The sequence below is a fragment of the Chiloscyllium plagiosum genome, chromosome 13 (genome assembly GCF_004010195.1).
Source record: "Chiloscyllium plagiosum isolate BGI_BamShark_2017 chromosome 13, ASM401019v2, whole genome shotgun sequence".
NCBI lineage: Eukaryota > Metazoa > Chordata > Chondrichthyes > Orectolobiformes > Hemiscylliidae > Chiloscyllium > Chiloscyllium plagiosum.
This window is the reverse complement of record NC_057722.1, coordinates 13,449,343-13,581,431: the sequence shown is the minus strand read 5'-3', so window position 1 is coordinate 13,581,431 and position 132,089 is coordinate 13,449,343. Positions and strand designations below refer to the sequence as shown.

The window sequence follows — 132,089 nt, the reverse complement described above, 5'->3', positions numbered from 1 at the left end:
CACCTCCAATTTTGGTGTCATCTGCAAACTTACTAACTGTACCTCTTATGCTCGCATCCAAATCATTTATGTAAATGACAAAAAGTAGAGGACCCAGCACCAATCCTTGTGGCACTCCACTGGTCACAGGCCTCCAGTCTAAAAAACAACCCTCCACCACCACCCTCTGTCTTCCACCTTTGAGCCAGTTCTATATCCAAATGGCTAGTTCTCCCTGTATTCCATGAGATCTAACCTTGTCCTTGGAAGGACTGTCTAAGTGGCTTTACTAAATGCCTGTACTGTTCCTTGTAGATGGTAAAACTCTAAAGCTTGCTAGACACTTCAGAAGCCACTTAAAAGTTGATAATATCATTGTGGTACTGGAGACTCATGTAGGCCAGACCAGGAAATAATGGCAACTTCCTTCTCTAAAGGATATTCGTGAACTCGGTGGTATTTTCAACAACTAACAATGGTTTCAAGGTCATCATTAAAATTATTTGTTTCAGATTTTTAAAAATTGAATTCAAATTCCACAATTGGCATTCAAACCTGGGTTCCCAGAACAATAACTGGGTCTTTAGATTATTAATTCAATGCAGATAAGTGATCTGATACCAGCTAGACCTGACCAAGCCCTATCCCCCACCCCTAAGTAATCCAACACTTACTTAGTTCCATGGCATCTTATCTATCTGGTGTTCTACCCACCTGACATCCTTTAACTGTCAGTCTATCCCACTTTTTCTTCCATAATTACCCTTTTACAGAAGTTGTGGTGACCTACACTGCTGGCTAATTAAATCACAGATTATGGCATCTACACCTGTAGAAAAGGAGGCATGGTTTGACTTCTCTCGGCTACCCTGAACTAAGAGAAACTGTTGGATTTCAGGTATGCCTTCATGTTTCTGAAGATGTCATGATTGGAATTTGAGCCAAAAGTAGTGATATGAAGGCCATAATCTCTCAGTCTGATTCATCAATGGAAAATGCAGAATGGTGTGAAGTTAGTCATAGTCATAGACATATCCAGCATGGAGACAGACCCTTTGGACAATCTCATCCATGCCAACCAGATATCTTAAATAAACCTAGTCTCATTTGCCAGCTTTTGGCCCATATTCCTTTAAACGTTCCCTACTCATGTACCCATCCAGATGCTTTTTAAATGCTGTAATTGTACTAGCCTCCACTACTTCCTCTGGCAGCTCATTCCATACACCCACCACTCTCTGCGTGAAAAAGTTGCCTTTTAGGTCCCTTTTAAAACTTTCTCCTCTCATCTTAAACATATGCACTCAAGTTTTGGAGTCACCCACCCTGGGGAAAATACCATGTTTCTTTATCTTATCCATGCCCCTCATGATTTTATAAATTTTGTATGGTCACTCCTCAGCCTCTGATCCTCCAGTGAAAATAGCCCCAGCCTATATTCAGCCTCTCCTGATAGCTCAAACCATCCAATCCAGGTGACATCCTTGTAAATATTTTCTGAACCCTTTAAAGTTTCACAACATCCTTCATATATCAGGGAGACCAGAACTGCATGCAGTACTCCAACACTGGCCTAACCAATGTCCTGTACAGCTGCAACATGACCTCCCAACACTTATACTCAATACACTGACCAATAAAGACAAGCATACCGAATGCTTTCCTCACTATCCTATCTACTTGGGACTCCACTTTCAAGCAACAATGAACCTGCACTCCAAGGTCTCTTTGTTTCCTGTATTTGCATGGCAAACAGAAAGATGATTTGCCACAGGCCTTCATCAGGATTGCCCGAAACATCGATTTTCCTGCTCCTCGGATGCTGCCTGACCTGCTGTGCTTTTCCAGCACCACACTCTCGACTCTAATTTCCAGCATCTGCAGTCCTCACTTTCGCCACATTGTTAGGTTAGTTAAGTGAGCAAAGCAAGCTAACTCTGTTTCTCTTCACAGATGTTGCCTGATCTGCTGAATATCTCCAATATTTATTTGCTTTTTTATGACAGAAAGTTAGGACCTGTCCGTTACAATCCATGAAATATTTCAAATAACATAATGGGTACTAATTACTAATATTCTGTTTGGGACTAAAAAGCAATCCTTAATTGTGGTTGGGATTTCGTTAAAAAAATTTCCTTTCTCTTTCTGAAACTTATTTCTCTCTCTTAATCAAATGTTTCTTTTTCTCCTTTTGTTTCACTTTCTGCACCTGAATTGACATTCACTATTCTAATTTACATGGTCTGTTCAAATTCTGTCTTGGTCAATCCTCAATCTTTCATTCTGATTGGAGATTTACAATTCCTTGCTCTGTTCATGCATATTTCAGGTTTCCTGAGAGAGGACCATGTCATTTCAATCTCCTACTTTTAGCAACTTGCATTGAAAAGTCACATACAGGTTAAATGAGCACAGATAATTTGAGCAATCCCTTCAGTTTGTTTGCTGGCTACAATATGTTCAGAATCGGCCAATGTGACTCTTTACAACAGCAAATTATCTTCAACTTCTATGCCTGAGATTTATCTACAGCTGGCATTGGGAGAAAATGATGCTTTATCTATTATCTCCTGGCCTCCTAATTTACAACAGTTGCTTGAAACATTAATACATCTTGGGTATAAATCATTTTGTGGCATGCTGAGGTATTGAAAACATTGTCTAAATAAAAGGTTTTATAATCCCCAGTAGGGACCAATACTTTAAAATAAAATAATTCAAATTTCCAAGAAGTCACTGAAAGATCAAAAAAATCAAAATTGCTGCTTGATTGGCATCACATCCAAGTATCCATTCCCTCAACCACTGTAGCTCAGTAGAAGCAGTGAGTACTATCTACAAGATGCACTGCAGATATTTACCCACGCTCCTTAGACCGCACCTTGCAAAGCCAGGACCACTTCCACCTAGAAAGACAAGGGCAGCAGACACCTGAACACCACCACCTGCAAGTTGCCCTCCAAGCCATTCACCACCATCCTGATTTGGAAATATATTGCCATTCCTTCACTGTTGCTAGGTCAAAGCCTGGAATACCTTCTCTGAGGACACTGTGGACCCACCTACAGAACATGGATGGCAACGGTTCAAGAAGACAGCTCACCAAGATCTTCACCTTCTCAAGAGCAACTAGGGACAGGCAATAGATAGTGGTTAGCTAGCAATACCCATATCCTATGAATGCATAAAACGAAGACAACATTTCAAATTTTAACTTCACCATAACAAACAAACCAAGTGTAGTACTAACTAAACATTTTTTTTTTGTGGACAATATATGAACTAAAAGATAGAAAATATCTCCTATTTAAAATTACTATCTCCCTCTTCTAATATATTTAAAGAAAAAATCTGTGTACCAATACTACAATGACTTTCTATGACCTGCTCCATTCTCAAAGTCTAACTTCACAGTAACATGAATTACGTAGGCATTGTGCCCAGGTAGAAATGCTGGTTAACTACCTTCAAAATGCTTAACTACATTCTATCCTGGAGTTAAATAAACAATTTAAAGCAGAACATACTACAAAACCTGACATTCCTAACAATGCCCTGTGACTTAGAAGCCAACAGTTGTTTCAGTCATTGTTTACTGATGCAAAATCTCACACCTTCTTCTCTGGATTCCCCTTTCACCCTTAACAACCAAGACACCCAAGTTTGATGTCATGTAGAATTCATAATGGGTCATATAAAGCTTTCACTACATCATTTTACCCTAAATTAGAAAGGCAGTCCCAAACTTTGTGGTGTCACAGCCTTTTGATGTACTTTCTTTCTCAAATCGCACTAGGTGGTTTCCAATCAGCGCCACTCCCCATTTTTATCTTTCAAATAATCTCTTTCAAATCATTGCCAATCCTTTTGAAAAAGGTTGATTGCTTTTGTGCAATGTTGGCAAATACCCAATTGGACTGAGATGCTGTCTGCTTCAAATAGTAATGTTTGGCATGAATACTACAATATTATCTCTGACAAAAGAAGTTATTATGGAAGTATCAATTTTCTTGGACAGCTTGACAGGTTCGTAATCATGTGTAATACTTTGAGATCATGATCAAGATATTCCATATTTTGCATAGATTTTCATTGAATCATAGAGTGGATAAAGCAGAGAAAGGAGGCCAGTCAGCCTGTCAAACTTGTACTGGCACTGTTCAATCAGCCACACTCTCCTACTCAATTCACTTTGCCTTGCAAGTTTCTTTTCCTTCAGGTTTTTATACAGGTTTTGAAATCTTTGATAGTATCTGCCTACACACATTTTCAGGGAGTGCATTCCAGATCCATTGCATAAAAAGCTTTTCCTCATGTTGCTTTTTTAAAAAAAAAAATTTATATCTATGTCTTCTCATTCTCAACCCTTCAACTAATGGAAACAGTATCTCTCTATAATCCCTCGACATCTTATGATCCTGAATGTCTCTATCAAATATCCTCTTAACTCCTCTGTCCTAAGTGTTGACAAGTATCACTATTGCAAGTTCTTGATTATTAAACTGTTTACTTGTAGAAGCAAATAGACAATGCAGTGACCTGACAAAATGGGGACATATTTGAATGTGACCATTTCTGCTGTTTCCTTTTCCTGTTTGATGTGTGCACATGCTGCTCTAAAAATGTAGATACTGGTGTATGTACGGAAACAGGCAGAGATTATACAATAAAACAAATAACTGCAGATGCTGGAAACCTGAAACAGAAATTGCTGGTGAAACACAACAGGTTTTGCAGCATCTGTGGACAGAAAACAGAGTTAATGAAGGGTCACTGGACCCCAGACGTTATAGGATTATTCACTTTTGGCATGCTGCTTTTCTGATTAGTGTCAGGCTAAATTTAGTCTTTCCATCACATCTGGAGACATAAAAAACAAAGCATTTTCAGAGACTGGTAGCAATTATACTGTAATTTTTACATTGCTTGATGTAATACTGACAGTATAATTCCAGAGTCACTTATTACTCCAATGTGGAAATTGAAAGCAGGTTTAAAAAGTTGTGTGAGTGTTTTTGAAGCACACTTGTTTCTGTCTGCATTCTTCAAACAGTTGAAATTATACAGCTGGAAATGGAGCTTTGCAGATCGTAGTCTCAAACTGAATGTAGAAGCAACCTCTGCATGCTTTGGGTGGGGCATAATGTTGCTCCAGCACCCTTCTATTTGTAATGGGGCCCCTCACTTCATTCCATTGTTCTTTTTCTGTTCATTATCATTTGTTGATAAAAGCAGTTAATCTTTTGGCAGTCTTTATTTGTTGTGATATGACCTTTTAACCAACATTATGACTTCCTGAATAAACTGTTCCACCATTTTTTTTCTGTGAAGTGTTATTTCTTGATCATACTCCTCTGCTCTGATTAAATAGTGCCTGCATCCCTATAACGTATACACAAATGGCAATAATTTGCCAAAAAATGCATCAGGTTCCAAAATGTGCTTTAAAATATGATGAAGCATAAAATAACCAGTTTATAAAATAAAATGCAGGATAGAAATAGTGCACCTTTGTGTAAAAAAAGGACAAATTTCAGAATTTAGTGTCATGCACCCAATCTGCCATTGGGTCATTTTACAGGCACCCTGGCTACAACCTAATACTGGGTGGTTCCCTTAAATATTTAAAGGATGAACCATTATGTTTCACTGAAATTGGAGATGAGGAAGTTATCAATCCTTCCACAAATTTAATTTAAATAAAAACACCTTATTGTGGAGTTAAAAACCGAAGTGCCCCAAGACATTCCAATCATCTCCACCCATGCTCCCTTCCCCTCCTTGCCAAAAGTGCCCATTCCAACAAAATCACTTGAAATCTACTTATGGGTTGCAGAAGCAAGACAAGTTGTCCAACAGTTGTACTGTTCACATGCGTGTGTTCCCTGTGTGGAGCACAGTGATTCACATGTGTAATTCTTGTGAAGCTCACAGCCCAATTTCTGGCTGGCCACAGGCCACTCAACTGAGGAATATGATGCTGTTCTGGCACTGAATTTGAGCCTGAAAATGGAACCAGAGGTAGATTTGCCTGTTCCTTCTGTTGAAGAATTGACAGACATAAATATATTTGTAAGAAATCATCTCAAGAAAGCTTATTGACTTGAATAAAAAGGTTGACTGAACCATTGTGATTCACTCACAATTCATTCAAACTCATTTATTCACTTACTGTAAATAACAAAGTTAAAAATCACACAATACCAGGTTGTAGTCCAAATAAACCTGTTGGACTATAACCTGGTGTTGTCTGATTTTTAACTTTGTACACCCCAGTCCAACACCAGCATCATCAAATCTTGTAAATAACACGTCTTTAGAAAGGAATAAAACTCCCAGAAGTGACAGCTTACCAGCCAAGTTGTATTCAGCTCTGTGCGACTTGATTGGCAAGGACCTGCTGGAGGTGTACAACAGTATGCTTCTGGCAAGTCGGTGTGTGAATCCATGAGGAAAGGTATCATCACTTTCACATGCAAGTGGAAGGGGGGGAGGGATGAAATTAGAAATTAGCAACCAATTTCACTGCCGAATGCAGACTACAAAATCCTGTCTTTAGGTCATTGTCAACCAGGTCAGGTCTGATCTGGGATCAGCGATTCACGCTGGCCAAACCTGTGCTGAATTGGGCCGGACAATCTCTGAGAGCCTTGCTCTCCTCAGGGATACAATTGTCGACATGAGGAGTGGGAGGATGTAGCCTTCCTCATCAGCCTGGACTAGGAGAAGGTCTTTGACAGGATATCGCACACCTACATGTGGGACATGTCTCCAATATGGGTTTGGGAGAGAATCTGGAATTGGATCCAACTGCTCTACACCAACTGCAGTTTCAATTAATGGGTAGGAATCAGAAAGTTTTCCAATCAGATCCAGAGTAAGGTATAGCTGCCCACTCTCTCTGCCTTGTTTGTGTGTGGTACATAGCCTTTTGCTGAGTCCATCGGGAAGGATGCAAGCCTGAGTTAGGTGACTATTCCAAGCAGCGGAGACCTGCAAGTCAAAGCCTCCTGTACGTGGATGAAATCACCATTTTCTGCTTGGATCGCTGTCAGTGCGCAGACACATGAGCATCTATAATCAGTTTGAACTGGCCTAAGGAGCCATGGTAGATTGTGGCATGAGCGAGGCCATGTTTTTTGAAAGCTGAACTGACCGATCCTTTATCCCCATTACCGTCAGCACAGATTACCTGAAGGTACTGGGAATATGGTTTATAGTGGCAGGGGCATGCGCAAATCTTGGGAGGATATCACCAAGAAACTTGATTTTTGGGAGAACGGCACCAACTCCATTATGGACCTGGTCATCTGGTGTGAGGCACTCTCTCTCTTGTACAACGTGAAACAGGTCTGGCACATTCCAAGAACCTGCTCAGTTGTAGTTACCTGAGCCATCTTCCACTTCATCTTAAGGTCTAAGATGGACTGTGTCCCCAGGGACACCATGTACAAACTCTGGATAAGTAGGAGGGGTAGAGAATGTGAGCAGGGGGGTGGGTGGGGGGGAGAGACATGTACTCAACACTGCCCTCCTCCTGATGGTCAACTTTGTGTGTAGCTGCATCAAACTATGCATATACCCTTGGTACGCAAATACCAAGTATCACTACATACTGAGGTTCTACTTAACTTTGATGTTGAAAAGTATGGGACTGGCCTTGTTGCTGTGATACGCTCCAAATAGTTGGACTGTCCCATATCACCTGTCCTTTGTGGAGAAATTCGCAAAGAAAAACACTTTTGACCATCAGGAAGTGGCCAGCACGTCATGTCCTTGAGACCCTGAGAGAAAACAAGAGGGTGGATCCTGTCGGGTTGTTCCCTGAGCAGACTATCAAAGTCATTTGGCAGAATGCCTCATTACTGGAACTTTCTCACAAAGACAAAGACATCACATAGCTGGTGGTGAGAAGGGCACTATCTGTGCAATCCTTCATGTATGCCCAGACTCTCTGCACATTGCTCTTAAAGCAGCTGCAGGGGGTAGGTAGAGACTGCCACACATTCCTGCTGGTATGTGCCTTTCCAAAGGAAGTCTGGAGAGAGATGCAATGGTTTTTGTTGAGGTTCATGGCAAGTAGCTCCATAACACAGGACTCTATGCTCTACGAGTTGTTCCCCGGGACACAAACCAGTATAAACATCGACTGTGCCTGGAGGACCATCAACTAGGCGATCGATGCTCTTTGATCTGCCTGAAACTTGTTGGTCTTCCAAAGCAAGGAGTTGACCTCGACCAAGTGCTGCAGACTGACACATTCCAAGGTCCACATGAGGGACACACTAAAGCTTGCGGCAGCTGCCCCCAATTTGCACCATCTAAGGTCTTTCAATTGAAGTTAAATAATGATCCGGTCACTTATTGAACCCCCCTCCCCGATGCCTAAAATATATGTAAATTTAGTCTTGCACAAATGAGAAAAGCCTTTGGTTTGTTTGTTGGGTAGAGTCAAACTCCAATGTTTTGTTTGCTTCTTCATAAGCTATTATATAGAACTGAACTGCTTAATTAACTGTGTATGTATATAAAGATATTTTTAGGAATAAAGTATATTTTTGAAATAAAAAATAACTGATAAACACTGACTCTGAGTCTGATATCTGACAGATTCATGCAACAACCAAGGGACTATTAGCTTTGCATCAAGCACTGTGAGGCATCAATTGCATTTTAGATTAATATGAAGCTGAATCATATCATGCAATAAAAAGAACCTGAGCCAAGTTTGGGTTGATAGGACTGCCCTCAGCATTACTAATATATTACATTATTAATGATGGTGTTATGTATCTCTTGGAGATTTGCAAAGGGTCAAGGGTGCAACACATATGAATAATTTAAGAATGTAAAATGAATTTGAACTAAACTGAAGTAAATACACATAAAAAGCAAACTAACAAACTTACAGATGTGTATGAGCTAATTATCAAGAAAATATTATGTCTTTTCCACTTGAAATATTGGTGACAAAGGTGAATACAAAATGCTGGAAGCAATGTACACAAGGATAAAGGTTATGCCATGTGTAATGTTTCAAAGAAAATTATTGAATGCTTCCAGCAGTGGAAACATAGATAAGGTGATTGTTATTTTAAAATTGGAACATAGTAAGTTACATCAAAATTCAACAAATGAGATTACTAATTAACCTCAAGTCACAAAACCCTTTTAATAATGCAGTGTCTTTCCAGCAGTATGAAGACGTTCCAGCTTATTTAATGGTGCAATAGCATTAACTAATACAAACCCCAACTGCTAAGAGAAAGGTCCCATAATATGCATTGTCTCTTAACTTTATTATCCTTTATCAGAATGTTTTTCCTTGTATTCTACAACTTACGGAGAATTGTACCCAGCTATAATGAATATTTATCCCTCGAATTATACATAAATATTATGTATGCATTTGATGTATTTGAAATGTCAGCAGCATCCCACCCACATTCCACACCCACGACTGGTGATATTTTTCTATGGGATCTGAAGGCATGACACTCAGAAGATTGCATTTTTACATTAATACTGCATTCTGCTTAATTTTAAAGATTTTTTTTATCACTTAACAATTTCATTGTTTGTTAAGTCAGTGATATTTGGTTTTATCAATATTCATGAGACCCACAGCCCTTCCATACTAGAATCCCCTCCTCCTCTCCTTCATCTGATGAATCAGTACTCCACAATGGTGAACACCATTTGGAAAACACACTGTAGGTAGCAAGGGCACAGAATGTACTCTGGATGGGGGAATTCAATGTGAGTCACCACAAGTAACTCAGCATCACCATTACTGACTGAGCTGGCCAAGTTCAAAAGGACGTATCTGCTAGACTGGACCTGTGGAAGATGGTAGGTGAACAATCATGAGTGTGAGATATACCTGATCTTGTCCTCACCAAGCTACATGTAGAAGATGTACCTGTCCATGATGGTATTGGTCGGAGTGACCACTGGTCCTTAGTGAAATGAAGTCCGTCTTCATGTTGAGGATGCTATCTATCATGTTGTGTGGTACTATCAATGTGTTGAATGGTATTGATTTTGAAAAGATATTGCAACTCAAGATTTGGCATCTACAAGATGCTGTGGGCTATCAGCCACAGCAGAAATCTACTCAAACATAATTTGCAAACTTATACTTTGGTATATTCTGTCCTCTACATTAATACCAAGCCAGGTCAACCCTGGTGCAATGAAGGGTGCAGGAAGGCATATCAGGAGCAACTTTCAAAAAATGAAGTGTCTTGCTGGTAGTGCTACAGCACAGAACTACTTGCCTGCCACTGATGTTTGCAGTGTACGATAGACAGTGCTATGAGATTCCACAACCAATAGATCAGATCTAAGCTCTGCAATTCTGCCACATCCATCTATGAATACTGGTAGATAATTAAACAAAAACAGGGGCAAAGCTCAACAAGTATCACCACCCTTTATTATGGGTAGTCAGACACATTAATGCAAGAGACAGAATATTTACAAGCATCTTCAATCAGAACTCTCTTCCCAGCAGCATTGTGGGTGTATCTACAAATCTTGGATTTCAGAGGTTCAAGAAGACAGACATTCACAAGGCCAATTAGAAACAGGTAAGAAATAATAACCCTACTGAGCATACCCATATACCATGAATTCATAAAAAGAATTCTCCTGTTTCCAATATCCAAACTCAATTTTACAAAATAACTTTGCCAGTGTTGTAGCAATTAGTTGCTCGTGATTCAGCTTACTTGATTTTGTTGTTTTCCTTTTTGGTCTCTACCCTTTCCTTTTAACAACTTGGTCAGATACTTCCGTTCATCATTGCCATCTTTCAATTCCTAATAATAAATTTCCCCCACAACATATTTCTCCTCAAATGAATGGCATTAGTCACTGCTCCTTTTGACTCCTCCACTTGAGCTTCTGCTCGTTTTGTGATGTAGGTGTACAAAATGATTGCTAACAATGAAGACGGATTGAATTGAATGTTAGGGATGATGGGAGATGAGATGAACATTTGTACCAAAATTTTTAAAGTGTCAAAATACATCATGGAATTTGAATCCATGTTGGTTGCATGTCACTTCCATTTCCATTCACTGAAACATTCTCAGCTCCATTATGTATTCATGTTTAAATATACTCTGGAAATATGAGAAAACTAATCCATGTATCTATCTAATTTCTTAACAGAAGGAGTGACATAATGGTAACGTTAACAATAATGAGCGTAATCCAAAGAAAAGGACCAATGTGCTAGGCTCATGGGCTTAAATCTCACCAAAGCAGATGTTGAAACTTGAATTCAGTTGAGAAATATGGAATCATGAAACCATTGACAGATGTGATAAATCCATCTGGTTCATAACATCCCTTAGAGAACAAAATCTGCCATCCTTATTTTGTCAAGCAGGCATGTGATTCCAGATCCACAGCAATATATTTACTTCTGAAATGGCCTGAAAAGCCACTCAATTGAATTAAACCACTGCAAATCTTAGAGATAGGATGAAATTAATGTAGTACCATCATTGAACTAGCACTTAAATTTTGACAAACACACTCTGTTGACTCTACAAAATCCTCCTTACTAATAACTGGGGGTAGTTCCGTCAAAATTGAGAGAGCCATCTCACAGACTAGACAAGCAACAGCCTGACATAGTCATACTCAAGGAATCATATCACAGATAATGCCCCAGGACAGTGCAGGTAGTATACAGTTGGGAGGGAATTGCCATGGGAGTCCTCAACACTGATTTTGGACTTCACAAAATCTCATGGCATCAGGTCAAACATGTGGAAGGAAACTTCTCGCTGATTACCATTCACAAACCCTTAAACTCCTTGATTAATATATCAGTGCTCTTCAATGTTGAACACTAACTGAAAGAAGCACTGAGAGTAGAAGGGCACAGAATGTAGTTTGAGACAAGAACTCTAATGACCATCATGCAGAATGGCTTGGAAGCATCACGACTGACTGATTTGGCTGAATCCTAAATGATATACCTGCTAGAATGTGTGGGCAGCAAAAAACATAATTGACTTCATTCTCACCAATTTACCTGTTTAGATGCATTTGTCCATGACAGTAATGAGAGGAATGTGCATCACACAAAGTTCCTTCTTCGTACAGTGGCTATCCTCCATTATGTTGTGTGTCACTACCACCATGCTAAATGGAATAGTTTTCAAACAGATCTAGCAAATCAAAATTAAGCATCAACAAGGCACTGTGAATCAATAGCAGACACAGAATTATATTCAACCATAATTTGTAACTGCAAGGCCCACATTTCCCCTACTCTTATCATTAGCATCAAGCCAAGGACCAACATTTGTTAAATGAAGCATTCAAGATAATATGCATCTGTCATACGAATGATAATTGTGTAAGATTCAATCTCACTTTAGGGAGCTTCTTTACTTGAAACAGTAAAGCACATTAGTTCTGAAACAAACATTGTAGCAAACAAACTGTAAAATTTATATGTGCTATTTACAAATTCAAAGCAGACTAACTGGCAGTTGCAATATTGTATGCACAAAATATATACAATCCTTAAAGCTGAACTCTCTCAAAGGAAAGGTGCACTTGGAACATCTTCCTCCATTCCAAAAGGATGTTTAAATATCGATACGAACAAGCAAGACTGTGAGTCTTCATAATGCACAGGTATATTGACAAGATCCCCAAATCTCATGATGGTGACTTTTTCAGGAAGTGCCATTGATTGTTCACGATCATCATCATCATCTGTTATTATTTTATTTGTCATTTCAGTTTGTTTTCAGGATCTTGTGCATGACACAACAGAACTTTAAGGAAAACTAGAACATCCGTAAATTGTCCTTAGTTCTGTCTCACTAATGCACCGTCATGTGTATGGACTTCAGAGGATCTGAGTCCAAACACATTCTTGTCACCTCAATTTGTTGTCATGTACCTGTTGTCAGGTCCAAATGAAAACTTGTTGAATCACATGTAATTTTGGTAATTCTGTACTCATTTTTATTGTGCAATTGGTATTTTCTCTTACATTTCGAGAGTCTGCAGTTGAGTTTTGAAAAGAGTATTTTGGGTATGAAGCAATAAACTGATATGTAGTGATTTGCCAAGCATGAGTTCTGCTTGTGATGGATGATTGCACCCTGAGGTGTTCCTTTCAATTGTAACATTGCAGTGTGCAGATTTTGCTTGGTCTGTCTACATTTGAAGATTACATTTTGACTATATGAATCATTGATTCAGGAAGACCTGGGATAACGTGGGGAAGTAGTAATGTGATTATTGGTCCATTTCTCAGCCTGAAATGGCCTATCACAACTTGCGGACCTTTGTCCAGATGGTCTCTTAGGGGAGCCATAAAAACTAAGATCAGAACTTGAAGAGTACATGTCAGTTATTTTTGATGCACTGTATAATTGATAAGCAATGGTATACTTAATAAAATTGTCCTAATGACAATGTAGTCATGAAAATGCAGACATGGAAAAAGTTAGATGAAATTTTGGAGCAGGGATGATCAGGGACTTCAAGTGGTATCAATGGTTTTTTGTGCTGACTTGGCAAATGCTTTTGACATGTCTTGTAAATTTTAACAAGGATTTAAATGTCACTGCTGTTGCCTGGCCAACATACTGAGTCCATTGTGGGTCTTCTAGACTGATCTATGCCCATGTGTGATTGATAAAGTGTTGGAGAATATCAGGTCACAAAGATTTTCTTATGAGGATTTGCCTGTCAATAAAGATCTGTCTACTTAAAAGAAAGGTGTGTTTTCAACACTGTAGTCAACAAAGACTTCAGGGGTTATCTCATGATTTAAGTCTGTCAACCATACATTGCGCACGTTGATTACTTGCTGATCATTCGAACATGATAGGCCTTGCCAACACAATGTTCTCACTGCTGCAGATGATGGCTGAATAATTGACGAACTCGGTGGATTAGTTTATTTGAAATAGTAAACCACATTATAAGTGATTAAGCAGAGATTAGAGAAAACCATCTGATTTCTCTGTGTGAACTGTGCAAACCCACATCAGATAAACTGGCAGGCAGAGTTATGATATCGTATATACTTATGGATGCCTTAAATGTGAATTCTTTTGAAGGCCAGGGACATATACAATAGCATCAAACATATCTAAAAATGAGGAGTCACCCTGAAGAAGCTATAACAACTACTTGGATCCAAGAGTAGAAGCAGCATGTGACAGACAGGTCATCTCATAACCAACGGATCAGATGTAAGCTCTGCAGTCCTACCACATCAAGTCATAAATGGGGTGGACAATTAACTAAAAGGAGGAGAAAACTCCGCAACTATCCAAATTCTCAATAACGGGGAAGGCCAGCACATCAGTGCAAAAGAGGAGGCTGAAGCCTTTGCATCCATCTTTAGTCAGAGTGTCAAAACAATGATCAATCTCAGCCTCCTCCTGACAAATGCAGCATTACAGATGCCAGTCTTCAGCCAACCTGATTCGCTCCACAGGATATCATGAAATCTCTGAAGGCACAGGTACTGCAAAACTACTGCTTTTGCCTTGACAATGTTCTAACGATAGTCATGAAGACTTGTGCTGCAGAGTTAGCTGCATATCTAGACAAATTGTTTGAGTACAGCTTGCACAATGACATCCACCTAGCAATATGAAAGTTTCCCAGGTATGTTCTGTCAGCAAAAAGGCTGGAAAATCTAATCCAACCAATATTGCCCCATCAACCTAATCTTGATCTTCAACAAAATCATGGAAGGAGTGGTTGACAGTGCTATCATGCAACTCTTGTTCAGTGTTATTGTGCTTACTTATGCTTAGTTTGGGTTCCACCAGGTTCCATTCAGCTCATCTCATTTCAGCTTTAGTCCAAACATGGAAAAATAACCTGAACTTCAGGGGTGAGGTGAGAGTGGACTGCCCTTGATGCCAAGACTTCATTTGACCAAGTGTAGAATCAGGAACCCAAAGAAATCTGAAATTAATGGCAATCAGGAAAAACTCTATGCTGAAGTCATACCGAGGTCAAAAGAAAATGGTTTTGCTTGTTGTAGGTCAATCATCTCAGACATACAGGAGTTCTTCAGGATAGTATGCTATATGCAACTATCATCAATTGCTTCATCAATGACATTTCTATCATCAGAGGTGAGATGTGGAAAGGTAATTGATTATTGTACAATGTTCAAGCACTACTCACTACTCCTCAGATATTATTGTTGCGAATGACTGTATGTAGAAAGATGTGGACAACACCCAAATGTGGGCTAAGATTTAGGAAATAATATTTGCATTGCATAAGTACCATCTCCAATAAGAAGGAATTTAACTATCATTCTTGATATTCACCTACATTACCATTGTTGAATCTTCAGTGATCTAAATCCTGAGCTTACCATTGATCAACAACTGAATTGGACCAGCCATAGAATTAATGTGATTGCAAGATCACATTTGTAAGTTTGCCGAGCAGATATCTGGCCTAGCCTTTCAGACCAGAGATATTTTTCTTTAACTTCGCTCCATGTAAGAATAATGCACAAAGAAAAAGATCCTTATGGGGCAATGCAGTTTTGAAGCATACTTTTGTTGGGTGTGTATCATATTGATGCATTACATAACATGGAGGATCAAGTCTGGATCCTGAGTCAATAATTGCTCACCCGGGAAAGTAACAAGAACAGATTACAAAAAGGGCATCATATCATAGAACCCCTACAGCCACTCCACCCTAGTAACACCACATTTCCAGTCTACCTAGCCTGCACATTCTGGAGCACTATAGGAAATTTAGCATGGCCAATCCACCTAACCTGCACATCTTTGGAAACCCACACAGACATGAGAAGAATGTTGCAACTTCACAAAGGCAGCTGTCCGAGGGTGGAATTGAACCCAGGTCCCTGGCAATGTGAGGTAGCAGTGCTAGACACTGAGCTACCCTGCCACCCAGACATAGCACCAGATTTAATGAGATTTTCATGCCCCTTTGTGCAGAAAAATAATAGCTTCATCTACCAATTTGTGAAGTGGAATGAGCACATTTTGGTTTCTGTAGCAATGCACTCAGTAATAATTCACATGAATATGTTTCACTCAGGGAAATGCACACATTTAACATGCAAGAATGCTTAATAAGCTGGTATTATATTTCTCTGTGCATCAATTCTATTCGCAGGCATAAGTAGAGAAAAATAATTGGCAATCAGAACCAGTCATGTTTATGCATTAGGAAAGAACTTCCCAAGATAAGTTTTCTTTGTTACTACAAAACTATTATTCAGAAACTTAAAAAGTTACATGGTAGTTGGAGCAACTTAGTTGAAAAGTCAAAAATGAAGATTGTCATAGAATGAAAAGGAAAATGTACTGAATATACTTTTGGATGCCACCTTGGGGATATGGTGATGTGGTGGCAATATCACTGAATTAGTAATGAGAGGCTCAAGATAATGATCTGGGAACATGAATTAAAATCCCACCTGGACAACTGGTGGAACTTGAATTCAGTTGATACATCTGGTATATAAAGCTAGTCTCAGTAATGGTGACCAAGACAATTGTCATTAACTGTTGTAAGAACCCATGTAATTATAGAACCTTTATGGAAAATATCTGCCTTCCCTATCTGGTCTGGGATACATGTCATTCCAAATCCATAAAAATGTGACTGCCTCTTAAGTTGCAGAAAGAGCCCCAAAAGGCTGTCAGTTTTAGTGCATTTTGGGATGGACAACACATGCTAGCCTTGCTAGCAAGACTCATTCCTTGTGAAAGAATAAATCAACTTTGTGTTCACCAGAACAACTTACTTCCACCAATCCTCCTCATTAATTTTAAACTAAGTTACTAATCTAATTATTACAGAAAGGCGAAGCATGAGACCAACAACTCCAGAGAACCCTGGATGTCAAGAGATGTACAGAATTGGATTTAAAAAAACAGTTTATGGTAGATTCCGAGGGAGTAGAGAAAATGCAGCAGTTGCTTCTAAAACAAATTAGGAGTGTAAAGAGGGAACATGAAAAAATACTGGTGGGTCACATTAAGGGAAATTCAAAGGCATTTTATAAGTATAATCATGGCCAAAATAATAGAGTAGGGCCCATCAGGAACAAAAGTGGCAATCTGTATATGCAACCAGAAGGCATAGCTGAGATTTTAAAATAAGTGGTTTGCATTTGGCTTCACTGCAGAAAAGGACAATGTAGGTAAAGAAATCAAGAGAGGAACTGTGAGTATACTTGAATGAATTATGAGAAGGTATTGGAACATGCTTGAAAGAGGATAAATGTCCAAGCTGCTATTGGAGGCAAAAGAGGAGATTTCAGGGGTTCTGACATTAATTTTCAAATCTTCTTCGGCCACAGGAAGGGTGCCAGAGGACATGAAGACAGCAAATAATGTGGTACCATTATTCAAGGATGGTGGGAGGGATAAAACATGTTACTGCATGCCAGTTGGTCTAATATCTGTGGTAGGGAAATTATGGGTTAGAATTCTGAGGGACAGATGTAATCTCCATTTGGAAAGACAAGGATTAATCAAGGACCGTCAACCTGGCTTTATAAGAGCGAGGTCACCTCTGACAAATTTGATCAAACTTTTCAAGAAGGTGACTAGATTTACAGATGAATGTAATTCAGTTGATGTATTCTACCTGGACACCAGTAAAGCTTTTGACAAGGTCTTGCATGATAGACTTTCAAGAAGTTAAGAGTTCATGGAATGCAGAACAACTTTTAAAAATTGGATTAAAATTGGCTTTGTGGCAAGAAGGAAAAGGTGATGGTTGAAGGCTGTTTTTGCGACTGGAAGCCTATGTACAGTGATGTTTCACAGGGTTCATTATTGGGTACCTGACTGTTGTTGTGTACATTAATGCTAGACTTCAATGTAAGAGGTACGATCAGTACGTTTGAGGATAACATAAATAGGTGGTGATAAATGGCAAGGTCGAAAGCCTTAGAGTACAGAATGGGCTTGTCAGATGGACAGAACAATGGATAGTAAAATGGGGGACCCACACAGCAAGAGACCCGAAGAAATACAAAGAATCCGGGTGGTAATCTGAGGATCCATCATTCCAGCATGAAATTGAGGTGCCTTCTCCCTGTCTACCAGGTCACAGTTTTAGTTTCATTATGGAAAAGAGAAACTCCTCCACTGTTTCTCTAGGACCTCCTCACACTGGCGGTCTGACAGGAGAAGCAATTTCTTTTAAGTTCAAAACTGAATACTGAGGCACCTTAAGGAGGAGTTACCCTTCTGCTCTCTTACTGCAAGCACTCTCTTACCTATAGCCAGAAACCAAATTCCCCATTCAGCAACAGTCTAACAGTTTGTCTTGCCTGTCAAAAGTATGTCACTAAAAAAAACAGATGTACAAAACCAAGCCATGGCTCCATAAAGCATCAGTAGGATTGCACTGCAATGTCACAGGTTTTGCTCTTTGTTTTAGCTGTTAGCTTTCCTTTAAGTTTCTAAATGTTTCCCATTTTGTCTTTAATTGTTTCTTTCTTTCTCTCCATTTTTTGCTCTTTTTTGAAATGTGTCATGGATTTTTCATACAGCAGAGGCATGTGGAGCTGCCAAAATTGGTATAAGGCTTGGGGAATTGAAACCAGGGTTGAATCACTGCTGGGAAAGTGTGGGCTTTTATGAGGGTCAGGGAGCACAATAACTTGAGGGCAGAATCAGTGGAACCTACTGTGACTGGGATGAGTCTGTTTCAAAAAAGGTCACTGGACTCAACTAGTGCTGCTTCTCTCCACAGCTGTTGCCAGATCTGCTGAGTTTTTCCAGCAATTTGTTTTTGTTTCAGATTTTCAGCATCTGCAGTTCATTGTTTTGTTTTACTGTTTACCTCACTGCTGCATTTCATGCCCATTTTGAGGAAGCTCTGCTCTTCTCTCCAATGGATTTCTGTTCCAAACGTTTTTCTTGTTCATCATCACTGCTTTCACTGCTGCTCCTAGTTTATGACAAGGATTTTGCCAAAATTTGCTTTCACAGCTACATCACATTCCTCAAAGCTGGCTTCCGGCTCAGACTCAATCCATGTGGATTCCAATTGAAGTTTTATCCTTTGCGTTTCAAATCCACCCTGGATCACTGGTTTTTCCATGAAGTACAATATTTCTCAAACAGTAGAGTGAAGGTTTCTTTTTTATGTACTACTGAGATCTGTCTCTTGGTTGATTTTTTAAAAAAAATATAAAACATAGGTATTAAATTATCCTACAGCTGTGTTTTTAGAGCTGTAAGAAAGCTATTTTCTGGGTCTGTAGATTAAGGTGTAGAAATGGCCTTTGTGATGTGCTCTTTCTGTCAGATGTGGGAGATTAGGGAGAATTTCAATGTTCCTGATGAATATGTCTGCAGTAAGTGAATTTAGTTGTGAATCCTAATGGATCGATAGAGACAATTTGGAATTTACAGGAACCGGGGTTGTGATGGATGGCAGTTTTTGAGAAGATAAAAAAATCTGCAGATATAGTCGGGTATGGATCACCTCCAGGAAAGGTAGGCAGGTAGTGCAGGAGTCACCTGTCGCTATCCCCATCTCAGACAAGTATGCTGTTTTGAAAATGTAGGGGATGATGGATTCTCAGGTTTCTGATACCAAAACTGGCTCTAAAGTAATGACGGGGATGTCAGCTTCCAAATGACCGATTGCAATAGGGGACTCTCTAGTCAGGGGCACAGACATTTCTACAGCTGAGAATGAGTCATCAGAATAGTGTGCTGCTTCCCTGGTGGCAGGATCAAAGATGTCTCAGAGAGGGTGAAGAATATTCTCAAAGGGGAGAATGACCAGCAGGAGGTCGTTATACATGTTGAAACTAAGGAAGTGAAAGGCACATGGTTCTGAAGAGAGAACATAGAAAATTAGGCAGTAGATTTAAAAAAAAGTGTAAAGTTAGTAAAATTGGATTACTCCCAATTTTAAGTGCCAGCTAGAGTAGGAATAGAAGGATAGAGCAGATGAATGCTGGCATGGATTTGTATTTTTGGATCATTGGAATCTCTTTGGGGTAGAAATAACCTGTATAAGAAAGACTGTTTGCACCTGCATTGGAAGAAGATAAATAGCCTAGTGGGGTAATTTGCTAATGCTACTTGAGATGCTTTAAACTAGTAGGGAGTGAGGGGATCCAAATAGATACTGAGAGAAGAAATAAGTCTGTAGCAGGAAGAGGACCAAGTCAAATAGTCAAGGCAGGCAAGACCAAGTCAGAAAATGAGGTAAAACTGATGAATTAAAATGCATTTATTTCAATGCAAGAGGCCTGACACGTAAGGCAGATGAACTCAGGGCATGGTTGGAAACACAAAACTAGGATATCATAACTAATACAGAAACATGGCTCAGGGAAGGGCAGGACTGGCAGTTTAAGTTCCATGGTACAGATGCTATACAAAGGATAGAAAGGGGGGCAAGAAAGAAGGTGGAGTGATGTTTTTGGTTATGGATAATGTTATGGCTGTATTTAGGGAGGATATTCCTAAGACTATGTCAAACGATGTTATTTTGATGGAACTGAGAAATAAGAAAGGGATATCATTTTATTGGGATGTACTATAGCCCAACCCAGCAATGTACAGGAAATTGATAAGCAAACTTTTAAGGAGATCTCAGATATTTGTAAGAATGATAGGAGTGCAATGGTAGAGATGTTAACTTTCCAGTCATGGATTGGGAATGCCACAGTTTTAAGCGTTTAGATGGAGAGGAATTATGTTAAGTGCAGACAAGAACACTTTATTCAGTTTGTGGATGAACCTACTCAAGAATGAGCAAAACCTGACCTTCTCTTGGGAAATAAAACATTCCTGATGAAGGACTTTTTTCCCAAAACGTCAATTTTCCTGGTCCTCGGATGCTGCCTGACCTGCTATGCTTTTCCAGCAGCACACTCTTGACTCTAACCTCCAGCATCTGCAGAACTCACTTTCGGTGAAAATGAGCACTGTGGATGCTGGAGATCAGAGTCAAGATTAGAGTGGCGCTGGAAAAGCACAGCAGGTCAGGCAGCATCCAAGGACCAGGAAAATCGACGTTTCGGGCAAAAGCCCACCTGAAATATCAATTTTCCTGTTCCTCAGATGCTACCTGACGTGCTGTGCTTTTCCAGAACCACTCTAATCTGTACTCACTTTCATCTAAGCTTTGCCTAAGTGACTGAAGTGTTATTGAGGGAACAGTTTGGAACCAGTGATCGTAACACTATTAGTTTTAAAATACTTCAGGATAGATCTCATCTAAAAATTAAAATTCTAAATTGCAGGAAGGCAAATTTTAATGCTATTAGGCAAGAATTTTCAAACGTTGATTGGGAACAACTATTCGCAGATAAAGGGATGGCTGGAAAGTGAGGAGCCTTCAAAAATGAGTTAACAAGAGTCCAGAGGCAGTATGTACCTATTAGTGTGAAGGGCAAGGCTGCTGGATGACTAGAGAAATTGAGGTGAAGATGTGTTGCTGGAAAAGTGCAGCAGATCAGGCAGCATCCAAGGAACAGGAGAATCGACATTTCGGGCATAAGCCCTTCTTCAGGAATGGAGGAAGAGAGCTTCTTCAAGGAAGGCATCCTTGTAAGAGGATTTGCAGTAGGTTAAAATCTTCGAGGAGAAAGTTCGGATGTCATGTTGCAATTGTACAGGACATTGTACAGGACATTGTGTTCAATTCTGGTCTCCCTGCTATAGGAAACATATTGTTAAATTTGAAAGAGTGCAGAAAAGATTTACAAGGATGTTGCTGGGGTTGAAGGCTCGAGCTAAAGGGAGAGGATGAATCGCCTGGAGCTATTTTTACCAAAATGCAACACCTCATATTTATCTAAATTAAACTCCATCTGCCACTCCTTAGCCTATTGGCCCATGTGATCAAGGTCTCACTATGGTAATAAGATAACATTCTTTAATGTCCACTACACTAATTTTGGTGTCATCTGTAAACATACTAGCCATTCCCTCTAATTTTACATCCAAATCATTTATATAAATGACAGAAAGCTGTCAACCCAGCACCAATCCTTGCATCACACTGCAGGTTACAAGCCTCCAGTTCAAAAAACAACCCTCCACCACCACCTTCAAGCCAATTTTGTATCCAAATAGCTAGCTCTCCCTGAGTTGGAGGCTGAGGGTTGATCTTATAGACGTTTATAAAATCATGAGTGGCATGGATAAGGTGAATTACCAAGGTCTCTTTCCTCGAGTAGGGCAATCCAAAACTAAAGGGCACAGGGTTAAGATGAGAGGGGAAAGATATACAAGTGGGCTAAGGGCAACTTCTTCATACAGAGGGTGATATGCGTATAGAATGAATTGCCAGAGGAAGTGGTGAAGGCTGGTACAATTCCAACATTTAAAAGGCACCTGAATGTGTAAATGAATAGGAAGGGTTTCGAGGGATATGCACCAAGTGCTGGCAAATGGGACAAGATTAGAACATCTGGTCAGCATGGATGAGTTGGACTGAAGGATCTGTTTCCATGCTGTATAACTCTTTGACTCTGTGAACAATTCTGCTCACATCCTGGAATTCACACTTAATGTTAAACATTGCATATATATATGCTCTCAATCTCTTTCTCCATCAGCACTGCCTTGCACTATCTGAGAGATGACCAGTCCCAGTTGCCTTAATTTATCGGTCCCTCTCACCCATTCAAACTTACTCCCCTCAAACTGACTTCAATCCATACTCTCAGACCCAACCCTGACATTGTAATTTAGCCTGTTGACAAGGGTGGTGTTATTGTTGCCTGGCATACTGACCTCTACATTGCAGAGACTACTGCCAAGTCTTGGACACCTCCTCCTATCTCCCCCTGGATCACGACTCTACCACCAAACGTCAGGCTATATTGTCCACAACAGTCACTAATTGCATTTTATTTGGGGACCACTCCTCTCAACACCTCCAAGCTCATTGTTCTGCAACTTAATAATGTCTACTTCTACCTTCTTCCCAGTTCGAATGGTCACTGGACTCCAAATGTTAACTTCGCTTTCTCTCCACAGATGCTGCCAGACTTGCGAAGTCTCTCCAGCAATTTTTGGCTTAGATTTCCAGCATCTAGTTCTTTCTTTGATTATAAAAAAGAGTGGCTCCAATGGGTCAGGTGACAGTGAAGCTCCAGTGGGCTGGATGATAGTAGAATCTTAGAATCCCTACAATATGGAAGTAGGCCATTCGACCCATCAAGTCCATACTGACTGTCCAATGAGGATCCCACCCAGACCCAATCTTATCCCTTATGGCCAATCAACCTAATCTGCACATTTTTGGATTGTGGGAGGAAACAAGAGCATCCAGAGGAAACCCACACAGACACAGGGAGAATATGCAAACTCCACACAGACAGTTGCCTGAGAGTGGATTCTAACCCCAGGTCCCTGGCACTATGAGGCAGCAGTGCTAATCACTGAGCTACTGTGCTTCCCAATGGGTGAGGCTTTTCTTGAGCCAGTTGCAGTGATGCTTTAATGGAGCAGGGGATGTGAAGCTACACTGGGGCTATGATGAGTGAGGCTTGATCAGGGATATTGGGAGTGGGATTACGAGACCAGGCTAGATTGAGGAATAGCGCAGCTGCTAGGGCTAAGCAGGACTTGAAGCAAGCAAAGTTGACTGAGCATGAGAATGAATGTGAGTATCTACCAATATTACATGTAGGACCACAGGGCACAGACTCTACCATTGTGAATTACACTCATAATGTTGTCCATTTGGATGCCAACATGAAGTCACTGAGATTTCTGGCTTAAATTCAAAAAGAGAAATGACTTAGTATTGTCTGCAGATAATCCTCATGACATTGTGAATGAATGTTTTTCAGTGTTTTGTAAACACTGCGTTTGAGGAACATGCAATCTTTCAACAGGTTTCACTTTGTGATTGAAAAGAACCTCATGTGACTGTCAACAAATGCAAAGTAGAAAATATGTGGCCTCAATCAGATCAATTGAAAAACAATGAAGGAATGTACTGATCAGTTGGTGGCCCCTTTCTCTCTGGTCTATAGAAGTTATTTGATTTGCATGCTGTCTTTTATTGTTGGTACCTGGAGTGTTTTGGTCAACTTTCACTCCCTTCTTCCAGAAGCAGTAGCTTTGCCACAGCTACTTCTGTTATGTCCATCTCTGGTTCAGAGGCCTCAACAATGTTTGATGTAGGGGGTGAATCAACATTTCCCTAAGTCTTTCTGAAGGCTCCAAGGGGCAGGACAAGTTTTGCTCCCACACTGCCTGTGAATATGCAGCTTTCAAATGGTCCACGTGCTTATTTAGAACTGTTGCACCAACCCAAACTTACTAAACTTAGTGATCTTGGACTAAGCCCCACTGTCTGCACCTGGATCCTCTGTTTACTGACCCACAGGCCACAATCAGTGAAAATTGGGGACAATATTTCATCCTCAATAACACTCAACACTGGAGCCCCCCCAGGGTGCGTACTGAGCTCTCTACTGTACTCACTGTATACCCATGACTGCGTCGCCAAATGCCAGACTAATGCCATTTACAAGTTCATTGATGACACTGCCATAGTCTGTCAAATCTCAGATGGTGACGAAACAAACTACAGACGGGAGGTGGAAGACATGAAAAAATAGTGCACTGAGAACAACCTAGCTCTCAATGTCAGCACATCCAAGGAACTCATGATTAACTTTTGGTGGGATGTAACTCACGTGAGGCTTTTCTTGAGCGAGTTACACGTTAACAGCACACAGGCAGAATGAGTGGAGAGTGTCAAACTCCTGGGAGTGGTCATCAACAATAAGCTTTCTTGGACTCTTCATGTGGATGCACTGGCTACAATGGCCCAACAATGTCTCTTCTTCCTCAGGCAGCTAAGGAAATTTGGCATGATGGTAAATACCCTTGCCAATTGTTATAGGTGCGCCATCAAGAGCATTCTGTCTGGATGCATCACTACCTGGCATGGCAACTGTACCATTCAAGATCGGAAATGGTTACAGAGAGTGGCGAACTCGGCCCAGACAATTATAAAGGCCAACCTGCCATCTATAGAATCCATCTACCAGGCCCGCTGTCAAGGAAAGGCTGCCAGCATTCTCAAAGTTCCATCCCGCCCTGGCAATGTTTTGCTACAACCTCTATCATCGGGGAGAAGGTACAGAAGCCTGAACACATGCATCAGCCGGTTTCAAAACAGTTTCTACCCTACTGTTGTTAGAATACTTAAAGAACTCACAAACTCTTAACACTCGCTTGTACATGTGTTTTTGTTTTAGCCGCAATTTACCTGTTATTTACTTATCTATGCTATTCACCTATGCGATCTGTCTGTATTGCTCGTAAGACAAAGCTTTTCACTATGCCTCGGTACACGTGACAATGAATTCAATTCAAATCCTGGTCTTGTGACAATCATGCCTCTCACCCATGTGGAAGCATTTCCATGATTCTTGAACCAAACTTTGTTCCTTATAAAACTGTCTCTCCCACTTGGCAGTATCTTGGGTTTGGCATTTGAGTTCTTGATGCTATTTTATTAGCAATTCTGCTGGTACTATCCCTGTAGTTGCATGTGCAGTGAACTTAAAATGAACCAATAACCCATGACAACTTGTTATCTGGTGATGCTATAGGCTGTTTCTTCAGTTCAACCTTCCAAGTTTGGACTCCTTTTTCTGCCAGGTCATTGGATGATGCGTGATATGTATGGCATGGATCCAAAAGGTTTTAATTCTAGCTGTGACAGCCCTGTCACTTTCCAATTAGTACCAATTGTTTCAGTTCAAATTAAATCAAGATAGTGACCGAGTAGCAGGGCTGCATGTGGGCTCTTCAGCCTACAGCTCTGCTTCCCATTTTTTTGCTTCTGCTTTCTTTTTTCTTTCATTTTTCATTTCATTGGGGCCTTTTGGCAGCATTGGCATGGCAGCAAATGTGGGCCATGTGCAGAATGACATCAACCTCCCAATGGTCAGAGGCAGCTATTGTGGCTTCTACCAGCAATTGATGGTGGCAGCAACCTCCCAGCAATTGGGGCTGGTGGCAGCAGCAAAACTCCCCCAATGCTCGGAGGTGACAGCAGTGAACTTTTCATGACAGCAGTGCCTATATGGCAATGTCTCAGAGGAGGGAGGCTGGAGCGAGACTTTTGGTGAGTTGGCAGCAGTGACCTGACTTGGTAGTGGAGCCAGGGATTCCTATTCCAGTAGGCCCAGAGTGGAACCCCTAGTGTGGAGGCAGTAGCAGAGCCAGAGACTCCTGGTTGCAGGCCCAGTGTAGCTTTAGCATGGGAACCAGCATTGGCGGTGGCATCAGTGAGATGGACCCAGAGTGAAGCGATGGTGCCTAAAGAGTGGTGACCTCTACTTTAGGCAGTCCAACACTGGCGGCAAGGCGCCAGAGGAGGTATGGAGGTCAAACAAAGTGAGACTTTCTTTCAACTGTATCATTTTATTTTTAACTAGGCAAAATGGCACCGGGTTGTGGAAGCAGTTGAAGCTTTTCACTGTATTGTACTGAATTATTCACTATAAATGCATATGACAATAAATCATTCAAGTTTGGAAAGGACTGATGTTTCTGTGACCAAGTCTGATGTTGTTAGCTGAGACTGGGAGTGTGTCCAGAAAATATTGGAGCTCACTGCCGAATGTACCCTGATGTTATGGGCAGCACTGCCTTACCCTCTTGACAGACCCAGAAAGTTTATAGTGTGCAAATTATCACAAATTTCCACCCACAAAAGTATTGGTGGAACTTTCTGACTCCAAATATGACCACTAATTCTTCTATTTAAGTTAATGACTCAAACTAACTACATGGACACCTCTTGTCTGTGGCAAGGCCTACAAGACATAATGGGCTACAAAATAAAGAACAAAAAAACATATATCCTCCCTGATGCGCTTGATGCATGTAATACTTGGTTTAAACAGAAAGTCAGTGAAGCGGTGTCACCTGCCCTAGCAGACTTGGATGCACACATTCTCTTAGTCACTGCTGCAAACATCAGATCAGCCTCCTTGAGAGTGAACCCATGGAAAGCAATTGGCCCAGATGGAGACCCCAACCCCAGATGCTGTGCGGACCAGCCTAAGGAGTATTTGCTGACATTTTTAAACTTGCCTTGCAACAGTCTGCTTCAAAAAGATCACCATCATCCCAGTACCAAAGAAAACATATGCAATGTGCCTCAGTAACTACCACCTGGTGGCTCTGACTTACATAATTATGAAGTGCTTCAAGAGGTTAGTCATGGCTCATATCAACTCTCACCTCCCGCCTGCCTCAATCTCTTGCAATTTCCCAAACAGAGCAACAGATCCATGGCAGACGTCATATCCCTAACGCTATATTCTGGATAACAAGGATACCTATATGAGGCTTCTACTTATTGACTATCACTCTGCCTTCAATATCATAATCCCAACCAAACTAATCTCCAAACTTCAAGACATAGGTCTTTGCTCTGCCCTCTGCAACTGAACTGTTGTCTTCCCAATCCACAGATCGCAATCCATGAAGATAGACAACAACTTCTGCAAGACAATATTCAATATCAGCACCCACACAAGAATGCATACTCAGGCACCTACTGTACTCTCTGTGCACTCATGACTGCGTGGCCAAATTTCATCCAAACTCCATCCATAAGTTCGCTGATGTCATCACTGTTGTAGGCCAGATATCAAACAATTATGAGACAGAATACAGGAAAGAGATAGGGTGTTTGGTGCCTCTCTCCCTCAAAATCAGCAAAACTAAAGAGCTGATCAACTTCAAAAACAAGGAGGGCACACCCCTAACTACAACAATGGAGCTGAGGTAGAGATGGTCAAGAATGTCAAGTTCCGAAGAGTGACAGTCAACAACAAACTGTCCTGCAACACCCACGTTCATGCAATGGTCAAGAAGCACAACAATGCCTCCCCTTCCTCACGAGGCTAAGGAAATTTGACACGTTCATAAGGACACTCATCATTTTTTATAGATGCACCACAGAAAGAATTCTATTGGATCCATCATAATTTGACACAGCAACTGCTCTGCCCAGGATCATGAGAATCTCATAGTCATAGAAATGTACAGCATTGAAACAACTTCAGGCCAACTCATCCATGCCAACCAGATATCCTAACTTAATCTAGTCCCATTTGCCAGCACTTAGCCTATATTCCTCTAAACCCTTCCTATTCATATACCCATCCAGATGCCTTTTAAATGCTGTAATTGGACCAGTGTCCACCACATTCTCTTGCAGCTCATTCCATACATGGCCAAATACTGTGTGAAAACATTGCCCCTGAGATCCCTTTTATCTCTTTCCCCTTTCACCATAAATCTATGCCCTCTAGTTCTGGATTCCCCACTGTGGGGAAAAGACTCTGTCTATTTATCCTACGCATGCCCCTCATGGTTTTACTTACACACCTCTGTAAGGTCATCCCTCAGCCTCTGACACTCCAGGGAAAAAGCGCCAGCCTATTCAGCCTCTCAGAGTCTGAATAGGCTGGGACTGTTTTTCCTGGAGCTCAAATCCTCCAACCCTGGAGCTCTAATCCTCCAACCTGGCAACATCCTTGTAAATCTTTTCTGAACCCTTTCAAGTTTCACAACATCTTTCCGACAAGAAGGCAATCAGAATTGTATGGATTATTCCAAAAATGGTTGAACCAATGTCCTGTACAGCTGCAACATGACCTCCCAACTCCTATACTCAACACTCTGGTCAATCAAGGAAATCATATCAAATGCCTTCTTCACTATCCTATCTACCTGCAATGCTACTTCTGAAGAACTATGAATTGACACTCCAAGGTCTCTTTGTTCAGCAACACTCCCCAGGATCTTACCATTAAGTGTATAAATCCTGCTCTGATTTGCTTTTCCAAAATGCTGCATCGCACATTTATCAAACTAAACTCCATCTGCCCATCTGATCGAGATCCCTTACTCTTAGGTAACCTTCTTCGCTGTCGACTACACCTCCAATTTTGCAAATTTACTAACTATAACTCCTATGTTCACATCCAAATCATTTATATAAGTGATGAAAAGCGGTGGACCCAGCACCAATCCTTCTTGCACACCAGTGGTCACAGGCCTCCAGTCTGAAAAGCAACTCTCCACCACCACCCTCTGTCTTCTACCTTCGAGCCAGTTTGGTATCCAAACAGCTGGTTCTCCCTGTATTCCATCAGATCTAACCAGACTCCCATGAGGACTCTTGTTAAACATCTAACTGATGTCCATATAAATTACGTCTACCACTCTGCCCTCATCAATCCTCTTTGTTATTTCTTCAAAAAACTCATTCAAGTATGTGAGACATGATTTCCCACTCACAAAGCCATGCTGACTTTCCCTATTCAGTCCTTGCCTTTCCAAATGCATGTAAATCCTGTCCCTCAGGATAAACTCCAACAACTTCTCCACCACAGATGTTAGGTTCACCAGTCTCTGGTTCCCTGGCTTTTCTTTACCACCTTTCTTAAATAGTGGCACCACATTAGCCAACCAGCAGTCCTCTGACACCTCACCTGTGGCTATTGATGATACAAATAGCTCAGCAAGGGGCCTAGTAATCACTTCCCTAACTTTGCACAGAGTTTCAGGGTACACCTGGTCAGGTCCTGGGGTTTTATTCACTTCTATGCGTTTCAATGCATCCAGCACCTCCTCCTCTGTAATATGTACATTTTTCAAGATATCTCCATCTATTTCCCCAAATTCCATATTTCCATGTCCTTCTCCACAGTAAACACTAACGCAAAATACTCGTTTAGTATCTTCCCCATCTCCTGCAGCTCCACACATAGGTTGACTTGCTGATTTTGACGGGTATTATTCTCTCTCGAGTTACCCTTTTGTTCTTAATATATTTATAAAAAACTCTTTGGATTCTACTTAACCATATTTGTCAAAGCTATCTCACGTCCACTTTTTTGCCCTTCTGATTTATCTCTTAAGTATACTCCCTCTGCCTTTATACTCTTTGAAGGATTCACTTGATCTCTCCTGTCTATACTTGACATATGCTTCTTTCTTTTTCTTAATCAAAACCTCAATTTCTCGAGAGATCCAGCATTCCTTTCACCTTAACAGGAATATACTGTCTCTGGATTCCTGTTATCTCATTTCTGAAGGCTTCCCATTTTCCATCCGGACCTTTACCTGGGAACATCTGCCCCCAATCAGCTTTTGAAAGTTCTTGCCTCATACCATCAAATTTAGCCTTCCTCCAATTTAGAACTTCAATTTTTTAGATGCAGTCTATCCTTTTCTATCACTATTTTAAAACTAACAGAATTATGGTCGCTGGTCTCATACTGCTTCTCTACTGATATCTCAGTCACTTGCCCTGCCTTATTTCCCAACAGTAGGTCAGGTTTTGCAACTTTTCTAGTAGGTACATCCACATACTGAATGATAAAGTTTTCTTGTACACACTTAACAAATTCCTCTCCATCTAAATCCTTAACACTATTCAGTCCTGGTCTATGTTTAGAATGTTAAAATCCCCTACCATAACCCCCATATTATTCTTTCAGATAATTGAAATTTCCTTACAAGTTTCTTTCTCAATTTTCTACCGACTATTCGGCAGTCTATAATACAATCCCAATAAGGTGATCATCCCTTTCTTATTTCTCATTTCCACCCAAATACTTACCTTCATGTATTTCCAGGACTATCTTCCCTAAGTACAGCAGTAATGCTATTCCTTATCAAAAATGCCACACACCCTCCTCTCTTGTCCCCCCTTCTATCCTTCCTGTAGCATTTGTATCCTGGAACATTAAGTTGCCAGTCCTGTCCATTCCTGAGCCACATTTCTATAATTGCAATGACATCCCAGTCCCATGTTTCTAACCATGCCATGATTTCATCTGCCTTTCCTGTTAGACCTCTTGCCTTGAAGTAAATGCAGATTAATTTATCAGTCTTACTTTGTTCTCTGCTTTGTTCCTGCCTGCCCTGTCTGACTCACTCCTTTTTCTAACTGCACCGGTCTCAGATTGAGCTCTTTCCTTACTATTTCCCTGGGACTCCCAGTCCACCCCCCCCCCCCCCCCCCCACCTTACTCATTTAAATCCTCTTGAGCAGCTCTAAAAAATCTCCCTATAAGTATATTACTCCCCTTCCAATTCAGGTGCAATCCATCCTTCTGTACAGTTCACCTCTACCCCAGAAGAGATTCCAATGATCCAAAAACGTGAACCCTTCTCCCTGCACCAGCTCCTCAGCCACATATTCATCTGCTCTATCCTGCTATTCCTCCCCTCAAGAGTAATCCAGATGCTACTACCCTCGAGCATTTCCTTTTTAAATTCCTGCCTAACTTTCTTTATTCTCCCTTCAGAATCTCACCCTTTTCCCTTTCTATGTCATTAGCTCCAATTTGTACAATGACCTCCTGCTGGTCCCTTTCCCCTTTGCAAACATTCTGCACCCTCTCTGAGATATCTTTGATCCTGGCACCAGGGAGGCAACACACCATTCTGATTTTTCACTACTGGCCACAGAAACATCTCTCTGTGCCTCTGACTATGGAGTCCCCTACCACAATCGATCACTTGGAACCCAAAGTGCCCCTCATTACATTACAGCCAAACTTGATACCAGAAGCTTGGTTGATCATGCTACATTCCCCTGAAAGTCCATCATCCCCTACATTTTCCAAAACAGCATACCTGTTTGAAATGTAAATAGCCACAGAAGACTCCTGCACTACCTTCCTACCCCTCATACCTTTCCTGGAGTTAACCCATCTACCTGACTGTATCTGCAGCTTTTCTCCCTTCCTCTCACCACCATTCATCACACCCCCTAGCTCTTGTAAATTCCTCATTGCCTCTAACTGCTGCTCCAACCAATCCATGCGATCTGATAGGATTTGCAACCAAAGACACTTCCTGTAGACATAATTATCAGTAACACGGAAACTCTCCCTGAACTCCCATATTGGATAGGAAGAGTACATCACTCTACTAAAAGCCATCTTTGCTCCTTAACAATCCACAGACCCAGAAAATAGCACCGTCTTTTTGCTCTAAAAACAGTACTCCAGGCTAACCTTGTACTTAAGGTTTTTATTTTTAAATTTAATCAAGAGACAGATCTCAATAAAACACATTAACAAGAAAAAATCTGGTCTACTCTCAGTACTGTAGACTTTAAGCAAGATTACACGCTAAAAACTATGCAGTTATCTGTTTCTGTGCTGTGCGATCTCCCACACAGGTTCCTCCAAGGTCAGCTGTGAACTTCACTGTTTGTTAATGTTCCCTAGACATACTCTGATGTCCAGAGATACACTTGGGTAAGGAAGTTTTGAACACAGCCCAGTCTATCATGCAAGCAAACCTTCCCTCCACTGATTCCATCAACAATTCTTGATGCTTTGGAAAGGCATCCAATATCATCACAGACCACTTGAATCCCAGATACAATTTCTTCTAACGTCTTCCATCAGGCAGCAGACACAAAAGCTTAAGCATACACTACAACTGGTTCAAGAACAGCTGTGATTGGACTCCTGAGTTGATCTCTCAAATTTCAAATCTAATGTTGATTTTGCTTGTGCACCTGCTTTACAGCCATAACTTTGTATTCCTCACTTTGTTCAATCACCCCATGATCTTTGCATGTTATGATCTGTCTGTACTGCATACAAATGTTCCACTGTGCTTAGGTATATGTGACAATAATAAATCAAATAAAATCAAAGTATTTTTGCTCTGCATTAGCTAAAGTCCTGAATGCTGAAGCTATTGGGCGTTCCTCTCCAGTGGGCCACCAATAAGCTAATACCACCTCAGTGCGTCAGGGAGGCATTGCAAGTCAATACCAGATCTTTCTTTGCATTACAATTTTCCAATACATGAGAGGATCATTGTTGTTCATTTGTTTCATTGAAAGCTAGGGCCTGTCTATGAGACCATTTCCAAGGCTGACCCTTTTTAGGAGTTGATGCAATGGTGTCAGGATGGATCCCAGGTTGTGTATAAGCTTTCCATAATAATTTACTGGATCCAGAAATAACAAAAGCTCCTGGACAGTTGTAGGGGCCAAGATAGCTTTGATTGCCCTCACCTCTTCTTCCAATAGGTATAACCAGATCTTGTTGAACCGTAGCTCAAGTAGGTCACTTACGGGAGACCTGGAATACATTTTTCCTTTCTTAAGCATATGCTGCCTCAAAGTTCTTTGAATATTTCTTATTAGTTTTCCCTATTATCAAGGGAGGTGAAGGACTACTGGTATTATCACTGGACAGTTAATCCAGAGACCCATCTAATGTTCCGGGGATGTGAGTTTGAATCCCACCACAGCAAATGATGGAATTTGAATTCAATAGAACTCTGGAATTAAGAGTCAATAATGAACATGAATTAGTTGCTGTGAAAACCCATCTGGTTCACAATGCCTTTGAGGGAAGGAAACTGCCATCCTTACCTGGTCTGACCTACCTGTGACTCCAGATTGACAACACTGTGATTGATTCATAACTGCCCTCTGGGGAATTAGAGATGGGCAATAAATGCTGCCCTAGACAGTGATGACCTCGAACCATTAATGTTTTTTTTAAAAATCAGGGCATCATCAGGAAAATGGAAACGTGAGGTGGACCTTGCAAAATATTCTCCATTGTCCACTGAAAAATTGAGCAGGCTGATGACACCCTGAACAGCAGTCTCTTATCTTTTTTTTCCTTTTGTTTTAATCCCTCACGCTACTGACAAACAGTAGCGCTTATGTCTCCCCAGCACCCATGTTGTGCGTGTAGAAACAAGTGCAGAAAACTCTACTCAAATTCCACCACAAGGAAGAAAAAACACCCGAGTAGCCAGTGACAAGTAGTACCCTTCTGTTAAAGGGCAATGCCTTCTTGATCGAAAAAGTGAAGGGGAGGGTAGGCACTAAATCAAATAGAATTGGAGGGGGAAATAAAACACTCCACGCACCATCGTGCCTTCTCTCTGAAAACCTGAATTTGCTTGGCACTGCAAGCTCCTTCTCCAGAGACACCCGAGCCCGAACACAGGCAGTCTCGTATATTGGTTTAAGCCCTCTCCGTGAATTTCCACTTTGTCATGATGGAGAAGCTTCTATGTCCCTGAGACCTTGTGAGCGACGCTGTCTGGAGCTATGCTCCTGGTAGGGTCACCCATGGCGGTAAGGTCGAGAGTGAAGTCCCTGACAAAGAACAACCTAACCAAGATCTAAACAGTGGAACAGGTGAATGATGTTATTTCAAACTCCATGGCTGTGAAGGTTGATCAAGGCTGCAACAAATCTATCTGCTCCAATTGTGGTCTCTATGCCATTGGGATCAGTTGATTGATTTGTGAAGTATCGTGTGCTTCTTGGAGTGCAACATCAAGTACACGTTAAACAAATATTCGCACAGACATATTCACTCTGTGAGCTACTTCTTCAAGTCGTTTTGCAATCGGGGAGGGGCAATGGGAGCAGGTAATATGATGGCTGGAAGCTCCTAGTTAAGAACCAGCATGAAAGCGGTGAATACTTGTTTGTCGCTCAATGTTTGGACAGAAGCAGGTAAGATATTTGGTAGCAGTATTCACGTCTGAGCAGCCCTATTTAGAATCCACTCTGCTTACCCTGAACTGGGGGAAAGCTAGAAAAGATGCCCTAGAAATCGTCTGTTTCATTTATCCTGTCTGAAAAGCCACATTCAGAGGGATCACCATTATGAGGTTGAAAAACACCGAGAATTGAGATTATGAAATTTGGTACCTGGAATATATGAACTCTGATAGATAACCCAAACTCAGACCAGCCAGAGAGGAGAACTGCCTTTGTTGTTTGGGAACTTGAAAAACTCAACTTCAACACTGTTGCTCTGAGTGAGACCTGCAGAGCTGGAGAAGGGCAACTAAAGGAAGAGCAAGGTCAACACACCTTTTTTCTGGAAAGGACTCGATCCTAAACAACCGAGGATCCATGGAACAGTTTTACCATCTGAAACAGCCTATTTCAGAAGCTGACATAGCAACCACTGGGAATCAATAAATGTTTCATGACTCTGAAAATGCAGCTCATCAAGAACCAACATGCCACCATCACCAGCGCCTACGCTCCAACTCTGGACACTGAAGATGAAGTAAAGGAGAATTTCTACGCCCAACTTGATGACATCCTTTCCTCTATTCCCAAAAACGGCAAGATCATTCTCTTGGGAGACTTCAATGCCAGAGTAGAGAAATATCATAGGCTCTGGCCTGGCATAATAGGCAAGGAAGGTGTGGGCAAGTTAAATGTCAATGGAACACTCCACCTCACCAAATGTACTGAACACAATATGGTGTTTGCCAACACCCTATTTCACCAGAAAAACAGGCAAAAAGTCTCCTGGCAGCATTCATGCTCCAAACACTGGCACCTCATCGACTACAAGATGATTAGGGGGTTAGATAGGGTCGACAGTATGAACCTTTTCCCGCGTATTGAGTCGGGTATTACAAGGAAAAGTCTCCTGGCAGCATTCATGCTCCAAACACTGGCACCTCATCGACTACATCTCGGGACCAACAAGATGTATTGATAACAAGGGCTGTTACTGGCATTGATGGTGAAGACAGACCATCGACTCACCTCATCCACCATGAGAATGAAGATTCGGACCAAAGGGAAACACCAAAATCAGAACACTATCAAGAAACTGAATGTTGACATCCTCCAAGACATCAATCATGTACAGAAGTTCCAACAAAATCTTCAAGAATAACTGCCTCAACAAATCTCACTATCTGCCAAAGAATATTGGAATCAATTGAAAAACACTATCATCCCCTCCTGCAAAGAAACAATTGGGTTCAAGATGAAAAAACATCACAACTGGTTCAATGATAACGACAAACTACTCCATCAACTTATCACCTTACAAAATGACCAACGATCGGTTACCGAAAGGAAACACTATCAGGACTGCAAGGCTGTAGTGCAGAAGTGCACCCAAAACCTGAAAAACCAATGGTGGAGGAAGAAAGCTCAGGAAATTCAACAATTAATAGATGCCAATGACACTCAAGGCTTCTTCAACACAACTAAAGCTATTTTTGGCCCATCCACTCAGGGTCAAGCTCCTCTCAAAAGCAAAGATGGTTCAACCATCCTGAAGAGCAATACTGGCATTAATTCTAGATGGAGGAAACACTTCAAAGATCTTTTAAATCAAACTGCCTCATTTGACAGGAATGTGATCAACAACATTCCAAAACAGCCCGTTGACAACTCCCTAAGCAAAATACCTTGGAGAAGTCAAGGAAGCCATCAAAACCTTGAAAAACAACACGGCCGCTGTATTCGATGGAATACCAGCCAAGTTCTACAAAATTGGAGGTAAGCTACTTCATTACCAACTGCATCAACTTCTCATCAAGATATGGATAAATGAAGATGTATCAGCAGAGTTCAGAAACTCAGCAATCATTACCATCGACAAAAGGAAAAGCAATCAATCTGACTGTGGAAACTACTGTAGAATATCTCTGTTAGCAACATAGGGAAGATCCTCATCTGCATCATGAACAACCAGCTCAAGCCTTTAGCTGAGAAGATCCTTCCGGAGAAACAAGCTGGTTTTAGATAATCACGTGGAACAATCAACATGATCTTTACTATGCAACAATTCCAAGAAAAATGGTGTGAACAACTTCAATACTGGTGTATGGCATTCATCGACCTCACCAAAGCCTTTGAATCAGTAGGAGAAAGTGAGGTCTGCAGATGCTGGAGATCAGAGCTGGAAATGTGTTGCTGGAAAAGCGCAGCAGCTCAGGCAGCATCCAGGGAACAGGAGACCTTCCTGAAGAAGGGCTTATGCCCGAAACGTCGATTCTCCTGTTCCCTGGATGCTGCCTGACCTGCTGCGCTTTTCCAGCAACACATTTCCACCTTTGAATCAGTATGAAAGGAATTCCTACGGGATGTCCTATCCACCTATGGATGCCCTGAAAAGTACATTTGAATCCTGAGACTCCTCCATAATGACATGCTTGCCACAGTTATGGTCAGCAACAGTAACTGTGAGCCTTTTCAAGTCAAATCAGGAGTAAAACAGGGATGTGTGATTGCCCCAACTTTGTTCACCATCTTTACTGCGACAATCATCTCTATCATCAAGGACAACCTATCCCCAGAATCAAAATTTTCTACAGAACAGAGGGCAGACTTTTCAATCTTGCCCGTCTTAAATCCAAAAACAAGACATCTATGAGTTAATTGACAACAGTGTCTCAAAAAACAGCTGCAATAGATTCTGACTGCCTTCAACTGTGCATAAACAAAATTTGGGCTTACCACCAGAACTCAGATCATCTATCAACCATCACCAACTGAGACAAATCAGATACAATCATCAATTCAACTTGGCAAAACAACCTTGGAAAACATGGACCACTTTCCATATCTTGGAAGTCACCTATCCTCCAATGTCAACCTTAATGACAAGATCCAACATCATCTTAAATGCCCTAGAACATATATTAGAGGTCTCCAAACAACAGTCTTTCATGATCATGACATCTGGACAGACACCAAAATGTTAGGGGCAATGGTAATCCCAACACTCCTGTGTGCATTAGAAACTTTTACAACATCCGAACATCTGAAAGCACTTGAAAAGCTCCATCAACGCTGCCTTCAAAACATATTGAATATCAGCTGGGAAGATGGATGCATCAACGTCAGAATGTTAAATAAAGCAAAAGTATCAAGCATTGAAGGCTATGTCATAAAGAACCAACTAAGATGGCGTGACCATGTTGTTTGGATGTGAAACGAACATCTGCCAAAACAAATCTTCTACTTCCAGCTTAAAGAAGGCAAACGTAAAAGAGGTAAACAACAAAATAAATTCAAAGATATTTTAAAAGCCAACATGAGGAAATATAATATCAACATCAACAATTGGAAAACCAACGCCAAGAACAGGAAACTCTAGCAAACCATCATTTGTGAAGGAACAGCAACATTCAAAGCCAACAGATGTGCAGTTACTTTGGCTCCTCTGATAGTCCCTAGACTTTCCTAGAAAACTTGCAGATATTTAATTAAGACCTCACGCATGCAGCCATTTTCTAATTGAAAAACATTGAGCCAATATAGGTGAACCTCTTGCTACCAATTTCACTCCATCAAGCTTGGACTGAAGCCTTCCACTACAACCGCTGCTAACGGAACCTCTCATGAGACCAAGCTTGACCGTTAATTTGCAAAGGTTCCATGGTAAAGTACTCAGCCATGCAGAAGTCTTGCACAAATTTAAGACTGGAGTTCAGAGTCTTCTGTTTAATAAAACTTGTTCTGCAATCATTGATACAGCAGGACCAATGTCAATCGCTAATTGATCAGATAGCCTCTTAACGGGATGTTTATCTTGATTAGTTCTGATTTGGATGTTGCTAAGCAAATTAACTGTTCCAAACTGGATGAAAGTGAACTATCCAGGATATGAACTCTCCTGGACACCTCCTAGATACAGGCCTATAAGTTTTATTACTCTTCTAGGTAGGTCTGCTACTGTCCTGAATCCGTATATTGGCAATTACAATGTCTTCCTGGGCAGAATCCTGATGAATATTGTAACTGTTTGTCTGAGACTTAGCTTTGTTTTGGAGTTTTGCTGTGGCCCGACCTAAAGTTACTCTTTTCAGGGATATTTCTAGAGTGAAGTTATGCAGCTGTCTGCACTCAAGTGGTGTTCCTCTAGCTCAAGCAGACTGGCTAAAGTGTCAACTTCCATTGGAATACCTTGCAAGTCCACTTGCTGCATTCTCCAATGATAAAGCCAGTCGTACCACTTGTTTGAAGTCCAGTCGAGCTTCAGTCAGTAGGCATTTTTGCACAGTCGTATTATTAATCCCTCATACTAGATGGTCTCAAGCATCTTATTAAGGATTTAAACAAATTCACAGTCTTCTGTTAGTCATCTTAACATAGTATAAAAATCCAATATGGGTTTCAATTTGTTCTCAAATTGCCAAGTAGAAGTGACAGCATCTAAAATTTCAGGAGGCTTGAGGTCCTAATAGTCCTTAAGTATGTCAATCAATAATTGAATGATTTTAGTATCTGGTGCCTCAGGTAAGGTTAGGCCCCACATGACAGAAAATCTGCAGATCCAAAGACTGTTAGGAGAATTATTTGTTTTTCATCAGCCACATCATTTTCCTGGAAAAATAATGCATTTTTTCCACATACTGGACCCAGTTCTTGATGGCAGATTCGAGTTAGTCAAGATTCGCAAACAGGCATGATGTAAGAAAATGTTTACCACTCCAACTTCAAAACAACCGTGAGTGAATTTCTTCTTGATCGTACTTTACTGTTGTCACCATTAAAATAACTCTCCAGAGGCCAGCATCCCATCACCAATCATCTTTTGATAATAGCATTGCATCTCAATAAGTCAGCCATTCAAGGGTGCAATATCCCTGATATTTACCCTTTTATGTCATCCAAGTTTCCCTGATTGGGGTTATTAATTTGGTCCAAAATTGATCCTGTGTCTATGAGGTCCACCAGGCTGACTTCATTACAATCACTACTTTGAGATGAATAATTTTCAACCGGTTGCTTTTGGATCATTACATTTGTTGATTTCTGTACAGCGGCTTAATACTATGCAACTATTTATGTTTAATTTTTAAAAATGATGTTAATCCTATTCTCCTATTTTGGATCAGTGATTACCTTCACATTAGGACACAATGGGTATTGGTTCCCAGGATTTACTTAAAACCCTTGCTAATGATCACTGGATCTCCTCATAGCAGTGTGCTTGCCACATTTACTATATATTTTCAACATGAATGATTGTCAATCAGAGCATGATCACATAACAATTTCAAAGTGTGCTGAAGGTACAGCACTTGTACATCTCATCAAGAATAATCAAGTAAACTATAGGAACTCCACGAAGTTCATAAAATAGTGCAACAACAATTTTTTTGAAGTGAAATAAAAACAAGTTGAACTAGTTATAGACTAGCAAATAAAAGCCAATTAATGGGGTTGCTCATGTGGAATATCATGGTGTGGATGCTGAAATAGTTACTAATTGAAGTTTTCAGTGTGAAGGCTCTTGTGACACAGTGGTGAAGTTTCTACCTCTGAGCCAGAAAGCCTGGGTTTAATTCCCACTTACCCCAGAGGTGAGTGCTAATACTACTGAACAGGTCGATTAAAAACAAAACAAGTTGACTATTTAAATTAGAGGGAACAGAGCTAAAAGTTACAAAACTCTTCGTGTAGCAGCGATTGAGTGCTGTCCTTTTTTGAAAGCTTTTCCTCATGTCTCAGAAAATGAGCCATTTTAAAAGAGATTATTGAAGTAGGCAGGAAGGATATGTGATAATAAATCTACTACATGAAGAATTTTGGCAAAATAGAAGTATATGGAAAAATCAGAATCACCACTAATCGGCCCACAATAGTTATACTGTTACAGACATTCAGGAAAAAAGCTGCAATCCCTCAAATGCAAGACAAATTGGTTCCTAAATTTGCTTCTGCCCATCTCCATTATTTTTAACAGGAGTTTGAAGTATGATGGGATTACGCACCCAGAATAGGATTCACTTATTATTTCAACACATTGGAATGGATATCAATAAAAAATTGATTTATAATTAAATCTCTCAGATAGGATAATTTTCTTTTTTTATTGTTATTATTCTATCTTTCAGTGAAAGGAACTCTAAACAACTTTGAAGGACAGCTACAAGCAGCTCTGGGCCGATAAAAATCCAACTGCGCAGGGAATCATTACGACCTGCACAGCAGAATCCAACTCTGGCTGATTGACAATAACAAATATAGTGGTGGATTAGTGATTGGTGTACGAATGTTGTCTTCTGGAGGGAGGCCAGCATATTCACTTTCTGTGGGTCCATCTCCACTCATTGAATTGGCACTGCAACAACCAAAGTCATTTATTGGAGGTCAAATTGCTGGAGTGCTGTGATACAAACCACAATTTACATGAGACTGCAGCCATGATTACAGCACTGAGACTTTGTGGCATTTAGCTAGCCTTCTGTGACTTCAGATTTGTGACTGCACTGGAGTAAGTAGATACTGGGTGGGCGGTACTTGTGCTACAATCAAACCTGAGATATTACCCATTAGACATATTTTGATTGTACTCAGAAATGTGCTAATGCCCTTGCCTACACTTCAATGCTGTCAAATTTGGGTTGGTTCTAAACTCTGTGCAAAGCCCTGTTGGTGCAAAAATCTTTCATCTACCATTCACTGGCTGCAGGCTTTCTGGCAGGTGTCCAAATACACCAAGCTCATGGATTAGATGGTTGTGAGAAGATTGGGGCTAGAAGTCCTGCATCTTGTAATTTAGAACAGACTGTGGGATGTGAGGGAAGTGTGACATGAGAAGTATTAGGTAGGTGGATACAGTAATATTTGATTATTTCAGCCTTATAGCTGACCATGCCCCAATGGGAATCTGAACTTTTTTTCCCCTGATGGTCAGGACTTCCAAATCTGCTTGTGCTCCTCTGATTAGCTCTTGTTGCCTCTGGTAATGCTCCTCCTCCAGCACAATAAAAGGATGTGTCTCGTTGAGAATCCTGAAATCTTTTTGAGTGATGTGGCTGTCGTGGTAATGCAACAGACCACACCTGCATGTCAGAATATGTGGGCTCTAAGCTGTGCACAAATCCTTATACTGGCAGTGTTTGCAAGTTGTGAGATGGGGGTGTGGGACTTATAGCAGTTATAAATGTATTTATGGGTGCAGTGTATCAAATGAATTACATGTATGGGTACTGATGATAGAGACTACTGGTTCTCATGACCTAGCTCTTAGCACTTACCTCCACAGTAATCTGTTCCCATGGTCTTTTTGTCTGCAACAGAGTGTCTAAATGATGTAGAATTTCCAGTATTATTCCATAATTTAGTCTTACATCTGAGGTCAGGATTTCCTGGAATGCATTATGTCCTGGATTTCCATATTGTATTTTGTCCATCTTCTACGTCGGCATCGAGCACTTCCTGTAATCAGGGCTGCCCTGTGGTTGACCAGGAGCATTCTAAGGCAGTAGACAGTAGTATTTAAACCAACGCAGCTACCAGCCCTCTGTCTCTATTGTAATGAGTGTGGCAACCTTTTTACAATTCTGACAGAAGCTCTTCCTGCTCTTACAAGTTAGGCAGCAGGCTCTCACCTACTACAATTTCATCCCCATGTTCATGTCCCTTAAGTGTTTCACCAGGGAGTTGGTTGAAGTAACTCCATAGGAATCCTGTCACCATGCCACCCTCTATTTACGCATGAAAAGTCCTTGACATTGCTATAGCTACTTCAGAGTCAGCTCTCAGAGTGAACAGGATGTCTGACACATCTGTTTTTATCTGTCAGCCAGGGTGCCTGATTGGACTAGATTAACAGCCCCAGTCATGGAACTCATTCTGTGATGGCCACCTGGCTGACCTTGCTACAATCACTATATCCCTCCCCCTCGGAGTCCAAGGACATAGGCCAGTTCTTTTTTTTTGTAGCTCCTCCCAGGGTGTTCCTCTAATTCTGCCTTTAATACAGGCAACATAACATACAGTAGCAGATCTCTTGTGCCCAGAGCATGTCAGAAGTTCATTCTCTTCTTCAGGTGGCAAAGGCATTGAGGCAGCAGCATGTGCTGTTACCATCTCAGATTGCAAGGTATCATCATCACTTGATGGACAGAGAGAACTCATGGGTTCCAGAACAGTCGAACAGGCATGTTTTGCACCCATACCATTTCTGAGTTTGCAGCTTTCATATGTCCACATGCTTGTTCAGGACTGTCACACCGATGCAAACATTATACACCACTGGACCTGACATCGCATTGACCTTGCCTTTTTCCCATACAGTGACATTCCCATTGTTCCTATACCAAACTTGGTGCCATGAATTAAACCATCTCTCTTGCTCAGTGGTGTCTTGTATTCAGCATTTCTGATTCTGTTTCATCCTCCCCACCAAGTACAGGAAGATTTAAGTTAACCTGGTGTAGAATCTTTTCCCCATTAGCAACTCTGCTGGAGCTATTCCTGAAGTTGCATGAAGATTGATTCCATAATCAAACAGGAACCAGATCAGATTAGTATCGAGTGAAGCTGCAGGCTGTTTCTTTACACCTGCCTTCAAAGTTTGGACTGCTTTTTCTGCCAGACAATTGCATGATGGATGATATGGAGCTGCTACGATATATCGAATACTGTTCAACTTTAGGAAATACTCAAATTCCCTGCTGATAAATGATAGTCCATTATGTGTGATCAACACATCTGGGAAACCATGCATTGCAAAAGATACATGGAGATTTTCTATCATCAACCCCATGTTTGCCAAATGAATTCTATGAACATCTAGTCACTTTGATGTCCACAATGATAAAGAACATTGAGCCCATGAAGGGATCTGCATAATTGACATAGAGTCCAGGGTTTACTCGGCCTGTCCTACAAAAGTCAGGAAGCTGTTGGCAGTACTTTTTGTCCTGGTTGGCACACTGGGCATTGCCAACAGCTTCATTTTGGAAACCCCTCGATAATCCTGGTGGAATTCAACCAGTATCTGATGGCAACCTTTGCTTGGCTCAATCTCTCATGCTCCCCATAATAATATGCCTTCCTCTATGGTGATCTGGTCTCACTGGCTCCAGAAAGGTTTCAATTCTGGTTGTATCAGTCCTTTTCTTTTGCCCATCAGGACCAGCTGTTTGCTTTGCCAGGACCTGACCTTTCTGTGTCAGAAGTCTGGTATTATCAGCTGGTGACTGGATGTGTGCCCAGAAAATTTAATTCCATGATGGACTTTTCCAGTGGTAGTTACACGGGTGGATATGACTCAATGTATCCATTCTTGCTATTTAGTCTCCGGGACAGTATTCCAACTTGTAACTAAAGACACTTTGTACTAAAGTCTACTGCTGAATTGGCCTGATGCTATGGGTGCCTTGTCCTCGTTAAGTAGACCTAGCAGAGATTTGTGGTCCATTATTATGACAACTTTATGTCTGGAAGGTATTGGTGAATCATTCTGACTCCAAATATGACTGCCAAACCTTCCTTCTCTATCTGGGCATATTTAGGCTCTGCATTAGTCAACATCTGGCTGGTGGCATGTCCCTTAAGCCTTGTCCCCTGAATTGTCTCCTTTAAACACCCTTCCCTTCCTTGAGTTGTACTTGGTAATTTTGAGGAATTTGGCCCATTTGCTTACACCTGCAGCACAGGGCTTCTTGAGTTCAGGGTGACTCCTTGTGGCCACTTCTGCCACATACTCTGCTGAGCTTCTGACATATGATGCACCTGGGCATCATCACTGAAATGGGCTGCTTTGCTAATGGCTAATTCCATTGATCTTGTTATTTTGAAAGCTGTGTTGATATCCAGATCTCTCCATGTTAGTATCTTCCATTGCATGGCTTGTGTTGGAGGCCACAAACCAAACGGTGCTGTAAGGCACCTTGGAGGAACAGTCTGACATTGCAATGTCCCACTAACCTCCTTTCTTCTGTAACTGATCATAAAACCAGAAACATTCTGCAATCTTCTGTGGCTTTGTGCAAAATAACTGCTCAGTTCTTGGTATGTCTTCTCAGTGGGTTTCATTTGTTACTCCAGATGCTTCAGAATTTTGGACGTCTTGCTCCCAATGGCATTCAAGGAATCCCAGCACTAGTATGCCTTCAGCTACTTTATTCACCTTTAAAAATGCATCAAAACATTCAGTGTACAGTGTTCAACATTCTGTCTCTTCATAATACATCTCATCCCCTCTAATATTGCCTGCCATTTTTCATTCCGGCCACTTGAATCTAGTAGCTGATCACAGCTCTAGTCCCCTCGGTGAATGCCTTCTCCACTGACTGCAAACTCACTAACTGTATTAGTGTTTCACTCTTCACTAGTGATGTTCACTGCCCGAGACCCAATAACTCTGGCAAGCCCCTGGGTGAGTACCCCCCTCTTCAACTAACGGCTACGGCCCGAGACCACCCATGACAACTGCACACAGCCTGCTCCCTGGTGCATATCGTTCTTCCCTGGCATCAACATCAGCCCAAGATCCCTCGTGACAACTTCCCTCAATGTTATCTCCACAATTCCACACAGTCTCCGGACTCCCGGCAACATCCTTCCTTCCAAAAAATAGGATTCAATCACAGTTTGATATGAATCCTATCCTCATCATCAGTTATTGTATTTGTGTTTCATTTGAAACAGAAATTGAACAATATACTTGAACAGGGAATACTTAATTGTGTGTCCACTCAGCTCCACAGTCGGTTCTAGTCAACACCTCTATTGCCCACTTCTGGGTCACATGACCCATTCTCATAAAGGGGCAACACATCTACATACATAGTATACCTCACTTCTAATTTCCATAATCCCCTTATATATTAATTATATTATGCAAGCACTGTAGCTACAAATATATACACAATCAGGAACATATACAAAACAAAACTAGAACACAATCGGTCTCTCAGGAGTATAGTGGTTCCTTGAACACCATTTCCTCATCTCAGCAACCTTTTATAATGTAGTTGCCCAGGCTTCCAAACTCTCATGTTATTATACAGGTATGCCTCTCTATGATTGGTCTTTGTTGCCTCAGCTGTGATATGGATATATTCTCACATGTCTGATTCCATTATTTTCCAGATACTCCTCAAACTCATGCACGACAAACAGTTGTGAATCATGTTCAGGGTTTCTGAACCTGGTAAAATTTTCATCTAGTCAGTATATCGTTGCTTCCATTGGTACTGACATCATGATCGCCACCAGGTGCCACTTGTCGTCAGCATTCTTGACCAATAGTAACATCTGTCCCTTGCTGGTCCTGCAAAATCAACATGATTCCGCTGCCGTGGTGACTGATGCCGCTCCCATGCTCCCTTACTAATGCACAGGATTCACTTAATCCAACTTCTCATCAATCTGGGAGTCTACATTCGACCACCAAAAGTAGTTCCTGGCTATTTCTTTCACACCACGCCAGGTGCCCCAGAACCTTTCCTCTTAACAGGAGAGGGTAACTCTCATTTCCCACATTAAACACCCATCTGATACGGACAACTACCACCTTCTGGACAGGTGGGGTCATCATTCTGGGCGGTCCCTAACAGCTCCTTCCTCTCAGGATCAAGTTCACCACTAGGCTCAAGACCAGGTCATTATGGGTCGCTTTCCCCACCTTACTTGCTGACACCAGTACCTTGTCTTTCTGGAAAAAGTACATAATTTTCGGGTTTCAGTTTGGAACATCCTTATTTCCTGGTAGTTCTAACCTCGACAAAGCATCTGTATTGCCGCACTTCTCTGACTGTCAGTAGCTGATCTCACATGAGTAGGCGAACAGAGCCAGATGCCATCTCTTATAGGTGTACTGCTGCCATTGATAATATTCCCGCATGAGCCACAATAAAAGGGGTTTGTGGTTTGCTAGCAGCACCAAGTGCCTGCCGTAAATGGGCGAACTTCTTAACACCAAACACAATGCCTTTTCATAGAATTCTTACAGTTGGGAAACAGGCCACTTAGCCCAACAAGTTCACACTGTCCCTCCAAAATGCATCCCAACTAGGCCTATCCCCTTACAGCAGTCCTGTTTTCCATGGCTAAACTGTTCTTACGGGACACTTCCTGGACACTATGGGTAATTTAGCATGGCCAATCCACCTAACTTGCACATCTTCAAACTGTTGGAGAAAACCAGAGTACCTGGAGGAAACACACACAGACACAGGGAGAATATGCAAACTCCACACAGACAGTCGCCCGAGGGTGGAAGCGAACCTGGGTCACTGATGTCGTGAGGCAGCAGTGCTAACTACTGAGTCACAGTGCCACTCCATTCTGTAAAATATGTAACAGTATGGCACCAACCCCATAAGATGGCACTTCGGATCAAAATGAGTCAACACTTCCATCCTTTTTAGGGCTTGCTAAGCATCCTTTCATTCTGGAGTTCATTTCCACCCTTTGACCTTTTCCCAGCAACCAACACAGGAGTTTTAGCATGACATAAACTTCCCATAATAATTTACAATTCCCAAGTACCATCTCAGTAGAGATACATTCTCTGGTCTAGGGGACTTTATGATAGCCTCCATCTTCTTGGGTACATTGCATAGACCCTTACCATCAATTACATGGCACAGGAATTCTATGGAGTCTTTAAAAAAAACTTGTATTTCTCCCTTCTTATTTATAGGGTGGGTACCTGCAACCTTTTTAGGGTTTTCTTGGCTTTTCAAATGTTCCTTTTTAGAAGATCCAGTAACCAAAATATCATCCAATGATACTGGACACCTGGCAATGCTTTCAAATTTTGGTCCATGGCGCTCTGAAACAGAACCAGTGCTGATATGATGCCAATAGGCAACCGCTTCTAGAGAAACAATTGCCTGTGTGTCACTATCGTGAGCAGCAGCTGGGACTTATTGGCATATTTCATCTGTAAGTAGGCTTGCGACAGGTCCATTTTTGAGAATTTCTTTCCGCCACACAGTCCACTGAACAGGTCCTAAAAACATGCAAGTGGATATTAATCCACATTGGGCTGGGTTGACACTAATCTTCACTGCACCATCTGGTCTTAGGACTGAGACAACTGGAATGGCCCATTTACTGGTGGTTACTAGTTCCATGAATCTCAAGTTCACCAGCCATTCCAATTCCATCTTCCCTTTAGGCCAGATGGCATATGGCAGTGGACGTGCCTTCAGATTCCTTCGATTAGCCTCCTGCTAAAGTCGAAGTTTAATTTCTACTTTCTTCATTTTCCCCAGAATTCCCTTGAAGACATCCTTTTACCTATTCAAAATCTCTTCCAAACTTGGTTTTGAGTCTGCCTGCCTATTAACCATGTCCCAATTTAACTTTAATTTCTATAACCAGGAATGTCCAAATAATGCAGGATAGTCACCTTTACATTACATACACAGGCAGTTGGGCATACTGGTCCCTCAACTTTTCTTTTAGCAGAGCACAGGCACTCAGTGGTGCCAGTTGTTTCATGAATGTCTGCTGTATATTCTTGGCATGTTTCAATAGCAATGCCATTAACTTTGCCCTGTACATGGATTTGGGAATAGGAAACACTGCTACACCCATGTTGATTTTCAACTTTACTGTCTTACCCTCTAATCTGTGAAGAATGCAGAACAATCAGCTTCACCCCACACTGACAGGATATTTAGACTTTCTGCTTCTTGTGCTGACCCAACTGACTCCCAGTCTATTCCCTGGCTGGTGTCATGTACCTTCGTGACTTGTTTCCTGAATTGTTTAATTTAAACACTCATGTCTTCCTAAAGTTGTATGTCACAATTCTGGGGAATATAGCCCATTTCCTTAAAACTGCAGCACAGTGCTTCTCTGGTCAGACACGATTCCTTCTGGCCACTCTTGCCACACCAACAGCACTCCACAGTTAGTATTGTCCTCTGCTTAGTTTCCTATATGCTGTCAATCCTGGCATCATCACTGAATGGGGGATGCTTTGCTAGTGGCCAATTCCATTGAGGCAGTAATTTCAAAACCTGGCTTGAAATCCAAGTCTCCCTTGTTAGTAGCTTTAGTTGCATGGGTATGTATCAGAAGCCACAAACCAAATGGTACCTTGAAGGAACCCTCCGATTTTGCAATATTCTGCCAATCTCTTAGAGGGAGTGACAAATTGGGTGGAAGACCCTTCTTCTTGCTCTACCTGTTTATAAAAACAGACATAGTCTATGATCATCAAGGCTTATGCAAAATAACTCCCCAGTTCTTGGTCTCTCTTGTCTGTGGGTTTCTCTGGTTGCACCAGCCCCCTCAGAATCGCGAAGGTCTTGTTCTCAAAGGTACTCAAGAAAACCCAGTCCGCTTATGCCTTCAGCCAGCTTATTCACCTTTGAATACACATGAAAACACATGGTGTAACACTGTTCAACATTGTATCTGTTCATCAAATATCCCATCATTCTTTATTCCCGCTACTTGAGTCTAATAGCCATTCTCAATTCTAGTATCCATGATGAACGCCCTCAGCACTGACCACAATGTCACTTATTAACATACCACAACCCAAGGTCTCTTGTAACCGCTCTCCACAACCGTTCCCAGATGAGTACTCCCCTCTTCAGCCAACGGTTGCGGTCAGAGACCTCTCACAATCATCATACACAGCCTGCTCCTTAGTAGGTATCATTCTTTCCTGGCATCAACATCAGTACAACTGCCTCGTGACTGACTCCCTCGATGTTACCTCCACAATTCCACAATGTTTACAAACTCTGGGTGACATTCTCCCTCCTGACAAAAAGGACAGGTGTTTGCTCCAAGTTTGTTGCTTGATTCCCAAGCTTGTCAGTAGTTCTTGCATTTGTGGTTCACTAAAAACAGAAATAGACGGAGGGTAAATGTGAAAAGGGAATACTTTACTGTGTGTCCACTCAGCTCCAGTAGTATCTAGACTGCCTCTCTACCTCCTGCCTTCGACTCACTTGACCCATTCCCTTACAGGGGCAACACAGACCCAACTACTGTAATATCCCTCACCATTCATTTTCACAATCCCTTTGTCTATATATAGATATGTATACATGCAATAATAATCACTATAATTGCAAGCATTATAGCTAACACATACATATCACCAGGACTATCTACAAAAAACATAGAAAAATTACCCTTCCGCACTTTACACTGACACATTTAGTGTGACAGGGGATGTTGAATCCTAAAGACCAGCTATCTCCTCATTTCAGGAACCTTTTCTAATATAGTCTCCTAAATCTTATGTTATTTCACCCATATGCCTCTCTCTAATTAGCTCTTGTTGTTCTATTTGCCACAGGGTTATACAGAGCCGATTTCACATGTCTGATTTCATAATTTGCCATGTACTCCTTGCAGGCATGTGCACACACAGTGGACCATTGTCACTCATGACTTGTTCAGGGTTCTTGAACCTAGCAAGTATTTCATTCAGTCGGTCTATCATTGCTTCTGCTGATATCCCACCTCAGACCACTTAGAAAGGATGTCTATAACCACTACTAACATCCGTCCCCTACTGATTCTGCAAAATCAGCATAATCCACCGCAACAGTGTTTGAATGGATGGAGGGTGTGACAACTAATAAGTGGGATTCACATGATCCTGTCTTCACATCAATCTGGGACTACCAAAAGTAGACCCTAGTTATTTCTTTCATTCATATAACACCGGGGAGCATTTGTCCCAGCACCTTTCCTCTTAAGAGTACTCTCATTCCCCACGATAAACATCAGTCTGATACAGACAATTTCCACCTGTTGAACAGGTCAGGTCATAATTCTGAGCGGTTTCCATGAAACATTCTTCCTCTCAGTAGTAAGTTCACCACTGGGTTCAAGACCAGGTTGCTCTGGGGTGCTTTCCTCAGCTAACTTGCTGACACTGGTACCTTGTCTTCCTGGGAACATTCTTACTTCCTGGCAGTGCTAACAAAGGCAAAACATCTGCATTGCCATGACTCTCTGACTGTCAGTATCTGATCTCGTATAAGTAGGCTGACAGAGCCAGAGCTCACCTCTACAAGCATGATGCCACCATTGGTGGTATTCCCATATAAGGAACTAAAATGGAGTTTTGCGGCTTGTGGTCTGTCAGCAGCACAGAAGTGCCTGCCATAAAAGAAATGGGTGAACTTCTTCTCACTAAACTCAATCCCTCTCCATTCAGCAAGATGTGACAGAAAAGCATCAACCCCATAGGTTTAACTGTTTTGGCAATTTTGGATCAAAATGAGTCAACACTTCCATCCTTTTTTAGGACTTGCCAGGCTTCCTTACATTCTTGAGTCAATTTCCACGCCTGTCCTTTTCCTTGCAACTGACGTATGGGTTTTAACATGATTGCCACATCTGGCACAAACTTGCCATAGTAATTTACAAGTCCCAATCTCAGTTGAGACACACTCTCTGGTCTGAGGGCCTTTATGATGGCCTCCATTTTCTTGGGCACCTTCTGTCAACTCTCACGATCAAGTATATGGCCCAGAAACTCTATGATTATCTTCAAAAAGCACTTGCATTTCTCCCTTTTTACTTCTAGGCTCTGTTCCTGCAGGCCTTTTAGAGTTTCTTCTTGGCTGTTCAAACATTCTCTTTTGGAGATTTCAAAGCCAAAATATCATCCAATAACACTGGACACCTCACAATCCATTCAAAATTTGTTCCATGGCTCTCTGAAATAGAGCTAGTGCTGACATGATGACAAAAGGCAGCCACTTGTTACAAAACAGTCGCCTGTGTGACACTATCGTCAGCAGCAGCTCACATGCCCCATCTATGATGCCAGCGACAGATCGGTTTCTGAGAATTTCTTTCTCCCGGCCAGTCTGAACAGATCCTAAATGCATGGAAGTGGGCATTGAACAGCACATTAGGCAGAGTTGACTGTGATTTTACAGTCGCCACAAATCTTCACCACTCCATCTGTTTTTAAGACTGGTGCAACTTGAGTGGCCCATTCACTGGTGATTACTGGTTCCAACACTGACAGGTTCACCAGCCATTCTAGTTTCACCTCCACTTTAGGCCACATGTGCATGGTAATGGACATGCCTCCAGATTCCTTCGATGAGCCTCCTGCTTCAAAGTAAGTTTAATTTCATTTCCCGTAGAATTCTCTCAAAGACAGCTTTTTACTTGTTCAAAATCTCTTGCAAACTCTTTTTGGAGCCTGCCAGCCTCTTAACCATACTCCAATTTAACTTTAATTTCAGTGACCAGGGAATATCCAAATAATGCAGAGTAATTGTCTTTACAATATGTACACAGGCAATTCACCACATTGGTCCCTCAGCTATACCTTTACCAGGTTACAGCCCTTCAGTGGCACTTGTTCCATGCATGTCTGCAGTGTAACCTTGGAAAACTTAAATGACAGTGCCTTTAACGTTACCCTATACATAGATTTGGGAAATGAACACACCACAATACCCACATCGACTTCATTCATTACTGTCTTACCCTCTAATTTGGGAAGAATGCACAACAATCAGCTTGCCCCCATAACGACAGGATATTTACCCAAAGACTGGCTTATCGCATCAACTCAGCTGACTTCCAGTCTACCCCTAGCTGGCAGCATGTACCTTATCACTTGTCTCCTGAATTGTCTGCTTTAAACACCCTTCTCTTGAGTTGTACTTGGCAATTTTGGGGAATATTGCCCATTCACATACACCTGCGGCACAGGGCTTCCCAGGTCTGACACATTGACTCCGTCTGGCCACTCCTGCCACATCAACAGCACCCTAAGGTTGGTATCGCACTCTGCTGAGCTTCTGACACACTATCCACCACAGCATCGTCACTGAACTGGTTTGCTTTGCAAGTGGCCAATTCCATTCAGGTAGTAATTTCAAAGGCTGCCTTGAAATCCACATCTCTCCTTGTTAAGAGCATCTGTTGGATGGTTTTGTGTCAACCAAATAGTCTTGCACAACACCTTTGTACAACCCTCCAACATTGCAATGTTTTGTTAACCTTGTTAAGGCAGTGACAAATTGCCTCCTTCGTGCTGTACCCATTTATAAAAACAGAAACATTCTGCAATCATCGGTGGCTTTGGTACAAAATAACTCCACACTTCTTGCATGTACTCCCCCTGGGTTTCTCTGGTTACACCAGAACCCCCAGAATCGTGAAGGTCTTGCTCACCGTGGTCGCCTTTAAATATGTATCAAAACCTTCAGTGTTCACTGTCCAACATTCTGTCTCTTCATCAAATATCTCATTCCTCTAATACATCCCGCCTACAAACAGACCCCACCACCAGGAATATATTTCCCACCCCACCACTACCTGCATTCTGCAGACCATTCCCTCTGTGACTCCCTTGTTAGGTCTGCGCCCCCCACCAACCCACACTCCACTCCAGGCACCTCCATCTGCCACCGCAAGATGTGCAAAAACTGCGCCCACACCTCCCCCCTCACCTCCGTCCAAGGCCCCAAAGGATCCTTCCACATCCGACAGAGATTTACCTGTACTTCCATACAAGTCATCTACTGTATCCGTTGCTCTCGATGTGGTCTCTTCTACATTGGGGAGACAGGATGCCACTTTGTGGAACATTTCAGAGAACATCTCTGGGACACACGCACTAAACAACCCCACGCTCTGTGGCCAAACACTTTAACTCTCCCTCCCACATCACCAAGGACATGCAAGTCCTGGGCCTCCTCCATGGCCAAACTCTAGCCACCCGACACCTGGTGGATGGATGCCTCATCTTCTGCCTTGGGACCCTCCAACCACGAGATCAAATGTTGATTTCACCAGTTTCCTCATTACCCCTTCCTCGACATGATCCCAGATCCAACCTTCCAACTCAGCACTGCCCTTTTGAACTGTCCTACCTATCCATCTTCTTTCCCATCTATCAACTCCACCCTCCTCTCCAACCTATCACCATCACTCCCCACCTTTCGCTACCTTTTGCATTCCCAGCTACCTGTTCCCCAGCACCAAACCTCGTCCCATTTATCTCTCAGTCTCCTTGGGCCACCCTCTCATTCCTGAAGAGCTTATGCTCGAAACATCGACTCTCCTGCTCCTCGAATACTGCCTGACCAGCTGTGCTTTTGCAGCACCAGACTCTCGACTCTAACCTCCAGCATCTGCAGTCCTCACTTTCTCCATTCATCCAATACTGCCCATTATTCTCTATTCCCATCATTCAAATCTAGTAGCCATTCACAACCCAGTCCCCTTGGTGAACGCCCTCCACATTGACCATAACCTCACCGACTGTATTTGAATAATACTGTTCCCTAGCAGTCTGAGCAGACCAGAGTTGTTGCAGAGAGGGTTAATAATGGGTCTTGGGCTCTCCCAGGCGAATACTCTCCTCTTCAGCCAATGGCTACAGGTGGAGACATCTCACGATCACTGCATACAGCCTGCGCCTTATTGCATACCATTCTTTGCTGGCATTAATATCAGCCGGTCTGACCTCACGACCAATTCCCTCAGCGTAACCTTCGCAATTCCATGCTTTCGAACTCCGGGCAACATTTTTCCTTCCAACAAATGAAAAGGCATTCACTCACAGTTTGTGGGCTGAATCCACCTTCATCGCTAATTCTTGTGTTTGTGGTACACTAGAAACAAAGATAGGTAGATGGAACGTGAACAAGGAATACATAATTGTGTGTCCATTCAGCTCCACAATCATTTCCAGTCAACCCCTCTATCGCCTCCCGGTCACATGACCGTGTTTTTACAGCGGGCAACACACGATGAATGATACGTAATATCACTAACCCTTTATTTCCATAATCCATTTATCAATGTGTATATCATCAGGAATATACAGGAAAAAAACACATGGAAAAAGAAAATGACCCTTCCATAGTGTACACTGATTTCTGATGAAGAGTTTATATCCGAAACGTCGATTCTCCTGCTCCTTGGATGTTGCCCGACCTGCTGCGCTTTTCCAGCACCACACTCTGGACTCTAATCTCCAGCATCTGTAGTCCTCATTTTCTCCTTCCGCAGTTTACACTGACACAATCAGGCTCTCAGGGAATAGTAACTCGCAGGAGACTAACTCTTCATCTCAACAAATGTTTCTAGCGCAATCTCCTGGGCTTATAAAACATCATTTTGCTCCACAAGTTTGCCTTTCTCTGATTGGCTCTTATTCATCACAGGGTGATATGGAGCTGATTTCACATATCTGATTTCCTGATCTGCCATATACACCTTGAATGCATGTAGCCACACACTGTTGACCACTGTCATTCATGATTTGTTCAGGGTTCCCAACGCTGGCAAAGTTTTCATCTAGTCAACCGTTGCTTCCGCTGATACCGATTTCATGATCACTCAGGCCACTTAAAGTAGGCATCCATGACCAGTACTAACATTCGTCCCTCTACTGCTCCTGCAAAAACGCCATGAGTTCACTGCCATGGTGACTGATGCTGCTCGTATGAGTGAAGGAGTGACAACAGAGTCCGCTTACTTACGAATGCACAGAATTCACGTGATCCGACTTCTTGTCAACCTGGAAGTCCACATTCAAATACCAAAGTCGCTTCTGGCTACTTCTTTCATTCATACCACACTGGGGTGCATTTGTCCCAGCACCTTTCCTCAAAATAGAACAAAGATAAAAACTTTCATGCCCCACATTAAACACCCATCTGATATAGACAACTTCAATCTCCTGTACAGGTGAGTTCATAATTCTGGGTGATCTTTATGACAAGTCTGTCCTCTCAGGACTAAGTTCACCACTTAGCCCAAGACTGAGTCACTCTGGGTAGCTTTCCGCACTTGACTCGCTGACACCGTAGCCTTGTATATAATTTTCAGGTTCCAGTGGTTCAGTGGTTAGCTTGCTGCCTCACAGCACTAGGCACCCGGGTTCAATTCCCACATTGGGTGACTGTGTAGAGTTTGCATGTTCACCCCGTGTCTGTGCGGGTTTCCTCTGGTTGCTCTGGTTTCCTCCCACAATCCAAAGATGTGCTGGCCAGGTGAACTGGCCGTGCTAAATTGCCCATAGTGTTAGGTGCGTTAGTCGGGGTAAATATAGGGTAGGGGAATGGGGCTGGGTGGGCTACTCTTCAGAGCATCGGTATGGGCTTGTTGGGCCAAAGGAGCTTGTTTCCATTCTGTAGGGAATCTAATCCTTATTTCTTAGTAGCACTAACCTAAACGAGGCATCTGCTTTTCTGTGCTTCACTAACACAAACTTGACATTGGAATTTTTACAAGTCCCAAGAATGATCTCGATTGGGACACATTCTCTGGCCTTAGGGCCCTCATGATAGCCTCCATCTTCTGTAGCACCTTGTGTGGTCCCTTACCATCAATTACCTGCCCCAGGAACTTGAAGAAGTCTCATATTTCTCCCTTTTTACTTGTCGGCTGAGGTCTGCCAATCTTTCAGTGTTTCTTCTTGGCTTTTCAAACGCACTTCCTTGGACGATCCACTGACCAAAATATCATCCAATAACAGCAGACATCTGGCAATCCATTCAAAATTTGGTCCTTGGCCCTTGGAACAATCACCTGTCTGTCACTATCTCACGATAGATGCTGGGTCTCCCTTGCATGCCCCATCCATAAGTAAGCTGCAACAGATCCATTTTTGACAATTTCTTTTCCCCAGGCAGGTCACTGAACAAAGATCCTAAATGTGTTGTAGTAGGTATTCATCCACCCATTGGGTTGGGTGAACTGCAACTTTAAAGTCATTACAAATCTTCACCACACCTTTTATTTTTAAGACCAGGACAACTGGACTGGCCCATTCATTGGAGATGACTACTTCCAACACTCGAAGGCTCCAGTTCCAGTTGCACCTTCACTTTAGGCCAGATGGAGTGCGGAAGTGGATGTGCTTCAATGACACCACTTGTTCCGTATATCTCTGTAGTGTAAACTTGGCAAAATTCAATGGCCTTGCCTTTATGTTTATCCTATACATTTAATTCAGAATTGGACATACCGCTACACCCATATCGACATCCATCTTTACTGTCTTACTCTCTAATTTGGGAAGGACCCAGAGCAATCAGCTTCACCCTATAACAACAAGGTGTTTAACCAAAACCTTACTGAATCTGGGCCTTCTGCATCTCATGCCAACCCAGCTGACTCCCGGCATACTCCCTAGGTGGCGAATGTCCCTTATCATTTGTCCCCCGAATTGTCTCATTTCAAAACCCTTCTTTTCCTTGAGTTGCAATTGGCAATTTTGTGGTATATGGCCCATATGCTTACACCTGCAGCACAGGGCTTCTTGGGTCTGACACGTTAACTCCATCTTCTGGATTAGTGGTGCTGGAAGAGCACAGCAGTTCAGGCAGCATCCAAGGAGCTTCGAAATCGACGTTTCGGGCAAAAGCCCTTCATCAGGAATAAAGGCAGTGAGCCTGGAGGGTGGAGAGATAAGCTAGAGGAGGGTGGGGGTGGGGAGAAAGTAGCATAGAGTACCTGGGAGTTGCAGTGGGAGAGGGACTCCCTGAGATTCTTGTAGAGAGAGAAGGAAATCTTCTTCAAGGCAGGCTCCACGCTCCAGGCTCACTGCCTTTATTCCTGATGAAGGGCTTTTGCCCGAAACGTTGATTTCGAAGCTCCGTGGATGCTGCTTGAATTACTGTGCTCTTCCAGCACCACTAATCCAGAATCTGGTTTCCAGCATCTGCAGTCATTGTTTTTACCACGTTTACTCCATCTGGCCACTCTTGCTACATCAACAGCTCTCCACAGTTGGTACCACACTCTGTTGAGCTTCAGACATGGTATCCACCCAGCATTGTCACAAGAATGGTTGTTCTGAGGATGGGCCACTCAACCCAAAACATTAATTCTGATTTTCTCCACAGATGCTGCCAGACCTGCTGAGCTTTTCCAGCAATGTATATTTTTTGTTTCTAATTCACAACATCCGCAATTCTTCTGGAGTTTTTCACCAATTTCGAAAGCTGCCTTGAAATCCAGATCTCTTTGTTAGTAGCTTCCACTGGACTGTTGTGTGTCAGAGGCCACAAACTAAACAGTCCTGCAAGGCACCTTGGAGGAACCTTCCAACTTTGCAATGTTCCACTAACTTCTTTAAGGCAATGACAATTTGGGTAACTGACCCTCCTTCATGCTGCGCAAGTTCATAAAAACAGAAATACTCTGTGATTATCAGTAGCTTTGGCGCAAAATAGCTCTAGAGTTCTTGGTATGTCTTCGCCATGGCTTTCTCTAGTTGCACCAGACTCCTTAGGATCGGGAAGGTTTTGTTCCCAATGGTACTCAAGAAAACCCTGTCCAATTATGTTTTTAGCCACCTTATTCCCCGAAAATCAAACATCAAAACTTTTAGTGCAATGTCCAACGTTCTGTCTCTTTGGCGCAAAATAGCTCTAGAGTTCTTGGTATGTTTTCGCCATGGCTTTCTCTAGTTGCACCAGACTCCTTAGGATCGGGAAGGTTTTGTTCCCAATGGTACTCAAGGAAACCCTGTCCAATTATGTTTTTAGCCACCTTATTCCCTGAAAATCAAGCATCAAAACTTTCAGTGCAGTGTCCAACGTTCTGTCTCTTTGGCGCAAAATAGCTCTAGAGTTCTTGGTATGTCTTCGCCATGGCTTTCTCTAGTTGCACCAGACTCCTTAGGATCGGGAAGGTTTTGTTCCCAATGGTACTCAAGAAAACCCTGTCCAAATATGTTTTTAGCCACCTTATTCCCCGAAAATCAAGCATCAAAACTTTCAGTGCAGTGTCCAACGTTCTGTCTCTTCATCCCTTCAATATTATCCACCATGTTGTATTCCTGCCATTTGAGTCTAGAAGCCATTCACAGCACTAGTCCCCTCGCTGAACCCCCTTCACATCGAACACATCCTCACTGACAGTATTAGTGTGCAGTTCTTCCCAAGCAACATCTCCAGCTCGAGATCCATCATGACCAATCTCCGCAACAACTTTGGTCAGCTCCTGCGTAAGTATCCCAATCTTCAGCCACCAGCTGCAGCCCGAGATCCCTCATGACCACCACATATGGTGTGCTGCATGTGTACTGTTCTTCCCTGGCATCAACATCTGTCCAAGTGCCCTCGTGACCACCTTCCTCGATGTTAACTCCACAATTCCATGCTGTGCTCATTCTCCAGGCAACATGCTTCCTCCCAACCGAAAAAAAAATGGTGTTTGCTCACAGCTTGAGGCCTGAATCCTATCCTCATCACTAATTCTTGTGTTTGTGCTTTACTAGAAAAAGAAATAGAACATGATGCAGACAGATGGTAAACTTCAAGAAGGAATACTTAATTGTGTGCACACTCAGCTCTATATTCCGTTCTAGACAGCCCCTTTATCTCTCACCTCTAGGTCACCTGTGGCACCTGAGATTCTTAGTGGGCAACACACACAACTACATATGTAACATCTCTCATCCTTTATTTCCCTAATCCCTTTATTCTTGTTTTTTTTAGGCAAAGATAGATTTTTGAAAATGTAAGGGAATTAAGGGTTACAGTGAATGGGCAGTAAGTGCAGCTGAATCCACAAAAAGATTAGCCATGATCTTATTGAATGGCAGAGTAGGCTCGATGGGCCACTTCTGCTCTTATGTTCTTACATAATATATATGGATCCAATAAATAACAAATATACATAATCAGGAATACGTACAAAATAATGGAAAAAGGAAACAATCTTTTTGTAGTTTACACTGACACCATCAGTCTCTTGGGGAAATGTTGATTCCTAGAAGACCATCTTCTCCTCTCAAGAACCTTTTTGAATGTGGTCTCCTGGGCTACCAAAATCTCAAGTCGTTCGGCAAGTATGCCTCTCTCTGATTGGCTCTGGTTACCCTGGCTTTTCGTTGCAGGGTGACAAGGAGCCCATCTCATATGTCTAATTCCATGATTTTCCAGGTATTCCTTGAACTCATGCACCACAAACAGCAGAGCACTGTCACTCATTACTTGTTCAGGGTTCCTGAACCTGGCAACTTTTTCATCCAGTTGGTTTTCCATTGCTTCCACTGACACTGACTTCACGGTTGCCAACTCAGGCCATTTGAAGTGGGCACCCATGACTACTAATAAAACCCAGCCCTTTACTGGTCCTGCAAAATTGACATGAATCCATTGTCACGGTGATTGAATCTGCTCCCATGGGAGATGGAGCGACAATGGAGGACCCTTTCTGACATGCGTAAGATTCACATGATCCTGCTTTCTCGTCAATCTGGGATCCTACATTTGACCATAGGTAGTAGCTTCTGGGTATTTCCTTCATTTGCACCACGCTGTAGTACACTTCTTCTCACACCTTATCTCTTAACAGGACAGGGATAATAATTCTCATTCCCCACATTAAGCACACATCTTTATGACCCCTCCTGGACAAGTGGAGTCATAACACTGGACAGTCTCTATGAAACGTCCTTCTTCTCAGAATTAATTTCACCACTGGGGTCACTCTGGGTAGCTTTCCGCATCTGACTCATTAATACCTGTACCTTGCCTTCCTGGGAAAAGTACTTAATTTTCAGGTTCCAGTCAAGAACATATTTCCCAGTAGTGCTAAGGCCATGTTCTTCCAACCATTTTATGCTTTCTTCTTGGCTTTTTGAGTGCTCTTTTTCAGAAGATCCAGTAGCCAAAATACCAGCCAGTAACACTGGACACCTCACAATCGATTCAAAATTTAGTCCATAGCCCTCTAAAATAGAGCCAGTGCTGACATGATGCTAAAAGGAAGCCAATTGTGGCCAAACAATCACCTGTGTATCACTGTCATCAGCAGCAGCTAGGACTCATTCATATGTCCCATTTTTAAGTAGGCCTGCGACTGATCAATTTTTGAGAATTTCTTTCTGCAGCCAGTCCACTGTGCAGGTCCTAATTCCGTGGAAGTGGGTACTGATCCACACATCAGGGTGGGATGACTGTAACCTTAAAGTCAATCAAAGTTTAATTCCAACTCCTTTCGCTTCCCCCAGAATTCCCTCTGAAAATATCCTTTTACCTGTCCAAAATCTCTTGCAAACTCATTTTTGAGTCCGCCAAATTATTAACCATGTTCCGATTTAACTGTAATTTCTCTTACCAGAAACATCCAAATATTGCAGGGAAGTTGCATTTCATACACAGGCTGTTTGCCACACTGGTTCCCTCCGCTGTAATTTTACCAGCACACAGCCCTTCAGTTCCGTATATGTCTGTAGTGTAATCCAGGCAAGCTTTCATGGCAGTGCCTTTAAATTTACCCTATATATTGGTTGGGAAATCAGAGCCACTGCTACACCCCAATTTCAATTTCCATCTTTAATGTCTTATCTTTTCATTTGGCAGAACCCAGACTGATCAGCTTCACTCCACATCAACATGTTGTTTAACCAAAACCCTGCTGACTCTGGGCCTTTTGCTTCTCTCATCAACCGAACTGACTCCCAATCTGCTCCTTGGCTGGTGGCACGTATCTTATGCCTTGTCCAAGAATTGTCTACTTTAACCAGCTTTTTCTTCCTTGATTTGTACTCAGCAATTTTGGGGAATATGGCGCAATTGCTTACATCAACAGCACAGCACTTCTTGAGTCCAACACGTTGACTCCTTGTGGCACCCTTGCCACATTGAAGTCATTTTATGATTGTTACTGCTCTTTGCTGAGTTTCCACTAGTCGGTGCATCTGAATACCATCACCCATTTGGGCTGCTTCACTAGTGGCAAATTCCATCGAGTAGCAACTTCAACTCTGAAATCCAGGTCTCTTCTTGTTAATAACTTCCATTGGATGGCCTTGTGTCAGAGGCCACAAGCCAAATTGTCCTGCAAGGTAGTTTGGAGAAACTCTGTGATCTTGCAATGTTTCACAAACCTCTTTTAGACTTGTACAAATTGGGCGATAGACTGTCCATTTTGTTATACCCATTTTGAATAATAGAAACATTCTGCAAAGATCAGTGACTTTGGTGCAAAATAACTCCCCAGTTCATGGTATGTCTTCTCCATGGATTTCTCTGGTTGTACTAGACTCCTTAAAATCTTGAAAGTCCTGCTCCCGATGGTACTCAAGAAAAGTCAGTGCCATTATGCTTTCAGCTTATTCTCCTTGAAATATACATTAAAACATTCGGTGTAGTGTTCAACATTCTGTCCTTCATCAAATATCACATCCCTCCAGTATTGCACATCATTCTGTATTTCCATCACTCGAATCAAGTAGCCGTTCGCAGTCCCAATCCCCGTGGTGATTGCCCACCATAACAACTGCAACCTCATCAACTGTATTAGTGTGCTGCTCTTTCCTAGCGATGTCCACAGCCCAAAAACTCTTGTGACCGCTGTCTGCAACAACTTCGGTAAGCTCCCGGGTGAGTACTCCCCTCATCAACCATCGGCTGCGGTCTGAGACTCCTCACAACCACAGCATTCAGCCAGATCCAAAGTGCATATTGTTCTTCCCTGGCATCAACATCAGTCCGGTGCCCTTGTGACCGATTCCCTCAACGTTACCTCCATCATTCAACGCTATTTTCGGACTCTGGGTGACATCTTTCTTCCCGACAAAAAAAAGGCATTCGCAAAGTTTGTGGCCTGCATCTCTAGAAACAGAAATAGAACACAAGATAGATAGAGAGTAAACTTGAACAAGGAGCACATAATTGTATGTCCACTCAGCTCCACAGTGTCTATCTCCTCCACCTCTGGCCTCCAGGTCACATGACATATTCACTTAAAGGGGCTACACACACCCAACGATGTGTAAAATCCCTCAGCCTTAATTACCATAGTCCTCATTTCATTACATATATCTTCAACACTTATGATGATGATACAAGCATTGTAGCTAAAATATACACATCATCAGGAACATGTGCAAAAAATTAGAAAGAGAAAACGGCCCTTGCATAGTTTGCACTGACACGATCAGTCTCTCAGGGGATGGTGATTCCTAGAAGACCATCTCCCCATCTCAGGAACATTTTCTAATGTAGTCTCCTGTGCTTCCACAATCTCTGGTTGTTCCACAGCTATGCCTCTGATTGGCTCTTGTTGCCCAGACTGTTTGTCGCAGGTTGATATGGAGCTGATCTCATATGCCTAATTTCATGATTTTCTAGATACTCTTTGAACTCATGCACCACAAATGGTGGACCATTGTCACTCACAGGTTGTTCAGAGTTTCCAAACCTGACAAATCTTTCATACCATCAATCTATCATTGCTCCCGCTGATACTGACTTCATGATTGTCACTTATGGCCACTTGGAGCGAGTATTCACAACCATTAGTAACATTCATCCCTCTACTGGTCCTGCAAAATTGATATGAAACTGCAACCACGTTGAATGATCCCACTCGCATGGTTGAAAAGGTGACAACAAAGGCCCTTCCTTACTAATGCACAGGATTCACATGATCCAGCTTCGTGTAACCTGCGAATCCACATTTGATCACCAGACACAGCTTCTGGCTATTTCTTTCATGCACACCACACTGGGATGCACTTTACCCAACATTTTTCCTCTTAACAGGACAGCAATAACAACTCTCATTTCCAACACTAAATACCCATCTGATACAGACAACTCCCAACTCCTGGATAGGTGGAGTCATAAGGCAAAAGCGAGGACTGCAGACGTTGGAAATCAGAGTCTAGATTAGAGTGGTGCTGGAAAAGCACAGCAGGTCAGGCAGCATCCGAGGAGCAGGAAATCGATGTTTCGGGCAAATACCCTTCAGCAGGAATAATTCTGGGCGATCTCTATGACAAGTCTGTCCTCTCAGGACTAAGTGCACCACTCGGCTCAAGGCTGGTCATTCTGGGTAGTTTTCTATACCTGACACGCTGACACCATAACCTTGTCTTCCTGGAAAAAGTACATAATTCTCAGGTTCCAGTCTGGAACATCTTTATTTCTTAGTATTGTGAACCTAGACAAAGCAACTGCATTTCTATGCTTCTCTGGCATAAACTTGACATTGGAATTTACAAGTCCCAAGAATGATCTCAGTTGAGATACATTCTCTGGTCTAAGAACTTTTATGACAGCCTCTATCTTCTTTGGCACCTAGTGTAGCCCCTTAACATCAATTAAATAGTTCAGAAACTCAAAGGAATCTTCAAAACAAAAAACTCGCATTTCCCTCTTTTTATCTCTAAGCTTTTCAAATGCACCTCTTTGGTTGATCCACTGACCAAAATATCATCCAATAACACCAGACACCTGGCAATCCATTCAAAATTTGGTCCATGGCCCTCTGAAATAGAGCCAGTGCTAATATGATGACAAAGGGGAGCTACTTGTAATGAAACAATTGCCTGTGTGTCACTATCTAACGATTGTGGCTGGGATTCCCTTGCTTGCCTCATCTGTAAGTTGGCTGCGACAGATCCACTTTTGAGAATGTCTTTCTTCCAGCCAGTCCACTGACCATATTAGGTGTTGTAGTGGGTATTGATCCATCCATTGGACTGGGTGAACTGCAACCTTAAAGTCACAACAAATCTTCACCATGTCATCTGTTTTTAAGATCAGAATAACTGGAATAGCCCATTCACTGGTGATTACTGGTTCCAACACTCTCAGGTTTCAGTTCCAGTTGCACCTTCACATTAGGCCAGATGGAATGTGGTACTGGATATTCCATCTTCTGCAGCACATTGCATCTTCCCTTATCATTGACCACATGGCCCTGGAACTCTATGAATGCCTCTAAGAAAAAACTTGCATTTCTCCCTTTTTACTTTTAGGCCATGTTTCACTAACCTTTTAGAGTTTCTTTTTGGCTTTTCAATTGCTCCTTTTTGTACAATCCAGTAATCAAAATGTCATCCAATAACACTGGACCCCTTGGAATCCATTAAAAATTTGGTCCATGGCCCTCTGAAATAGAGCCGGTGCTGACATGATCCAAAAGACAGCCAGTCATAGCAAAACAGTCACCTGTGTGTCAGTCATCAGCAGTGGCTGGGACTCCTTTGCATGGTCCATCTGTAAGTAATCCTGCAACTGATCTATTTCTGAAAATTTCTTCCCCCAGCCTGTCCAGTGAAGAATCTGAAATGCATGGAAGTGGATATTGATCTGCACATTGGGCTGGGTTGACTGTGACCTTAAAATCACCACAAATCTTTGCTGCATCATCTGTTTTAACGACTGGGGTGACTGGAGTGGCCCATTCACAGGTGGTTACTGATTCCAACACTCTCAGGTTCACCAGCCATTCCAGTTCCTTTTTCACTTTAGGCTGGATAATATACAGTAGTGGATGTGCCTTCAGACTACTTGGTTAAGCCTCCTGCTTCAACTGAAGTTGAATTTCTACCCCTTTCATTTCCCCCAAGATTCTATTCAATGCATTTCACCTGTCCAAAATCTCTTGCAAACTTGTTTTTGAGTCTACCAGCCTGTTAACCATAACCTAATTAACTTTAACTTCTCTAACCAGGACTGCCCAAATAATATACGGTGGTCACCTTTACATTCTATACACAGGCAGTTTGGCACATTGGTCCCTCAGCTGTACTTTTACCAGTGCACAACCCTTCAGTGGCACCAGTTGGTCTGAGTATGTCTATAGTGTAATCTTGGCAAGCTTCAATGGCACTGACTTTAACTTTATCCTATAAAGTGATTTGGGAATTGGAGGCACCATTACACCCATAATGACTTCCATCTTTACTGTCATGCCCTCTAATTTGGGAATAACATAGAACAGAAAATGTGTTGCTGGAAAAATGCAGCAGGTCAGGCAGCATCCAAGGAACAGGAGAATCGACATTTCGGGCATAAGCCCTTCTTCCTGAAGAAAGGGAGTTGACATTTCGGACATAAGCCCTTCATCAGGAACGAGCTCGTTCCTGTGCGAAACGTCTATTCTCCTGCTCCTCAGATGTTGCCTGACTGGCGGTACTTTTCCAGTACCTCTCTCTCCTTCATGCTGTACCCATTTATAAAACCAGAAACATTCCGTGACCATTAGTGACACTGGTTAAAAATAACTCCCCAGCTCTTGGTATGTCTTCTCCATGGGTTTCTCCAGTTGCACCACAACCCTCAGAATTATGAAGGTCTTACTCTTAATGGTTCTCAAACAGTACCATTATTCCCTCAGCCACACAATTCATCTTGAAACATGCATTAAAATGTTCAGTGTGCAGAGTCCAACAATCTTTCTCTTTTAAATATCCCATCCCTCCAATATTTCCCACCATTTTGTTTCTCAACATCAGGAACTTTTCCTGCCACTTGTGTCTAGCAGCCATTCAGTACGCGAATCACCTAGGTAAATGCCCTCTGCACCTACCGTTCCCTCACCAACTGGTTAATGTACCACTTTTCCCTAAAATCCCTCACAGCCTGACAGTCCTCATGACACACATCATTAAGCTCCTGGATGAGTACTGCCCTCTTTGCCTTAAGCTGTGGCCCAAGTCCCCTCATGACCACCACTCTCAGCCTGCTCCCCAGTGCATACCGTTGTTCCCTAGCATCGACTTCATCCCTGTGACGTTTCTCCCGATGTTCCCTCCACAATTTTGCACTGTTTACGAAATCTGGGCAATGTCTTTCTTTCTGATAAAGAAACAAAGTACACAGTTTGTGGCTCAACTCCATCCTTGTCACCAGTTATTGTGTTTGTTGTTATGTTGAACGAATGGGCAACAACTTGGTATAATGAAAATCATGTTGGAAAATGTGAGGTTATGCAGTTTTGCTGGAAGAATAAAGGAGCTAAATATTATTTAAATGGCAAAGATGGAAGAAAGCTGCACCATAGAGCGATTTGGAGCTTCTTGAGCATAAATCACAGAAAGCTAGCATGCAAATTCAGCATATAACAGGGAAGGCAAATGGAATGTTGACTTTTATTGCAAAGGGAGTTGAGTATAAATACGGGGAGGACTTTCTAAAACTATAAGGCACTAGTTAGATCACAATTGGAATACTGTGAAGTGTTTGTTCCCTTTAAAAAAGAAAAGCTTTGTGGCACTGTAGTCAATCCAGAGAAGCGTCACGAGCTGATCCTAGGCATGAAGTAGTTTTCTTGAGGAGAGATTGAGTAAGGTTGGGCTTATATTCATTGAAGACAGAACTGAAGAATGAGGCAACTCATTGGAATATGTACAATTCTTCGGAGGCAATTCATTGGAATATGTACAATTCTTCAGAGGATTGACAAGATAAATGCAGTGTGATGCTTTCCACTCATGGGAGTCTACAGTCAGAAGGTGCAATAATGCTAAAACTCAGCTGAAACAGAGATGAGGTGGAATTTCTTCTTCCAGAGGGTATTTAATTTCTGGCATTTTTTTATTGCAGACAGCTATAGAAACAAGATCTTTACTTATTACTAGGACTAAAATGGGTGATTTTAAATAAGGGAATCAAGGGCTATGCGGATAAGGCATAAAAACAGAATTGGGGGTTATCTGATCAGCCATAATCTCATTAAATGTTAAGCAGATTCAGATCTTTTTGTCTTTTACTGTTATTGAAGAAAGCAGTCAATCAAGCAAATTGGGTGTTGCTGGCCTCATTCTGAGTTTTATATGTTTACACATCTTGTGATGATGTGTGGAACAGTGGTGCATGATTATTGGCGCAACATTCCCAAGCAAGTTCTGACAGAAGGAAAAATTGTTCTGTTCTGATTAGGTGGTGGCAAAACACACTGGGGACATAAAGTGTGGTTTAGCCAGCAGTAATAAGCTGGAAAATGTTGACCATTTGTGAGACAATTGAGGATTTGAACAGAAAACTGGTCAAACATTGGGGATTAAGTGAGGGAAAAAGATTGATTGGATTGCCATACGGAAAGCTGACAATTAAAAAGATAAAAATTAAACTTAAATTCGTTTCTACAAAGCTCGACATGGGACATTGAGAGGCCAAATGGTCTCCATCAGTGCCTGAAGTAATGGGAAAACTGCAGCAGGTAATCAGATTGTCCAAAAATCAATACCATTCATTGTCCTATTATCCCCCTTCCTTTTTCCCTACAGTACCAAAACCCAACAATTTGTGCTGTAGTGGTGTAGCGTTAGTGGCTCTAATTCAGATGCAGGGTTCAAGCCCCACCTGCTCTAGAGGTGTATCATGACATAAAATATACGAAATAAAAACTCATCAGTTCTAAACCGTCTTCTTTCAAATTTCGGAGGCAGTTTCACATTGCGGCTGTAGGCGGTGATTCTCATCCCTTCCCTTCTCACGCTCTGCACAGACGACGCTGGATCCTTCTCGTACTTTCTACCTCTGCCACCGCGCTCGATGTTATTGTTGCCGCCGTCACCGGCTGGACCCGCCCACCTGACGTCAGCGTGAGGCCCGGAAGGGGCGTGGACAAGCACGGGCTGGCCGGAAGTGGCGGCGGGAAGGTGAGGAGGAGTGAGGCAAGTGAAGGGGGAGGGGGAAAGCTTGCAGTTGTTGCGCAGCGTCGCTGATGTGAGGCGGAGTGAGAGAGGAGAGTCTGCATCGCTGGAATCGTTCAGTCAGGGTGGGTTGCCCCCCACACCCCGGGGGAGGGGAAGAATCCGGGCCTCTCCGTTTCGTTGCCTCCGCCGTCCGATTGTCCGGGGGGGGGGTCCCGGGTCCGTTATCGTTTTGATCGTCACTTTGACACCGGGGCCTGGCGAGCCCGCCCCCTCTGTCCACCTCGCCAACCACCACCTTTCCCTGGGATGGTGGGCCCCCGGGGCTCTGCGGATGGCCGATTTCCCCGGGGATGAGGGGGTGGAGAGCCGTGGTGTACTGCTGCTGCTGCTGCTGCTGGTGGTGTTATTTCCTCGAGCCCTCCCATCCTTTTCGGGCCTTGTTTTGGGGGAAAAGGCTGTTGTTTCGGGCGTCCTCTATGGCGATGGTTATTGTGGAGCGGGGCGGGGAGAGAGGGAGGCGTTTCCTTTGCAATGTCCGCGCTGCCTCCCTCCCTCGTTCCCAGCCTCTGGTTGCAGCCATTGACAATTGACTGCTTCCTGACTTGTCACGCACAGCGTCGGCCTCGTAAATGGTTCAGACCGGCTGGTGGATTTGTTTGGGGTGGGGAGGAATTGAGATTTACCGATGTTGCATAGAAGAGGGATTTTCTGTTCATACTTCAATGCCACCACTTCTCTTTCTCTCCCCCCCCCCGCCCCCCCTGCCGTTTTGTTTTATTTGCTCCCACTTTGCTTTGTTGTTGTCGACAGCTCTTGTTTTGACATCTTGAGCCTCACGTCCCCAGTCGAAACACACAACGTTGTTTTGATCGTCTGCGGTTTTTGAAGGATCACCACTTAACAGCGATCAGAAAAGAAATACACTGCATTTGCTATTGAGCAAATGGGTGGCACGGTGCCTCAGTGATTAGCACTGATGCCTAGCAGCAGGTTCGATTCCACCCTCGGATAACTCTGTGCAATTTGCACATTCTGTCCGTGTCTGCGTGGGTTTCCTCCGGTTTCCTCCCACAGCCCAAAGATGGGCAGGTTAGGTGGATTAGCCATGCTAAATGGCCCATAGTGCCAAAGATATGTCGGGGAGGCCGATTAACCGTGGGAAATGCAGGCTTGTGGGGATAGGTTGGGGAGTGGGTCTGGGTTAGGATGCGATGTAGACTCGATGGGCCGAATGGCCTGCTTCTGCACTGTAGGGATTCTATGAAAATGGAAATCAGTTAATTGCAGACCCTGGCATTAATTTAGAATGAGAGTGAAAATTACTGGAAATAGTAAGATTGACAGAAAAACAAAGTAGATATTTCAGGTCAATTACGTTTTGTCAACATATTTGCAGTTTGTGTCGCTCAATAATAAAATCTCCACCAGAATTATAAATGCCATTTTGCTTTTTATTTTCCATTTTTGCTTCCAGTAAAGGGATAAACACATTGTTTTACAGTAATTTGCAAAGCACTTCTTTTTGTTTAAATTTTGTGTGGTACTGATCAGTTGTATTTGGAGTTTTTGACGTGTATCATGTCATAGGGTTCAGTTGGGGTTTTGATATTTTACCTCAATGAATAGGGAGGTGAATGAATTGAATCGATGGTAGCTAGATTTGCTGATAAATTTAAGGATACTAATCAAAGTGAGATGTGAAAAACACTAATCTGCAACAGGGTCTAGATAAGCAAATGGGCAAAAATTTGGCAGGTGGCATATAATTTGGGTAAATGTGAGTTGTCCATTTGGCAGGAAGAATAGAAATGCATCGTTATATAGCTGGACTAAGATTGCAGATACGAAGTACAAAGAGATCTGGGAGTCTTGGTATGTGAGCCTCAAACTTAGTATGCGGGTACATCAAGCAATTCAGGTGGTAAATGGAATGCGAGGGCAGTGGGTTGTGAAAGTAGGCACATTTTGCTGCAATTGCACAGTACTTTAGCGAGGCAGCATCTGAGCTACTGCATACAGTTTTGAGTTTTTTTTATTTAGGAAAGGATATAAATGAGTTAACAGTTCAGCAAAGGTTCACTCAACTGATAACTGGAATGCAAGGGCTAACTTGAGAGAGTGGACATGACTGGGGTTGTTTCTATTAGAGTTTAGAAGATTGAGTGGTGCTGTAATTGAAACTTTTATAAGAAATGTATAACGGAGGGGACTCGACAGAGTGGATGCTGAAAGAATGTTCCTTACCTGTGGGAGAGACTAGAATTAGGTGATACAGTTTATAAATAATGGACCTGCCATTGGAGGTGGAAATGAGACATTTTTATGGTCAGTCGATTGAATTTGTGGAACTCTTTCCAAAGAATGGTGCATGAGATCCTGGAATATTTTCAAGGCAAATATAGATTGACTCCCTTGTTAATCCAAAAATATCTAAAATTCATAGGGGTTGGTTATAAAATGGAGTTGAGGCCACAATCAAATTAGCTCTGATCTTATTGAACAATGGAGTAGGCGAGAGGGACCAAATAGTTGTCTACTCCTAAGACAAATCTTTGTGTCTAAAAGGTAAAAATTGCTAACGGTGTAGAAAATAAATTTGGAATATGCTGTTCCAGAAAACAACAAAGAAGGATCCTGTTAGTGTTCAAAATCTAAGTTGAAAATTGATGTTGCCCTCAATTCTGTTTGGGGGACTTTGGCTTGTCAGCTTATTGTACAGTTTCCACTATTCAATTTGGTCATGGCTGTACTTTACCTCAATTTATTCAATTTAGTTCTATAGCCTTATTTAACACTATCTTTTAATTTGAGATGGGGAAATTCGAATGGTCCATTGTTCACAGCCTGGAGAATTCTCGATTTTAGCTTACCATTAGGTTAGTATTGCTCTTGTTCACTGCGTATTTTTCCAAAACAGGATATAAAAATGATCAATACTTTGATTTTTGCACAGATCACGTTGCGGTTGTCAAATAAGTTCTTTGGTTTGTTTTGCAGTCGTGCTGCCACTCACCATTGTGCACCACTGAAATTCTAGTGGTAGTATCTATAAATCTTTGTCAATTTGAGATTCAGATTTCTCTTCTTCCTCATAATTAGCATGTTTATGTGGTAAGAAAATGAGAGCTTTCATTTTTGTACATCTGTCATTTGACTGTCGAGACTTTTCTTTGAAGTAGTGTGGTCAGCAAAGTGAGGGGTAGGTTGACTTTCATACAACTTTGTTTTTGTTTTGTATGCTTTGGCCCCTTGCCTCTCTCCCCCAGAAGAGCTAGATGTAGTGTCTCCTGATATTGTATTTTTAGGTGATGCTTGGAATAACTTTCTCTCACGAACCTTTCTCTCTCTGTCTTAAATGCACTCCATGACTTGGCCATACAGCCTCAGCAGCAGTGGGTTCCACAGACTCACCACCCTCTGGCTGAAGACATACCTCCTCACCTTATTTCTAAAAGGTCATCCTGATATTCTGAGGTCATGTTCTTGGGTTCCAGTCTCTCCTACTGGTGGAAACATCTTCTCCACGTCCACTCAATCCAAATATCTCAGTATTTCAAAGAGATTCCTCCCCCCTCTCTCATTTCTAAATTCAGGGTACAGATCCCTCATGTCAAGCCCCTCGTCCTTGGGATCATTGTTGTAAACCTCCCTTGGAGCACCTCCAATGCCAGCATATCCCCTTTTCGATACTGGGTCTGAAACAATTCGCAATATTCTCGGTGTGGTCTGAACAGAGCTTTATACAGCCTCCACAGTGCAGTTCCACTCTTGTGTTCTAGCTCTCTTGAAATGAAAGCTGACATTTCATTTGCTGCATTAACTGTCAACTTAATCTGCATGTTAGCCTAAAGAGAATCTAAGTCCCTTGGTGCTTCACATTTCTATAGCCTGTCTCCATTTATAAAATAGTCTTTTTTTTTCCCTACCAAAGTACATAATCTTACACTTTCCCACATTGTGTCCCCTCTGCCACATCTTTGCCCATTCTTCTGGCATGTCCAAGTCCTTCTGCAGGCTCTCCATTCCTCAGCATAACATGTCCCTCCACTTAGTGTCATAGACATGTATAGCACGGAAACATACCTTTCAGTCCAACTTGTCCATGCCGGCCAGCTATGCTAACCTAATCTAGTCCCACCTGCCAGCACCTGGCCCATATCCCTCCAAACCCTTCCTATTCATTTACCCATCCAGATGCCTTTTAAACGTTGAAATTGTACTAGCCTCCACCACTTCCTCTGGCAGCTCATTCCACACAGGTACCACCCTCTGCATGAAAAAGTTGCCCCTTAGATCCCTTTCATATCTTTCCCCTCACACCCTAAACCTATGCCCACCCCAGGGGAAAGACTTTGTCTGTATATCCTATCCATGTCCCTCATGATTTCATAAATCTCTATAACGTCACCCCTCAGCCTCCGACGCTGTAGGGAATACAGCCCCAGCCTATTCCCCCTCTCCCTATAGCTCAAATCCTCCAACCCTGGCAACATTCTTGTAAATCTCTTCTGAACCCTTTCAAGTTTCACAACATCTTTCTGATAGGAAAGAGACCAGAATTGCATGGAATATTCCAAGTGTGGCCTAACCTATGTCCGACATGACCTCCCAATCACTGTACTCAATACTCTGACCAATAAAGGAAAGCATACCAAACCTCTTCTTCACTATCCTATCTACCTGCGACTCTACTTTCCAGGAGGTATGGAACCTGCACTCCAAGGTCTCTTTGTTCAGCAACACCCCCGAGGACCTTACCATTAAATGTGTTCATCCTGCTAAGATTTGCTTTCCCAAAATGCAACACCTCAAATTAAACTCTATCTGCCGCTTCTCAGCCCATTGGCCCATCTGATCAAGGTCCTGTTGTAATCTGAGGTAACCTTCTTTGCTGTCCACTAACACCTCCAATTTTGGTGTCATCAGCAAACGTAATTATACCTCTTATCCTCACATCCAAATCATTTATATAAATGATGAAAAGTAGTGGACCCAGCATCGATTCTTGTGGCACTCCACTGGTCACAGACGTCCAGTCTGATAAACAACCCTCCACCACTACCCTCTGTCTTCTACCTTTGAGCCAGTTCTGTATGCAAATTGCTAGTTCTCCCTGTAATCCATGAGACCTAACCGTGCTCACCAGTCTCCCATGGGGAACCTTGTCGAACAACTTACTGAAGTCCATATAGATCACATCTACCGCTCTGCCCTCATCAATCCTTTTTGTTACTTCAAGAAACTCAATCAAGTTTGTGAGACACAATTCCCCACGCACACAGCCATGTTGACTATCCCCAATCAGTCCTTGCCCTTCCGAATACATGTACACCCTGTCTCTCAGGATTCCCTCCAAAACTTGCCATCACCGACGTCAGGCTCACTGGTCTATAGTTCCCTGGCTTGTCCTTATCACTTTTCTTAAACAGTGGCGCCATGTTAGTCAACCTCCAGTCTTCCAACACCTCACCTGTGTCTATTGATAAAACAAATATCTCAGTAAGAGGCTCAGCAATCACTTCTCTAGCTTCCCACAGAGTTCTAGGGTACACCTGATCAGGTTCTGGGGTTTATTCACTTTTATGCATTTCAAGACATCCAGCACTTCCTCCTGTGTAATATGAACACTTTTCAAGATGTCACCATCTATTTCCCCACGTTCTATATCTTCCATGTCCTTTTCCACATAAATACTGATGCAAAATACTCGTTTAGTATGTCCTGCAGCTCCACACAAAGGCCGCCTTGTTGTTCTTTGAGGGGCCCTCTTCTCTCGCTAGTTGCCCTTTTATCCTTAATGAATTTGTAAAAACCCTTTGGATTCTCCTTAACTCTATTTGCCAAAGCTATCTCATGTCCCCTTTTTGCCCTCCTGATTTCTCTCTTAACTATACTCCTACTGCCTTTAAACTCTTCAACGGCTTCACTCGGTCTATCCTATCTATACCTGACATATGTTCCCTTCTTTTTCTTAACCAAACCCTCAATTTCCTTAGTCATCCAGCATTCCCTACACCTACCAGCCTTTCCTTTCATCCTAACAATAATATACTTTCTCTGGACACTCGTTATCTTATTTCTGAAGGCTTCCCATTTTCCAGCCGTCCCTTTACCTGCGAACATCTACCCCTAATCAGCTTTTGAAAGATCTTGCCTAATCCGTCAAAATTGGCGTTTCTCCAATTTAGACCTTCAACATTTAGATCTGTCTATCTTTTAAGACTAATAGAATTATGATCGTTGGCCCCAAAGTGCTCCCCCACTGACACCTCAGTCACCTGCCCTGCCTTATTTCCCAAGAGTAGGTCAAGTTTGCCCCTTCTGTAATGGGCATATCCACATACTGAATCAGAAAATTTTCTTGCACACACTCAACAAATTCCTCTCCATCTAAACCCTTAACACTATGTCAGTCCCTGTCTATGTTTGGAAAGACTTACCTTTATGTTATTTGCAAACTTTGCAACAATGCCCTCAGCTCCTTCATTCAGATTATTAATGTATAATATGAACGGTTGCTGTCCCAACACTGACCTCTGTGAATTGTTACTGGCTGCCATCCTGAAAAAAAACCCTTTATCTCCACCGCCTGCCTTTTGCCAGTCAGCCAATCCTCTATCCCTGCCTCTATCTTTGCCCCTAATGCCATGGGCTCTTGTTTTATTTCACAGCCTCTTGTGGGCACCTTGTCAAAGGCCTTCCGGCAATCCAAATAGATCACGTCCACTGGCTCTTCTTTGTCTAACTTGCTCAGTACCTCCCCAAAAGAATTCTAACAGATTTGTCAGACATGAATCTCCTTGACAAAATCGTCCTGATTGAGCCCTATTGTACCTTGCACTTCTAAGTACTCCATAATTTCATCCTTAATAATGGACTGTAAAATGTTGCCAACAGCCAAAGTCAGGCTAACTGACCCATAATTTCCTGTCGTATGCCTCCCTACCTTCTTAAACAGGGGTGTTACATCAGCCACTTTCCAGTTTTCTCTGACTCTCCCTAACTCCAGTGATTCTTGAAAGGTCAACAGCAATATATCAGGAATCTGCTGTGCTATTTACTCCAGAAATCTGGCTGTAGACCATCTGGTCTGGGTGATTTATCTTTGGATCTTAAAACTTCCCCAACACCTTCTCCCTAGTGATTGTCATGACACTCACCTCTGCCGCTGACTGTCTTGAAGTTCAGGTATGCTACTGATATCTTCCACCGCAAAGACTGCAAAGTAACTGTTCAGTTCCTCTGCAGGTTTTGTTCCCCAAACTATTTCATTTGTGTTGGTTGTATTGTCATTGGAATTGGTTTACTGTTGACTACAAAAGCGCAGTAAACTAACGTTCAGTATAAATATATGGAAATATTTCTTTAAAAATTTACTCAAGGCAATATTTAAACTAGGATTGACAATTGCAATGTGACGTTTTGTATGGCATTAATACTAAATGTGTAGTGGACCATAGGTTTTCTGTCATGATTGAAGTGATATCACTTCTGCAAGTGGCTGACATTAAATTTTGAAATTTGCTGCAAAAAAAGAAAATGGCAGTTGCTTTAGTCAAGTCTTTTACTATCATAGGAATTTCTACTTGCTACAGCTTATGTACATGTGCCTTGAGTTCGGATTAATTTCAGCAGTAACGTAATACTGAATAACTGCACTTACCTGTTAGCATGGATGAAATAACTAGAGAACATGAACTTTATGTGCTTGTATTACAGGTTATCTTTAAGGTGCACAATTACAATATTGCACCCTTCTATCCTACTTTCGATTATCTATTTGCTTGTAGGTATTGCAGAACGACCAATGTTTGAGATTGCAGAGTTTTAGATTATGACTCAATGTAATCAATAGCTGAGATTTGGATTCGATATGGATTTGCATAGCTGAATGGTACAGACTCATAAAGTGTTGCCGACGTCACTGTAGTGTTTATATTGCAGTTGGAAGGGTTAGCTACTGTTTTGAAGTGTCTGCAAGGCCTCACTTGTCCCGTCTTTGGCTCCTCCCTAAGCATTACTGCTGTCTGTATTCCTCAAGTCATTGGTATAACCTGAATCTAGCATGCACCTTGCATTTGATTAAATACAACATGGCATTGAGTGTTGCCTTGCCTTAGCACTGACTTCATATTGATGAAGATATAGCCATCTTAATTGTTTTGCTTTTGGCACCTTGTTACAGAAAAGAAATGAACAGTTTTGCAGTATTCTTATGATGAAACAAGATGTGACATGGGTTATGCGTTAGTGATTTGTCTTGCAAACTTGTTTAAAGTGACCAGGCTCTTGAAACTACAAGCTGCAGCAATTCTTCCTTTGTGTTGTCCTGTTGTATCAATACCGGTTGTTGTTGAGCCAGCATTTGGTCTGTTCTGCCAACTTTAATTGGCAGAAGCTGAAAATGTCTTAGTGAGGAAGGGGAGTGGAAGCTCCATTATTACAGTGGACAAAAATGTGTGAATACCTTCCATTTGTTGTCTGACCCATATCAGTGTATATTGGACAGTAATATCAGGAATGCTATTTTCTTTGTATTCTTTGTTCAGAACTGTTATAAAACTTGAAAATTACACAGTTGTGTTTTTAGTATCTTTTGTACTTGATATAATTTAATCAGTCATGACCTGACAATCATGTGAACAAGTTTCAGTTGCTGTTTCATTGAAATAGTGGTGAGAGTGTAGTACCAGTAACTAACATTTGATGTGTGTTGGATTCTGAAAGACTTAGCAGTACTTGTAGGTCATTTAATGGGCAAGCATAAAATACCAAAGTTTATGATTATACTTCCAACCCTTCCCCACCATTATGCGAATCCTTGGTCAATGTCAAGAAGCAAACTTTGGAACATTATAAAAATTCCATTCTGGAGCGTGTGTACTGGTCTAGTGTGAAAATAGGTCACTGAAAGCAGGTAGTCATACAGAGTTTAAAATGTATGATCCAATAAATACCAAGAATCAATAGGTTTATTCAACATTTTCTTGGATTTTTTTTGTATGGATGTGGGTCATCAAATTAACTGGTTCTATTGGCTAATCGCTAAGGAGCAGTGATAGTACATAGATGTTGCAGTTTTAGTTTGGATTCGTTAAAAACCCTTTGAATGTTAATGCGAGCATTGTAAATTATTAAAAGTAACATCGGAAACACATGCTTGTGAGGGAAATTTGCATACTCAATTTCTGATGAAAAAAATCTTAAAAATTATTGGATTCAACAACATGAAAAGTCTCTATTCTGAGGAAAAATTGGATAGGCTGGTTTTATTTTCCTTGGAGCAGAGGAGGCTGAGGGGTGATTTGATTGAGGTAAATAAAATTATAGAGGCACAGGCAGGGTAGATTATGAGAATCTCTTCTTCATGGCAGATATGTCTAAGACCAAAAAGCATAAGCTTAAGGTGAGGAGCAAATGGTTTAGGGGAGATCGGAGATAAATTTTTTTTTTTACCCAGAGGGTGGTAGATATATGGAATGTGCTGCACCAGAGGATGGTAGAGTCCAGTACACTCGGAACATTCAAGAAGCACCTGGATGAGCACTTAAGATGCCAGGATAGAGTAGCCTATGGACCTAGTTCAAGTAAATAGATTAGTGTAGTTTGATGTTTGATGGACGGCCAAAGATCCTGTTTCAATGTTGTATATACTGTATGATTCTAGATAGCAAAACCTGCCGGAACAAGAGTGGAAGGGTAACCAAAGAAATCATCTTTATAATTTGAAAAAAAAGCAATATATCTTGTTCCACCTTCCAACATTTAGCTGCTATATTGCTATTATAAATGCAGTATAAATGAAATAACGCAGTATATTGGCTTCAGGCCAGATTGTTTAGAGCAGTGATCATATGCCTACCACCCACCACTGCCAAACCTCAAAACCTCCATTGCTCCATAATACGAGTAACTGAAGTTGCGTTAGTCCAAGAATATCATAGGGTTGCGCACTCATTAGATGTAGATGACTGGTGGCAGTTTAATTTGAGAGTCACCACCCCGCAGCAAGAGGATAAGTTGAGAAGGTGGGACCTCTGTGGTAACTAGTTCCAAAAGCAGATAATTCCTTAAATGACTTTGAGAAAATTTCATGGAAAATTATGTCCTTGAACCAGCAGGACCATGTTAGGTTTAGTGATGACAAGTCTTAATTAATGACCAATCTAATAGTAAGGGACTCCTAAATCACAGTGACCATAACATGATTGGATGTGATAATAGACTTATGAGTGATTTAAAGGTGAGTCACAAATTAAAGTTTTCTATTTTGGTATTCCGGCTCTCCAATCTTAATTACAAAAGAAATCCACCTTGACCTGCAAGCTCCCCATTCTTTCGAAGACCTACACTGAGTTCTCAATAACTTAATTTAGCTAGACAATTTAGTAGTTATAACACTGGAGTAATAACTCAGAGTATGAGTAGAAAGCAGATTGTGAAATTAAATTCGGTCAATGAACTGTCACTGAATTCTTAAAATGCATCTGGGAATACTTCAGGACAGGAAACCAGTATCCCATTAATCCATTTTATTATTTTCTCTACCTGTTAATAACATTTTCCTAAGAATGTATTTGAGTACCTAAGTCACTCTGGATCTTGTCTGTTTCAAGTGTTACATCTTTTCAAAAGTGTCCTATCCATTTTCAGGTCCAAAGTGGGTGACTTATCTGCTGACATTGAAATCCATTTTCCATGGTTTGTTCATTTCTCTAACCTATTCACATATCTTTATAATGTTACACTGTCGTCTACATTGCTTAAAATACTGTCTAATGTTGTCATTGGCAAAGTTGGGTATGTGGTTATTTCATCACAGTTATTAATAAATGCTGTAAATAGAGGTCCCAGCATGTTTTGGGTCACATCCTGCCATTTAGACTACCTGCCAATTGTGTGTACATGCCATCAATAGTTTGCCTACAAATCCATGGATTTAAACTTCGACTAACAGACTCTAATGCGATATTTTATCAAGTGCCTTATGGGAGTTCATGTAACTCATAATGTAGACTGTTCATACTTCAGTTACCTCTACAAGATGACGTATCAGGTTCATCAGGTATGAAATACCCTTTGCGCATGTTAGTTTTGTGATTAGCTGAATTATTTCATTGCATTCGTTCACTGTCACCTGAATTATTGACCAATGATTTCTCAAAAACAAATGTTAAACTAGCATGTTTATGATTTTTCTTCGACCCTGTCATCTCTCTCAAATAGTAAAGTGTTATGCACAATTTTCCTATTTAAGGAATGTTTCTAAAATCAAAACTTTAGAATATAGTAGATGGAGCGTTTGCAGTCTTTAAATTTACTTTAAAACCCTGTGATAGAAACAATCTGATTCTGGGAATTTTATACTCTTCAGTGATGTTTTATTTTGTTAATGTTAATGAGGGCTGTCTTTGATTTTATTTTAATAGTTCCCTTTGATCTTCTTGCATACTGACTGCATTCTCTACCAAAATATTGATGCTGCATAGCTTTTTTAGCATGTTATTAATTCTCATTAATAATATTACTGATAATAATTTCAGGGCCAAGGTTGATCCTGAATATCCACTTCCAAACATGGTAGTTAAATTGGGGTGTTTCAGTATTGTTTACAAATTTCTTTTAATGCTCCCTTTTTGTAGCTCTTATGATCTGTTTTGTTACCCTTCGCTGTGGTTAATGGTTTTCCCATTAGTCAGTTTCAAACTTTTACATTTGTATTTGTTTTGTTCAGGTACTAGCTCTTCCTTTGTTGTCTGGCTGAGCCTTTTGGCAAATAGAGCTGTTCTGCTGTTTTTGAAGGCAAGGGAAATGACACAAGGGAGAAAATTATTTACCTCATCTTAAATCTGTTTCATGTGTACTGACATGGACAGTATTGTAACAGTGTCTCCCTGAGATAAGGCCATAACACAAGAAATAGGTACAGGTATTGGCCATTCAGCCCAACTTAAGCCAGTTCAGTCATTCAATAAGATCATAGCTGATCTGTCCCAGACCTCAACTTTTTTTTGTGTCAGCTCAGGATGTCCCTCAACTTCCTGATGGTTCAAAAATTATCTACGTTCTCTTTACTTCAGTGATCTAACCTCTGCAACCAGTTTGGGTGGAGAATTCCATTCCATTCCATTCTCTCCGGAGAAGAAATCCCTTGCATCTCAGTTTTAACTGTGTATCTCCTTATTCTGTAACTATGTCACCTATTTTGAGATTTCCCAGTAGTGAAAATCACTCTTCTCCCCCCCCCCCCCCCCCCCCCCCCTGTCAATCAACGTTGTCAAGGATCTCAGAATCTTGCATGTTTCGTGGAGATCACCCTCATTCTTGTAAATTCTAATATATCAACACCTTACCCATTTTACCATTCTTGATCTCTCAATCCATTCATTACAGGAATTAGCCAAGAATCTCTTCAACTGTCTCCAATGCTAGTACATATTTTAAATATAGGGGAACCAAAACTGTACAGCATTCTAGATACAGCCTCAGACACTCTATATAGTGAGAAGAAGGCTTTTCTATTTTAGAATTCTAACTTTGCAAGTAAAGGCCAGAATTCCATTGGTAATTTACTTATGGTAAATTTTTTATGGTAATTTACTCAATGCATATACTGCATCTGCATGCTAACTTGGTCTCTCATGAACATGAGTTTAGAATAATAGAAGTGTTTTGGCAAGATTTGTAGCTCAGGTTGAGGTTGTGGATGTAAGTTGCTTACTGAGCTGGAAGATTGGTTTTCAGATGTTTTGTCACCATACTAGGCAACATTATCAGTCGAGAATGTGGTGCTGGAAAAGCACAGCAGGTCAGGCAGCATCCGAGGAGCAGGACAATCGACATGTTGAGCATTAGCCTTGATGAAGGGCTTATGCCTGAAATGTTGATTCTCCACCTCGGATGCTGCCTGACCTGCTGTGCTTTCCCAGCACCACATTGTCAACTCTAATCTCTAGCATCTGCAGTCCTCACTTTCTCCTAGGTAACATTTACTGTGGAAAAGGATATGGAAGATATAGACTGTAGGGAAATAGATGGTGACATCTTGCAAAATGTCCAGATTACAGAGGAGGAAGTGCTGGATGTGTTGAAACAGGTAAAAGTGGATAAATCCCCAGGACCTGATCAGGTATACCCAAGAACTCTGTGGGAAGCTAGAGAAGTGATTGCTAGGCCTCTTGCTAAGATATTTGTATCATCGATAGTCACAGGAGAGGTGCCGGAAGACTGGAGGTTGGCAAACGTGGTGCCACTGTTTAAGAAGGGCGGTAAAGATAAGCCAGGGAACTATAGACCAGTGAGCCTGACCTCAGTGGTGGGCAAGTTGTTGGAGGGAACCCTGAGAGACAGGTTGTACATGTATTTGGAAAGACAAAGATTGATTAGGGATAGTCAACATGGCTTTGTGCGTGAGAAATCATGTCTCACAAACTTGATTTAAGTTTTTTGAAGAAGTGTAACAAAGAGGATTGATGAGGGCAGAGCAGTAGATGTAATTTATATAGACTTCAGTAAGGCGTTTGACAAGGTTCCCCATGGGAGACTGATTAGCAAGGTTAGATCTCATGGAATACAGGGAGAACTAGCCATTTGGATACAGAATTGGCTCAAAGGTAGAAGACAAGGTGGTGGTTGTTTTTCAGACTGGAGGCCTGTGACCAGTGGAGTGCCACAAGGATCGGTACAAGAGCATAAGAGGTACAGTTAGTAAGTTTGCAGATGACACCAAAATTTGAGGTGTAGTGGACAGCGGAGAGGGTTACCTCAGATTACAACAGGATCTGGACCAGATGGGCCAATGGGCTGAGAAGTGGCAGATGGAGTTTAATTCAGATAAATGCGAGGTTCTGCATTTTGGGAAAGCAAATCTTAGCAGGACTTATACACTTCATGGTAAGGTCCTAGGGAGTGTTGCTAAACAAAGAGACCTTGGAGTGCAGGTTCATAGCTCCTTGAAAGTGGAGTCGCAGGTAGATAGGATAGTGAAGAAGGCGTTTGGTATGCTTTCCTTTATTGGTCAGAGTATTGAGTATAGAAGTTGGGAGGTCATTTTGCAGCTGTACAGGACATTGGTTAGGCTACTGTTGGAATATTGTGTGCAATTCTGGTCTCCTTCCTATCGGAAAGATGTTATGAAACTTGTAAATCTTTTCTGAACCTTTTCAAGGATGTTACGAGGGTTGGAGGATTTGAGCTATAGGGAGAGGCTGAACAGGCTGGGGCTGTTTTCCCTGGAGGGTCGGAGGTTGAGTGGTGACCTTATAGAGGTTTACAAAATTATGAGGGGCATGGATAGGATAAATAGACAAAGTTTTTTTCCCTGGGGTCGGGGAGTCCAGAACTAGAGGGCATATGTTTAGGGTGAGAGGGGAAAGATATGAAAAAGACCTAAGGGGCAACTTTTTCATGCAGAGGGTGGTACGTGTATGGAATGAGCTGCCAGAGAAAGTGGTGGAGGCTGGTACAATTGCAATATTTAAGAAGCATTTGGATGGGTATATGAATAGGAAGGGTTTGGAGGGATATGGCTGCGTGCTGGCAGGTGGGACTAGATTGGGTTGGGATATCTGGTCGGCATGGACAGGTTGGACCGAAGGGTCTGTTTCCATGGTGTACATCTCTATGACTCTGAGTCTATAGCATCATCAGGGAGCTTCCAGTGAAGCACTGGTATTATTACCTGCTTTCTTTTGTGTTTAGGTTTCCTTGGGTTGGTGATGTCCTTTCCTTTTTGTTTTCTCAGAGGATGTTGTATGGGGTCCAAGTCGATGTGTTTGTTAATAGAGTTCTGGTTGGAATGCCATGCTTCTAGGTATTCTTGTGCATGAATCTATTTGGCATGTCCTAGGATGGATATGTTGTCCCAGCCAAAGTGGTGATCTTCCTCATCTGTATGTAAGGATACCCGTGATAGTGTATCATGTCTTTTTGTGGCTAGTTGATGTTCATGTATTCTGGTGGCTAGTTTTCTGCCCGTTTGTCCAATGTAGTGTTTGGTACTTTAGTGTCATTACCCAATCTGCAGGATGCTTGACAATCATTTTAAACCAAACAGACTACATTGAGAAAGCTTGCAAATACTGACAACTTTCCAACAGGTGACAATAGACCCAACCCCACAACGAGAGAACCCAATCAGAGCCCTACTCAAAAAAACGTCAGAAATCTGGAGAATTAAACCAGACCGACTTCCAAAAAATGAAACTAGACAGATCTAACACCTGTTTTATGTATTATCTGAAATTCAGAAACCAGGAACTCCCCTCAGACCCATAATCTCACCATCTGGAACAGCAACATATAGATTAGCCAGGGAACTACAGCAAAGATTAAAACACTTAGTAGAAGACTCACGACACTCTGTTCACTCCACCCAAGAAGTCCTAAACACCATCAAAGACACCAAGGTAGAAGATGATGAAATAATGGTCTCCTTTGACGTAACAGCCCTGTTCACATCCATGAACATCAACCTGGCCAAAGAAATACTGACTATCCTCTTAGAAGAACCAAAGGCACACACACCAAACACCACCAACTTCATCCACAAAGACAACATCGTCAAGCTAGTGGACCGATGCCATACTACCCACTTCACTTCCAATAACAAAACCTGCAGGCAAACCAATGGAACCCAGGGATCTCCGATATCAGGGTTCTTACAGTGGTAGTAATGCAGATATTCAAACAAACCGCTCTGCCAACCATCCAACCCAAACTTTGGGTCTACTACATGGATGACCCCTTTGTCATCACTAAACGAAATAAATTAGAGGAAACCTTCAAGACCATCAATAATATCCTTACTGGCATAAAATTCACAAAAGAGGAGGTAAACAACAACAAACTCGCCATTCCTAGGTGTCACAGAGCACCCAACCAATGGGAAACTTCAAAGCAGCGTCTCCAGGAAAATAACACATATGGACCAAATACTGAACTACTGAAGCAGTCATCTCAACACCCACAAACTCAGCTACACGAGAACATTATTTCAATGAGCCACCACATGCTGCAGCACAGAGGAATTACGAAGAGCAGAGGAAAAGCACCTATATAGCGTATTCAAAAAGAACAGGTTGCCAATGAACACAGTCTACCGCCACCTTAACAACAAACCTAAACAAGCAGGCCAAACGCATCCAGAAATCCTAGCCACTCTCCCCTTTTTCACACAGAGGGTGGTGTGTGTATGGAATGAGCTGCTAGAGGAAGTGGTGGAGGCTGGTACAATTACAGCATATGAAAGGCATTTGGATGGGTATATGATTAGGAAGGGTTCATATAGATTAGGTGCTGGCAAATGTGACTAGATTAGGTTAGAATATCAAGTTGGCATGGACAAGTTGGTTTGAAGGGTCTGTTTCCGTGCTATGACTCCAAGACTCAAATGGTCTGAATCTTGACACTAGGTGGGTGACTGTGTCTTTGCTGTAGAGAGCAATATCTATTTCCCGTATCTATATTATCCTCAATTATTGCTATATTTCTCTTTTCTCATTTGAATGGCACTTTGTACCAAGTGTTGTCGTCACTTACCTCTATTTTCCTCCATTCTATGCCTGTGTGGTGCATGACTGCCTTCTGAAACATGGTGGCACAAAGATTGGTTGAGAAATTCACTATCAGTACAGGGAAAAAGAGAGTTCTTGCATTGCGATAGGCTTTGTTTGAAACATGCTAAGTTTAGGGTCCTGGAAAAAAACACAACTCTGGTTGGGGAGCAGGCTGAAATGTCTGCTCTTGCTATGAAAGCACCTTGAGGGCTCTCATGTGCTGCAAATGTGGCTGCTATGAAGTGCATCTGTGTCCACCAGTGCTCTCATTCTAGAGCTGCAATATTTAGCCAACCTTGCTATCTCTATTCTGTTAGTTAATTTGGATGTTAAACATGTTAAAAGTGAATTTCTTCGTTGTATACTTCCGCCACTGGTTTAAACCATTGGCCAATATAAGAGAACATAGAAGAAATACCCACCTTTTTCTTCCTGTGACATTGCACTTTGGATTTGACACAAAGAAATCAGTTGACAGAGCTCCCTGACACTGATTGCTGTCTCCTGCGGCTGTCCTGTTATGCAAGCAGCTCTTTTTCTGAAGGTATAGTCCTGCATTCTCTCATGCTGTTTGAGAACCTACTGATTTCACTTTCTTTCCTGCTCGTTATGAGCCTGCTATCTCACACTCTCCTGCACTGTTTCAGTGGCACAAAGCTCTCTTGCTTTGGGTCCTTCTCTCTTCCAATCTTTTTGTCACACAGAAGAAGGCTCCCTGAGCATCCCTACTGTAAATGATGGCAGTATCTAGTATGTAAATATAAAAGACAAAGCTTGAAGCATTTACAATTATGTTTAGCCAGAACTGCCAAGTGAATACTGTAATCTATTTTTAGGCCTAGGTTTCTCACCGTTACAAGAGCCGGCCTTTGGCAGATTTAGTTCCCTTTTATGTGAAATTTTTAAAAAATGCATTCAGTGCACTGCAGGAACTGAGGGTTCCATGCATGTTCCATCTGCAGTGCTGAAGAATTGTGCTCGAAACATAGCCTTGCCTGAAACTAGTTAATTCCGCTACAGCTATAGCACTGATATCTAGCTGGCAGTGAGAAGTTAAATAAAAATAAAATGCTGTAAATGTTCCAGATGAATAACATCTATGAAGAGAAACAAATTGAACATTTCAGATGTAACTGGTTTGAAGTAGAAGCAAGGGAAACGAGAGAGGATGGAATTGAATCAAGGAAAGGCCTATGATAGAGTGGAATTCATTCGGCTTGCCTGGATGAGTGCAGCTCCAACACATACAAACAGCTCAATACCAGCCGAGACAAATCAACCCCTTTGGCTCCATATCCACCACCTTATTTGCTTACTCCGCGATTCGTACGACATGATTGCAATATATGACATCTAAGGCAGCCTAGAAAGATGAGAGCATTAGCTTCATGAAAACACTACCACACTACCATCTACAAGTTACCTTCTAAGTTTCTCTCAGTGCTGATTTGGAATTTCTTGTTGGAACAACTATTGCTGTTCCTCCATTGTAAGCAGGTAAAAATCCTAAAATATCTTGCCTCATGTTGTAGGTGTCTATACATCTCAAAGATGTGGCAGTTCAAGAAGGCAGCTCCTTGAGGACAATTAAGTACAGGCGTTAAATTCTATGAATGCTTTCATGACCAGCATCCCGTGAATTAATAAAAGAATATTCTTTTCGACAGAACTTTTAAATTAATGCTTATTTAGATGCTATTCAGTTTATATTTCGGAAAGTTTCTGATTTAGGATTAAAATGCAAAATGTTTGAGCTTAGATTTGACTGTCTCAGGCTAATTTACTTCACTAAATCTGATTGAAATGTTTATATCATGGGAGGGAGCTGTCAGTTGAATTGATCACATGATGAGCAGGCATTGAATAATTGAAAAGCAATCCAATTTTCCTTCCTTTGAGTAGATAATACGTGGATATGCTTGGATTGTGAGTTAGTTTCTATTTACATATTAGATCTTGGGGAAACTGGACTATCCTTGGAACTTGGTATTCCTTGCATTGCTATTATAAAAACGGACTGTGCACTACCTTGTACTTAAAATGCCAATTTCACTATAGCTTGCATTAACTTTATAAATTCAGTTGCAGTTAACCCTTGGGCTTACCACTAAACTGAAGTAAGTCAATCTTTTGATCATAGGAAGGTGAGAGATGACCTTGAAGTTTGTAAAAATGATGATGGGTATAGATAGAGTTAATGGTAGTTGCTTTTTTCCCTAGGATGGGGGATTTCAAGACTAGGGGGCACATTTTTAAGGTGAGCGAAGAGAGATTTTAAAAAGACCTGTGGGAGATAGTTTTCACACAGGGTGGTTTGCATGTTTTAGATTAGATTAGATTACTTACAGTGTGGAAACAGACCCTTCGGGCCAACAAGTCCACACCGCCCCGCCGAAGCGCAACCCACCCATACCCCTACGTTTACCCCTTACCTAACACTATGGGCAATTTAGCATGGCCAATTCACCTGACCCGCACATCTTTGGACTGTGGGAGGAAACCGGAGCACCCGGAGGAAACCCACGCAGACACGGGGAGAACGTGCAAACTCTACACAGTGGGTCGCCTGAGGCGGGAATTGAACCCGGGTCTCTGGCGCTGTGAGGCAGCAGTGCTAACCACTGTGCCACCGTGCCGCCTGGTGAATCTGAATACAACTGCAACATTTAAAAAAAAAAATTGGATAAGTATGTGAATGGGAAAGTGAGATGGGCCAGGAACGGCAGGTGGGACGAGTTTACTTTGCGATTATGTTCGGCACGAGTGGCTGGACAGAAGGGTCGGTTTCTGTGCTATATGACTCTATGATTCATTGATCGCTCCATGACTGCATCTGAGTGATTTCTCTAATATGATTGGAAATAGCCTGTCATGACTAGTCAATCTGTTCAGACATTTATCTCCTAAGAACATGGTTTGGAGTTGTGCTGCAGTACAACAATGGGAGTAAATGGCACTTTATAAAAATTCATTGTTATGTATGTCATGGATTAAGTCATGACTTCTGTTTACTTTGTTTACAGGATTAGTGTAGCTGACATTTATTGCCCATCCCAGAGGGTAGTTAAGAGTGAACCCCATTGCAGTGGGTCTAGGGTCACGTCGTGGAAAAGCACAGCAAGTCAGGCAGCATCCGAGGAGCAGGAAAATCCACGTTTTGGGCAAAAGCCCTTCATCCTGATGAAGGGCTTTTGCCCGAAACGTCGATTTTCCTGCTCCTCGGATGCTGCCTGACCTTCTGTGCTTTTCTAGCACCACTCTAGTCTAGACTGTGGTTTCTAGCATCTGCAGCCCTTGTTTTTACCTAGGGTCACATGTAGTCCAGACCAAGTAAGCAAGGCACTTTCCTTCCTTGAAGGGCATTGGTGAATCAGGTGGCTTTTTCCAAAAATTGACGATGGATTCATGATCATCGTTAGACTCTTAATTCCAGATTTTTATTGAATTCAAATTCCACCACCTTCCAACAATGGTAATATTGATGAATGTCAAGACTAGATGGTTAGATTGTTGTTGAGCTAGCAATTGCCTAGCACTTGTATAAATGTTATTTGTCACTTTGTGATCCTGCTTGAAAGTTGTCCAGTACTTGCATGTGAGCTTGTCTGCTTCAATATCTTAGGAGTTGCAAATAAACGGAACATGTGCACAGATCAGTTCTAACTTTATCTTTGAATGCCTTTGAAGCAGCTAAAGATTGTTGGGCCGAGAACTAAATGTTGAACAGCTCCAGTAATGATTATCCTCCAATAACCACAATTACCTTTTTGGATAGGCATGAGACCATCCAATGGAGAGTTTTAAAATAAGTAGTGCTGAACAAACTGAGCAGGTCTTGTACCATCAGTAGAGAGAGAAACAAGAATTTGTTTTAAGTTCATTCTGATTCATTCAGAACTTCAAGGGTATGGAAAACGTTTTTATACTGTAGACAGAGTGGGAGGAGGAGGAATAAGTAGAACAGATTAAAAGGTGCTCAGAGCCAAAGACAAAGAGGCTGCTACTGATGGTGATCGGAGGATGTAAAATGGTGAAAAGGTGTGAAAATGAGAAAATGGAGAGTTCAGAGTTTGTTCTGGTTAATTTGATTTGAGTTTTGCATCGGCTCCTTGCTGGAATACACAATCAAATGCTGTCTTGATGTCAAGAGTGGTCTCCTTCATTTAGGAAATTCAATGTCTTTATCCATGTTTCAATCTAAGCAATTATATGATGCCAGTTTGGAATTTACTGTGTAAATTCCCTTCACAAATGGCAACATTTTTTCAATGAGTCATTATGTAAGCACATTATGCTTTTGTACTGTACAACACAGAGGTCTAGAAGGACCCAGATGCAATCCATTTTTTAGAACTTTTGAATTTACTTGCAATAGTGCAAGGACTTTAATTGATCTCCAACTATAGGATAGTGAAGGGGGAACATAAGTCATTGTCTGTGTTCCTGATATTCCAGAAATTTTGAGAGAATGCATCTCTGAGATTGTCAGGTAACAATCAGATCATATTTTGCTGAAGGTGTGCTAACACGAAGAATGGTTTACACAGGAAATATTAGAAGCATCCAGAAGTTGAGTCAGTTTCTAAGGATGAAGCAGTGGAGGAAAAAAAATGGTTTTATGTTTAGAACCAGCGTGAAGTCAGTAGTTTGAACATGCAGTTAAATACTGAAGCAGGAGTCCCACCAAACTGGACTTGCACACTATTAGGACGTCTCAATGCTACTGATGATAATCTACTTCAAGTGCCTACATTTTCTTATAAATCTTAATTTCTCTACTGATTAAAAATCTATCTCAACCTTGAATATACCTCATGATCCAGCTTACATAGCCCTTTGTGGTAAAGAATTCCACAAATTCACTCCCCTTAAAACAAATTCTTCCTTTCCTCCTCATCTCTATCTTAAATGGATGACCCCTTATTCTGAAATTATGCCCTCTGGTCCTAGACTCTCAAGGGAGAAGAACATTTCCATATCTAACTTGTCAAGTCCTTGTATGTTTCAATAAGCTGTCCTCTCACTTGTCTTCATTTCAGTGAGTACAGGACCAGCTCACTCAACCTTTCCTCATAAGATTGTCCCTCCATACCTGGGATCAGCGTAGGGAACCTTCTGTTGTCTCTACCTATATTGCCGGTGTGTCTTTCCTTAGGTGCACAGAATTATTCAGTTTTACAGCAGTGGTCTTGACTAGTGCCTTGTATAGTTGCAGCAAGATTGCCCTATTTTTGAACTGCCTTTCTTATCACCAGCTAAATATGTATACTAGATTTTTGAGATTTATACACAAGGATTCCTAAATCCTCTGTGCTGAAGCTTTCTGAAGTCTTTCTCCATTTACATAATATCAGTTTCTCTTCTTCCTGCTAATGTACATAACCTCACAGTTTCCCATTTTATAATTCCATCTGCCAAATTCTTGTCTACTTGCTCAACTTATATATGTCCCTCAGCAGACTGTCATCCTCACCATTTGTTTTCCCTTCCTATTTTTGTTATTTGCAAACCTCACTATATTGCATTCACTTTCTTCATTCAACTTGTAGTGTATTCTTTGTCAATAATTATAGCCCCAGCATTGATCCGTGTGGTACTGCAGAGGTGTGACTTTGGGTGACTATATGAACAGTGACAGCCAATACTGTTCCAGGGAATGATTATGCACAAATTTGTCATCCTCAGTGTAAGTTACGCACCAGTGATCGATCTGCCCCCTCTTCCTTGCTACCCCTATCCCTTTCAAAAATTAACTAAAACAATTGAATCATACTTGCTGCAAAATGAAAATTCACTGGTATTATTTATCTATAATTGTGAAAAATAAAAGTGATATGAACAGAATAGAGACTATAAATTTTCCCCCTGGCAGAATTATGTTACCTTGGAGAAGGAAGTGTCACAAACTCCCTTGTTTGTAATTTAAAAAATCTAGTTGTTGGACAAGTTTATCTCCAGAAACATGGCATACAACATGTTTAATTTTTAATGCCTCCTCCCTCCAATCTGTTGCTGGAAGTGTCATTTTTGTTTGGGGCTGTCAATCTAGCCTTAAACAAATATAACCTGCTTTTCCAAGTGTTAACTGTAGTCCTCTTTATATTATCCATCTTCTGCCTAAAAGAAACATTTCCAGTACAACCTTGGTTAGATGTAGTTATAGATTTTTGAGTTTACTGATCTGTGCAGTAATTTACATAGGTTTAGAAATAACCTTAGAACTAACTATTCATCTGAAATTATTGCTTACTACAGCAATGAAATTTACTTTAGTTTTATCTGAACTTGACTTGCAAAAAACCAAGTTTCTGTCAAATTTGATGTATCTTTTGGTCATTAAAGGTGCCTTGTTAACTAATGACAATTTTTTTTGTCAGATATATTTAGGAAATCACAATCTTCTGTCAACACAAGTTTCATATAGAAATTTTAATTCTTGTACAGATAGAGTTATAAAGCATGGAACAGATCCTTCAGTCCAGTTTGTCCATACCATTTGGTGGCATTTGCCAGCATGTACCCATCCAGATGCCTTTAGATGTTGTAATTGTACTCTCCTCCACCACTTCCTCTGGCAGCTTGTTCCATAAATGCAGTGCCCTCTTCATTAAAATGTTGCCGTTCAGGTCCCTTTTAAATCTTTCCCCTTTCCCCTTAAGCCTACCCCCTCCAGTTTTGGACACCCCACCTTGGGGGGAAAAGACCTTGACTATTATAGAGTCATAGAAATGAACAGCATGAAAACCAACCCTTCAGTCCAACTCGTTCATGCCGACCAGATATCCTAAATTAATTTTGTCCTGTTTGCCAGCATTTGGCCCATATCCCTCTAAACCCTTCCTATTCATGTGTCGAAGGGCTTATTGAAACCCTGATGAAGGGCTTATGCCCGAAACATTGACTGTCCTGTTCCTCGGAAGCTGCCAGTGCTTTTCCAGAGCCACACCTTTGGACTTTGATCTCCAGCATCTGCAGTCCTCACTTCTCTCCTTCCTATTCATATACTCATCCGCATAGCTTTTTAAATGTTGTAATTATATCAGCCTCCACTACATCCTCTGGCAGCTCGTTCCATATATGCACCACCCTCTGCATGAAAAAGTGGCCCCTTGGGTCCCTTTTAAATTTTTCCCCTCTCACCCTAAACCTATGCCGTCTAGTTCTGGACTCTTCTACCCCTGGGAAAAGACCTTTTTTTATTTGTCCTATCCATGCCCCTCATGATTTTATAAACCTGTATAAGGTCACCCCTCAGTCTCCGACCGTTCAGGAAAAACAGTCCCAGTCTATCCAGCCTCTCCCTATAGCTCAAACCCTCCGACCCTGGCAACATCCTTGTAAATCTTTTCTGTACCCTTTTAACTTCAGTAAGGCATGCAACAAGGGTCTTCGATGTAGACTGTTTAGCAAGGTTAGATCACATGGAATACAGGGACAACTAACAATTTGGAAACAGAACTGGCTCAAAGGTAGAACTAAGCGTGTGGTGATGGAGGGTTGCCTTTCAGACTGGAGACCTGTGACCATTGATGTGCCACAAGGATCGGTCCTGGGTCCACTGCTTTTTGTCATTTATATAAATGATTTGGATGTGAACATAGAAGGTATAGTTGGTAAGTTTACAGATGACATCAAAATTGGAGGTGTAGTGGACAGCAAAGAAGGTACAATGGGATCTTAATTAGATGGGCCAATGGGCTCTGCAGTGGCAGATAAAGTTTAATTTAGATAAATGGCTGCGTTTTGGAAAGGGAAATCCGAGCAAGACTCAAACACTTAATGGTAAGATCCTGGGGAGTGTTGCTGAACAAAGACCTTGGAGTGCAGGTTCACAGTTCCTTGAAAGTGGCATCGCAGGTGGATAAGATAGTGAAGAAGGCATTTGGTATGCTTTCTTTTATCGGACAGAGCATTGAGTACAAGAGTTGGGAAGTCATGTTGCGGCTGTATAGGACATTGGTCAGGCCACTATTGGAATATTGTATGCAATTCTGATCTCCCTCCTATAGGAAGGATATTTGGCTATTCAGCCGAACCATGCCCCTCATGATTTTACAAACCTATATAAGGTCATCCCTCATCCTCTGCTCTAGGGACAAAAGCCCCAGCCTATTCAGCCTTTCCTTATAGCTCAAACTCTCCAATGCCAACAACATCCTTCAATCTTTCCTGAATCCATTCAGATTTAACAACATTTTTCGTAAAGCAGGGAGACCAGAATTGAATACTGTATTCTAAAAGTGGCTTCACCAATGTCTGCAACGTGATGCCCTAAGTCCTAAACCCAGTTCCATGACCAATGAAGGCAAGTGTGCCAAATGTTGCCTTCACCACTCGCTCCCTGCAACTCCACTTTCAAGGAATTATGCACTTGCACCCCAGGTCCCTTTATTCGGCAACACTCCCCAGGACCTCACTATTAACTGTTTGTCCTCTGATTTGCCTTTCCAAAATGCAACACCTCACATTTATCTAAATTAAACTCCATCTGCCACTCCTCGGTCCATTTGCCCATCTAATCAAGGTTCCATTACACTCTGAGATTGCTTTTACTGTCCACTACACAACCAATTTTGGTGTCATCTGCAAATGTACTAACCAGATTTCCTGTATTCATGTCCAAATCATTTATATAAATGACAAAAAGCAGTGGACCCAGCACCAATCCTTGCGGCATACCACTCGACATAGACCTCCAGTCCAACAAACAGCACTTTGTCTCTTACTTTCTAGCCAATTTACTATCCAATAGACTAGTCCCCATGGGTCCAAAGTGATCTCACCTTGTTAACCAGTCTACTATACAGAACCTTGTGGAATGCTTTTCTGAAGTCTTCACAGACAATGTCTGCCATTCTGCCTTCATCAGTCTTCCTTGTCACTTTTGCAAAAAAAAGTCAATCAAGTCAGTGAGATGTGAAATTTCCCACACAGAGCCATGCTGACTTTCCCTAATCCACCCTTGCCTTTCCAAATGCATGTAAATCCTGTCCTTCTAAATCCTGTCCTTCAAAATCCCCTCAAAAGACTTAGCCACTATTGATGTCAGGCTAACCAATCTTTAGTTCCTTGGCTTTTCCTTCCTACCTTTCTTAAATAATGGCACCACATCCGCTGCCCTTCAGTCTTCTGGCAGTTTGTCTGTGGCTATCGATAATACAAATATCTCGGCGAGGGCTCAACAATCTCCGTTGAACCAAAATATTTCTGGTGAAATTGTTCACTTAGTTTTTGCCCAGTGCAGCTTCTTATGGCATTTAAACTCAGTTTTCAAGCCATTCCTGTATGAGAGATTCCCTGGAAATGTTTGTGTATTGCTCAGTTCTTTTCCTTTTCTCTTTTAACTTTGCTGGTGTTATGTAGATTCACCACAAAGCTCTTACAAAGGTGCATAACAAACAATCATTTTTAGATTTGGCAGTTGGCTTTATAGTCAGATATCCTTCCTACCACTGGCCCTCCCTATTTTCCTGGACTAGGAATTGGCACTGATGGTGCAGGCAGACCAGTGCCTATTAGCTGGGTCTTTTATTGCTATCAAGCATGACAGAAAATAATATTTTGGCATATTGTAGAGTGTGGAAAAGGTCATTCAGCCTGTCAAATCCACATCGACAATCCAAAGTGCACCCCATCTCCCTACCCTATCCCTGCATTTCCATTGCCAGTCCACCTAACCTGCCCATCTTTGGACTGTGGGAAGAAACTGGAGCAGCCGGAGCAAACCCATGCAGATACGGGGAGAGCATACAAATTGCATGCAGACATTTGGCTGAGGCTGGAATCGAACCCAGGTTCCTGATGTTGTGAAGCAGTACTAACCACTGAGCCACTGTGACCAGACAGCAACAAACGTAACTTTTGGTGAAACACAGAAATCTGAAGACCATGCAAATTCTAATGGAACGTTTTTGCAACTCCACCCTCCCCCTTCCCCTACAACACCCCAAAACAAACACATGATTTGAAATTGTATTGTAAGTAAGGCATATATGCTGAAGTGGAAAATTAAGCGTGCATCTCTTTCTTTATGTTTGGAAGTCCTTATGTCTTTTTTTTAAAGCTGCGTGCCAGTGTGTTCATTGTGTGGGTCTAATCCAGTCATTTCTATGGATGGTAAAGAAATAAGTTAGCTAAAGCCCCTTCATCGTGCAACTCCAGCTAATGGAATGTACTTATTCCAAAACATATATTTATTTTGTGGTGAAAGATTTTGTTTCACCACTGCTGCTCATTTGAAATTTTCAAATTGTTCTCTAGTATACAATTATAGGACGATGAATGCTATCAGGAGAAAGGAGAAATAAAATATTTTTTCAAACTTTGGTTTAGTTTTGACTGAAAATTGATTCTTTAATACTCTATTGATTAAATTATTTGCCAGTAGAAACAGTAAGATGCTGAATATGTTTTTTTTTTGCACAGCTCCTTAGAAACACCATGAACCCAGTATACAGTTCAGCTGCTTCAGGGGTTCCATATGCAAATCCAAAAGGAATTGGATACCCAGGCAAGTTGATAAATTAATGCTATGTCAGTTAAGAAATATAGTTAATTATTGCTGGGAAATGTGGGAGTTTAATGGTAAAAGATTAGATGAAGTATTAAATGCTTGTGACTTTAACTCCAAAAATACATTGAACTAGTTTAGGCACCTTGACTGAAGAACACCACACTATTGCATTCTGTTGGAAGATTGGACCAGTGTGGCTACCATCCTTTCTGGGACTGGATTTGAAAGGCTGTTTGAGAAGTTTTGTTGCTGTGACTTTAAACGTTCCATCATCATGTTTAAGTCTCATTCTAGTCCATTTTCCACTGTCAACTCCAGTGATTTCCTCCAATCTCACTTCGCTGTCATTCACCCTGTCATTAGAATTTGGAATTTGAAGAATTGTGCTTGTAAGTGGGCATGTTAGTCAGTGTTCTTTGTAATGTTTGTAAAGAGGAACTGGTAACATTAATTTTTAAACCATTGTTTCTTCTGTCTTTAGATAATGACTCTGAAACATAGCAAATGGTATTGTCTGGATTTATATTGGATAATATTTAATGTTTGTTTTCTGTGAGGATTAGTTTCTGTGTTATGGGCTTGTGATTTTATTGTATTCTTGGTAATTCTTCATGCTAATTTTAAATTCACATTTTTTTAAACTATGCAGGTTTTCCAGTGGGGTATGCAGCAGCTGCTCCTGCCTTTTCTCCTACTATGTATGCTGGTACAAACCCAGCCTTCCAGACAGGTATCACACTTGTTAATGATTACATTCATATCAGTGGTCACGCATAGTAAAAATATCTTTTTAACCTTAAAGCACTGATTATGAGCCACAATTATATTCTTAGCATCTTAGTTTGGAATGAAGCTGAGCAATTTAAAATATTCTGTGAATATGCAAATTTAATCTTAAAAGGGTCAAAGAAATAAATGACTGGTCATGTGTCTCTAAATCATTAAAGGCATTGTTTGGGAATTTATGTACTCATTTAGTTGAGCGATACCAGCTCAGTTTGTCCTGATTAGACACGAAGCTTAGCCCCAAATTCAGGGGACCCTGACCTCGAATGAAATCAAAAGCTTGCATCCCAAACATTCCAAAACAAGAATTATTTTGAAGCTTACTGTTATGGAAAAAGCAAAAGCTGTTTCATAAACATATCCTACAAATATTAGTGTTACGTGATAATTGGCCTAACCTTAATGCATTTATGTTAGCCACGTTTTTTTTCAGGGGTGGGCAAGTGGGGAGGGAGGGAGGGAAAGGGAAGATATCTCAGCTATTCAAATGGACGTGTCACTTCTATACTACTTTGCTGACATCTAAGTCTTGATGATGTGCTGAAGTTGCAGCGTGAACTGATAGCCAACTGACTCAGACCAGAGGGCAACTAATGAGCCACATTCGCGCACTCCAGAGTCTTCCTTTCTTACGTTCTTGAGACTTCTTGCAAAATAAATAGCACTGGGTCAGTAGTACTCCCAGTAAGTTTACTGAGGAAATTTGCAGCAGACAGAGATGATGTTTTAAATTGAATTCAGTTTTCACTTTGGCAAATAAAATGATTAACCTACAGCTCTGCTTTAAGTTCAAATCGCACATGTGTTAGAGAATAGAGATTTGTTTTTCCAGTCTTATATATGAAAAGCTGTCTACTCTAACAGGAGACATATGCAGTGTTCTGAAAATAAGAGCAGATCATATTCATAATTCCGATAACTTAAATTTGTTTAACTCTCTTTTTAAATTGCTAAACACACTGAGGTAGTAGGATGCCAAGCAGTAGACTAGAGTTAGGAACTGTAGATATTTACAATTGGGAAGATGTAAAAATAACTGAGGGTAATGAGTGTAAAACATCTGTGGATTTTGGAAAGTAAAATGTAAGATTCATTGGAATGTTGCATTTTTCTTCAGCCTCTTATTTATTGGAATAGATGAAGGCAATTACATATGGTTGTTTATTAGTTGGCTGATTTATGATCTACAGCTGTATAATTTTGATGGAAGAGGACAATTGGAGAATCACTATCCTATTATTGTCCTAATTAAGTGGGGAATGATGGAGACATTGTGGTTGAGTATGCAATATTGGTTGATATGACCATAGTGTGAAAAGAAATATTAAGGGATTTAGCATCTTTAAAAAAGAATTAATCACTAAGCCTGAATAACCTGCTAGGAGAGGCAAGGGAAGAAACAGCAGAAGCTCTCAGCATCATTTTGCAGTTCTGTCTGGGTATTTACATAATACTAGAGGCCTGTCAACCTTATGCAATTGCTTAAAAAGGGACATGAATGGATCAAGTAATTACAGAACAGCCATCCTAACCTTAGATATGGCAAAATGTTCTGTAGAAAGTCTTGAGGATCCATGTCATCAGTTAGAAAGACAATTAATCAATATTTATGGATTTGTCAAGGATTTGTCAAATGAATTTTCCTCATTTGTGTAAATATTTCAAACTCCCAAAGAGTGTTAATGAAAGTTGCACACTGAATGTATGAATACCTGGATTTTAGCAAGGAATTTGATGTCTCTTTGGTATATGATGTAAATGTAAGTGGTGTGATTAATTTAGCAGATTAAACAAAAATTGTTTTAGAGATTAATAGTGAGGAGGAAAGCTATTAAATGTAGGATGTTATCAATGAATAGGTCAGGTTGGCTGAAAATGGCAAATGGAATTTGTTCTAGACAAATGCCGGTCGAGTAAATTTGAGATCACACAATGCAAAATAATACAAGTAAGGGTAGGTTATGGAAATGTAGAGCAACAAAGGGATATCAAAATGCGTATCATAGAACGTATCTATCTACAGATTGTTGAAGATAGCAATAAGCATAGTGCCATTCTTCCTTGTCTTGGTCTTCCAAAAGTAAGGCGATCGCTTTTGGAAGACTCAAGACGAGGAAGACAGCACTATGCTTATTGCTATGGGGGAAGTGTATCACACTGAGTAGATTTATGACCAAGTTTCTTGAAATGAAGAATGTTGTTTATAAAGAAAGGTTTAATTAGCTGAGTTTGTTTTCTCTGAATCAGTAGAGGCTGAGATTAGTTTTAATTGACTTATATAAAATTAAGTGGACCTAGACTTACTCCAGGGCTGTTTTTTATCTTTGAAGATTATTTTAGTTTTCCAGGCCTCATTTTTAACTCTGTGCACTCACTCATTTACTAAATGATTTAGTCACATCAGAAAAATAGCTCTTGTATTTCTCTTGACATATAAGGTGCTTTGCACAGAAGCAGATTTAGAAGAGTTCATAAATATCTTCAATAGTTTTATTAGCTCTCCTCTACGCTTAAACCTTCACATATAAGGAAAATATTAATTTCCTGTGGTATTTAATTTGGTACAAGACAGTAGACATAAGTTAATAACAAAAACTTCTTCAAAGTAACACTTCTACACACAATAGGCCATTACTGTAAACACGTCTTCTGCAGACTAATGAGTTCACAGTTAGTGAGTTTTCACTGCAAACATCAATCTGGGATGTTTTAATTAGGAAGCTACTACCTATTTTACTGCATCTCCAATCTCAATCTCTTATAAATTTACTAATTAATGCACACTGTTCATTGTAACAACATCGATTTAATATTTTTCCCTACATAGCAATTCAAGAATCGCAGCAGTCCTTCCCTCATTTTTTTGGCTTCCAGTTTGCTGAGCATTTTATTTGTTGATAGGCTCACAATCATTGTTTCCTTTGCAGCCACCCTCTCTTCATCCCCCCTTTCAACCTCTTTGTTCCATGATGGCACCACTCACCTCCCCCTCACCCTTTTGCACCACCCATCCATCACAACCCTTCTTGCAGGATAGTTCTTCTGCCCCACTCATCTTGTAACTGCCTCCTCCCCCTATTAGTCACCACTCACGTCCACACGGACCTGGCAGATACCCTGCTGGATAAGTTGTCCAGCCCTCAGCAAAAGCTATGGCCTCAAGCCCAGGGACACTCTCACTTCTACTGTTTTGCTTATTGCTTGCTGTTCCTCCAATCACAAGCTGTTTTCCTCCTGTCTTTGTTGTTAGAATCTCTCGTTTACTTATCAGCAGCAAGTGCCTGAGAGAGGGAACCTGTAATTGGAGGAGCAGGTCTGAACTAATTATGTCCATTTCAATTTTGGGGTGACTTTTTAAACAATGGTTGCCATTGTGATTGTGTTTCTCAGATACTTTTGGGGGTAGATTCACCAACCACCCATATGTATTTTGAAGACCCATATGTATTTTGAAGGACCATTTCCCTTCAATTAGTGGCCAGTAACAAGGGGCATTAAAAGTAATTTTAAGAATAGAAGAAGTCTTTTTTTTCCCCCAGAGGATGGGGTCTGGAACACACCACCTGCATGGATGGTAAATCCTCATTAGTATCTACTAATTTATATATATATTTAATTATTTACTCAACATTTCAAGGTGGTGCACCAAGGACTGAATAAGGCTAGATATCTTTCTTTTTATTGATTAGCACAGACTGATTAGACTAAATGGCAGCCCTTTTTCCTGGAACCGTTCTGTACAGCTAATCTCTGTAAACCTTGCTTCTTAGAGTGACTTTAACCTCTGGTTTAGTATTGTTCTAAAATTACTGTTTTTTTTTGTTTCAGGTTACACACCAGGCACACCTTATAAAGTCTCATGTTCTCCAACCAGTGGAGCGGTGCCACCTTACTCCTCCTCTCCCAACCCATACCAGACAGCTGTATACCCGGTTCGAAGTGCCTATCCACAGCAGAACCCTTACGCGCAGGTCAGGCATGGGTCCTTTGCTGAAAGATCTATTAGATATGACATCACTTTCAAAGCCAACAGCTTGGGCTGTTAAAGATCTCTGTTAAAGATTGAACTAATTTTCTTGCTGTGAAACACGGGGTTTTTTTTTGAAAAATGGGTTTGTGTAGGCTGATGTCTGTTATTGTATAAGAAATATTCTTGACTTGTTCATAATTAAATGCGAATGCTTGCCAATATAAACTCACCTATATACCTTTCCAACAAATTATTGGCACCTCCTTAGGTACAATCTTTAAGCACTTTTTTGCTCTTTAGTTTATGCAATTTCGAAACACACTAGAAATCCTGAATACTTCATTTCTAAATTGTGGGCCAATACATTTCCCAACTTTACATTAGGTGAGTCTGAAATATTAATCACTAAAACATGTCCTAATTATGCATTATTAATGTCTGAAGGAATTAATCATAGGTCTTCAGGCAGGGATATTACTGAATGAATTGATCAGAAATGATATTCATATATCATGCAGATTGTTTTGAGTCCCTGGCTTGTTCAATGTTAGGTGATTAACCCGCATTTTATTTAAAACTTCTTCAAGGTGGACCCCGGAATGGCCCACATGGTTTTAACTATTGGGTGATGAGGAATACATTTAATTTCTAAATAGCTTTATTGTTGTGAAGTGGCTGATTGTGTACTTTGACATCATCCTTGCAGTTCATTGTTGGGTATAGGAATGTAAGCAGTTTCATACCCTCTGTTCTAATAACAGCCCTTGCTTATTGAAATTTTTAATTCCTAAAATCAGCATTGCAGAAATATCCTTTTCTAAATACAGAAGAAGCAGGCCTGTATTCCAACAAATGATTTAAGGTAAACGTTTTGACAGTTCTTTGAAAAATTTATTGAGGTTTCTGCCTAGTTAGCGTAATTCCTGCACAGATTGAAATTCACCAGCATTGAAAAACTCAACTCCTGATTTTCTTTTTCCATGAAGTTGGATGGAATAAAGACATGCAGTTTATTGAAGTTACTGTACAGGATCATAATTGACAATATTGGCTGTAGCTGTTGTGTTTGGGAATTGGCAGAGTTTCTGCATTGATTCATAAATTCTCTGCTGTACAGTGGTGGGGTGCAACAGAGTTGTGTAAATTATTTCTGTGTGTGGTTGTTCAGTTAGCTACCTCTAAAGTGCTAAACTCAAATGTTTCATCAAGGAACGTATTTTGGTCAGAAATTCATGTTGTTGGTCATGAATCTAAAAGGATGATGAACATTAAATGACAAAACTAGCAAGTTAAATTGCGGACAGTAAGTTAGCCTACTAAAACTAAGCACAGTTATCTGCCTGAAGCAAAAGATTGTAATAATCCCTTCATCTGAAAAGCACCTAAAATGGCCAAACCTTCAAAGCATGGAGCAATTTTTAGGTCCTGAAATTCTACAGTTTGCACAGATCAACTTTGGAATGTATGATTCAAAAACTGTGTATTTGCTGATTGTTCTATAAGAATGGGCCACACAGGGAAATAACTTCTCATTTTCTTACTGTTACTGAAGAGGAACTGAAATAATGTCATCTGATCTACATACATTCAGATTAAAGCTCAAAGTATCCCACAGAATTTGTAAAATCTGAAGTGTTTTCTAAATAGGAACAACAGTCACTGAATCAAGAAAACAAAACCTAACCAATTAGAGTTCACTATATACTTTCCAGCACCTAAAATACCAAAATTAGGTTTATCACTCACTATTTCATCATTCTAATTTCTCAAATCAAATGAGAGCAAGTTTCTGAGGAGTTTAGTGTAACTTGGTAGTACCTATTAATACAATAATTCCTACCTGCAAAAGCATCTGTATCTTCCAGAGCATAGAATTTACCTTTTCTGATTGCAGTAACTACAGTAGTGTCAGAGATAACATGTGACTAGGAAGCAGGTTGTGGTTAAACTTTGTATTTCTGTGCTGCATTGTCTGCAGTAAAATATTTCAGGGCTATTTTTGTGGTAGCAAGACATTTGGAAGAGAATTACATAGTTTTGATGTAATTTAAAGTTATTAAAATATCATGATCTTGAGTAATTGTGCTAATTTTTTTTCCCTTCTTGCAATAGCAAGGCACTTACTACACACAGCCTCTATATGCTGCACCGCCTCATGTAATTCATCACACCACAGTTGTTCAACCAAATGGAATGCCTGCTGCCATGTACCCACAACCAATTCCATCACCCAGAGCAAATGGTGTTGCCATGGGAATGGTAGCTGGGACCACTATGGCAATGTCAGCAGGTGTGTATCAGCATAAACTAGACTCTTGTACATTTCTTGCAATGTATTTTTGAGATTTAGCAGGCAAGTGTTAAATGTAACGTGCTTCAACTGGAGCAACTTGAAAATATATATATTGGAAGATTAAGTAAGAGTTATGCATAAAAATGTTAAATATTTTAAGCTATCCAACTAAAGGATACATTTTCTCAAGAAACAAAATCACTATCTTGGCATCAGTTATGGAAGGTTTAATTCTCAGAACATGACATTTCTCACGTTAGTTTCCAACTTCAAAAATTGGATTTTAATTACAAGTTTAGTTCTTTGCCCCTTTCTCTCAACTCCATGAGTAAATCTGTCCAGTTCTGAAATGACTGTTGTAAGTCACAAATGATAGCCTATGCGACTGTAATCTTGGCAGAGGCAATGGCCTTCTCATTTGCCTCACACTGGGTGAGATCATATCATCTTCCTTCAGTATTGCACCTTCATTGTCCAGCTAGTTAGGATTACTGTTGTCACATTTATTCTAATGTATCTAATTGGATTGAGTGAATCATCTGCAATAACTTCTGCACTTGCTCATGGACAGTTATCACTGGGGATTCCCCGAAGATCTATGCTTGGCCTGTTCCTCATCTCCTATGTTGTCCATCTGCAATATCATCCTCATAACAAACTTTTCTGATCTTTCCATTGTCTCTGATTCATGCCACTGTTTGGCTGGAATTTAGTACTGAATGAGCAGAAGTTTCCTTCAGGGAATCTTGAGAAAATTGTAGCCATTGTCTCAGGTCCCTACTACACTCCATTTGCTGGCCATCCACACCAGCCCTATGCCTGGCAGCTGTCTTGAGATTTAATCATACCATTCAGAATTATAGTATCATATTTGACACAGTTGAGTTTCTAACTATATTCTGAACCATTACCAAGATGGTCTACTTCCACCTTCACAACAGGGCTGATCTCACCACTTTCACCTCATCTATTGAAGCTTTCATACATTCTTTTGATAGATCTAAACTTGGCAATTCTAATGCTCTGTTGGGCTAAGCTTCCACTGTATCTAATCAAATGCTGTGCCTTGTTCTAACTTGTTCCATTATATTTAGTCAGCATGATTGTATTTGTTGACCTATATCGGCTGTTGGTCTGATGTGCCTCAGTTTTAAAATTCTCACTTTAAAATTCTCTTTGTTGTTGAATCCCTACAAGGCCTATCCCCTCCGCATCTCTTGGGCGGAGGCAATGGCCTATTAATATTATTGCTGGAGTGTTAATCCAAAGACCCAGATAATGTTCTGGGGATCTGGGTTTGATCTGGCAGACAGTGGAATTTGAATTCAATTTTTTAAAAATCTGAATTAAGTGTCTAATGACCATGAATCCATTGCTGATTGTCGGAAAAACCCATTTAGCTCACTAATATCCCTTAAGGAAGGATGTTGCCATCCTTACCTGGTCTGGCCGACATATGACTCCAGATACATAGCAATGTAGTTGACTCTTAACTATCCTCTGGGCAATTAGGGATGGGCAGTAGATGCCTAGCCAGCAATGCTCTCATCCCATGAATAAAGGTAACCTTGTCCAGCTTTAAGGGCTTGAGATGCTCTGATTCTGGCACTTTGAGTTATAGTGTTGCTCAACCATTTTTGGATATGTTTTAAACTACCTTGATCCTAAGTTTTAGTTTTTCCTCCCTTAGCTCTTCTATCTCTTACTCCTCCTTTTAAAATTAAGCTTAAATCTTGCATCTTTGATCTTCAGTGTTGGTCTTCTAACCTGATGGCTCCCATTATGGCTCAGTGAAAACTTTTATTTGAACCCTCTTGTAAAAAGCACCTTGAAATATTTAACTAGGTTGTCTACCTTATGTAATGAGTTGTTAATTTGTTGATGTAATGAGAATCCTTACATGTATGTATGAAGCTTCTGGCTGCTTTTAGGAGTGTTTATAATCTGGTTTGTCAGATTTCACATGTATGTGCCAACTTGTTTCTGGAACCCAACCCAATTTCCTGTCTACAAAAAATTGTGGTCAAACACAAGTGAGAAAATGCTTAAATTTGTGTGGCTTGTTTTTGAGTAATAAATACAGTTGACTTCCATCAAACCAGTAACTTTCTTAAAGCAGAAGCAGTGCTGGAGAAACGTGGGGTCTGGCAACATCTGTAGAGAGAAAATAATCAACATTTTGAATCCAGTAACATTTCAAAGGATTACTGGACTTAAAACATTAACTCTGTTCTCTTTTTTTACAGGTGCTGCCAGACCTGCTATGTTGCTGCAGTACTCTGTTTTTGTTTCAGATTTCCAGCATCCACAGTTCTGTGTTAATTTTTCTAAAGACTTTGTGGCTTGAGCTCATCGTTGTTTTGAAAAGGAGAATTGACTTAAACATAAGCCTAGTTTCTTTTCTATTTTCAATAGTATGTCATTAAGATATTTATTAAAGAGTTTGTGGATGGAAGAATATGTGTAGCAGTTAGAATTCATATTGTCTGATCTTTAGTTAAAAGTTTATCTGTCACTCCAGTTTTTTCTGAAGGTATGGATGCTTTTTGTAACTCTTGTCTTTTGAGCGTGATTGGTGCTTCAACTGAATCTGGCATTGAGATTGCGTTTCATTTAAAAATAAATTATTTTTTTGCAGGCACTTTGTTGACAACTCATTCCCCAACACCAGTAGCTCCTCATCCAGTTTCCTTGCCTGCTTATAGGACTCCGGGAACGCCTACCTACAACTACGTACCCTCACAGTGGTGATCAGCTAGTAACTGAAAATGCAAGTCTGCCTTCTTTCATTGTGGAGCAGTCCCTTTTAAAGTTTAGCCAATCATAGCTGATTTAAGAAATTGATATTTTTAGTCATGATAACATACCTCATTTTGGCCTAATTTCAGCTGAAATTCAAATTCAAGAACAATTCAGTCAGCCAGATTTGTGTTGTGCTGCTAATTGTTTCATTTCTGGAATATTACATTGTCAGAACTGCTGTTAGCATGGGACATTGAATTTGCAAGAGTTTCAGTTCAATTGATGATACAGCCTCTTTAAATAAACTTTAAGCTCATTTTATTAAAATGGGAACAAGCTCTTCATATCTATGCATGTGGATGGTAGACTCCATTTTTTTCAGTGCAGTAGTTGATGACTGTTGTTGCACAAAGAATCTCAATCAGTTATAGTCATCAAGTAACTCTTGCTGGATTAATGTATATCTTAGCTTACAGCAGAGCTGTGATGTCATTTTCCCACAATATTGGGGCATGAGTGATTTACATTACATAAAATCGATGATATCCAATTTGCTAGATAACAGTTTTGATCACGGCTAACCCTTTAACTGAAGCAGACTGTGTTATTGACCTTGTAGATGCAGATTGATTGCTTTACCTTAAACGTAGTTGTCTCTTTATCAAGCTTCACTATCTATTTAATGAATACAAAAGACTTAATTTCATACATATTGACTGAAATGTGTTCTGTTAAATCAAATTTAATTTTCAATACTTCTTGAATACTTACATCCAATCACTAATCTTTGGTTCCTTAATATAGATGATCATAAATGTAGAGTATAAACCTATTGGGCGATAAGATAAATGAGAGATCATGCAGCTGTTCTGAAGTGAAGGGTAGCAATACCTGAGAAATGTGCTGTGAAATAATTACTCCCTTCAGAGGTTCTATTGAGACTTTAATATATTTCTCTATAAAAGGCAGGGCATGCATTTTGAAATGAATGTGTCACTAACATCTGAAAACAGTTACAAATGAGAAACCTTCAGTTACCTCAGGGCACAAGTACCTGAATTTGCAATCCATATTACAGCCAGGATTCGATTTACACAACTTTGAAAAACCAACATAAATAACATTAGATTTGTGGGAAATACATAAATCAGAATTCAAGTCGAATGCATATTTTTACCAAAATAAAAATGAGCAGTTGCTCACGTGATTAAAATTGCAGCTGATGGAAAATATCTACTCAATTATACCATTTCCAATATCTGCTATCCTCACTTTGACATATCTTTATACATTCTAGGCAAATTCTGCCATAGGTTCGCCAGTAGAATATCAGGGAGCTCCACGATCCAACAGCGCTGGGTCCAAGTTTACCATTTAGGCAAATTCTCTGCGTCTGTCTTTATTTTAATGCTTGAATTTTATTAGTTCACCAATAGTTTTTGACATGCTTAGCAATGGCGCATTAGTTTTCTTCATGGCATATTCTGAAGAGTTAGGAGGTACAAACAGCACCATTGCTGGTGCAAGGATTAAGTTACAAGATAGGTTCACATTTCATTTTTCATTATAACTGTGGGCATAGGAACTTACACTGGAAAAATTTGATACCAAAGTGTGTCATGTGTGTGGCAGCAGAAAGGATGAGTTTGAGAAACAGGAAATCTTGCATATACATATGCTCTTAATTGAGAAATTTTTCATCTTTGTGATTGGCTCAAGCATGGGCTGTTCTATTTTTTCCTATTCTTCACTGTTTAGAGGAATGTTTGAAGTAAATTCAATTCATATCCCTCATGGAGTCACAATACTTAATTACTTTTCACCTTCCAATCCATTCATAAGCACTGGTCTACAATTTGATGTTTGCAAATCTGCAAAAAACCTGAAATATGTCTAAGTAAATTATGCAATTCTTAATTTTCTACATGTTACACTTTACTGAACTATATAGCTCGGTTGTTCATTTTGTCAATTAAACTATTTGAATTTCCGCAAAAAAACTTCCTTTTGGAACACAGATCAATTGAGGTACAGGAAAAATAATTTTTTGCCAGTGAGACAACAGTGTTTACACAGAAAATCTATTTTGTTGGTATCTCTATTTTGTATTTACTGACAGTCTTACAACTAAAATGTAATCTTGACATTTTCATTACTTAAGATACTTATGATGTTTACTGATTTAGTTAACTCTTGACTCTCTATGGTTTGGACTATTGACCAGATTTGTTCACTGGGAAGTTAAAGTTTCTGTTTATACCAGTGTGCCCTGCTTTTACTGTTGGAGCACACGTATGATTAATGAGGAAAGATAAATCCATGTTTTCTCAAAGTCTTGCACAGAATAGTTAAATGAGAGTCACCCATACTCGGAATTAGTAGGATTTCAAATTAATCAAGCTCTGAACATTTTTCAGTAAGCACTTAATGTATAATTTGTTGTAAGGCAGCTTCTGTGTTCAGTGGTTGTGGTTCAGTTTGACTTGGGCACTGAAATAGAACTTAATTGCGAATAATTCTTTCTTAAAAACATCTCTTTCACAGGTTGAAAGGTGGGAGATATGCAATCAAACAAGTCTTAACACTTGGTGCTGAATCCCACATATCTCCAACCAGGATCCTTCCTTCCAGCACATCAATGCTCTCAACACTTGCCAAACACTACCAAAAAAAGTCTTGGAAGATTATCATGGCTGCATATCTTGCATCTTGGAACTCAGCAGTACTCAAGTCTTAACAGCAAAACCTGTTTTGTGGACTGTCTTGCAATTTTATAGATTACACGAAAGGGAGTATAAGCATATTTGGATTCCTATCTAGTTCAATGCATGTTACAAAATGCTTGCTCAAATCTACCTGCAATGACTAATGCAAACCATCATATGCAAAATCCAAAGGAACTGAGGTTCAAAAATATTTTGCAACTTAATTTCAATAATGCAGAGTTTTATTGTATGTAATGTTTTAAACAAAAAGAGTTGTGCAAGTGAATTTATGGAGCTCTCCAGAATACAAAGCTTCTGGCTGATCTGTTGGACTGGAATTTTTTTAATGGGAGCAGTTAAAATTTCTTTAGCCAGATTATTAATTTGCATTTACAGTACAGCACCTGGAGGTGGTGTTCAGGTAGGCACGAAATGGAACCTACAGGTGTTGTCTTGACAGTCATTTTTTTTTTCCATTTTTAAACGATATTAGATTCAGTGTGACATTAGAGAAAAAGGCAGCATTAGAGATTAAAATGAGACAAATGGAGCAAATGTGCAGGCATATTTTAAACACATCTGGAACAGCTGGTAGGGGAAATAGAAGTATTTTTCTATTCTTTGATTTAATATTGCAGTATCATTATAAATGCCTCTGATTTAAAATCATGACATTTGATGGTTTTTAGCCTTTTAATTTGGTAACTATTTTTTTCCGTGACAAGTTTTCCCATTAGTTATTGTCAAATGCAAATCACTGATTATCATCTTGGTCAATAGATAATATAAAATACAATTTTTTTTTCATATTTGGCTCCTCAAATTATAGGCCTCATTTCTTTTAAGTGTTGGCACAATATTGGTGACTATGTTTATCAAGTTCACATAATTTTTGTCACAGTCTCATTTGATTTGTTCCAGGCTGTGTATCACATAGGATGACTTCATTAGTCAAGCAGAGTTGAATAACATTTTGAAGGCATTTATGACTAATGCTTCTGAATATATAAACTGTAGTATGAAACCAAAGGAGGTAAATTTCTTAATTTTGGTTTGGAAATCTGTCCGTTACATGATCCCATAATTTTCATTGGATTTTCATAGGAGTTGTTGGTTTTGCAACAGTCATGTTTGAATTGAACAACAGACTGCAACTGTCAGATAACATCTGCTTACTAACTGAAGAAAAGGCAGATCCCCTTTATCCTGCATATATTAGCTTTCTCCCCAATCTCTACATGCAATTCAATGAGCAATAACTCTTCTTAGTCCCAATGACCTGGGTAATGCCATTCTTGAGCTTATTGTCAGAAGATACAAGTGAATAGTGTAGGCTGACTTATCTTTCAGCTTTACCTATTGGGCTAATTGCCTTACCCAATCAGCTTGACTAAGAGCCAGACCTCACTGCATTGGATGAGGAATTACAGGGAAAATGAAACTTGAAAATCTTGAATTATGATATCCAATGTAAAAATACTGAGTTCCACTTGCATACTTTTTTCAATTGTTATTTCCTGTTCAAAACAAATCAATAATGCAAGTCTGAAAGGTCAAATGGATGAACTAACCACTCCTTGTGTTTATAATGGCCAGGAATCTCTTTAGTTCTTTGATGTTTCAAAGCCCCTAAGCACTGCATAATAATTTCAATGCAAAATTTTTTGTGACAGTAAGAAACTAATTGATAAAATTGAGTAAGATCTTGTCCGTGTCAATTTCCAGTCCCTCTTGGAGATTGATAATACACTAAGCCTTCATGGAAGTTAATTACAGAAATGACAGCTAATCTGTGATGAAACCTAATTGTGTCTGTGCACTAGGATTGTCTAGCAGTGTGGCTGAGAGCATTCAGCTGTCCTCCTGGTTGTACTTGTGATATAAGTAATGCAGGGGAGTATTTTGGATTGCTTCTGGCACCATACGTGATGCAAGAGGATCCAACGTCTTGAGTTAGTTTTTATTTCTAGACTTGTCAAATTTTACCTGAATTAGCACAAATTGAGGAAAGTAGTTGTGGACACCATTGAACAACTTATTTTAATGTAGAGGAATTAGTCAGTTTAATGAATTGAAATTGTTTTTGATAGTAGCTAGCAAAGAAATAGTCAAGGGGAACAAGCACATAACTTTTAGAACTCGTATCTTTCCTATTCCATTTTTCTATATTGAACTTTTATAATGGATTTAGCATGTATGTTAACTTCATTTTAAAATACTTCCACGACCAATTTCTTAACCTGTTTTGGATAGCCAGCAGCATTGCTACTGGGAATGTAATGAAAAAGACATTTAACTTTAAAAAATGGAGCAGTATGAAATTACTGGGTTGTTTATTGAACATGAATTCAAGTTTTAATATATCTGATTGCACTCACTGCCGTTTGTGTGCCAAGTGCAGTAGTTTTGCTAGAGGTTTCACTGATAGTGGTGTCCTGCAGGCCTACAGAGTATCTCGGTTTCAGAAAAGCAATGCATGTTTGAACAGGTATTTCTAAGGTTACCTTTTATAAATCCTGCATTAAAATTACATGATCAAGGAGGGAGCTTAAAATTGTGTTCATATACATTTCATTCCTTTTAGAGATTGAAGTGAGTTAGGTAATGAATTCTTCACTTGTGTTCTAAGTAAAATTGTGTGATGTTACATCGGTCAGGGTTTGTTTTTTGATCTAGTATTGACAGGGTTTGGAAACTTTTGAGATACTTCGCACTATAATATGGTTTTTCATTCTATAAACATGCATCATGACAGACTACATCAACCTTCTAAAAGATTCTCAAAAAGTACAAAGATTCCAATTTTGACTAATAAAAATTTATTACACTATGTAAATTTTAAAGGAAAAGTGTAATTGATAGTTCCTTTAAAGATTTATAAGTTGCCAATAAGGGCTTAGAATGAAACAAAAATTGAACATAAATAGCTAACCTATAATTAACACTGTACACTGGATTAATATGATTTCCTTTAATTTCCTTATTTTTAATCTTTTCTTTCTTTTTACATCCTTCTCAGTGCTTCACCTCACCTGCTATGGTGTAATATATGCTGAAATATTTTCTATCGTGGCATCAGTGTGGACTTTGTAACTGAGTGCAGCATGGAAATTTTCTTGTTCAGTGTGGTTTTTCAAATATGCAGCCCTTGCATCTTGATCACTTGGCATCAATTGTGCTTCTGTAGTACTGCTGCATTACAGAAGTTAGTGGCTAATCAAATAATGAAGGCTAAATCCACAGTGCATAGCTGCTGAGACAGCATTTAGCTTATACAATTCCTTTTCTTTCAATGTATGTTTCAAGGAGAAAATAATGGGTAGTGAGAAGAAGAAAAATCAACCATGGAAGCCTGCCATGGACAATGTTTAATATAGAGCACTGTTTAAATCTGGGAGTTTCTTCATGTTACACTGCTGTACATGCACTCATTTGAAATAATGCAGTTTATGTTAAGTTTTAAATTTAGTTGCTTTTTATATTTAAAAAAAACTTGGTAGACCAAATTATGCTTTGTTGCACAAATTTTGACAAAACACTCATTTGGTGCTTTGGCCATTCTTTAGTGTTCATACTGGTTACTTTTGGCATTTCAAGTCGTTCCTTGGGATGATTTTAGTGTTGTTTCATAAAGTGGGTGGAAGAGAATCCAAAATTTCAGTCTCTTAACATCCAGAAACTTGTGGATGCCCAAGTTTGAAATTTACGAATGGCCATCCAACTTTCTGCACTTTGGATTGGGAGACATTCAAGTTAATTCTGAGCTGTTGTTGCATTGTTGAAGGAACATGCATGCTTGGCATACTAATTCTATTTGTTCTCTCAAACATTCTGGTTTGAAGAAGGTATTGAACTGATTTATAGAATTACATGAGGGATAAAATATACTGCAAGATCTGTAGCCTCATGCAATTTTGAGACTTGGAAATATTCTAAAGCATTTGTCAAAGCTGTTTGGGGTAACACATATGCTCAGGGACAGATTGAGAATGACCACCTTGTGTTGAGCTAAAGATTATGTATTTCACCATGGTTCATGAATACTGTATGTCATTGAAGTGTAATTTCTATTTAACCTAACGCCTCAACAATTCTCACACTCAAATTGGGTGTGTTCCTTCAATGCAATTCAGTGTTCAACTGAAGTACTTTGCAGTTAAATACTTGTTTTAAATATTGGGTTAGGGCAAAAGAAGAGCTGTACAATAAACATTAGTAATCAGTACGGATCTTTGGGGAAAATGTCTCTTCATACATTGTATATGTTTGCATGGTCTTTTAAAGCAGTTAATAACTGGATTGACTAACCCTTCAAATGTTGAATCCTAGCCAAGCAATGAAATGCTGTTTTTTCTAACCATTCTTTTTATTGGATGTAGAGGTTCTGCTTTCCCCCCCCCCCCTCCTTTTGCATTAAAAGCATTTATTGGGAAGCAAACACCAATTAGAATTTAAAGACCATTTAAAAAAACAAAATATAAAGGAGCTACCATCTGTTCTCAGAGTCTTCAACCTAATCCTGACCCCCTCCCCAGCTTGCATTCTTATCAGACTTGGTGTGATTCAGTGTACACAGCTGCTCAGCAGTAGTCTAGGTGGATGTAATCTGAACTATTTCCCCATTCTAATTTTTTAAAAAGTTGGGATTTTGAATAGCAGCATCTTACAGAATGAGTAGATTGTGTTTGGTGTGCAGTATAGTGCTGTATGACAGCTTTTCTGTTCAAAATAAAATGAGCATATGCAACACATAGGCACAGCAGAATCACCCCAGTGAGAGTTACGTACATTTTTGTTAGAGGCACACTTTTTTAAAAAATTGACTTTCAAACACTATGCTTAATAAAAAGAATATTATTTTGGTACTTATTTAGTCTCAGTCAGTGTCGTCTTCCGGAAATTAGTTATAAAGCACCGTTTTACATTGGATAACATAAACCAGAAATTCTGACAATTCCTTTCTGAGCCAGTTCAATTATGTGTAAATTCATACATTGTTATTTTTTTAAAAGCAATCTGACAAGTAGATGAGCTCAGATTTAAAAAGAAACTTCAAGGCATGTTTATTGTAACAAGAATTGTTATGTATTAATACTTAAGTTTTCAATAAAGATTGACTTGTGTTGCTTACCTTGTGTTGTGAAGTTACTTGTGCTTTCATCCAGAGAACTGATTTACTTTCCTATATATGGTATTTAAAGTTTGATTCAATGTAAATTTATGCCTGCATTAGGCGAAGTGTTTTTTTTAAACGCACAGGATTTGAACGTCAAAGCCTGGGCCAGCATTTGTTACCTATTCCTAATTGCCCTTAAAAGGTTAATGGTGAGCTGCCTCCTTAAGAGTTATCCAGACGTGAAACATTAGCTTACTCTCTCAATGGATGGTGCCTGACCCACTGTGATTTCCAGCATTTGTTATTTTCAGTACAGATTCCAGCATCTGCAGTGATTTGCTCCTACTTGTTGCTACAGTCTCTGGTATTCATACACTTATAGTGCTTTTAGCCTGGAAATAGTAGGAGTTTGATGCAGTAATGTTGATGGAACAGAGCTATTCTACTAACTCAGGGTGGTATGTGATATGTTGGGGACTTGCAGGTGGCATTTAGTGCAGTTTCAATCTTGAGGCTTAATTACTGATTAGTCTTTGCTGTAAATACAGTTGACTGGAAATTTTGCTCCACCATCAGCTCATTGGCTGAAACACTCAGGCCAACAGACTACTGAGTTCTTCAATCCTGGGGAACAGCAACAGATCATTTTATTCTGAACTTATCAATTCTAAGGCAGTGCTTATGTAAATGTGTCTATACTGTTAAACCAATTCAGAAGATGGTAATGTACCATAGGTTTTATTCTCATTGCAATATATGTAATTTTGTGGAAAACAACTTTCCACAATTGCAACCATCATTTATAATGGAATAATAACTGAAGTATATGCATGTGGCTGAAAAGCAGCTAGAATTCTTAGAAATATTTTGTTGCTTAAATTGTTAGCCTGACACCAACTGCTGCTTTACGTTTCCCTGCGTAATTTGAACAAGCCTAATTACACCATGTATTGGCCCATCACACACAATATTCTCAATGTTAAAAACTACTTCAGTATTAAACTATTTTTTCTTCTCTACCCTGCAACAATTAGCTCAATCAATGTACAGCCATCAAACCTCGTGAAATAAAAGCTGACTGGGCAGAATTGATATAACAGCAAAGATAACAAAATATTAATGGACAGAAAAAGCTCGCCAGAAATATAACATCAAAAGTTTTTAATAACTATGTAAATAAGCATAATCAAAATAGTGGTTGATCCTACATACCATAAAGTCCATCTAGGGAATTAATAGTTAGGATTTTAACAAGAAATACTGGATGAAGTGTAAAAGTATTTTCCTTACTTCACTACAGACAATACAAAATATCCCAGAAGTAGCAATTAATCAGGAAATGGAAAGAAGGAATTGAAGAAAATCACAATCACCAGAGAAGATGGTCTCAACTGGGGACTTTTTCAATGACAGTTTCGATCTGTTTACTTTGTGATCTGTTATATTGCTAACAAGAGGATTGATATTATTAAAAGAAAATTGGCAGGTTAAGTATGCAAAAGGTTGTGCAAATGGAATTTGTGGGAAAATGTGAAAATGTCCATTTTTGGAACCCTCAAAAGGTAGTGGAAGCATAATATTGAATATTTTTAAGGATAATTTTCCAGGGAGAATAAAGACGTACAAGTTATGTAAGTGATGAGAGATTACAGAGCTTGTGATGTGGAGAGAAGGTGTACTCATGGATGATTTTCAAAATGTTAGTGTGCAGGTACTACAAGCAATTAGGAAAACCAATAGAACATTATGCATCAGTTATACAGAGCACTGGTCAGATCACATCTGGAGTACTGTACAGTATTGGTCACCTTATTGACGCACGAAAATGGATCTGTTGGAGGCATTTCAGTGGAGGTTTACGGGACTAATACTTGGAATGCAGGCGACTAGGTGTGCATTGTCAAATGTACAAAGGTTGGACAGACTAGACTTGTATTGGCTAGAGTTTGGGAAGAGTAAGAGATCACTTATTTGAAGCACACAGCAGCCTAAAGCGTCTTGACAGGGTAGATGTGGAGAGGATGTTTCCTTTTATGCAATAAAGATAACATTTTTTTTCTCTGAGGATCGTGAGTCTTTGGAACTCTTCCTCAAAACGTTGTGGAAGCAGAATGTTGAATTTTTTTTAAGGCAGATTAATTCTTATAGGCAAGGGATTGATAAGTGATCAGGGCCAAACTTCTGTAATAGCTACGACGTCCCAGTACTATGTTCCCATACATTCCATGAGTTCATCAGCCTTACCTGTAAAACCCTTGCATGCAGAATTAAACTGCATTTATTTCATCAATGTTACTTTATACTCTCACTTGCTGTTGTCTATCTTTTCTAAATATCTTGCTTTTTTTTCTGATTTGGAACTATCCTCATCTTTCTTTGTATTTTCTCTGTTAGTTAGAAGGCCCCCAGCCCTCCCTATCAAAGTTTTCAGGCTCCCAAAACACAACTAACAAATATTCCCGTCAGGATCTTGGTTCCTTCTCAGGTCAGGTAGAACCCATCCATTTTGAACAGGTCTTTTTCCTAGAAGAGATCACAATTATTCAAGAAACTGAATCCATGCACCATCACCTCTCTCCTATTCTTTTATTCCTTCCCTCGTTTGAACTTGGCACCAGAAGTAAACCAGAGATGATGACTTTTGATGTTCTGCTTTTTAACCTTCTGCCTAACCTCTTGTATTCACTCTTCAAAACCTTAACCCCTGCCCTAACTATATAATTCCCACCAATGTGTACAACAACCTCTGGCTTTTCACTATTACTTTTGACAATATGCTTCAAATGTTTTGAGATGTCCTTAACCCTGGCACCAGGAAAGCAACATACTATCATGCTCCTTGTCAGGAGCACAGACAGAACATTGTGCCAAGAGAGTCCCCTGAAACAAATATTCTTGTAAATCTTGACAAACTCAGTTTAACGTAAGATTCATTCTTTATATCCAATGTCTGACTACCACTTCTATTTTCCTCTGAGACACTATCTCTTTCAACAGTATCCAAGACAGAATATATGAGAGGGGAATAGCTGCAGGAGACTTCTCAACTACCTTCTTACCTTTCCCAGCAACGAACCGTCTATCTGACTGATCCTGCCGTGTAATCACTTCTCTAAATCTACCAGTCATCAAACAGTGTCTTTTCTCTGCCTTCAGTGACATTAAGCCTAGAAATAAGCACTCAATAGCACCTTATATTAAAATAAACTATGTCTTTACCCCACAGATTCAATATTAAGCATGCAAAACAATTTAAAAAGTTAAAACCTATAAAATAATATCAAGAAGAAATCGAATACTTAGCTTAAACAAAATGGCAACTCCTCTGCAAATAATCCAACATTCAGCTTTCAATCTAGGGATAAAAAAAAACCTCTTTCCAAAGCTGTCCACATGTTGGCCTCTCCATAAGCTCCATCCAAAAGCAATTTCCTTCACATTGGTTTACGTAAATCTTTTTCATCAAAGAAGTTTAAAAGTTACTTTGCCTGCCGAAACACAATCAGCACAAACTCCATTTGGAAAAGAAACAACTCAGTTCAAAACAAAAAAGCTTTCCTTGGTTTTTTAAAATATTTAAAAAAAAACATTTTTCGAAAAATATATGTCCGGGAAGTTTAAAACCGGCAAAGAGAAATCAAAAACCTCTCTGCAGATCGATATTTGACAAACACGTGGAGGTCCCTCCTGCACAAATTCTGTTTAAAAAAGATCTTACTACTTTGCATCTTTTTTGTAATTATTTGGGCCACTAAAATTTCAAATGATTAAAATAAACAATCGTATGATTCCGAAATGTAAGAATCATAAGAATAATACAAAGTCTAAAACTCGAGCAGCTGCAAAATTAACACTTCATCTAGACTCAAAATGTTAGCTTGCTTTCTCTCCATGGACACTGCCTAACATTCTGTGATCTCCATTTTTTTGTTTTCATCCATATGACCATTCAGGTGTTACATTTGTCTTATGCCAATTTGAATCTTTACACCTTATTCTGTTCTACACATGGGTATCTTTCTCAGTTTACTATATTTAATACGTGTTCTGAATTAATACAAAAAGGTTAAGATATTCCTTTTGGATTTTAGATACTAAGGTGTGGTCCAATGAGAGCACTGCACTGTTTCAATATGAAATTCTATGTCTTGTACTCAGATTTGGCTAAGTCTGCTCCTTTGCAATAGCTGGATATATTGATTGTCGAGCAAAATGCTCAATCTTAAATTCACTTTTTTTGCACTGTGCACGTAAAACAAAAGTCAAATGAAAATGCCAATTTGATTATTTATCGTAACTACTGTCAGTGTTTAATTTATTAGTTATGGAGGAGTAAAATATGAACTGAATAATAAATAACACTGAAAAATTCAGAAGTCTTAGTATGTTACAACTCGAGATATACAGATAAGAGTTAGCGCTGCTTCCTCACAGCGCCAGCAACCTGGCTTCAATTCCCACTCGGGCAACTGTCTGTGTGGAGTTGGCACATTCTCCCCGTGTCTGCGTGGGTTTCCTCCGGGTGCTCCGGTTTCCTCCCACAGTCCAAAGATGTGCAGGTTAGGTGAATTGGCCATGCTAAATTGCCCGTAGTGTCAGATGTAGGGGAATGGGTTTGGGTGGGTTGATCTTCGGAGGGTCGGTGTGGACTAGTTGGGCCGAAGGTCCTGTTCCCACACTAAGTAATCTAATCTAATAAATTAACGTTGTTGTGAAATAAAATGGTCGTCCAAAACAAGCAGCTGATTGCTGAGTGACCAGTGTGTCTTTATTGAAGCCTTAGCTTATTAATCGCTTACAAATCGCTTAAGTGGAAATACGGCATGGCATCTCAACCCACAGGAGTGGGTGCCCATCTTATTCCATATGGGAACTCCAAGATGCCCCTTGTATCTTAGTAAGCAAACCTGCAGGCATTGTCACCAGGCATAGTAGCTCGAACTCCGTACTTTGGAACTTGAACAGATGACATCACAGTGATTCATTCACAAGGTTGACAGTTTCTTGGATTTCTGATGGTGGGCATATCATAACTGTAAGCAGTTAGGGAATGGGAGAAACAGCCAACTAGTGAAGGAGGCCCAGAGGAAAGGCCGTTTAAAGAAAGCCAGAGTACCCTGGACATTGTTGCTTCACCTCATTCTCTATCTTTCTCAGTCATTGCTTATGATAGAGTTCATTTTGATGGTTACAGATAAGAACCAGACTGAAAGTAAAGTTCAGAGGGGAAGTGAAGAAAGTAATGTGAAACTAACAGCAAGTATGAGATAAGACTGGCAGCTAATGTAAAAATAAATCCCAAAAGTTTTCTATTAACATATAAACAGTAAAAGGAGGAATAAGACAGATTAAGGATCAGAAAGGGGATTGCAGGGAAGGGAATTGCATGTGTAATAAACTTTTAGTATTCTGATATGAATGATGCCAGACAAATGAAGAGTTGTGTAGGCTGACCTTTGTGCAAGAAAGGGTTTATGGATAAGTTCACCAATGACAAGGCAACCAGCTTAACCTTGGTGTTGAGACAGCTCAGAAACATTAAAATGGGACAAAATGAACAGTCTTGTGGACAGTTGGAGGGTGTTAATTAAGGCGACCACTGTGGCTTTATTAACGGCAATGACGGCTAACATGCTAGAGTATTTTTTAATGTGCCATGAGGCTTCATGAAGGTAATGCAATTGATAGTGTACATAGACTCCCAAAAAGCTTATGTTAAAGTGTCACCTATCAGATTTGATAGCAAAATTAAAAGGGATAAAAGGACAGTGACAGGAAACAAAGTGATAATAAATTACTTTCCTAATTGGATTTTGTATAAAGTGGGGTTCCCAAGTGTTGGTATTAGGCCTATTGTATTTCTTGATCTACTTTAACTAACCTAGACTTGGAGTGTGCAATGCACAATTTCAGGATGTGTGGAGGTCATAAAACATGGACGTATTGTGAAATGATAGGATTTGTGATTGACTTCATGAGAACATAGTTGAACTGATGGAATGGGCAGACACTCATGAAAATTAATGCAAACAAGTTGGTGATGAATTTTGATAGAAAGGCTGAGTAAAGGCAAAGTTAATTAGAAGTGTAATACTAAACATGATGCAAGAGCAAAGGAACCTTGAGGTGTTTGAACTTAAATTGTTGAAGCTGAGAGGATAAGTTGAGAATGCATTTATTAAGAATGGTAACCTGGGTTTTATAAATAGAAGCATCAAGTACAAAAATTAAGAAGTTATCATGAAACTATGATTGATCTCATCTGGAGGATCATGCCCAAATCTGGGCACCATACTTTAGGAAGGATATAAAGACATTGGAGAAGGTGTGGAAAAGATTTATGAGAATGGTTCAAGGCAAGAGAAGCTTCAGTTAGAATAAATCACAAAAGCTGGGCCTGTTCTCAAAATGGGAAGGAGAGTTACTAGAGATGCTCAGAGGCATGAGGGATCTGGACAGAGAAGATGGAGGGAAACTGCTCCCAATGGTAGAAGGGTCAAAATTAAAGGGGCATGTTTTAGATGAATGGTAAGAAAGAAAAGCAAGTGTGAGCTAAGGAAAAGCTTTTATAAACAGTGAACCACTCAGGATATTGAATGCATTATATGAGAGTGGTGAAGGCAACAAAGAATTGGAAAATTATCTGAACAGGAAATATTTGTAAGGCTCGAGGTAAAGGACAGGGGAGTAGGACAAGTTGAGTTGTTGTTTCACAACACAAAGGATTGAATGATCTCAGCTGGGACCAGAGTAGAATGCTAGATTTTATGTAGTACATCTAACCCTACTATTTGTCATCTGCCATCACTTTAAGGGCTCACTTTAAGGGTTCCAGTTCAATTCTTTCCCATTGGTGTGTTGTGTCTTCTGCAAATTCAGCCAGCTTTCAATGAATTGTTTTTAAAAGTTTGGTTTGTTAATGCAGTTTAGTGACTCTTGGATGTATCCATGTAAGCATCATATTACCATGTGGGAGAAAGTATGAGGTGTTATACTGGGACCAAATTTCCCATTATCTCATGGAACAGTCAGGTGTAGAAAGTAAGATTCTATGTTTTGAAGTTATTACATATTTCTAAGATGAATTGCATCTATAGCAGTTTGTTTTTTACTCCTAGTCTGGTTGTCTTGATGAAATACCAGTGGGAATTTCTTTTCTGCGCTGTAGAACTCTATTTTCTTCCTTGGTGCAATGTATTGAATCTATTTCCAGATTTTACTCCCATCTCCAGTAACATCTGAAGCACTGAACTGAAAGCTGCCATCTGGAACTGAATATTAACCAGCAGTGTTGTGGAAGAATATAATTAATCTCATGGGATTCTTGTAAATGATACCAGATGCCTGGTAATACTAATGATTACTGCAGCTTTGAAATATTTTACTACATTAAAGCTGCTATATAAATACAAGTTGTTGCTCCTCTAGGTTTAAGCATTAAGTCAGAAGGCTAAAGGTCAATGAACATGGCTCTATTTTGTATGTGCCTATTTGCATACCTGTTATAGCTACCACAAGAAGTCTGAGGACTTTAATCCCAACCTTCCTGTCCCACTGTCCAACTCTCACTACCTATGGACCCTCAGCAGACAAATGGTCACTGTCCCTCCCCCAAAACAAATCCCATACACTCAGAAAAGTTTTGTGATCTATAAGCTTATTATGGATGACTGCATTGGTATTCTAATTTTGGCAAACTTGAGTTGCAAATGGCAACTACCTGATTCTTTCTGAAGTATCTAAATCTGGCTACACTATTCCCCAAATCAATTCAGCCCAGTATAGCCATTTTGCCATATCAGACCATCATTACTTTCTTATTCGATGATTAACTGCTCCTTTGATCACCGCTTTGTGACTACTTCTCCCTTCAGAGAACACCTTTTCCAGTTTCTCACTGATTAATCTAACTTCGCCCTTAGCTTTGTGGTTTCTCCATGACTTTAATCTTCATCCTTGCTTCTCCAATCCTGGCTGTAGGACACATTGTCACCATCCAATCAACAGAGAGGACAGCATTCATCCATTCCACCTCACCTCATCCCACTGCATTCCACTGACTCCTTCAAATTAATTATTCATGTGTTGTGTGTCTCATCTCAGAACCAAGCAATAGAGTTGTCAGTGGCTACATAGTTTTTGTAAGCTTTTCAAGTTTGCCCAGTGGGTACTCTTCAACATTGTGACTCATTGTTTGCTTTGCCTCAGCTGCTATGTATGTTCCTGGCAACTCTCTGCTGTTGGGAGACTGCTCAGATGCATTAGCCAGTCTAGAAATGGTTTAAAAAGACACTCGAACACTGTGGGAGATCAAAGTTGATCTGGAATGAGAAAGTGATGGATGTGTCATTCTGATAATCCTCCTTACCAGAGGATCTCAGCCATGAATCTTCCTTGATGTTGAATCCTTCGTGAAATAAGTTCAAACATACAGGGTGATGTGGGAGAATGGAGCACAGCTGGTGAGCTGAGAAGTTCATTCAATAAGGGCAAGGTTCAGGCTGGAGTAGATTTTCTTTGCTACCTGTTGCAATGACCCTTCTGACGTGAAGGGAAGCAGGACAGTGCTGCTAATGACTGGGAACCAGAAGAGGTGAAATTTGTGAACAGTGAATGTGATGATGTGCAATATTGAGTTGAGTATTGATACATTTGGTGTGAACAGGCTGGAGTGCACTTTTCTGCAGCTGAGCTCACAGTTGTAATGCTAGAGATCTTCAGGATCTTGGCCCGTGAGCCCCATAAGGTACTGATCAGTTTACTGAGGAAGCTGTTGTGGGTTTTAAGGTTTTCTTCAGTCTCGATGAGGTGTTACCTGTACTCGAGTGTTTTATTGAGGACGACATCCTGTTAAACTGGATGTGGCCTAGGGTGTTGTGATCTTACATGAGAAGCTAACCCCGAGCTTTTGGATGATATCACTCGGTAGGTAAGAGAAAGTGAGGACGACAGATGCTGGAGATCAGAGTCGAGTGTGTGGTGCTGAAAAAGCACAGTTAGTCAGGCAGCATCCGAGGAAGCAGGAGAATCTACATTTCGAGCAAAAACTCCTCATAAGGATGCTCAAAACGTTGATTCTCCTGCTCCTCGGACGCTACCAGACTGGCTATGCTTTTCCAGTACCACGCTCTCGACTCACTCAGTAGTTGCTTGATGATGCGTTAAAAAGGACCAAGGGATGATCCTTATAGAATTCTGGAGGTATCCTTGCTATGGTAGTAGTTGTGATTAGATAGGGCAGCCACAGCGAGGTGGACAAAAGAGGAGAGACGTTAGAGGAAATTAGGTGGAGCATTAAGTCTTGCTGCACAGATTGTGCTGATTGTGTATTTGCAGAAGTTTCACTTTTTCTGATTTGTACACAGCTTCAGCTGCAATACTGCTGATGTGCTGCAGGTGGCGGCAGATAGTTGGCTGTGTGACCGAGTGCAGAAACTGAGATAAGAGTAATAGATACCTTGAATCAATCATTATCAACATCTCTTAGTTTTTAGATTAGATTAGATTACTTACAGTGTGCAACACTTTACTTTTGTTGCAAGAAGTTTTGACTGCAGGAGCAAAATCTATATTTGATTCTATGGTGTACTGGTGAGACCACAGCTGCAGTTTATTCACTTCATGGAAGGAGTGTGACAAAGGTTTACCAGACTGATTCCTGGGATGGTGGAACTGTCAAATAAGGAGAGCTTGACAATTCTGGGAGTATATTCTCTGTAGGTTAGAAGAATAAGAGGTTACCTTATGGAAACTTAGAGGTATACCGTGTATATGCAGAGAGGATGATTACATAGATGATAAAAGCTAAACCATTTAGGGCTGAGATGAGGAGGAACTTCTTTCACAGAGGATGGTGAATCCTTTGTATTCTCTATCACAGAAAGGAGTGGAAGCTCAGTCATCAAGTAATGTCAAGAGACAGATTGATAGACTTCTAGCTAATATAGACGTCAAGGGATATGGGGATAGTATAAGAATATGGCTTTGGGCAGCACGGTGGCTCAGTGATTAGCACTGCTGCCTCATAGCGTCAGGGACCCGGGTTCGATTCACACCTCAGGCGACTCCATGCGTGGAGCTTACACATTCTCCCCGTGTCTGCGTGGGTTTCCTTGGGTGCTCCGGTTTCCTTCCACAGTTCAAAGATGTGCAGATTAGGTGAATTGGCCATACTAAATTGCCTATAATGTTCAGGCATGTATAGGTTAAGGACAAAACAGTAACTATGGAGAGAATAGGGTCCCTCAAAGATCAGTAAGGCGGCCTTTGTTTGGAGCTGCAAAAGATGGGGGACTTACCAAACAAGTATTTTGCATCAGTGTATTTTGTGGAAAAGGACATAGAAGATATAGAATGTAGGGAAATAGATGGTGACATCTTGAAAAATATCCATATTACAGCGAAGGAACTGCTGGATGTCTTGACATGCATAAAAGTGAATAAATCCTCAGGAAGTGATCACGTGTACCCTAGAACTCTGTGGAAAGCTAGGAAAGTGATTGCTGGGCTTCTTGCTGAAATATTTGTATCATTGATAGTCACAGGTGAGGTGCCGGAAGACTGGAGGTTAGCTAATGTGGTGCCACTATTTAAGAACGGTGGTAAGGACAAGCCGGGGAACTATAGATCGGTGAATCTGACATCAGTGGTGGGCAAGTTGTTGGAGGGAATCCTGAGGGACAGAATGTATTTGGAAAGGTAAGGATTGATTAGGGATAGTCAACATGGCTTTGTGTGGGAGAAATCATGTCTCACAAACTTGATTTGAGTTTTTTGAAGAATTAACAAAGAGGATTGATGAGGGCAGAGGAGTGGACATGATCTATATGGACTTCAGTAAGGTGTTCGACAAGGTTCCCCATGAGACACTGGTGAGCAAGGTTAGATCTCATGGAATAAAAGAGAACTAGCCATTTGTATACAGAACTGGCTCAAAGGTAGAGGGTTTTGGTGGAGGGTTGCCTTTCAGACTGGAGGCCTGTGACTCGTGGAGTGCCACAAGGATTGGTGCTGGGTCCACTGCTTTACATCATTTATATCAATGTTTTGGATATGAGCACAAGAGGTATAGATAGTAAGTTTGCAGAAGACACCAAAATTGGAGGTGCAATGGACAGCGAAGAAGGTTACCTCAGATTACAATGGGATCTTGATCAGATGGGCCAATGGGCTGAGGAATGGTAGATGGAGTTTAATTTAGATAAATGCGAGGTACTGCATTTTGGAAACGCAAATCAGAATAGGACTTATACACTTAATGATAAGGTCCTAGGGAGTGTTGCTGAACAAAGAGACCTTGGAGTGCAGGTTCATAGCTCCTTGAAAGTGGAGTTGCAGGTAGATAGGATAGTGAAGAAGGCATTTGGTATTCTTTCCTTTATTGGTCAGAGTATTGAGTATGGGAGTTGGGAGGCTATGTTGTGGCTGAACAGAACAATTGGTGAGGCCACTTTGGAATATTGCATGCAATTCTGGTCTCCTTCCTATCGAAAGGATGTTGTGAAACTTTAAAGGGTTAGAAAAGATATACTAGGATGATGCCAAGGTTGGAAGTTTTGAGCCATAAAGAGAGGCTGAACAGGCTGGGACTGTTTTCCTTGGAGCATGGGAGGCTGAAAGATGACCTTATAGAGGTTTATATAATCATGAGATGCATTGATAGCGTAAATAGACAACGTGGGGGAGTCCAGAACTAGAGGGCATAGGTTTAGGGTGAGAGGGGAAACATATAAAAGAGACCTAAGTGGCAACTATTTCACACAGAAGGTGGTACGTGTATGTAGTGAGCTGCCAGAGGAATTGGTGGAGGCTGGTACAATTGCAACATTTAAAAGGCATCTGAATGAGTATATGAATAGAAAGGGTTTGGAGGGATATGGGCCAGGTGCTGGCAGGTGGGACTAGATTGGGTTGGGATATCTGGTCGGCATGAACGGGTTGGACCAAAGGGTCTGTTTCCGTGCTTTACATTTCTATGATTCTATGACATGACAAATCAGATGCAAGGTTTGGATGTCAGTCTGCAGCAGAGAAATTAAGACTAACCTGAAATCCACTGTGGGTCCAAAGAAAGGATGCAAACTTTTGCTTGTAAAGATAGTTGATCCAAACAGAGCTGACCGCATTCCTCATGAGACCCTCTTATCAGCTTTGAAAAAGAGACTTTTTTTTGCCATGCACTCCAAATTCTTAATGGAGTTTTAGGGAAAAATGTGTTATGTTTGGAAAATTCGGGTATTATTGCAGTATAGCTATCTCACTTTGCATTCAGTTTTTATAAAGTTGTGTTCATTTGAGTTGCATAATCTGGGGGAGCATTTCCTGCATGTTTAGATGCAGTGTCAGTGCTGGTAACATCACTAGCAGTCAGTTTCCTGCATTACGACAAAAGCAAACCTAATAATGTTCTAGTTCTCCCCTACCTACACCATGGCCCATGACTATCTCCATGTTATGACCCTCAACCACTTGTCACCTCCATTTGCATTTTGACATGCAAACCAACCACCAGGAGAGCAATGCAGATGGCACAAGGATGTGTTTAATACCTGCACCCACAAAGAAGGATTTTCTTTCTTAACCTCTCTCCTTTTTTGAGGCATGATGACCCTCAAATTAAATCACCACCAGTTTTGTCTCTCTCAAATAAGAGTGTGGGATTATGGTGACTGTACCTTTACCATACGTCCTACGGCCCTTGATGCAATTTCACATTCCTCATCTCTTGGTTCCCCCAATGTCCATTACCACTCCCCTTGTCGCAACCCCAATACAATAGAGTTTTTAATAATTAATTGAAAAGTTTGAAAGATTTCATTTTCGCAACTCGATTTTTAAGGAATTCTGCCGCAACAGATTGATTTTAGTTGCACTATCCTGTATCTGGCTTACATATCTCAATGTTTGTTTTTCAAATATTCATGCTCATGCGTGGTGATATCACAAAGGTAGTCTTGGTTACCGTTCTCAGTTTCTATCAATGGTCTTTGTTTCTGTATATTGTTTTGTACAAAATAGACTAGTTGCTTTTAATACATTCTTATTTATTTTAACTAAGACCACTTCCTTTAACAGCAACTTTGACAAAAAGGTAAGATGGCAAAATTGTAACTGCACTGCTTGTTGCAATGTTAAGTTGCTAAAGTCTTCAAATGCTGGGTACGTTCTTATAGGACAGTTTAACATATGAATTGAAGCAAAATGCCAATGAACAGGAACAAATAAATCCTGACTAAATTGGAAGAGGTAGAAAAATTACTACCTGATTAAAATTAATGATAAAGTGAAGAGGGAATGCATGAGCTCTAGCTAAGTTGCAAACACATTAATGAGGATCATCTTTAACACAATTGTAACACACTTGGATCGCAGATTTCAGCACCAGAGCACCCATCTTGACTTTGCCTACCCTTGTGCTCTTACACAGTGCAACCCAGTGGCTACGGCATGGCTGGTAGAACCAAAGGTAGAAGGCTGCTGACATTTATTGGAGATGACTAAAGATGGCTTTGCAGATACCGTCTTGCATCTCCACCTTGACAGCAGCAGCAACACCCTTGGCTGGCTGGCTGGCCAACAAACAACAGCAAAGGGCACTGGCAAGGTAAACCAGATTCTTTATTCCGTAAAAGTATTATAACGTGAGTTGCCAGCACTGCCAACATTTTATGGGCAGCTTCTCTGCCACCAGTCTTTCTTAATCGCATTAATCGTGCTGATGATACCGAGTGAAGAAGGATCACAATTGAATATATTTGGCACAAGATAAGTTTAAACATGATAAACAGTAAATGTTTATTATATTGTACTTACTAGCTAGTTACATTACAACTCAGATACACGATTGTATTTTGTGTAGCATCAGGTTTATTTTAAGAGTATATGTTACTACTTCAGCCACATGCTGTTAACACTAAGAAGAAGCATTGAAGAACGTATTAAGATATATTAAGACATAGTCTACGTCCTCCCCAAGATAATTCAGTATATCATGATGAGTGCAACTTGTGATGTCAGTTAACCCTGTCAGGTACTAACTATCATATATAACATTTCCTCTCAAACCATTGCTGATTATGAAGTGAATAAAGTAGGTTTATCACTATTTTGGGGGAAGCAATGTTCTAATGGATGCTTAATCCAGAAACCCAGTTAATGTTTTAGGGACTTGGGTTTGAATCCTGCCAGGGTTGATGGTAGAATTTGAATTTAATAAGTATCTGGAATCAAGTGTTTAATGATGACCATGAATTCATTGTCAATTGTTGGAAAAATCCATCTGCTTCACTATTTTCCTTCAGGGAAGGAAACTGCCATCCTTACCTGGTCTGCCTTAGATGTGACTCCAGATCCACAGCAATGTGATTGACTCATAACCATTAGGGGTAGGCAATAAATGCTGGCCTAGCCCTGATACCTACATCCTGTGAGTGAATTTAAAAAAAGAATTAATTAAAAACTTCATCAGCGTTGTTGGTAACCAAACTAATTAATCTCAAGTGGAGTATATTTTCTCACAGGTCCAGAGAACAAGATTCTGAGACTTATAAAGTCTTTCCCTTGTTGACTAAAGTTATGTTGATCATAATTTTTTTTAGCTTCTGAGCTGGTTGAGTTTCTTCAATATGCTGTAGAATTTTGAAGCTCAGTTGGCTGGATGGCTGGTTTGCAATGGAGAGTGACACCAACAGCATGGATTCAATTCCCACACCAGCTGAGGTTACTATAACGTTCTCTCCTTCTCAACCTCTTTTCTCACCTAAGATGTGGTGACCCTCAGCTTAAACCACCATCAGAATTGTCTCTCAAATGTTAGAGCAGCTCTGTGATCCTGTAAGACTATAGCGACTTTACCTTTTCAAATTGTAACAACAAATTTTGCATTTCTTCTTAGAAGTGAGGCATGTCATTTTTAAATTATCTTTACCTATTCCACTTTGTCTCTGTGCTTTAAGAGAACACTCAACACTACTTTGGTCTTGATTGGTGTTTGTCTGAACTCTGCATTTCCTTGTCAGAAGTTTGCAGTTTCATTCTCCTCAAACAAGAATTTATTTCAGATAACATAGTGACACTTACCCTAGGGACAAGTTTAAAATTAGTTGAATAACAGTAAACCTGTATGTCCTGTGTCATATCAGATTCAAAAACTGCGTAAGAATGATCAATTCATATGTTTGAAAGTTGGGATGTAATGCCAGCATTCTAATTAAGATATATTTTGGCATGTTAGGTCTCCTTCCAAAGATACTTGCTATGAGATGATAACCTCATTGTGCACATTAGCACTCTTAATTCTGTGGTTTAATAGTTGTCTTTGACTTCTGCCTATTCTCCTAAAATGTTGCACTTTCTTCAAAAAGTTGCATTGGTGTGATAAAGCTGAACATTGCTTTAGTTTATATGTGTGTGTTTTTTTTTTAATTCCACACCTGGAACAGTAACTTCTCACGTTAATCTGTTTGAAGATGTTTTGAGTATGCCTAAGATATATGTTTTGCTGTTTTTGTATCTTCGAAAATCAACAAAGTGTCATGAGCTTCTTGAACTAGATTGGCTTTCTACTGCCATCATGCTCTTATACTCTTTCTGAATTTAAGCTTCTTCCACTATCTGGACTACTCTTTCCAATGTGAAATCCTTCTTTGATTGTAACATCTCTGAAAAAGTGATCTGATGCAGATTTCTATTCCATCACTTTTTTTTTAACAAAAGGAGAGAGCTCTACATTTCTGAATGGAGATTCATAGAATCCCTACAACGTGGAAGCAGGCCATTCAGCCCATACCAATATTCCAAAGAGTATCCCACCCAGACCATCCCTCCACCCTTCCCTATCATTCCCATGGCTAACCCACCTAGCCTGCACATCTCTGGACAATTTAGTATGGCCAGCCGACCCACCTAACCTGCATGTCTTTGGACTGTGGGAGGAAACTGAAGCATCTGGAGGAAATCCACGCAGACATGGGGAGTTTCTGCAATCTCCACACAGCTAGCCACCTGAGGTTGGAATCAAACCTGGGTCCCTGGTGCTGTGAGGCAGCAGTGCTAACCACTGAGCCACTGTGCCATCCCAAATCTGATCAAGGCTCCCTCAGAAATGTGGAGCCATACTTCTTTTGTTGCAGTTACCTCATAGTAAAGCAATGACAGGAAGGCAAACCACACAGCCTTTTCACAACAGTCAGCTGCTGTATTCAGAATCTTAAAGTTTGAGAATCACAGACAGCCACTTGGATGTCTGCTGTTAAATAGTAGATATATAAGGTTAGGGTGCCAGATGCGTGGAGGAATGGAGTGCCATGTAAGTAAGGTGCTAGGTTGGATAGGGTGTTAGGTAGGTATATGATATAATACCAGGTGAGTAGGATGCCAAGTGAAGAGCAGCAATAGAATGCCAGGGTATAAGCTGCCAGTTGGGTGCCAAATGGATAGGAGGTACAATACCGGAGGTAAAGAAACCAAATATGTAGAATGCTGACTGGCCATATGTAAGGTGCCAGGTAGATGGGAAAAAGGGGCAAGGACACCAAATAAGTGATGCAGTGTTCAGAGTAGGTTGAGGTGGGCAGGAGCTATCAGGGCCAGCATGAGGGTTGGAGACCATATACTGGAGATATTGGATCCAGTGGTAGGAGAAGGGGTTGTGTTTGGTCCTGGGGAGGGGGAAAAGGTCTGTGGAGGCACATTGGGTCTGGTGTGTGGAAAGGAGAGAGTGGGTACCAGGATGAGGTAGTTACGATCCTGAGCAAGCTACGCTGAATTGGCAGATCCAGAGAGGGTGAAGGGGGGAGTTGGTGTAGAGCTGGTGAATGGAAGGAGTGTATCTAAAGCTGAGAAAGGAGGTTGTGAGACCAGGGTAGAGGGAAAGGAAGAATGGTGGAGTGGTGGTGTTGAATCCTAGGGGTATCAGAGGGCATGCCACCTCATGCTCTGGCCTGTGTAGATGATGTGCTGTAGTTGGGGGATTTGTGAGGTAGGTAAGGGGGTCACTTAGAGTCATAGAGATGTACAGCATGGAAACAGACCTTTTGGTCCAACCTGTCCATGCCGACCAGATATACCAACCCAATCTGGTCCCACTTGCTAGCATCCGGCCTATATCACTCCAAACCCTTCCTATTTATATACCCATCCAAATGCCTCTTAAATGTTGCAATTGTACCAGCCTCCACCACATCCTGTGGCAGCTCATTCCATACACGTATCACCCTCTGCATGAAAAGGTTGCCCCCTTAGGTCTCTTTTATATCTTTCCCCTCTCACCCTAAACCTATGCCCTCTAGTTCTGGACTCCCCGACCCCAGGGAAAAGACTTTGTCTATTTACCCTATCCATGCCCCTCATAATTTTGTAAACCTCTATAAGGTCTTCCCCCCCAGCCTCCGACACTCCAGGGAAAACAGACCAATCTGTTCAGCCTCTCCCTGTAGCTCAGATCCTCCAACCCTGGCAACATCCTTGTAAATCTTTTCTGAACCCTTTCAAGTTTCACAACATCTTTCCGATAGGAAGGAGACCAGAATTGCACGCAATATCCCAACAGTGGCCTAACCAATGTCCTGTACAGCCGTAACATGACCTCCCAACTCCTGTACTCAATACTCTGACCAATAAAGGAAAGCATACCAAATGCCTTCTTCACTATCCTATCTACCTAGGACTCCACTTTCAAGGAGCTATGAACCTGCACTCCAAGGTCTCTTTGTTCAGCAACACTCCCTAGGACCTTACCATTAAGTGTATAAATCCTACTAAGATTTGCTTTCCCAAAATGCAGCACCTCACATTTATCTGAATTAATAGTTACTCAGGATTAATCCAATATTTCCATAGTCTAACTTTTCATGAGTACTTCTATCTATAATTTCAATGGAATAGTGCCAATTCAGCAATTTAATTAAAATTGTAGAATTCCAACAGTGCAAAAAGATACCATCTGGCACATCGAATCCACACCAACCCTTCAGAAGGGGATCCACCCAGCCCCAGTTCCCCACGCTACCCCTCTAACCCTGTATTTCCCATGGTTAACCCACCTAGCCTGAACATCCCTAGACGCTACAGGCAATTTAGCATTCCCAATCCACATAACCTGCATAATTAGATGCACTTATGGGGTTTTCCCAGTAAATTATTTAATTTCCCAAAATCTTTAATCAATAACAGAATTAAAGCTTATGGATTAAAAGGCAAGAAAATGGAGTTGAGGGTTATCAGAAAGTCTGTGACCTCATTGAATACCAGAGCAGACTCGATGAGATGAATGGCTTATTTTTGCTCCTATATCTTGTGCTGTAGTTTGGCGCACCGATCTTTACACCGCTGAGGCTAAACGCCAGCTCGCGGACACCTCCTCCTACTGCCCCCTTGACTATGACCCCACCTCCCACCACCAAACCATCATCTCCCAGGCCATCCATAACCTCATCTCCTCAGGGATCTCCCATTCACTGCCTCCAACCTCAAAGTCCCACAACCCCGCACCGAACTCATCTCTGCATACCTCGACACGGTCCTGTCCCCCTTAGTCCAAGAACTCCCCACCTATGTTCGGGACATCACCCACGCCCTCCACCTCCTCCATGATTTTCACTTCCCTGGTCCCTAACGCCTTAACTTCACCATGGACAACCAGTCCCTGTACACCTCCATCCCCCATCACGAAGGACTCAAAGCCCTCCGCTTCTTCCTTTCCTGCCATACCAACCAGTACCCTTCCACTGATACCCTCCTTTGCCTGACTGAACTGGTCCTCACTCTGAACAACTTCTCTTTCCAATCCTCCCACTTCCTCAAACCAAAGGAGTAGCCATGGGCACCCGCATGGGCCCCAGCTATGCCTGCCTCTTCGTAGGATATGTGGAACAGTCCATCTTCCGCAGCTACACTGGCACCACCCCCTCACCTTTTTTCTCCACTACATCGATGACTGTATGGGCGCTGCCTCGTGCTCCCATGAGGAGGTTGAACAGTTCATCCACTTTACTAACACCTTCCACCCCGACCTCAAATTTACCTGGACCATCTCAGACTCCTCCCTCTCCTTCCTAGACCTCTCCATTTCTATCTCGGGCGACCGAATCAACACGGACATTTACTATAAACCGACCGACTCCCACAGCTACCTAGACTACGTCTCTTCTCACCCTGCCGCCTGTAAAAACACCATCCATATTCCCAATTCCTTTGTCTCCGCCGCATCTGCTCCAGGAGGACCAGTTCCAATACCGAACAACCAAGATGGCCTCCTTCTTCAAAGACCGCAATTCCCCCCCAGACGTGGTCGACGATGCTCTCCACCGCATCTCCTCCAATTTCCGCTCCTCCGCCCTTGAGCCCCGCCCCTCCAATCGCCACCAGGACCGAACCCCACTGGTCCTCACCTACCACCCCACCAACCTCCATTTACATCGTATCATCCGTCGTCATTTCCGCCACCTCCAAACGGACCCCACCACCAGGGATATATTTCCCTCCCCTCCCCTATCAGC

General features: G+C 40.9%; 1 protein-coding gene across 2 annotated transcripts; it reads left to right on the top strand.

The window, feature by feature from the left end:
- The first annotated feature begins 67,945 nt into the window (after nucleotides 1-67,945).
- Nucleotides 67,946-112,607, top strand: fam168b (family with sequence similarity 168 member B). 2 transcript variants are annotated; one of them, XM_043701918.1, is made up of 7 exons: nucleotides 67,946-68,034; nucleotides 94,894-94,978; nucleotides 95,631-95,711; nucleotides 99,596-99,738; nucleotides 101,850-102,027; nucleotides 104,669-104,800; nucleotides 107,317-112,607. In XM_043701918.1, exons 2-6 carry the CDS (start codon nucleotides 94,909-94,911, stop codon nucleotides 104,779-104,781), a joined length of 585 nt encoding a protein of 194 aa, XP_043557853.1. In that variant the 5' UTR covers nucleotides 67,946-68,034; nucleotides 94,894-94,908; the 3' UTR covers nucleotides 104,782-104,800; nucleotides 107,317-112,607. The 2 variants fall into 2 exon arrangements, with proteins under 2 accessions (XP_043557853.1, XP_043557852.1); XM_043701917.1 differs by lacking the exon at nucleotides 67,946-68,034 and adding an exon at nucleotides 78,583-78,613.
- Nucleotides 112,608-132,089: the final 19,482 nt, after the last annotated feature.

Excerpts from the sequence above, each read along its gene's own strand:
- fam168b (XM_043701917.1), top strand. Across the intron at positions 94,979-95,630 it reads AAAAGGAATTGGATACCCAG|GTTTTCCAGTGGGGTATGCA; the intron begins GCAAGTTGATAA and ends TAAACTATGCAG. Across the intron at positions 99,739-101,849 it reads AGCAGAACCCTTACGCGCAG|CAAGGCACTTACTACACACA; the intron begins GTCAGGCATGGG and ends TTCTTGCAATAG.